Below are 142,403 nucleotides of genomic sequence, written 5' to 3' on the forward strand. Positions count from 1 at the left end.
TGCACTCGCAAAAGGCTCAGACTCGTAAGGGTGGTAGGGAGAGCAGGTATAGACTGGATGTTATCAAAATGGAGGAAAACGTCTTGCTCTGCACTGTAAGATTAGAAGGAGCAACTCTTTGATCAGAACAGAGGTCACCGTCATAAAAGAAAGTGAACAAATAGTCTCAAACAGGCCAGGCTGCCTGTGCCAACAGAACTGGTGTTTTGTAACTACTCCACCTGATTCAGGGCTTGAGAATACAACGCAGAGCGATAAAAGAATACGGTTGCTTTCATCAGCAACAAACTGGACTGGATGGCTCAAAGGACCCTTTCCAAGCCTAACGACTTCAATGGGGGCTTGAAGTAATGTGCAAATGTTGAAGCTCAGAATTAAAATGCAGATTTGCAACACAGTCGAACCGAGCGTCACCGCAACCCCGCTTGGCCCAGGTCGGCTCAGTGGCGGACCGACCCGGCGATGCCATTTCCCAAGCTTACGCTGCGCCAGGAAGGGACAGAGAGGGCAACTCTTTGCTAACAGCTCAAAGGGTAAAAATCCAGTCCTGCAGCCGCCCTTCCTGAATCCAAGCGGGTGAATTTGGTGCATTCGGACAACCTGTTCCTCTGCCAGGCTGCTTGTACAGCCAAAGAAACCTGAGACACGTTTTGCTTAAAGAAGTCAGTCACCTTGGATCAAGCTATGAAGATTAGGCCACTTTTCCAGGCTTAGCCCTTGAAAAAAGTGACATCCTTTTCACACGCACACCATGAATCTCAGGTGGTAGGGCTGAGGTTACCTATATTCACTTACAATTGTTTTCTGCTTGTTGCGATTACAACAAATAACAAATGCTTGATTTGTGCTTGCATCTCAAATCGGTAAAAATCGATGCATTTGCCACAAGAGGACAAAAGGATTATTCCCACTGATCTGCTATTCTCACTGATCTGCCATCCTCACTGATCTGCCATCATCCATCTCGCACCGTTCTGTTTCTGAGATTTTTTTTGTGCAGTCATACCAGGAAGTAGTAGGTAGGTGGCTGGAACGTTCAGTTTATTCCTCCTAGATCACCGAACTGTCACCTACAGAGGTATTTATACACATATTGTTCAGTTTAGACCTCGTACCTGAAGATTAGAGGTTAAGAACTACACTTACAGCCGGATGACCTGGAAATAGTGTTGTAACTTAGCAGTGGTGCTGTTACCACTAATGCAGTCCTATTAAGGACATACAGAGGCATGTGAGAAGAGGTAGGTTTTGGTGGGATGTAAGAACATGGACGATTTGGAGGGAAACTGTGCAGACTTGCACAAAGACTAAGATGAGCCTTAGTTCTTTGAGAATTTTTTTTAAAAGCAATGTTTCATTTCAGAGGTGCTGCAGCCATGTATGGCGCTTTCCAATGTTATCAAACTAAGACAAAAAAGACAACAGTTAAGAGTAAAGCAATCAAGTAAGGGCAAGCTCTCTGCACCTCTTTAAAATGTAAGTGGAATAGACACTATTGGCTTGAGACACCAATTCCAAAGTATCTGTAGTGTACCAGCGCATTTAGAGTCATTACTAATCTTTACAATCATGTGTTCCTGTGGTTAAAAACATTTTCCTTGATGATTTACATCACGTCAAAAGAAAAAAAAAGAAAAAACAAGGGAAAAAAATGGGAAAAAAGGGGAAAAAGGGGAAAAAAGTGAAAAAGGGAGAAAAAAAAGGAAGGGAAAAAAAAAAAGCGCATTCCTTCCATGAGCCTGTGTGGACTGCCTATGTTTAACTGCCACAAGCTTTTTGTTACCACAGGGCCTAACCTGCATCACTGGAGGTGACAGTATTTTTCCAGACAAAAAAACCCAGTTGAGTATAAACGTCCCAAGTACATGTTAGGGATGGAAGTGCGTGGCAGGGGGCCCAAGGGAGGAGGCAGGGTGTAGTGACACAGTGAAGGGATGTAACTTCAGCGTACGGTCCAAGTACGTTCCTCTGGGACGAGAGGAAATGGCCTCAAGGTGTGCCAGGGGAGGTTTAGATTGGATATTAGTAAAAATTTGCTTGTGGAAAGGGTAGTCAAGCACTGGAACAGGCTGCCCAGAGAGGTGGGGGAGTCCCCATCCCTGGAAGTGTTCAAAAAACGGGCAGAGGTGGCACTTGGGGACATGGTTTAGTGGGCATGGGGGTGTTGGGTTGATGGTTGGGCTGACGATCTTAAAGATCCCTTCCAACCTTAATGATTCCTAGTTTTTACTTTCATTAAAAATAACCTGGCCACCAAGCCAGGAAACATGAAATTGCTACTGTACTCTTAACTGGTTTAGTGGTTGACTTGGTAGTGTAGGTTAATGGTTGGACTGGATGATTTTAAAGGTCTTTTCCAACCTAAACGATTCTCTGATTCTATAGCCTCAATGATTCCTAGTTTTATTTCATTAAAACATAATCCAGACACCAAGCCAGGAAACACGAAATTGCTACTCTACCCTTAATTGCTTTAGTGGTGGACTGGGCAGTGTTAGGTTAATGGTTGGACTGGATGATCTTAAAGGTCTTTTCCAACCTAAATGAGTCTCTGATTCTACATGACACGGGCATCTTGCCGTTTCCTACTTTTTCAGCGCTCCTCCGCCGCGCTCCTAGCACAACAGGCCGTGGGAGGCGGCCTTTGAAGGCGCCGTCTGCAGCGCGTCCGCCCCGTGCGAGCATCGCTCCTGCCCTACGCCCGTGGCGGCCTGGCTGCAGGCCCTCAGGCCGCGCTGGCCGCTCCCGAGGCCGCTCCCGGCCGTCGCGCCCGCTCCCGCGCCCGCCTGCAGGCCGGCGCGGCCCGACCCCTCCGGAGCGAGGGGTGCGTGACGCAGGCCCGAGCCTTACCGCTCTCCCGGCATTTAGTCTGACGAAGGAACTCAACGGCAGGCAACAGCCATGCCAGCGGCCCTCCGGCGGCGGCCGCCCCGCCAAGCCACCTTCTCTCTTCGCCGGGGGCGGCGGGGCCTGCCCGGGGGCGGGGCGGGGCGGGGGCGGGCAGGCCAGGCCGCCGCCATCCCCGCTGAGGGCCTGGGGGGGGGGGGGCGCCCCGCCGCCGCGGGGGCGGGCAGAGGAGGGCAGGCCGAGGCCGCAGGGCGCCGCCGCGGCGGCTGATGACGTCGCGGCCACTTCCGGCGCCGGGGCGGTGACCGAGGCACGCGCGGAAAGGGGTCGCCGGCGGGAGGGCGCCGCGAGGCAGCGGGCGCGGGGCGGGGCGGGGCGGGGGGGGGGGGGAGCGCGGGGCCGGGCCGGGCGGCGTGAGGCGGGGCGCGCGCGCGCGCACGCGGGGGGGGGGGGGGGCGGCGGCGGCTCGCGGCGGGGCGCGGGGCGGCGGCGGGAGCGGCGCCCGCCGGTGCTGAAGAAGGCGGCGGCCACAAATATCGCGAGAGGTGGCGCGGCGCCGGCGCTAGAGGTGACCGAGACAGCGGCGGCGGCCCCGGGCGCCTCCTCCTCCTCCTCCTCCTTCCTCCTCCTCGCCGGGCGGATCGGCGGCCATGGAGAAGGCGGCCGGCGCGGCGGCGGCGGCGGCGGCTGAGGGAGGCGGGGACGGCGGCGAGGCCGGCAGCGCCACGGCGGGGCCCGGTCCCCCGGAGGGGCTGAGCGGCGGCGCCGGTGCCTCGCCGCCTGAGTGCCCGCCCGGGGCGGCGGCGGCGCCGCGGGGGCTGGTGCGGGTGTGCGACCTGCTGCTGAAGAAGAAGGCGAAGGCGAAGCGGAGCGGGCGGGCGGGCCGGCCGGCCAGCAGCAGCGAGAGCGGCGGCGGCGGCAGCGAGAGCAGCAACAACGGCAGCGAGGAGGAGGAGGAGGAGGAGGAAGACGACGAGGAAGAGGAAGAAGAGGAGGTCTCCGAGGTACGGCGGGGACGGGCGCTCGCGGGGAGGGGGGAGACGGGTCCCCGGGGTGGGGGGGGGGGGCGGGGGGCGATGGCCGAGGCGCGGGGGCCGCGGCGGCGGGGCCGGCCCCGGGGGTGCCCTCCTGATCCGGTTTCATAATCCCGGCCCGCTCCCGCCCCCCGGGGCCTGCGGCACCGGCAGGAAGGGGGCAGCACCGGGCCGCCTCGTGGCGGGGCGGCCGGGCCTGGCCGGGGGCCGCCGCGCTCCTCCCGCCGCGGGCTACCGGGGGGGGGTCCCGGGGTCGCCCCCGGGGGCCCTGGGCTCGCCGGCGGCCCCAGCCGGTGCCGGCCTCCCCCTCTGCTTTTGGGCATGGGAGGGTTTGCCCGGGCGCTGCTGGAGGGAGAGGCCCAAGGAGCGTTGCAGGTGCCCCTCGGCACCCGGTTTTGGGAAGTCTGCAGGGGCAACCGGAGAGCGCAGCGGTGGGCATGCTGCTCCTGCTGCTCCTGCTGCTGCTGCTCCTGCTGCTGCTCCTGCTGCGCACGGGGTGAGGCTTTGGGGATAGGCCCCGGCGCTGGCTGCGCTGCTCGGAAGGTGTTTGCCGTCCCCGCCATGGGGATGGATCATTTGGAAGGAAAGCAGGCGAACGTGCAGCTCGAGCGAAGGCGGCCCTGCAGCCCTGGGCGTTGCGCGCTCGGCCGCCGCCGCCTCTGAACCCGGCAGCGGCCCGCGTTCCAAGGTAATGCTGAAAGAAGCAGGAGGAAGCGTGACTGTCTTGCTCTCCTCTAACGTTAGGTTTTTCAGGTGCGTATCGCTGGAAAAGGCCGGGCGAGACTGGAAGCTCCTTTCTTATTTGCATATGTAGTCGCACAGAGTCGCCCTGCTGAGCCGTTTTAATTCTGTAACCTCCCAAGCTGAATGTTCACTTCCGCTTTATTTGAATAGCATCTTCAAAAAAGTCCCCTTCAAGTTTCTAAGCTTTTCTTTGAACTGTATTTCGAAGCGGTTCGGCTTTCAAGTGGTGTGTCTGCTTTTGCGTTAGAAATTAAAATGAGCAGGAAGAAAGGGAAGGAAGAGCCTGATACGTTTAAGGAAGGGCTGGGCTGAGATGGTGATAGGTTTTTCCATGGTTAAGAAGCACTCTGCATCTTCTGCAGAAGTTGATACGAGAAGCATTTTATCCAACTTCTGTGAGATAAGTCACACACAATGAGCGCGTCTCAACAAGTAATTGTGCCTGGCATTCCGTTTCTGTAGTGTTCGTTTTGAGGAAAGTGGACGTCGTCGCGGAGGTAGAAGTCTTTGAGGTGTCAGACTTGGGAGGTAGGCAGCCATGGTTACGTGCTGAACTGTGCCATCTAGCAGCCCCACGGATATTGGAAGAATCTCGAGTCTTTTGAACAGGGTTTTGCTGCGGTGGCACGTGGCGAAGGGCTGAAGGCCCTCTGATGACGTAGCAGGTGCGTCGGCTGATGGTTAAGCGTTGAGATGAGTTGCGTGTGATGGCAACCTTCAACAGAATTTGTGTCCAGTGACACTTACTGGCAAATTCAGAGGCGGATTTATTCTGTGGTCCGTAGCCGTTCTTCCAAATAGCTCCTTATATTGATAGCTTTCAGATGGTGTAGCGTGTGGCGTGACGAGAAAGGCAGAGACAGCCGAGGAATGTATGTAGTCTTAGGCGAGGTGAGCCTTTGGTTGCGTGCTGTGCTTTCCACAGCCGTAGGTACCTGCTTAATGTGCTTTGAGACCTGCAGAGAGAGAAAAAAGCAAACGATCGTGAAACTATCATGAGGCAGTGGAAGAATACCTCACTTACTTTTTGATGGAATGACATGTGCTGTAGATACCAATAGCTGGCAAGGCAGTGTTGGCATCTGGAAGCTTCTCTGACGTGTTCATCTTTCTCGTAGCAAGTGAAGGCTTTCCCAAACTGGGTGGTCTGGGATGAAATATTAAGCAGGGGTAAGTAAGTGATAAGTTAATAACACTGAGTTAATTAAGTTAGGATAGCATATGTTTTGTCATGTATTGGCTTCACTTAACAATAATACTTTTTCTTGATCGTTCAGGTTGCTTGCAAAAAACTGTTCTAGTTCAGGATGAGATGATAGAGCTTGTAGACCATGCATGTCTGAAATCACATTTTTTAGGAATGTGAACATGAGGATGGCCTGATTAATGGAGCAGAGGATCTCACTTCAAAGTAGTTCCCAGCAGGTCCTGGGGAGGAAATGTATTTTGAGTGTTCTCAGTGAAAGGGAGTTTCCCTTGTCTGAAAGGAACCTGATGTTTAATTTTGGCTTTTAAAAGCTTTTTTCTTTTTTAAAAAAAAAAAATAATTGTTTCTCCTGTGGGATCTTTATTTGTTTGGGGTTGAATTTTTTTTTGTTTTTAGTTCAGACTCACTCGAGATGTGCATAGCTTGTGTGGCTTTCAGCAGTTGGATTGTGGTCTTCTGACCACTGGCAGTCTGGATGGCACATAAAATGAAAAAACACAAAGAAATCTTAAGTTTATGGTTTTGCTGTAGATGGAAACTGTTGTGGAAACACTGCATCAGATGGTGTTCCCTCCCAGCCATTCCGTTCATTATCTCTGTGAACTTCAGACAGTTTGTCTTGGGCTATTTTTTGTCCTTCCCCTGCTTAATACGTTAAGATTTCTCTAATCTCTGAAGCGAAGTACTTCTAGGTTTGACTACTAATGAGGCAGCTTCTAAAAATCAGGAGTGCGGTAGCAACAAGTCAAAGGAGTTATAGTCGGAAACCTGGCAGATACTAAATGACAAAAACCCCGTGAGTGGAAAGACATTGTTTGGCCAGGTTGTTGCTGAGCTGATGGAATGGAATAAAAAGTTGTAATCAGATGTTTTCATCTCGGTCTGTGTCCGAACTTCGATAGATCTCAGCGTGGAAGCACAGGCACTGGATAGAGCTTTGTGAGAAGTTAAATTGAAATTACATACCAACGACTTAATGACCTCCTATTCCCATGTTCATGGCAACCTCCAAGGTTGCTTTTTGAAATTGCAGCAAATTGCTGCTTGCCCAAAAAAACGAGCTTCTCGTTGGCGTGGTCCGGTATTGTCCCTAAATGGCAAATTGCCTTTTCCCTAACCACCAGTTAAGAAAAAAATGGCAATGCTTTTCAGAAAAGTACACAGGAAGAGGAATCTTAAGGTAAGAGAAAAATGACCGTAAAAGTTACGTGCCGGGGGAGGTCAGCTCGCGTGCTTCCTGGCAGAACTCTGGCCTTAGTTTGTGAACGATCGCGTACAACAAGGAAAATTGTTCGGTTTTCATAGAGGTGGTGTCTTAAGCTGCTTAAGGAGCTGTGTTGTTGTTGAATAGGACTGCAGTGCCACTTCGATCAGGTGATAACTCACGGGGAGCGTGTATCCAGGCAAAAGTTGGGCAGGTGCAGTGATACAAATGGAAAATTTAGTCGGTTGACATGTTAGGTGTCTAAGGGTGAGATGAAGGTGCGTCTCTGTTCTCCACCAGCATTGTGTGAGGAGTCTCACTGCAGAAGAGTATATTCCTGGGCCGTCTTTTCATTGCATCCCTAATGGGAAGCCGCTTTTACTTTCTAGCGGTGCTTTGCACAGTGCGCTCTCCACCTGCCATTTACCGTGGCTTGTTATGGATATCTAAATAGGTGAAACGACGACGAAGAAATCTGCCTGTCAGATTGGTGCCTTAGGTCAAGTCAAAGGTCTGTATCCTGAGCTGCTTAAAAAAATGATTTTCTGGACATGAGTCAAAAAAAAAAAAAAGGGGTGGGGAGAAATGGGGAACGGGATGCGGGTTAGAGGAAAGAAAGCTGGCATATAATGTGAAGCTTGGGAACATCGTTATTGTTTGGGAACGCTATTGTTTGCTCTTGTCTTTGTTTTTGTGAAAACATGGTTAGCAGTTCCTCTGAGCAGGCTCCGATAAACATGAACATGCAGGTTTCTTGGAAGCGTTCTTGTGTGTACTGATTTTGTTCGACATTTGCCTTCAGTAGATAGTGAAATAGTGCAAAAAAGGAGCACGTCCTAGTAGCGAGTTGCTGCTGAAAAATCTGATGTCCAGAGTGCATGAGGGCTTCTCTTCTTAAACAGAGAAAGGTTTAATTGTATCATAAAAACTGTTTACAAGCTTATTTCAAGTCTTTGACCTTACACGATGTTTGCTGCTGGCAGTGAAGTTTATAACTGCTTTTCCTAATATCGTATCCATTTTAAGAGTTTGTAAGTTGAGTTTTCTCTCTGAGCAAAATGTATCATGATGATCGGATGTAGAACAGTCTTGGACTTGTGCGTGTGTATTTCTGTTCTTTCTTTCACTTTTTCTGACTGGTATAGTTTGTTACCGGATTCTCACATGATGTGCGAATTGGCTTTCCTGAACGTAATCCTCACTAATGTTAGCTGTACCCGAAAGCGCTGCCCTACGCAAAGGATGTTTTTTGAGATGCTTTGGCTGTTTCTTAATTGTTCTTGTTTTTACTTGGGCCTCGTACCTGCTGTAAATAAAAGTTAATTTTTGGGTTTTTTTCAGCTGCAATTGAAATAGTAATTGAACTGAACTAGTAAGATGAAGTAAATAAAACAACAAAACACCACCAGTCCTCTAAAACTTTATCATGCAGAAGAAGCTACTCTTAAACTTCTTTAGCTTCGGCTACAAATTGTTAATGTGAGAACTTGGGCTTATTGGTGTGATTTCAAAAGCATCACAGGCACACGGTTGTAATACTTAAATTGTAAAAGGCCTTAACAGCTTAAGTGTTAAAGTAAGCTGTTGATTTGAAACACAGAATTTATATTATAATTTTTTTTTTTTTTTTAAATCCCAACTGTCTTAATTAGAATCCTGGAATAAGGCCTTTGGGTTCTGCAGGGCTGCTGAAGAGCCGGTATGTCTCGCTTGACCGCTGTGCGATACGTTCTCTGCTCTACCATTACTTTCACCTCCTTGCGTCTTCAAGTGCAGGACTGAACATGCACCTAATTGGGCTCTGTCCTTGTTAGCATGTGACATCCTGACGTACGGTTTGGTCTCGTGTTCCGCCGCGTTGTTTGTGCTGTAATTCTTTTCTTGCTGTCTACTTTGGCAGTTTTTTGCCTGCACCGTTTTGTTTCTTCCCTTCAAAAGAAGAAATAATAGTGAAACGCCTTAGGAGAAAAAACCAAACTTGTGTAAGACCTAAGGTGATCTTGGCATTTTCCTCATCAGTATAGTTACTGGTATATTGCTGTTGGTATAGCGATAGTCCCCTTACATCAGTTGAACTGATGTCATGGAAGGAATGGGTGAGCCACAGCGGGGTGCGTGGCAGGCTTTGCCATCTCTAGGAAGAACTTGATACTTCAGAAATGCCAATTCTCACCTGTATGTTACGTACTCCCAACACAAAGACTGCTCTTACAGAAAATATTTTCACTGGGTTGGTGCTGCGGGTGAGATTGTTTTATCTTGCGTGAGGGATTTGGTAAGTGTCATGTAACACAACTGTCAGGAGTTAGCATCCATTAATTGCCTCTGAAGATGAATAGAATTAGAGATTGCGTGCAAGCGTGTAAAGGAGGTTTCTCAAAAATCCCTGAAATAACAGGGCTGGTGGGCTGTTGGCGGGTGAATCCTGCGGCCATGTTTCACAATAGTGAAATCTGCTGTAGCTGACCCCAGGAAGCATTAGCCAAAAATGTTTACTGTCCTTTCCTTAGAATCATAGAATCACAGAATCGTTTAGGTTGGAAAAGCCCTTTAAGATCATCCAGCCCAACCATTAACCTACACTGCCAAGCCCACACTAAACCAGTCAAGGGCGGACCAGACTGAACCATGTCCACAAGTGCCACCTCTGCCCGTTTTTTGAACCCCTCCAGGGATGGGGACTCCCCCACCTCTCTGGGCAGCCTGTTCCAGTGCTTGACCACCCTTTCCGTGAAGAAATTTCTCCTAATTTCCAGCCTAAACCTCCCTCCTTACTGTTCCCTAGACTAGGGTCCAGCAAAATCAGTTTGGAAAAGTGTAATAATGATTTGGCTGGCTTCGCCGTTCCCTGCTAACCACCTTTTGGTCGTTACCGGTGTTGCCCTGTAGATGATGACTAGCATAGGCCCTCTTATCTAAAGGAGTTACATTACTCAAATTTATATGCTAGTTAGGAGACTGAGTGTGCTGTTAACTGGCAGAGTTCGTAAGCAAAGATGAAGTAGTGTCTTGATGTGCGTGGCAAAGATTCTAGGTATGCAGAGCTGATGAATGGTGTCTGGTTAGACCTAGTGCATATTTTTAAAAAAAAAAAAAAAAGTCCTACAGATTTTTTTTTTTGTCTGCTCTACGTAATTGAAGTTATTAGTGAATATTTGGGTTTAAAAAGAAGCCCCCTGCATAAAATGACCGCTGCAGAAGGTGGAGTTGGGTTTTTGTGGCGCCACGTGAATTTGTTTACTTCCTCAGATATTTCTCCAGGAAATGTCCTTATAAACATAACTCATGCGTGCAGGCTGGAGCCAAGCACCCCATATTTTAAGGTAGTAATTTAGTTCTTTAAATAGAATGATATCTCTGGAAGAGATGTAGCTGAGAGAATTTTCTCATCTGTCAACTTTGAAGGGAAATGCTATTATGTATGTTCGGGATTTTTCTCTATCTGTGTTTTAAAAACAAAACTATTTGTGCTTATTTAGGATATAGGTGATTTGGAAACTGGATTTAGGAAATGAAAAATCGATGCTGCAGACCCAAGATAAGTAAGAAGGCTTTGTTTCTGAGGTTAAAGGAACAAGCCCTTTTAACTTTGAGTTAAAAAAAAAAAAATACACAAACTTGATACTAGTTTTCTTAGCCCGTTTGAGGCAGAATCCGTGGCTGCCGTGGTAGATGTTCTGCTTTTTCCTGAAATGATGTTGTGCTTCTGGTTTCTTGACAGTATGGCATTTTAGGGGACCAGGTGGAAATAACATCTTGAAGATGTGCTGTGTCTGTAGAATTTCGGTACCTATGTGGGACTTTTTTGTCATGTCAAATAGCTTTTGATGTTTCGAGAAAGAACGCTAATTGTGTGGGTGGGGAAGGGCTTAATACTAGCAAATGGTTGGATAAGGTCATTTAGCAAACACCTGTACTTAGGGAAAAAAAGTCTTCTTTAACATGTGGTTAGCCTTACCAGTGAATGTAAATATGCTTGGTGTTAGTGTGTGAATTCTGGTGATCTCTGTGCAGTTGTCTTGCAGTGTCAACAGGAATATTTGAAAAAAAATAGACGCTTGACCAAGGAAGGGCAGCGTTTCCTCTCTGTTTTCACTCTAAGCAGTTAGTGCTTTGTGCTAATCGGTACTCAGAGAGGTTATGTCAGTATTTGAGAAGTTTTTCAGCCACGTTTCCCCCCCCCCCCCCCATGCAATCCTAAGCTCCTAACTATCTGAAAAGCTAAAGCCACGTGGAGGTATTACTTAACTGTTGTGTCACCTTATTTTCATATTAGGTAATAGTTGTATACCAGGCTCAAAATGAGCCACGAAACCAAGCATGTCTTTAATATATCTTGGTTTGTGCTTGCAGTATTTTCTTTCAGGCTGAATGTTGTAATTATGATGATTTTGTTTGCGTTACCCAAAGCCGTTTTTGACAAATTCAAATTACGGGTGTTTGATGTGCAGGTGTTTTTCCTCTGCTGTATTTTAGCTGAATCCTTAAGTCTTAGGAGTGGAATGGCATATCCTAGGAAATGAGCTGAAATAAACCTTGATATATTCCTTCCCCCCCACCACCCCTTCGGTCTTTGAGGTGTTAATCATCAAGAATGGGTAACGTGTCCAAATACGCAGCTGTTCAGATGCTGGAAAGAAGTTTGGAGTATTAAGAAGTACGATGAAATGTCGCTCTTTAGAGTATCAGTTTGGGGTTTTGGCCTCCGTGCTCCTCAAGCGCAACGTGAAGCAGTCGGAAAGTTAAGTGTCTGGATTTTATTTTTTTTAGGTTAAAACTAAAGGCATCTCTTGCACAGTAATGTAATAGGACTTCTTTCTACGGCTAAGGAGGCAACCTCGTATTTGAGCTCAGGTTTGTTTCCCCTTGCCCTAATATAAAAGGAATGATTGTTTCTAAACCTGTACATCTGTCCTTCTTTGCAGGAAATGTTTTGTGGATGAGAGCCTCAGCAAAAGGGGCACATCTGAAACCTCTCTCTAGGGCAGGGAGTGATTCGGAGATAAGAGGAGGAAGGTTGTTTTTAGCCTCCCAGTTTTCTTCTCCCGCACAGGAATAGAAGGAAACCCTTCAGGAGAAGCTGGAGGTCCTTAGTACATCTGTGTCTGGCAGGTATCTGGTGACGCACGCGTCGCCCTGTCCCCGAGCTGTACCATTCAAAAACTTCAGGTATTTCTTCCCTTTTGTTCACTCTTGTCCTGAAATGCTTTTTCAGCGGTATTTTCCTTTTTATGCTGTTCTGCAGGTGTGGATTGTTCTCCTCCACAGAATGGTGAACAATGCTTTAATGAAGTTTGAAATTTCAAGGCATGATGTGACTTAGGTTTTTTATTTTTTTCCCCCTGAAGTGCTCAGTGTTGTTCAGCCTCTGTGTCAGCGTGGTGCTAATCCCACTGAAGTTGGGGGAATTGGGCTTGTAGGAAGGTTGCAGTGAGAGCCCTGCTGCCAACAAAAAACAAAAAGGAAAAAAAAGAAAAAAAAAAAAGGCATTTGTTGCTCCTCCCAGCCACTTGGGACATGATCTCGTTGAAAAAACCTCAGCAACAGAAACAGCGTGTTTACAGTTGATCAGTTCCTTGATCCCGTTTGTCAGGCAGTCGCGCAAGAGCTTGTGCTGACACAGCGAAGAGCCGGGAACTCGGGCGGGGAGGAGGGATGAGGGCTGCCCTTTTTGGTGGAACTGTTCATTTAAATGCCTGTCAAAGAAACACTTGCATTGTCTTTGAGGACTCGAATTTTGAAGAATGGTGCAGATCTATGAGGATTTTTGTTTTAAAGGGCAAAATAGTCCTTTTGACGCTTCCTTTGGACCTTCTATTTGAGAGTGACTGGCACAGTCCTGGAAAGATAAATTGCGCAGAATTTCTTTTTTTTTTTTTTTTTTTTGCAGTTTTAAAACTTGAAAGCTTCTTGAGATGAAATCAGCACTGACTCTTTTTTGTCTCTGGTATTGTTACGGTTCTTGAAAGCAGTGTATTAAGGATAGGGAGAAAGAGAGGAACGAAGCGGTGTTTTCCTAAAATGCTGCCGCACTTTTGAGTATCACCATCACCGCTTTTACATCATTTAGTGCAGCGCCGCAAAGGACTCGCTTTGTACACCGACTAGCATAAAATAGTCAGAAAGCACACCTGTGATCAGTGTGGTAATTGTAATACAAATAACCAAGCTAGTCTAAAGAAAAAGAGCACTTTCGACGTAACAGTCTGCTAGATAGATGAACATATGCCTTCTGTCCATCTCAGTCACTAACAGAAGTGAAAGTTGGCATAACAGCATGCTGGTATTTTTGTGAAGCATCAGCTCAATAAAGGATCTCCTCAGTGATAAATATAGTGGCAAACTTTATGTGCTAAACTTCGGAAAAAAAGGCCTTTTCTGAAGCCTGCGTGTGGGGGAAATGTTTATGCGTCTACACAACTTCTGTGTAACGTCGCTCTGAATGTATTTGTGCCTTGGAGTTGAGAAAATGTACTCGTGTCTTTGAGTTGAGGTGGGTTTTTAGAAATATGCTGGTACAGGCACCGAAGCTGGGTTCTGCAGACATATTTAGCATGTGGGATGCCATAATGTGAGGGGTTGATCGAAGAGCCTTCCTCTGCCAGGAAGGGGGAATGTCTTCCTCTGGGCTCGTCCCAGCTGTGCCTTGCCACTGCTTGTGTTTGGCCAGCTATCCCTGTAGCCCGTCACTGGCCTGTGCTCTGTCTGAAGGGTGGTAAGGTGCCTACAAAGGCGAAGGGGAGAGCGCTGCATGCAGGTTTTTGCTTGCTTCTTTTTTGCGCCTGGAACTGAGGTCTCGGGACCTGCCTGGTTCACCGCCGTGGGACCCTGCATACCCTCTTTAGCCAGGCATTGCTGAAAGAGCTCGGCCGAGTGCAGGGTTTGTTATGGAACTGATACAGATGCTAATTCCTCCTGGGCTTTGGAACTCTTGTGTGCTGTTCTGTCCCAGCATCGCTTAGTTATGTCAGCGTGGGACCAAAACCTCGGTTAGGTTGCAAACCTTTTTGCCTTTAACTTAATCAGCGTTATGGGTTTTGAAGAGTGTGAAGTAGTAGCACCTAGTAGTCACGTCCTTGAGTGAATATTAAACTTGAAATAAGGTTAGTAGTAGTACTCTCAATGAATGTTAATTAAAAAAACCCCTATTTTTCCATCTAAAAAAAACCCCACAATGTTTTCAAGAAGGCACATGTCTTTGGTGATGGCTTTCATTGTAATCCAGAGATGGGTATTGCAGAGTATGCAGTCTTTCCAAACCATTGGAGTATTTTTTAATAGAAATAACCTGAGCAATTGATTTTGTAACAAAAGTATGTGTACACAGTCTGGGACATAGTTAAATTTTTTTTGAACTTTTTGTGCACTTCGAATACATTTATTAAATTTTGTCATAGTAAAATAATTCCTTTAGGGTCTGTGTGTGTGAGTTAATTTAAATGCCAGTGGAAGGGGAGAGGTTCTGCTATGGGAGGGGGGTGCACATATGCTGGGTTGAAAGGGGACCTCAGCTGTCCAGGTGGTGAGTTGTCTAGCTATGCTGTTGAAGAGTGCTGAAGATGTTTTGGTTTTGGAGTCCTGAAAGCCTTTAGGGTTAGTCTTGGGCTAAAATCAAGCTCTCAGTGTGAGTGCATCTTGAATCGAGAAGGGCAAAAGTTTGTGAGTTAATTGTTGTATCTTTCTTCTGGTAATCTGAAGTAAACTGAACCTGTGATTTTAGTTCCGAAGACCCAATGAAGAAGAGATGGGGAACAGGAGGTGTTGAACTCCATCATACAAGGAGCGTTCAGCTAGCAGTATTTCCATCTGGCAGCTGGTTCAGCTACACTGATAGTAAGTGCTGTGAGTTCTGCTCTGTGGTCCCCAGTCTGCCTTGACCTTCCAAGTAACTTCAGATGAAACAAGTGAACGATCATGTTAAAAGCATATAGAGAACACAGAAGTCTCTCACTGTTTTTATTCAGTTTATGTATTTTTCCTTCTTCAGCCTTTTCTACCAGCTTGCTCTCTGTTAAATTCTGGGCTTGGTATCGCTGTCAATGAATGGAGTAGATTTTCTAGCCGGTTTAGTCCGTGAACTTGAAGATGCCAGCTAAGTAACTCTGTGTATTGAGAGCTTTGTAAAAGAGAGAAACGTAAAGTACATTGTTATGGGTCCTGCTTTTTTCCATAACAGTTAGGACCGGTCTCAAAATCCGATATTAACCAAGTCCAAATGCATTACAAACAGCCTATCTGAATGCAGAGCTGTTGAAACATCTGGTTGACAGCTGGGGAAAGGGAGACAGGGATGTCCTGATCCAGCAGATCCTGGATTAGAATTTGACACGGAAATACTTTATATCAATGTTCACTTAATTGGATTATTATGCATAGAAGAAAATGATGGACTAGGCCACTTAAAAAGGAGGAGGAGACTTTGTTCTAGAATGTGGCTTTTTCTGGTTGAAGGTTTCCTCGCTCTGTGGGGAATGTATTTGCACTTAAAACTATTCAAGAGCTTCCAGTGGCTTACAGCTGTTACCTGCAAAAAGTGCTTGGATTTAAAACATTAGACAAGTTCTAATGTATATTCATGTCAAGTTAATGATTGAAGAACCGGAAATCGGGAACTAGCATCCTGCATGTTGCATTTGGTCCGTTTTATGTTTACGGAGTCTTGCGTTACTATTTGCTCGTTGTGTTCTGTGAGTGCCTAGCCCAAATTGCCAAAAATACATTGTCTTACAGCAAGTATAAGAGAAAGCATCTATATTTGGGAGCTTGCGTAGCAATATTATCTGGGTGAAAATAAAGAGCGAGTTTTCCTGAAGTAGGCATGTTCTCCTACTTGCGTATCAAGTGGAGAGCAGAGGTAGAGCATAAGTTAAATGAGGGTGGTTTTGACCTTGTACTCAAATTTCCGCCTGCTAATGTGAAGATATCTTGGATTAGTACCTATCTTAGAATTCGAGAGGTGTTAGTATGAGCGGTGTTGGACTGTACATGACTCCTACATGTGAGAAATACCTACCCTGTTTACAGGCCATTCAGATGCTGCTTACATGATGCATAGCTTTCCTGTCACCAGTATTTCGTATGTGGAATGAGAAAGGAATATCTTTTAGTTTGTTTGAAGAAGGATCCTCCCTGTCCCAAATTGTTGTCTCTTCTGAACATGTTCTTGTGTTTAGCCCAAAACCAAATTTCTTAAGTGTGTTGAAAGTTCTTGGACTAAAGGTTTGGAACATAGTATTACCCAGTGAAAACGTGGACTACTTAAAGCGGAGAACTTAAAGGAAGTTCTCTTACAGAAAGCTCCCCTTAGACAAAAATTTGTGCCGCTTCTGATGAAAATCACTTGTAAAATGCTTATGTAATGCTATGTAATTTTGTCTCGCTTTTGCCCTTTTGTGTCAGTGTTGTCTGAATTTGCATAGCAAAATTGTGGGGGCTCCTCTAATAAGAGAGAAAATGCACCGGACAAACGCGAAGGCAGAACCGCAGGAATATATCTTGACGCAGTTGCTTTTTAGTGATATTCTGGTTTAGTTCATCTTCAGGGCGGTGCTATGGATGAGTACAGGTATTTTCTTTCCTCCTTTCTTCCACGCTTGGATTTGCCTTACAGAATTGAAATCCAAAATAATAGGGCTGACGAGAAGGGTTTCTCTCGCTCTGTGCCAGCACGCCGCTTGCTTGCTGCACGGTGAAGCTCTGGTTAGATGGCAGTTTCGCTTGGGCATCCTTGAAGACTTATTTCAGAAATGTTTTTATCTTATGCATCTACCTTCTGTTTTGAGATTGGTGGTGTAAGAATAAGAGGCTGCTAACAGAGTTTAAGACTAACTTATGACTCTGGACTTGAGCGAGTGATCTCACTGTAGGCAGAGCTAGCTTTCGATGTCCCTTGTCTTAGAGTTCCTGGGAAAAGCACTATAAGCTGAATGCTTTTGCTTTGAGCTGGTATGTGAATCCTTGTAGTTTCCTTAGCTTCCTGGCATTATGTTGATAACTCTTTTTCAGTTGTGGAAGCAATTCCTTTTTTTACTGACCCTTGTACGAGCAATCTTCTGAGAAATGGTAATGCAGCATGAACGCTGAAATCCCGCAACTATTACTGGGAGGAGGTAATATCTATTTGGAAAGGGTTCTCTGGATATGGAGTTGCCATCTTCCCTGATCCCGCCAGAGCCTGACAGGTTATGCAAGCTGCCAAGTATACTTCGCTAGCGTAGTGCTTCTCTTAAGGGAGAACAGATCTGAGAAGGGCTGTGCGAAGGGAATCGAGCAGCGTTATTCCATCAGGCAGGTCATAAACATCCGAGCCTGTTGTCAACAGTCAGTCTTTAAACATTTTTAGTTTTAGGCAGTCTTTTAAATTGACATAAAAAGCTCAGGAGGTGTTTATCTTGGCACTTTGAAAGGTAGTTAGGTACAGACACTGGTTTCCTTGGCGCTGTGAAAACCCTAGAATACCGTGTTAAGGCCCTTCAAGCAATAGAATTTCATCCTCTCCAGCTTTAGATGCTTACCAAAATTAATAACATGAAACGAACAGGAAGTACCAAATGTGGCAGAAGGGTCTTGAATACCGTGCTGCTGCCCTAGACCAAGTGTCTAACATGCTGGACAGAAACGGAAGATCTGTCTTGGGGGAAAGCTTAGTTTTTGAGTGGGAAATGACAGTCAAAAACGTTGTTACATAGTTGTTACAGAAGAAAAATAGTGGATTGGTTATGGAAGTTTCCTTGTCGGTGGGAGGTAACGGAGCCGAAACGAGGGTGGTGTGACAGTAAGGACGGGCAGCAAGGATCATCTTGAGTCTGTAAAACTCGGCCAGTGCTCCACTGCAGTTTTTGGCAGAAAAGTCTCAAATGCTCAGAAGGATACCCTGAATTGTAAGGATGAAGGAATAAAAAGAAATTGGAACAAAAGTATGTGTTTAAAAATGGTGGATTTTTTCAGGTTAAAGCCCATCACCCCTGCATACCACCCACCCCTATAATAAAGCTTAAAGGCAGAAAGTAGTTTTCTTTGATCTGAAATTCTCTAAAGCACCTGCCTGAGGGATGCTGGAAATTTAGTCAGGTTGACAACTGCGGAGATGTGATTCCTGTAAGAAGTGAAGAAAAAGAAAGCAATATATTATGTGAAAATAGAAAAAGCAGATGAGGGCCATGACTTCGGGTGGTTCCAGAGGTTTGATTTTTGGACTGACTTGATTTTATGTAATTGCTAACCACTGAGGATCCAGAGTAAGGAGTTTGATGCATCTGTCTGGAGAGAGAAGCTGAAACATTAGGTTTAAAGCTCTTCTTTTGGTATTGACATAGAACTAAGGGACTTTCCAGAATGCACCAAGTGATAACTGATGCTAAGTACTATGAAGCAGAGGTCATGCTTTTGCAGTAAAACAAGATTTTTGTATTTAAAAAAAAAAAAAAAAAACATGAGAAGTAGCAGAGAAGAACATGTTTAGTGTCTTAGTGGCTATCTGAACTAGCTACCGATGTGATGGAGTGATGAAAGGCGTATGCACAGGTGGGGATGTAGTTCCTAATGAAGGCTGATAAATACTGCTGCAGTTTTACAAGGCAGTGAGCTTGTCTGGAGCAGTGTGTACCCTTAGGGGTGTCTGTTTGGGGAAACATTCAGTTCTGACTTAGTTGTAGAGGATTTTGAAAAACTCTATTTGTACTCTTAAGAGCAGATAGGAAGAACTTGGCTCAGCCCAGCAAAACGAACATGAGTAGGAGTATCATCACTCTCTAAAAAAGGAAGAAATAGACCCAACAGAAAGCTGAAAGCTAGTATTAGCGGAAGGAGGAGAAGATGTACATTAGGTGGTAGATAATTGTAGTGTGTCCTTTTGAGTTGTTTGCCCGTTAGTGTGTCTCCCAATTAAGTTAGGTTTCTTAGGTTTTTTTGTTTGTTTTCCATGTGCTATCTTTAAGATAATTTTGGTGACTGCATATTCTTCAATGCAGAATAGCTTCAGTAACTGCATCTGTTTTAGGGGGACACTGGCTTCCTAGATTTTTATGAGGCTGTTGCATTGGAAGTGCTGTTTTGGTGATCCACTTATGCTGCATTTAAGACAGAATAAAGAAAGTCCAGACTCCAAAAAGTCATCCCTTCGCTGTGTGATGACTTGTGAAGACATCTGATTGATTTTTGTTGATCATTCTGTAGGTGATTTCTTGTCTTGGACGTGTTTTTGCTGCCCCCTTAAGCAGTAATAGTGCTCTCCTAGTACCGATGATAAAACTCAGAGCAGAGTCTATGATGGGTTGAGTTCCTAGGTGCTGTACCACCGTATTTGCTGCTTTACTGCTGCTAACTTGGATATTCTTCTCACCCATGTACTCATTCAAACACATGTTTGAAGCAGCCTTTGAAAAAGCTATCTGAATATTACTTGCACATTGAATGTTGCTCTAGCATGTGAACAAGTGCTCATGTATCTTACCTTGTGATGGTTATTTGTTTCGCGTTCGAAGAGGAAACTTGGCCGTTTGAAAGTTTTAATGATGGAATTTTCCCCTTTGTGGATTAATTGAGTTGTCTGGTTTCCTGGGTGTTTCTAATCCGTATGAATGATAGTCTTCTCTTTGCAAGTGCATCCTGTCACATTCAACATGTTCAAATACATTTTGTTTGTGATAGATGCCTCAGTTTTCAAGGTATTTCACGTGACAGTGGTGGGACTTTTGCCTCGTGATGCTCTATGCTTAACGGCAAATGGGAACGTCACAAAACCTTGGCTGGAGACCTACTCTGCTTTTTAGTCTGAACTGTCTCAGGAACTTTTTGCTTCTATCCGAGGTCATCTTGTTCGGACTGTCTAGCTACTGCTGGAAAGAGAAAGACTTGGCAAAGCCATGCTGAAGGGGATAACAGATACTTGGTACTGCATTGAAGGGCTATTTTCAACTTCTTTTTTTTCCCCCCATCTCAAAATTATTTGTGTTTTTAGTAATGAACGCACCTCATGGTTATGCTGAATCAGGTGTTAGCGTTTTCATGGGACATTGTTTGAACAACCCAACCTTGACGCTGAGCGCTGTGACTCTGAAAACACAAAAAAGTGTGGTTATGTGCTTTGGGACGGTTGGTGACCAGTACTGCTTGATCAGCTGTAAGTAGATAACAATGTGCTTTTGTGATATAAGAGTGGGAATTGTCTGATCGATTGTTCAAATGCTTGCATTTCTGGGTGCCAGAATCTGTCTCGGATCAATTGTTAAAATGCTTGTGTTTCAGGGTGATGTAATCCGAGCGATGCCAGTTCAAAATTCGTGGTGGTCTGCGTGATACTGGAAGACAGAACCAAGAATCATCTTAAAAACTGTGCACTGTCTAGCTCTTGAGCATTTATAGCTCCCCTGTGTACTTCATCCTGCAGGAACAACTGTGTTTTATTCTGCCTGTGGTCAAATCATATGCTTTTCACTTAGTTTTAGTTACCAGTGCTGTATGGGGAACACAGCATAGAGTAAAGCAACCTTGGTTTGTGCTCGTCTCTGGCTTTGGCTTTCACAGAACACTATCTCAGGATTCCCTTTGGTCTAACATGCTTCAGCATAGCTTGAAGCAGGGCTTGCTGTTTTTCTTTTTTTCCTTTTTTTTTCCCCCTGTTTTTTAAGCAGTGCCATACTAAGTTTGTCTCCTCAAGATGCGCTTCAAATGTTTAATCTCCCACCTTCTGTGTGGGGAACATGAGGGCTTTTTTGTCTTAGGCTTACAGAACTTAAGGGACCGTAATAAGAAAATATGATGGATGTATGTGACTTGGATGGCTGCTTTGTTGTAAGGTACCGCTTGTTCAGAAGGCAGCTTTTTAGTAGAGGAGAGTACTGACTAGATCGTGCCCTTCAGAGTAATGCAAAATAAAAATAGCAAGCTTTCAAATAGAAGTTGAGATGCTTCAAAAAAGATAAGTTGCTTTTTTCTAAAAACAGCTAGTTGAAATAATACATGGAGCTGGACTTGAAAGCAAGGAAGAAATGGCTTTATGTTCACCTTTGCAAAACTTCAAGATACATTTCCTGTCCTGTGTTTAAAACCCAAAATTGCACAGTGGACATATGCAAGAAATTTATCATGGGCATCTAAATAGGGTTTTTCTGTTTGGTTGGGGTTTTTTTCTGCCTAGATACTTCTTCTTCCTGCAGGAATGGAATGGAAGCCTGCATTCAAGCCTTTATGTTTTACTGAAGATCTCATGGTGGTGTGAAGTAGAGTGTTGGGAACAGGCTTTTTGGAATTTGGTATTCCAGACTATAATTTTTTTTTTGAAGTACTAAGTGAATTTGGCAAAGGAGTGCTGCTTTCTAAGCCTGCACCAGAGCACCGCAGATAAACGTGGGCTGGTAGAGGGGAGGAGGTGAGGGAACGACAGGGGCACGAGGGGGACTGGAGTGTTGGGATTTTGAGTGTGAAAGCGAACAAATGTTGAGTGTGACTTGCTTTCAGTGGGGTATCTAGCTGGTTGGGCCGTTTGCTGCCCTCATTGCTCACGCATAGAACCTGACTCCTTGTGGCGTTTCTGATGGTGTAACACAACTTGAGAAGCTCTGAATCATTCTGCTGGTTATGGTTTTGTAAATTAAGTTGTACGGCTGCAGACAGAACTCTCTTGTCTTCCAAGTGGGATGGGAAATGGTTCAGCTGTTGAGGTGAGCTTGTTTCTACTCCTGAAAATCTTGCACTTGTTTTGTAAATAGATGATGATGCTCTTCAGTTTGCTTTCTGTGGAACAGACGATGTCTTTTGTTCCTGTGTTATGCTGTCTTTCCATTTGAAAAAGTTTTCAATGTTGTCATGCGTAAACTATCTTAATCTCAGCGCCAAGTTGTGCGTCCTATGTGTTGTTTTGTGTGTGTGATATAAGCTATCTGTTAATTCTTTCCGATGCTTGGAAGACTGAATAACTAGTCTTTTGAGACATGAGAGTTAGGTGGGAGGTGGTGGCTGCTTTCCCCCCACCCCCACCCCCTGTGTAGGAATCCTTCAGGTTTGCAGGGATAGCTTTGTACTTGACCTAATATATGTGTATAATTACTAGGTTGCATGTGCGCAGGATGAGTTGCAAGGGGCTGCTAAGGATATTAGAAATGCTGACCTGAAAGCAGTAGTCGAGAGGAACCATGGAATTTTGTCCTGTGATTCTTTGCCCAGACAACAGCTTCCTACAGAAAGTAGGCTGTGCTGTGTAGATATCTGTATGATTCATTTCCCTCAAGGCAGCTAAGACTTCCACGAATCTCCTTGAATATCTAATTTCAGATTGCTGAGCTTTCACTTCCATAGGTACGCATGCCCAATAAAGTTTGATAGGAAGTCAAGAAGGCTTTACCAGAGCTGATCCCGCAGCAAGTACTGTCAAGACAAAGCGGGTTGAAGTCTATGGTAAATGTTGGCTTGTCCTCCGAGTTAGCCTCTTACAAGGATACCTTATCAGGTTTTTGGGTTTTTTTTTTGTATATTGTTTAGAACTTGGGGGAAGAAAACCCCAAACCTGACAAAATATTAGTGGCTGGATTTATCAGTTAACTCTTCCAGTATAGTACCTCTGAAAGGAAGCCTGACCAGCTGAACAGGCAACGTTCAGTATGGTTTTTGATGAATAGCATAAAAATTCTTCTGTGATGTGAATTACGTGGGAAATACTAATTTCAGACAACAGGCTCAAGACAAGTTATATGGTGTGAAAGATGAACAGCCCGTACAGGAGGTGCTCCTTGAATGAATTCTAATAAAACAGTGTAAAATCTGGGGTGTTTTCCTGAAGTGGAAAAACAGTATGGACTGCCTGAGCTGGTGTAGAGGCTGTGTAAAATGAGCAATTTTCTGATAGCTGAGTAGCATGTACTTCCCATTTTTGGGGGTTAAAAACCAGAATTTCTTAGCAAAGAACACAGCTGTGCTTAATATTTGGACTGATCAACTAGAAATTGACTTTGTGATGTTAGTAGTCAGCCTGGTCAGCTGTCTAAAACCAGGGAAGTATATTCTTGCTGTTATGAGTGTTTCTTATAATTCGAGGTTTTTTTTTTTTAAAAAAGAAGATGATGTTGATTAAAAGAAGTGATTACTAGTAGCGTTTCTTCAAGTCAAAATGGGAATTGTAATTCCTTTGGCCATTAGACCCTTTTGTGCTTGGCGAAAATGAGTTCATACGAGAGGAGATTTCTTTGTGGGGTTGACAAGATTTATTATGCTGTATTTTTTGAACTGGAAAATTAAATATTGTGAGAGCTGCAGATATGATTGCTCGATGATTTTGACCTGCTGTGTGCAGAATGGATATCACTGTCACCTGGTGTTTGAAGGCGCGTGTAAAATCGCGTTTTTGTTGGTCCAGGTTATCAGCTGATGTTTTGGGTGAAGCAAAGGCGAAGCGTGGAGATGACGACGGTTCTCAGAACTGCCTGGTGGACACCCTGCTTCACGTGGGCAGTGCGTTTGTTAGCAGAGTCGCAGGCTATTTCTGGAATTCCTGCCACGCTGGGTTGCCCTCGAGCAGCGGAGAAGGAAAGGATGGGGCAGGTTGGAAATGTGGTAGTTGATAGTGCGGCACTTAAGGCAGGTTGGTTGGTTTTAGGAGGTTTTGCTGTAGCGGGAAGCCAGATTATAGCATGGGAAAAAGCGTGGGTCATGCTATAGATTTGCTCAGAGGGTTGGGTGGGTTATTTTTTTACATTTTTGAGGAGTGTGCTTTGGTATCGAGAGTGGTTAGGGTAGGATGGCAAGAAAGAGACTCGAGGAGAGCCACGTGAAGGGGATTTGTGAACTTTCTCTGGTCGGAATGAGTAGGTACCTTGGAGAGGAGGCTGAGGGGAGACCTGATCGCTCCCTACAGCTCCTGGCAGGAGGGGGCAGGGAGGGGGTGTTGGGCTCTTCTCCCACGTAGTTAGCGATAGGACGAGAGGAAATGGGCTCAAGCTGCGCCAGGGGAGGTTTAGGTTGGATATTAGGAAAAATTTCTTCACGGAAAGGGTGGTCAAGCACTGGAACAGGCTGCCCAGAGAGGTGGTGGAGTCCCCATCCCTGGAGGGGTTCAAAAAACGGGTAGATGTGGCACTTGGGGACATGGTTCAGTCTGGTCTGCCCTTGACTGGTTTAGTGTGGGCTTGGCAGTGTAGGTTGATGGTTGGGCCGGATGATCTTGAAGGTGTTTTCCAAGCTAAAGGACCCGACGATCCTGTGGTCCCCCGATGGGGCCGGGCGCTCAGGGCAGCGGGGGGCCGGCGGCAGGCCCGCGTTCCGGCGGCGGGCTGAGCCCCTGCGCCCCATTTTGGGGGCCGGCGGCTGAGGCGGCCCGGGCCTTGGCAGCGCTCGGCAGCTCCCGGGTATGGTTCTGCGGCCGTGCCGGTGTGCCCGGGCACCGCGGCGGGCCGCGCTGGGCCTGTGCTGCCGGCGGCTGCGGGAAGGGGCGGTGAGGCGCGCTGCCAAACGCCGCTGGTTGCGTTACGGTGCCTTGTTTTCCTTTCTATTCCTTTTTTTTCTTTTCTTTTTTGGAGTGCTCAGGTTGCTCTTCAGAGCTGAAGAGCCGGGCGGCGGGGCGGTCCCCGGGGCGGGGCGGTGCTGCCCCGGGGCCGGCGCCCCCCCCCCGCGCTCGGGTGGTAGGCGCCCGCCCTGCGCGGGGTGGAACAGTCCATTTCCTGTTCCCGTGCTGACAGCGGGGGGGGACCGAGCGTGCTGCTGCCGGGCGGCCGGCAGCCCGTCCGTCCGTCCGTCCCGGCGACGGCGGGGGGCGACAGGCAGGGAGGAGGGGGCATGGCCGGGCGGTGAGGCAGGGCGGAGGCCGCCGCGATGGAGGCGTACGTGTTGGAGGACATCCTGGAGGTAGGGGCGGGAGAGGGCCGCAGAACAAAGGGGTGCGCGGGGTCGGCGGGGGGAGGCGGCGGCGGCGGCGGCCGGGCCCCGGGGAAAAGCCCGGCCGCGGGGCTCAGCCTGGGCCGCGGGGCCGGGGCCCGGCCGGGAGCGCTCCCCCCGCCGCAGGGCAGGCCCCGGCCCCGGCCCCGGCCCGGCCGGGAGTCGGTTTCGGAGGCAGCCGCACACGCGGGGCCGCCCCCCGCGCCTCTGGGGCCTGCTCCCGGCGGGCCGCGGGCCTGCTTTGGGGCGGGGGGGATAGGGGAGTGCTGCGGGGGAGAGGCCTCCCGAGTGCTGCCCGACCCCGGAGCCTGTCCCGGAGCCTGTGCCTGCTCGGCGCTGACGCTGCGGTAACATTCCGACAGCTTCAGCCCTTCTGCAGAACCACCGCTTGTCATAACTCTTGGGGTTTTTTTCCCCCTCTGTTGGCCAGTGTTCCTGTTCCTTGCACCGAGTATGTCAGGCGCGTGTGATTTCTCTTGCCGTGTTCCCAGCCTGCTTTTTCTCCGTCTGCGGAAGCAGGGCCGGCATCATGAAACAGATGACACTTTCCCCTTCTTGTGACTTGAAACTTGAAAAAGCTCTTTCAGCCGAACTAAGGGAGGCCTGCCGAGGAATCATAAAGCGAAACTTCTGTTCGTAGTGGCACAGATCTCTATTCCAGATTATATTAGCTGTAATCGTTCAAGGAAGCGTCTTGTCTTTTTTGTTGTTGTTCCTGTGGTTTTTCTGGTTTTGCAAGAAAAAATATTATTTCATTGCCAGATGACTTTTCAAAATATTTGCATGTATTCTCTATTGTAACAAGAAGCTGCTACCTTATTAGCTGCTCTCAAAATTTAAACAAAAGGATGCTTTCGGTGTTACTTGTCCTGTAGGTTTTTTTCCTTAATGGCCACACTTAGGTTGCTCTTTACGTTGCTCTAACGTTTTAAATCAATAGAAATACTTTGTGTTAACTTCCTTGTGAACCTTGGAACTGTTGAACATTATTACATCCAGGATGTTAACACAACTGCTCAGTTTGTGCTTAAGAAACTGGTACAGATGTATGAACGAGACGTTTTTGCCAGTATCTGTGAGGCTGGGTTTCTGTGCTGAGGTACAAAGAGCAAAAGTGAACTGGGCTTTCTGCCATCAGACAAGTATTTCAGTATTTCATTTGTCTTATTGAGTGCTGAAAGCTTCCCCTCCTTTTTATTTTAACTACAATTGTCACAGGCAGCTCCATAGTATGTCAAATTAATAAGATATTTGGTATTTATTAATAGTCTTGCTTGGAAAGGCAGTTAGCAAATTAATTTTGTCAGTATAGCAGTATTTTGGGTTTGTACGTGTGAACTGAACAATTCTATCTTGCTTCTCACGGTAGGATGCGGTGACTTTTCTTTTGATAATTTCATCACACGTCCTCTTTCCTGGTCGTGAGACCAACTCTATCCACGTAAAACATCTTCAAAAATCAAGTATAGCTTGTCTGACTTTAGATGTGTGTAAAATATGACTGAATCAGTTGTCCATGAATCTTTGAAATACCCTGGTAGCAGTGGAGGCTGTTCGTGGTTGCTCAGCGCATCAGCAGAAGCAATGTAATTGTCTTGCGTTCCCAGTACGGGTCCAGAAGTAAATCTTGGTTCCCTCGAAACTTGTTCCTGTTGTAACTTGGAACAGTGCGTTCACGATGTGTGTTTTATTTTCCCATTTTAGGGCTTTTTTTCTCCTGTGGAGCAGTTTCTGATGTTCATTCAAAGACAGCAGCATGAAGATTAAGAGAATTGCTTTTGCTTAGGCAGCAGAATCTGTGTCAGGTCTCTGTTTTACTGGACAGGCTTGGTACTGCTTAGTATTTAGTTAAATTTGGAAGGAACAGTCCTTGCCTCTTCATAAAATCTTCAAGATTTTTTTCACCTCCAAGTTGATTGTAATTTTAAAACGGGGAGAAGCATTTTCTGAAGCATGCTAGTTATGTTGAGTTAGTGTGGAGACCAAGCTTCAAACTGTGTTAGAGGTCTTTACCACAAGAAGCGAGTGGGTGCTTCTGGGGCAAAAATCACTTCTGAGTTAAAAAAGGTAGATAGTAATCAAGTAATTCATAGTTCGCATGTTCCAGCTCGCCCTAGTGTGAAGGCTGCTTCCTTGGGGAGAGGAAGAAACAAGGTGAAGTAAAAGCATAGTCTCTGCTTGTTTCGCTACCAAAGTTGCAGGACTCTGTTACAAATAATTTTTCCTAATACTACTTTCCTGTCCGAGGATAAAAATAAAATAACTCTTCAGCAAGTTCAATGCAACTGCGGATAGAAATGGTCATTAGCCTAGAGGGTTTCATGCGGCGTCCTGGCTGCTGTGCGCCTGCGCCACCTTCAGAGACGGTGTACTTGGTGCAGAACTTGAGGCGGCTTTGCTCCTGTCAGCTGAAGATGAACGTTGCCTTGGTTCTGTTACTCGAATCCGGTATTGAAAGTGCTGCGTGGGAATACAGCTGAACAAAATTGAAGTACCGTGGGGTTAATCTGCAGTTGGCTTGTGCTCATTTGGTTCTTCTGATAGGTGTATCTTGGCCATGCTCCTTGTTGATGTGTGACCTAACTGACAAAAAGGCTTTTTCGTTTTTTTTTTTTTTTTTTTTTTTTGGTTGGTATAACTTTTCAGGTTTTGGGTCGTACGTGCTGGTGAAGGAATGATTATGCTACCGGAGAACTTACTGTGGTATTCAGAGAGAGGCATAAACATGTAATTGTGTTTTTGACGCTTGAGTTAGTCAACAGAACCATTTTCTCGGCTGGGAGAAAAGGAGGTGTGTTTTGTCCTGACAGATGAGGATGTGGTTGGTATTGTTGTGTGCTGAACTCAGACTGACAGCACAGAAAACCACTTAGGAGGCTTATGACAGTGGAGGGGTAAATTTATACTCCCTGTGTTGATTTGAGACTTTGCAAGAGGAGCAACCATGTGTTCTGACCTTCAGGTTTTTTAAAAGCTTGTTTGTGCTTGACTTGAGGGGACTGGAGTATAACGCAAGCCCGCATGCGGCAGTTTACTTGCATCCTTAGTCAGTGCATTTAAACAAAAAAAATCCTTTAAATTTCTAGCTTAAGGTAAATACCTTTCGCCTACCTTGAACTGAAACTGAAAATCATTGTGAACAAACCTTATTGTGATAGTATATCCTGACTGCAGATGTTTTAAAAATTTCGTACGAGAGTCATGGGGATATTTTAATAACCCCAAGACCCTACCTCGGTAGCTTGGTACATAGCTGCCACTGATGTCGGTAAGAGGCGAGGTGATACGAAAGGATCATCTGTTAGACCTTCAGTAGCCCGGTCGAGCCACAGTAAGGACAGCGGAGCGTAGTTTAGATGGTGACCAAATACGTGGAGAGTGCCCTGCTTGAGTTCATGGGGACTTGATGAAATCACAATGGAAGGAAGAGCAAACATAAAATAGAAAACTAATGTCTGTAATGCATGCTCAGAGATCAGGGAGACCTCTGCAATGCAAGTTGGGTTTTTTGTTTTTTGTTTTTTTTTTTTTTTTTTTTAAACAAGCCAAGGCTCCTAATTTTTATAAACCTTGTAGCCTCCTGGCCTGAACATTAAAAACGGGGTTATACTACAGTATTTCTGTTCTGGGCATTAGTAGCTTTCCCAATGTTCCAGCCCTTAAACAGGCTAATCCTTCCCTTGTTTTTTTCCTCATAGTTTCTGTCGGTCATCTTGTCTGTTTTGCTTTCTACCTCTTTGCCCATCTTTTTAAAGAGTTTGCCTGTCTGAAGTCAGCATTGGCTATGGATGTGCTCAAGCATTTCCTAGCGATTTGTTGCAGTTGTTCAGGCATGGTCTGTCAGAGCGACGACTTCGTGTGTTATTTTCAAGTAGGTTGGAGCACTGCTGTAGTATTCCTTCTATTAAGGCATCATTACAAAGTCTGGGTTGCATCTCGTCCCAACCCCAGGTGATAAGTATTGGAAGCTTATGTTGCTGACTGGGGCCAAGGTAGGAGGATTTCTCAGGTTTACTCTTAAGAAATAGTGAGCTAATGTTAACAAGAGGACCCTCACTTAAATGCTGTGAGGTCGTCCCCCGCAGTGATGTTGAAAAGGTTTAGTTGGAGCTGGTGCCAAGGGAGCGAGAACGCAGTATGGAGCGCTGTAAGTACGTCAAGAGCTGGAGTCCTCCTTGCTGCGGCGCTGTGAAGTTGTGCTGTTGTCCGGTAGTCTAAAGTGTAAATGAACTTGTTATCAAGATGCGTGTTCTGATAAGGAGTAGGTGCAACCTTATGTTTTGTTAGTGATTTGCCTCTAGTCAGGGCACTTGTGTCAGCCAATAGCTAGCTGATCATGCCATTTGCCCAAACTTCAAGAAAAGCAGATGGTTTTGGTTGCTGTTTCTGGGTGTGGGACTAAATTGTTCTGAGGTGAACTCATGTTCCAGGACCTCTCTGGGTGAGTGAGAACTGAATGTAGCTCAGCATGCCTTGTCTGAAGTATTGTTCAGGGAGGAAAACTGGCCTGAAGGAAAACAAGCAGGACATGCTAATGGAAGAGGTTAAAATTGATCAGCCACCTTAAATTAACAAGTGGCACTAATACCCCTAGTGATGTGCAGTGAAGATGAGTAGGAAGACCAGGATGGTAGAACTTGTACCATATCCTTGTTTGGCTGCTAGTATCGCATGAGTTTTGGGAAATTTTAGAGGAAAAATCACAGGTTTTGCCTCTCTCTTGAATCAGCTGGAGAAAAGAGGGGCTTTCTGAGCTTACTGGCTGAGACAGGTACGCAGCTTACCCGTCTCCTGTGCAACTATTTATGTAGCGAAAAACTCTTGGTGCTGCCGCCGCCTTCCCCTGGCTCGGTGGATTTGACAGAATGGTGTCAGTCCGACCGAGTAGCAGGGATGGCAGTCGCCTAGGCCCCGCTGGCTTCTGTGTTTGCAGCTTCACGAAGGGGAGTGGAAACTAGAGTGAAGCTGCCTGGCTGGCTCCCAAGGGCTCTTTCTGTGTCGTCGTCTAGTGCTTTCAAACAAAACGTGGGACGGTGATTCCCCTTCCCTTGGAACTGCTCCCCTCCTAATACTGCCTCCTCTGCCCGTTTTTCCTGTGGTGAAGAGACTACAAGCGTGACGGTATAATTGGAAACCGTTCTTGTTATTTATGCTTTATTGCTTGATCTTTTTCAGTAATGGTTTGTTCTTGGTGCAGTAACATGAAAATGCAATTATTGTCTGAGGAAACCCTTAAGGCAGTAAGTAACTTTGTACTTGGGTAGTGGCTGTTTAAAAGGTCAACGTTATTCAGTGGTTGTGTCTGCCAGCGAGTATCTAGCTAATTGGGATAACTTAACCAAGGCCTTGACTAGCAGGTGGGATCAGATGATCTGCAAAGGTCTCTTCTAACCCAGGCTCTTTTGTCTTTTAAGCTGTTTTTCAAATCAGGTAGTTAATCAAAACCAGTAAGACAATCAAGAGAGATGTTTTAGGTGAATTTATTTAGATCATCCCCCCCCCCCCCCCCCCAGTCTTTAAAATTCTGTAGAAATGTGTAAAAAGGTTCTTTTCATAGCTACGGTGCTTGTCCCTTTTTTCCTGCATGTGCATAAAATCTCTTCAGATCTTTGCCTTGCTGGAATTTGCTGGCTGCGTTGACTGATAGGAAGTCACGTGCTCCAAAGCTGTAACCCACACTCAAAACAACCTGTTACACTGCCTCAGTGTCAAAATCGTGCGAGAAGGCGATCTCGATAACCGGTTGGTGTAAATAGTGGTTCTCTGTCACTTGGACCACAGCCTCCCGTGCTGCACAGTTCTTGCACGGCCAATTTTGTTGCGCTTAAGACGGCAGCGTTCCTGCTAGCAGGTGATGGAGTTGAACATCTTAGACGTTGTTTTAGGAAGAAATGTGTTACTCCAGTCTCTCATCGTGGACAAGCAGGTTCTAGTAGGAAAAGGGAATTTGTACTAGCGGTTGTGTCTGTGATCTGAATGTAGCTGAAGGTAGTTTCTGCTCAGGGGAGGGCAGGAGAGGATGCAGCTTGTCCTACTGTGAAGCTGATGCTGGAGCTGTGCTCGTGTAAACACTGAATAAATATGCTAAAATACCTCGGTGGAACACGTGTGGTCAGAAGCTTTGAGGGGAGAGTAGAAATCAAAATTGTGGTAGTGAGTTGAAGGAAATTGGCACATGGGTTTTATATCTAGCATGCCAAGCAAATAGCGAAAAGGAAGGACTCTGCTTAAAATTGCTGTCTTTGCTCTGCCCTTAAACGTTGATTGTTTTTTTTTTTTTTTTAAATAGGACCTCTTTTTGATAAGAGGGGAAAAAAGAGATATATTTGGATTTAGTCAAACACTTGTGCACTGCTTTAGCTACCTTCACAAGTCTGCTCATTTACCATAGGTAAAAACTGTTTGGACCTGTGCAATATGCAAGAGCCTTCAGTTGGGTGTGCCAAATGGAGGGAGGTGGGTGGGAAAGGTAGCTCATTTATTAGGTATGCCTAACAGTAGTTTGTATTGAAGGAAAAATTCGGTGACTATCAAGCTTGTCAGAATTGTAACCAAATGAATTGACATTACTAGAAATAATTCCCTCTGTGCTCGGTTCCCCAGGCAGTAACAATAGGAATTCTTATCTGATACTGAACTCCACTGTCTCCTACTGTAACTTTATCCTCTCGCTTCTCATCGGAAGAGATGATTGGTAAACTAGGCCATACCAGTTCCCTTACTGAAAAAAAGATTTGAACTGTAAATGCCAAAAAAGGAAAGGAAATGTTTCGGTTGGTTCCATTTCACTTTTTTGTTGGGCTCAGTTTTTATGTCTGTAAGCGTGGTGGGTTGTTTTAGGACAGTTGCGTAGCTATTTCTCAATTTAACTTTATAGGACAAGAATAAATACCAATAAACAAAACCGGAATGACTCGAAATAATTTCAAAGATCTTGACCTAAGCAGTCATATCTTCCCAAACTATTTTTGGTTATCGTCATAAGTGTCTCTACATAATACTTTGAATTGGTTATGCTGCATGATGAGAGGTACTGAAGGGCAAGTTCAGCAGGATAATTACATGCAGAGAAGTAGATGTCCTCTAAGGACCTCTAGTTTCTACTTTCCCCTCCCTGATCCTGATGGGTTAAGTTGGATGCAGGCTGCAGAATATCTGGAGGCAGCATGCCGGCAAGTTCTTGATTGCCATCTGCGCAGGACAAAAAAGGGGATTTCTGTAGTTTGCTATGCAATGGAATGGCATGTAGTCTTTGATTAGTTTGGGATGAACCCTTTTCACCGATCTTGACTTAAAGCACTTTCCTTAAGGAGCCATTCTTCAGTCTCCTGGCTCTGCTGCGACGGTGAATTTTAAGCAGCAGCAGCAGCGTGGCTGGTCTCTTTGCGGTTTCCAAGCTTTGGAAGTTAGGGTAGGAGGGAATGGGAGCTAAACCTGTATGTGCTAAACAGAATGGCAATTTTACTTAAACATTGAGGAGGCTGGAAACAAAATGCAAGCATCTGCTATGTCTCTATCTTTTTCATTAGTTGAGAAGTGTTTGAAAAGTCTGTCCTTCTCATAACTATAATTTTCCCCGTATTGTATCGTTTTCTTGTTTCTAATGTGCGTTAGCATCCACATGTCTTGTCTGTTGGTCGCTTAGTGTAACGTGGCTTGACCGGAGGAGCTGCCGCTGGAGTCAAGAAAGATGACTTATGGGACACGCATAAGGTTTCTTCTGGTTTTTTAGTCCCCGCAATAGCGTGTTGCATTAAGCCCATGAAGAGAGGGACGGAGTCGTCTTATACTTGTCCCCTTGTACAGTGGACCGATGCTCTAATCGCTTTGATGACGGGAAGGGAAAGCTGCGACTAAGCTACACATTGCATTGCTGGAAGAAAAAAATTGTTCTAGCATTCCTGCATTTTGTTTTACATCTCTGCACACAAGTTGATACTGTATTGCTGTGAACAAGCCCATGCACACATCAGTGTTTCATTCATGCCAAAGGGAATTCTGAGTTGAACTCCAACAGAATAGCTGTTTGTGTTCATCCTGTCCCTCCTCCACATGTCCTCGTTCCCTTCTGCTGCTTCATCCTTCGCTGCAGAGCACTTGCTTGCTATTGTGAAGAACAGCCGACCAAAACTACTTACAGAAGGGAATGATTTCCTGCCAAATTTGTGTAAGAAAACATGTGGGCAGCTTAAAACTATATGTGTTTCAAAACCAACTGGTGTTATGCAGTTCGGGCCACTTGCTCGCTGTGTTTCATGCTCAGTAGTCACAGTGAATGACAGAATAAATTTGCACGTCCTTTTGGTGGCTGTGGACCTGATGCCTGAAACGGACACGTCAGAGTACGTGCAAGAGTGATCAGAATTGAGCATCTGAGAGGGTTTTTTTAACAGGAACAATGAGGAAGAAATACGTATCTTAGGTGAAACAGAGTGGTAGTGCTGCTGAGCATCGTTTGTTCATTGAGGGCAGTGAGAATACTGTTTACCTAAAACTGTTACCTTTTGAGCTTTGCTTTTTTTTTTTTATTCTTTTTTTTTTCCCCCAAGGCTTTTATTCCCTGGTGTTGTCTTACAAGAGAAAAAGGGTTCTGGAGGGGGAGTATAGGTTATACGCAGTGGGCAAAACAGGCAGACTGGAGTGGGAGGCAAACAGCTTTTCTTTCTTGCTGTGCTGGGAGAGATGGATGTCTGCCATTGACATGTCTTATCCTCTAAAGCAGATCTTCATTTTTCTGAGCGCAAGCAAAGAGACAGTCTGCCGCCATGGAGGGGCCAGACGGGGAGGGGTTGGGAGTGTGTTGTGTGACAGTTTTTCTTATTTTTTCTAGTGCACGGCAAGGTTTCTTCAATCCCGGATGGTTATTTTGGACTCCTTGTTTTGAGTTGTACCCTTCCCAGCAGTGTGGCAGGGAAGGCTGGGAGAGAGCTGGTGGGTGCAGCGGGGTGCATGCCTCGCCTGAGGCTGTGGCGGCCTCTGCCACGCTTCGTGTCCCAACGCTTCGTCAGCCTGCTGTGCTGCTGCCGCAAAATGCAGTTTTGCTGCCCCAGGGTTGGTGTATCATCCTTTAAATGGCAAATTTCAAGTAGGCTGTTGATACTGAAGCTTTATGCTAACTTCCGCATCGGCGTCTACTGAAAAGAGAAAATGGGACGCTTTGGGGGAAACTTAAGCCTTTTACCCTGAGTGTGTTCCACTCAGAAATGTAGATTTTGGTATGCATCTTCGTTATTGTCAAGCGATTTGGTAAAAAGTCTCTGATGGTTCCATACCGTGTTATCAGTGTAACTGCCACAAGCTTCTCTTAGGCCTTTTAACAGCTGATGTAATGGAAGCGTGCAGTTTGTGATCTGTGTTCAGATAAGCCCTGAGCACTTCGAGCAGCATGTTAAAGTAAATAACCGGAGTTCTTACGACACAGTACCACTGGTACAGGTTTGTGAAAAGCATATCTGAAAAAGCCGACTGCTCCTGTAAATTGTCAGTGCATAGAGCCATCTTGTGCCTTTTCTGGACAGCTAGTCTTGCTGTACTGCTTCTGGTACTGCTTCTTGAAGGGAAGTTGGTTTCAGGCAGGACACTATGGAAATACTGCACTTTTGCTATGAATTCTCCAGGAAGCAGTTCATGTAGATGCCTTCTATATATTCTTGATCCTGACCAGAAGAATGAGGAGGGGGGAAGAAAAAAAAAGAATGCTGTGAGTGTCTTTGCTTCTTACTTGATGCTCGTCTGATGTAGTAAAAGGGGTTTTAAAGCTTTGAGATACCGCAGTTGGGTGACCCCCCAGCTGTTCTGGCTGAGGAAAACTGTCCTGGTGGCTTCCAGACACGAGAGGGAGTTCAAGGTGCCACTACAGAAGTAAAATCGGAGTTGTTCGTGTAGCAGGGAAATTGCTTTTCCTTAGCTTTGCTGGTCACCAAAGAGCTTTGGGGTTGGGAATTCTCTTGAGCATCAGGTTTGTGTGCACCCCAGACCCAAATGGAGTGGTAGAGTTTTGAAGTAGCTTGGTGCGATGCGCAGAGCTTTTTCAGTGTCTGTTGGACTCGCAAAGGTTGATCACGCTTTCACGGAACCGTAGCGTTGCGGGTTCCCTTTCCCACGACAAGAATGGGTGGTGTTCATCATCGCTGCAGAGCCGAGGACAGCTGGTCCTGCCGGGTGGGTGGCGGTGGGTGTCTAGAAATGCTGTCAGGAGGGTCATTCCAGGAAAACACAGAGCTATTGCCTTTGAAGGGGTTTTTTGGGGGGAGGGGAGGAGTTTCCTAGAGAGTGGGAGCCGTGGTGTTTGAGTCAATAAAGCAGTGCATTAGGCATCAGGAGATCTGAGGTTTAGTCCTGAGGGTAACAGTAACTTGTTGTGACATAATACAAACAATTTAATCCTTTATTTCTGTTCCCATTATTTCTCTTGTCCTGTGATCTGAACAATCTATATGTCTCAGTATCTGTATGCAGGGATGAAAACATGTGGACAGACATGGATCTCTTGACTTCTCGTACGGTTGAAGCAAAATACTGTTGACTGAGCAGCTTGCCTGCATGTCAGAAGTTTCAGGGAATGGAGGTCTTCCTGTGCGCGTCTGTTGCGGCCAGCGCAACAGAGCCGTCTGTCTTCTGTTTGGAGGCTTTGTGGTGTAAAGGAGCATGTGAGCTGCCCTCCGTTTCGGGGTTGAGGTTGGCTTTAAGATCAGAGTTGGGAAACACAGAGAAATAAGTCATTTGACAACGGTCAGGGGACAGGAGTAAGCTCCTGGTGCGAACTGTAGCTGACTTACCACCGCTGTAGTCACTTGCAGATGCAGGGAGGAAGGAAGCCAAGCTGACGAGGCTAATTGTTGAACGCCGTGCTGACCGAGAAACGCTTTCTGGCAGATGTAGCATAGGAAATCTGAAGCATCTCTTCATGAAGACTGGGAAACTCAGTGGTTTCCCTCTTCTTAACCTTACAAATGGAGCATGCTCTGTCAGTGAAAACTCACCATGTAGCCGTGTTAGTGGAGGCTTTCTTTTGGAAATCCGTTTTGAATGGACGTACAATTCTGGTGTTTCATGTCCTGCGGATTGAAGGATAGGAGGGTGCTGTTGCCTGTGATGGACACGAGTAGCTATAAATGCCTGTTTTTTTGTTTTTTTTTTTCTCTGAATCTGCATAGTTTGTAAGTTCAGCAGCTTCCTTGGCATGGAGTACAGAGAAGCTGCTTTGGGTCATCCGAGGCCTGGCCTCGTTGCAAGAAATAATCGTGTGTGGAAATCTGAGAGAACTGCTCTCGTATGAGCAGGCTTCAACTACGCTGTTAGAAAATATGGGTGAAGGCAAGGCCCCACAGCACTGTTTTTGCACAGAGCTTTATTGCTGCTGGCTTTGTCTGCACAGAAGTTACGATGTTGTGTTTCCATTGTTCAGCTGTGCTGATCTACAGTCCTTAGAATAACAGCTTGTTTCAGCTGGGAAATGGATGGGTGCGCCGTTCTGAACTGAAACTTGAACAAAGTGCGTCGGGCCCGTGAAATGGAAGAGGTGAAAAATATTCCGGAAAAAGCGCTTGTGAGAAGTTGGGCCACTTTAGTTGCGTTAAGCTGCTCTAAACTCCCTTCTCAAAGGATTAGTTAAGGGTCTTGATCTGTTACAACAAAGCCTGCGAGTGACAGAGAAATGGTTGCTTATTGAGCTGTGAAAAGAAAGCTCAAGATAGTTCTCCTTGAAGACTCTGCAGGCAACAAACATGCGGACAAGCCCCCTGAAGTTAACCAGTGACAAATATAATAAATTATCATTGGGATTTCAAGCCTGGCTCTGGTAGAGGTAGCAGAATTGAAACAATGCATTTGTGCTTTTAACAGCTCAGGATTTTTTTTTTTAAGTTTTCACTTTTTCCTTAGGTGTCATTTAAAAGGAGGATGCTTCAAGGTTCTAAATCAGTTGACATGGATCTGTCAGTGTAGCAAGGCGTTTCACCGCGGGCTTGGAAAAGCTTGTCTTGAGAATGCATCCATTAAATCTATCCTTGGAGTATATAGTCAAGGCACAAGGTGAGTCTGGTGGAAAAAGGAACGTGACCAACTGTTAGAGAAGGATTTTCTCTTTCTTGGGAGCTCACCTTCCTTAAACAAGGCTTAAGAGAATAATTAGTCCCTTGAAAGTAGGGCAGTGAGGAATAGGAGGCAACAGTGCACAGCAGGACTGCGTAGCCCTTTTTCAGTAGCGCACGCGTTGGTCAGCGGTGCCAGCGTTACTGCCAGTCGAGGTGCTCTTCAGGTCGATGTCCAAAATCTTTTGTGAAGAGCGGAGCCATGCTTAATGTACTTCCCAAGTTTTACATATTGAGTGTCAAAACTGAAAAGACTTTTGTACAGCTGTGTTCTTCTGTACTCCTCATGTTCTCTGTATTCCTTAGTTATTGCTCCTAGACCCATGGAAGCTGGCAACGTCACAATCAGGGATCAGACTGAGTCTGTGGTGATGCTCCTCGGGATGTGCTTTAAGCGCAAGCTTTGCCAGAGAGGTTTAGAGTCCTTGAGCTGTCCTTCAGCAGGAGGAGAGGTGGCAAAACTATAAATGGCATTTTAGATAGCTCAGAAGGCAAAACTCTCCAATGCCATTTATATAGCTCGGAAGGCTCGTCTTAAAGAGCCCGTGATAGAGTCTGGGTGGAGAATGGGCTAGGTGGTCAGAGGCGGCGTAACCCCTCTAAGCTTTTTACAGCTCTAACGAGTAGGCTCTGGTTTGTGTGGCCCTGTAAGTAACTTGTTAAGAAGCTTAAGTGATGCTTACCTCAGATATTTGAGCGAGAGTCTTAGGGGGCTGCACTTGTTGTTCAAATGTGACATTGGGGCGTTTTGGCGACGAGGGGAGAGGGCGTTCCTGGGAAGCTCAGTTGCATCATCTCTTCTCTTCGTGGTTGTTGGGTGCTCCCTTTATTGGGTCTCTCTGATAGACTTTTATTGTTTGGGAAGACGTGCCAGGTAACTTGCCCAGGGCAGCAGAAACTGCCTGCGTAGGATCAGGCTGTCGGTTTAGTGTCCTTCAATTGTCAGGGTTATTTTCCAGAGAGCGGTTTCCGTTTGGGTTTTGCAACAGTATGGGAACAGCCTTTTGTTAAGGGTGTTACCTGCTTGTGCGTGGCTCTGATGTAGACCACCACCACATCTCAGGGTTGGTGCACAGACAGCAGCACTCTTTGAGTTATTCGTACACTTTCAAAGCTTTGCTTTCTGGGTCAGTTCTTTCCAAGCCCACTCCAGAAGAGATGCCATTTATCAGAAGTTCATGTTCACCTTTTCTGTGGGGCTTGGGAGAGTGAAGGTGCATGCCTGTGTTGAAGTGGTTGGATTGGAAATGTGTCAGCAGTTTTATTGTTGATATAAAAGTATTGTCTGAAGCTGAGCTTTCAGAAGCATGATGGCAGGCAGTTTGCCTAAGTGTTTTGATGATTTTTTTTTTTGTGTGTGTGTGTGATTTTTATATCCTGTTATTCATGTCGGAGACTAAAACTTGTATTCCCCCCCCCCCACACACATATATGTGAAATTGGGGCAGGGAACTTCATAAGATAATGAGTTGAGGTGTTGTTGTTTCTACGTTGGCATGAAATTTTTCTTGCACGAACAGTTGCAGCTGAGTACCAGTTAATGCATAAATTTGCTTAATATGGAAGTATGTCAAGGGTTCGGAATGAAGATTTGGAATGGGAAAAGAATGTTAAACTGAAGGTTGTCTTCCATGTAGTTTCACAACCTTCCTGTAGCTATCGGTTTCAGTCTGCCTGCCTCTCTTTTTATTGTTGTTTGTAATGCTGGGAATACAGGCTATGGAGGAGAGGAGGGAATTTTCGTGTGAATACATCAGCACCTGTCTCGTCATCAGAAACACACTGCAGTAATAATGCAGGTGTCCCTGCAGCAGAAACTCAGTTGGTGCCAGTCAGAAGGACAGTGTTATGCCATTTCAGCAGCACGGACTGTTAGTCTTCTCACTGTTCTCCCTTTCCCCCCTCCCCAGCTTTTTATTATTTTTTTCTTCAGCATCAGCGAGAGAAACGGAGTTTATAGTTGATGGAATAAAATGAAAGAAGATGCTCTTGAGACGTTCCAGCTGCCAGACTTCAGATGTCTGCTGAACAAGGCATTTAGGGTTGGGGAGGGTCATTGCATGTCCGAAAGACAACAGATCTGATTATGTATCCCAGATAACTGGAAGCCATCCTTGCTGTGCAGGGAAGAAATGCTGCTGCAAGACTTGCTGTCTGCAGTGACAGCGCTGCTGTACTAGCTGGGTAGGGCAAGGGAGAATTACACAGCTTGTTCCTGTTTCAAAATAGATTTGAAGAAAAAACACAAAAATGGCAAGGCTGAAATTGAGTAGGCAAAATCATAGTCTGCTTGGTTTGGCTTCGTGTATGCTCTCCCTTAACCAGGAAGCTGATCTTTATCTAAAGAAAATGGTGTCCTCTGTAAATATCTAGTAAACCATCGCTTTCACTTCAGAGCTATGTCACATAAATTAGGTGGTCATGTTGTTCTGTTTTGTCCTCACAAAAATGGCAAGCAATGCCAGAGGCTTGTCTTCAGTGAAGTTTTAAATGGAATTTTTAATGTAATACATTATGAATGCTGTGAAGACCTACATCTTAAAATGGCTTGAAACCTGTGTTAACTAAGTAGTGATTTCACCTGAAAACACGTAGCCTTAGGAGAAGAGGCAGAACTGTGCGCTTTGCCTTAATATTTAGTTTGATAAAGTGAAAATCTATTCCCACTGCTTTATTTCAAGACCTAAGTTGATTGCTGTGTCTTAATGTTTCAGATCAGAGTATTTTTTCCCAGTAAGCTGACTTTCAGCTGAGATGGGTTACTGTATTTTGCAAGTGCAAGAGGTGATACTCTAAGGGCTAAGAGGTAGCAGGGTAAGGGGGAGCAGGCGTGAAGTTCTTGCTTTAGTATGGGACATGTGAGAGGCTGAAAAAATTTCCTACCCTTTCTTACACTGAGCTGACCTGTGACGAAGATAAAGAAAAAATGCAGTGCTTGTGTGTTGTATGGGCATTACGAAGCACTTTTGGAATAACGAGCGTTTTGTCTTTCTAACACTCCAAATGATTTCTTGACTCTTATAATTGAAAGCTGCATATGAAGACTTTGATAGCCCATTAAAGTTAAAAACACGATAGAGTTCTGTATTGTAATTTGCAGAGTTTTTTGGGTTGCCTATTTGTATATTAGGTTTTGGATGCCTATGTCTTGAAAAACTGGTGCTTGAAATACTTGGCCTGGTTAGCCGTGTTCCAAATATATCATCGCTTTGTTTTGATTCACTCTTACCTCACGAATCCCTTGATGCATGTTGAATGTTTAGATACAAGACATAAAAATACGTAGCAGTGTTGTGCAAAGAAAACTTAACTAGTTATTTGTCAGCTGGACTTTGTTTTTGCACTGGGAGTGTTGTTCTATTTCCTCTTGTGTGTTCCAGTTGCAAGGTGGTAGTATAAATATATTGCTGTGTAAAACAGACTTGTAGGGTATATTCATGAAGTGAATGGTGGAAAATATTTTATTTTAAAGAAATGCTCATGAAAGTTGCATGAAGGGTGGGGATACCTTTTTTTTTTTTTTTTTTTGGTGCAGTGTCTTGCAATAACTTAGAACAATTTCACAGTAGTCCCCAAGGCTGTAGGAAGTGATGGGCAGATGCTCAGTGGAGCTGATCAGGAGCTAAAAAATATTTGGGGACAATTTTTCATGCAAGAAGGGGCAGAAGGAAATCCTGACACGGGTCCTGATTGTCTGTGATCTTCAAGAAAAGGTTTGTGCTAGCCTGGTGCCCCTGCCTGCCTCCCCAGTCCTGCACGTTCGGTTTGTGAGGGCGAAGTTCTGTAGGTCCAGCGCCGAAGAATTGAATGTCCCTGGCTTTAAAAACAGTCTGTTGTCTTTGTGAGACGAAGGACCGGGACAGAAATAATGGGCTCCCTGCCATGGGGGTGTGAGAGCTAAAACTGTTGTGGAGCGAGAGCTGAGAGCGTCTCGGGGATGAGTCGCTAGAGCGCAAGGTCGTGTAGCCGCGGGGCAGGCTCCGCTGCTTACGAGGGGTTCCTCGCAGAAATGGGGAGTAGAACTGCTCGCTGTACGACAGTCATTGTAGCTGAGGAGGTGAAGAATCTGAAGCTTCCTTGCTCTTCCAGCTATTAACTTGTCGATGTAGTGGGACTAAGATTTATTAACCGACCTGGCAGTGGTTGTCGTTTCGGTCTGTAGGTGGCTTTGCAATACCTGACGGACTTGAAGATCTGTGTTAAGTTTCATACTGTCTTTAAAAACCTTTTACTGCTCTCCAAAAATTTTGGAGCGGGGAAAAAAATCAACTGCTCCGGTGTTTGCAAATTGGCAGCAAGTCCTTCTGTACCTCAGTAAGAAATAATACAGAAGGACTGCGGTTTAAGGTCTGTCGGAGGGGGTGAAGTTCGCTACATGGCAATAGCTGCTAGCTGTTCCTTGTACGTGAGGTTTTTCGGAATGGCTTTATTCTGCTTCTTGATTCTCGTCAGGTCCATTTGGCACCCTCTCGGTATTAAACACTGAAGGCCAAAGTGTCAAGGTAAAAATATAGCAAATTCTAAAATTGTAGTTGGTGGCAAAAGCCGTGGGAGTCACCTGACAAAAGTTGAGAAAGAAATCTGCTGTTGGCTTGTAAGCCTAGGAAATAGGGGCCAGCCCCAAGAATAAGAAAAAAAAAAACTGCAGAGAAAGTATTTTTTCATGAAAGGTGTTTTTTTGGGCCTTTCGAAATACTTGGCTGGGCTGGTGCGGTTCATCCAAATCAGGTTTCAGATGCTGTTGTTTATGGAGCGTAAAAACACTGAAGCTTAAAAATGTCTCATGCTATTATGCTAATGAGTACGACTTGCTATTTCACAGCCTTCGAGATCTGTTGTTTGCAACCGAACTGCTAGACACTGAAACTGGATTTCACTGTTTACTTGATGCTTTAAGAACTGTTTACTACCTTTTTTCGAGCATATCTTCATAGGAGGCTTCAAGATGAAGAAATATTATATTGTCTGTTTTCTTATTGTGAACAACAGCTAAAACACAGCCAGGAACGTGCCTTGCTTCCAGGGAGATGCTGCTGGATGTCGGGCCGAGGGTGCTCTCTGGGTTTTTAGGAGCAAGTGTTGGGGCTGGGGTAATGACACCGTGTGCCTGAATGTACCGTGCAATTAAGCAGCTGTTTGCCCTCCATCTCTGCACATCGGCTTTCGGATGGCGCACGGTACAGTAATAGGATGTTAATTTTTATAATTTATATGGAATGCAGGGTCTTGAATGTTTAATCCCGTTAATTTCTGACTAAATGCTGGAAAGCATTAGCACATAAATACTGTGTGCGTGCAGGATGGCCTTAAAGAGAAGGACTAGGGCATGGAATCGGCGAAATGTCCTCTTGGGCTCTTGAAATGAGGTAGGGAACCTGAGGTAAGAAGGAGAAAATTACTTTTTACAGCCTTTTCTTAATGCCTCTGGGTTGTCCTTATAGCACAGCTGTGATTGAGGAAAAACTGTAAAACAGTGATAAACAAACGCTAGAGATGCTCTGTAGATTAATGACCAGAGCTATTCATGGCAGCTATGTACTGATTAGATGGATAAATAATGGGCTTTTGTCGTTCTGCTGTAAGGGCTTTAGTAGGTGGTAGATGCTGGAAACTAGCTGTTTTCTGCCATTGTTCATAAATGAAATTTGAAATAGTTGCTTTTATTGTTCTCTGCTATTGATAAAGTTCAGCTAATCATAAAGCTCTCTGGTAATGCTTTGTGGGCGACTATATTGACTTAAAGGGTAAATATTAGCAAGTGTTACATAGGCATGAAAAAGAGGGAGTTCAGGCACTAAACCGAGTGACATTCTAAAGGTAGCAAAGTCACCAGCGTAACAAAAAGGCTTAGCTTTGCTCTTGGGTTCTTTCCTTGCGTGGCATGAAACATGATTAGAACTCAGTCAGGTCGTGCAGTGTCATCAGAGCTGGACTGTGTTGTGGTCAGGTGTGTAGTCCCGTTGTTTATGTTTTAATGTGTATGAAGAGTTTTCGTACTAAATTGCCAATATGTGGCAGGTACTTCTGCTGAGACTAAGATTAGAGCTGCTGTCACTTCAGGCTTGTAATGTTCATTTAGGTACTGTGTACCACTTTTGGTAGGCGAGTGACTCGAGTAGCTTGATACCTTAGTTGATGATGGGGTTCTAGAGGGGTGGTTTGGTGTTGAGTACTGGATTTCTGTCTCATAAGTGCAAAAGATGTAAAGAGACAGTTGTTTGTAGGTGGAATGTATCTTTCCTCCCTCCCTAGGTTGACATAAAATTAGGAAAATGCTAATTTGTGTTTAGCCTTCTAAGTAGTAAAATTGAAATCAATAGGTGACTGACTCCTCTTCAAATCCTTAATGCATGAGGGGTTTTTTTGTGAGGGAAGCTATGGGAGGAAGTTTACTGTTTGGTCTTAGTTCACATCTGTGTGAGACGGTGTGGAGGCATACGTATGGACTTGGAAGACACAGGTACAGGGATACGGGGATGTTTACATCAGTGTGTCCATGGTGGGATCTATGCTGATGGCAGTTTTTTAGGTGTATGGCTTGATGGTGGGAGAGTGGTGAAGTTTGAGTTAGCATCAAGATCTGAATGTCTCTAGTTGATCTAGGATCACACAGTGGCAAGAAGCATGCCAGTTAGAGCAAAGTAACTCAGTTGTGCATTTTTTTCCTTCTCGAAGGTGGCATTTAGTAAACTGTATGTTCAGTACCTGGTATTTGGCTGTCAAAACATAAAATTTCTGCCATCTTCTAGGGCTGTCTTCAGGGTGTATAGATAAGAGTCCTGGTGCATCAGCTTTGTGGTTGATGTGTCTGTACGTGCCCGTACCAGATGGCAAATCAGTACTAAAAATGCAGAGGTACTGTTCTTTATGAAAGAAAAGATAGAGCCCCAGCCGTAGAATAGTTTTTGTAAAAAGTTACTTCTCCTGATTCTGGTCTGGTGAAGAGGAAATCCCTTGATGTGAGGTTCCCTACTTGATGGGGAAAACTATAAGGAGCAAACAGATGACCCCGAGGTTGGAGGAGGAAAGAACAAGTAGGGTTTTAAGTCTGTGCTTCAGAAAACAGAGAAGGCAAAACGTTTAGGTCTGAGTGTGCGCACGCAGTGGCGTGCCTGGTGGGAGCCTGGAGCGTGCACGGGGAAAAGGACAAAAGAGGTCGCTGAGGGAGAGGACGAGCGTGCAGAACCCAATTTGATGTTGTTGCAACGCTTTGCTAAGTAGGGAATAACTTGTCTTTCTAATAAGAGGCAATAAAAGCGCGTAACGTTGAAAATTGAAGTTTAGTATTACAATTCTTGGAAAATTTAGAATTACTTTTTTGCCTAGAAAAACAGGTCTCGGAACATATGCTAAGGTATTTGTAGCATGAAATTTCCTTGAGGTTTGGATGTATATACCTGCTAACACTGCGCTTTTGTAAGCCATTTTTTAATTTTTCTTTGCAGTTGTATTCAGTGCATGGAAACTGTAGGCTGTTCTGTTTGAGAGTAGTCAGAACTTGGTGATTTTGTTCTTGTAGTATCTTTTTGGATTGTAGAAGCATCGAATACACTAGAAGTGATTATGGGCGAAGTCAACTTGGGCAAGTACAGAACAGGAGATTTTTATTGCAGGATGAGAGAGGAGGAGAAACCTTGTAAAAGGCCTTCTGTTGGGCACCATCCAGACAATTGGGTTATGTCAGAGTATTGTTTGATCAGAGAAATGCTGTCTGAGAATGCAGATGAAATATTCTGATATGTAAGGTGGAGCATTTGTGTACTGTTCTACACGTTTTTTTTTTAGTTAAGGGAGATAAAATACCTCTGAAGACCATTAAAGGAAATGTCTGTTTACTTGGCCTGGTAAATGGAAATGCTTTGTCTTTAGTTTGTAGCTTCTGTAGAGAAGGCAGTATTTTCTGAGAAACTGAAATGGAATTTTCACCTCTACCAAAATACAGTTTTATTTACCACTGTTAAGACACTGTGGTGTTTATCACTGTCGCGCCGTATGGTATTCTATGTCACATTGAACCGGCTGAAAAGACAGGCCTGTAGTTCTAATGAAACTCTTAAGCTAAAAGGCAATTCTGAGAATACAGAAGAGTGTAACTGGAGGCTCGATGAAAAGTTCTGCGAGCCGCAGGCTGAAGATGTATCTCTTGTGCCTTAGAATAAGGAGTATCAGCTATATTTAGTCACACAGAGTAGTCTAAATTTTTTATTTAGTAAGTTAATTTCTTGAGATGTTGCTCCGAAATCATTTAAATGACAGCACATAACACAAACGTTTTCAAAACTATTGCAAGAGGAATTTTCTCCTGATACCTTGTGGTTGTCTAGGTGCTGTATTGTTCGTAGGTGGATTGCTTTTCCTCCCTGTTCTCCTTGTGTTATAGTTGGGTTTTTTTAATTATACCACGCTCATATTCTTAGCTGGAAGGCAAATAGGAAGATTTTTCCATTTGAAACTTAGACTGCATAAAAGACTGAATTGGAGGGGAGAGGAAGTTAGTGGGGGAGAGACGTTTTCTTATTTTGCCTTTTTGCTTAGCAAATATTTCATAGTGTTAGGAAGAACCGCAACCAGCTGTTAAATATCTCACTCTGATGAGATTTTTCAGTTAGTCTAAGTAGTAAGGATTTTGCATGAGTTGGCTGAGCCAAGAATCCTCCTGACAGCTCAGTAGTTTGCCTTTGCAGTGGTGGAATCTGTTGCTTGGCTCCTGAACAGCGGAGTAGTTCCTTTCTCTTGCTGCTTGCTGCAGCAGGCTTAATCCTCTGGAAGAAGACGAATGGCAAGTCCTCAGATGAACGAAAAACGGCGTCGTAGGTGCGCGGAGCGGAGCTGGCGGTGGCCAGCGAAGGACCCTGGCGAGGCAGGAGCAAACTGTTCCTTAGGACTGGGGAGGAAACCAGGAGTTGCCTTCACTAGTGTGCCAAGCTGGAAGGCTACAGCCGGCGTGAGCATCGCTTGGAAAAAGTAGTGCTGAGGAGCAACGTGCAATGCTGCAGGACTGTCCTGTTGGCGGCAGTTGTTGACATCGGAGCCGCTTTCATCAGAAGTTGGAAGTCATCCCCTTCAGCTTGCTGTGTTCCCAGGTGTGAAGGAGGGCAAAGAGGCTTCAAAGGAGTGGAAGGAGGCTTCAGGGTTGCCCTTGATGTATTCTCGTGTCTTGCCAACAGCTGTCTGACAGGAGATTTTCTTTCTCAATGGTGGTGTTGAAGTGATAAATCAAAGTCATTTTGACAGTAGTTCTCGACCTATCTTCTTAAACAAACACGCTGTTTGGGTTCGAGCCACGTCGCTAGTCCTGTATCCTGGTAAGTTTTGAGCTGGAGGCAGACTGCAGAAGGAGAAGTTGTTGTGTGAGCTCTTCACTTGTGATAAGAGAATAGATAGGAGGACGGGGGGACACCTTTCAGGAGTCGTGAGATGAGTTGGTCACTCCTCTGGTTTATTTGTCCACTTGGATTCTTAGGCCGTTTATCTGCAGGAATCTGAACTTGTGATGCTCATGAGACTGCTTTTAAACTTTGGAGGCTCGCATGAATCTTAGGAAAAGAAATTAATTATGTTTCTATCTTGATGAACTGTATTCCATGTGGAAATAGATTACTGCTGTACTACAGACAGTAGTTGCTTTTACCCAAAGATGTTTGAAGTTTTTAATTACGTTGCAGGGGTGGCTGGCACATGTGGTTTGGTTGTCTGGCAGACCTGCCATTAGATTGATTTTGATTATGGATTGGGATTGTTTTGTATTTTTTGATTTCTTTGATTTTTGAAGGTGTAGATTTTTGAGGCGGCTGAGCTTCGTAGGGGGGTGTTGAAACTTGGTCTTCATAATCTAATAAATGGTTCGATGGCTAGTTCATCGGCTTAGGGGTGTGTTCGTGGATCTCTTAGAGGAGCGTCTTCTCTAAACGACTTGACCCAGTCCTCCTTTAACAGGCAGTAAAACACAAATGGATACTAGGGGCTTTTCTCTCTAATAAACTCATCTCTTGCGTAATTTATGTGTTTCACAACCAAAACAAATGGAGAGTACAGGAAAGTAGGATTTTTAGAAGAACTTAGACCACTCGGCATCTGTTTTCTGAAAAAGGCAGATATAATGGGTTGCATATTTTGTAGATAATGTTTTAAATAACTGTTCTCTTGAGAAAGATTCTGTGAAACCCTTGTGTGTTGGATTTGGGGCGATTATACCCGGAACATGTTGCTGGTCCTTTATTTATGGGGTTTTTTTAAATGTTGGGTTAGGATACATCAGACTTGAGAGAAGTGAGATAGCTGAGAGGATTTTTCTGCAAATCAGAAGCAAACAGTCAACCCTAAAATAGCGACGACTTGTTAGTTTTTCTGGTTTTGTGTGCTAGTAGAGTTAAATGCCATTTTGAGGGTAGGTTACTTCTTTGAAAGATGTCTGGGTTGCGTGAAATAGGGTCATTGTGTCTCTGTTACACGTACTCATGCTTTGGGGAGGAAAAAAAACCCCAAACCAACAGCTTGCATAGAAACTCATGCCAGCTACTACCTTTAGGCCTTCTGGGGTGATAGCTATTCTTCCACTTTTCCCTCCCTGTGTTAAGTTGGACTTGAAAACTGTAGAGTGCGGTTTAGAGATGTGAAGTCTATCTTAGACTTTTCTACTATACCACTTGGCTTGTAGTCACAGAGCAAATGGATAAGATGATACAGACATTCGTTGTATGCGATTTTGGAAAAATCTCATCGCTTCCACTGATGAAATAAAACCTTTCCGAGTCAACTGAGGATACTTTGGTTAACAAAGTACTGAAAGAAGCAATAGCTTAAGTGATAACTGCAACTCTGGGTTTTTTGTGTTTTAAGTATGTTTTGGTCAGTTATATTGTTCTTAAGCCGTATCTGTTATTTTTCAGGTGGAGTCGTTTATCTTGGATCAGGATGATCTCGAAAACCCTATGTTGGAAACAGCTTCTAAATTGCTTTTGTCAAGTACTGCTGACGGTGCTGACCTGAGAACAGTAGATCCAGAAACCCAGGCAAGATTAGAAGCTTTACTTGAAGCTGCAGGTAAGTATTCGTGTCCCATACAGGTTTAACCCCGAAGCCCTTAGACATGAGTCCATACTGGAACTGCTTGCATAAGTCTAATCCGTATGAGCATGATAACAAATGCAGATTGTAAGGCGGCGTGAACCTGGCAAGGTTGTGCGAGTCATTGAAGAGGCAGAAATTCATTAAAGCGTTCCCAGTTTTGGCAAATCGGAGTTTCATGTGAAGGCCGCGCTTCTAATCACATTCCTCCAATGCTGGATTTCTAAAAGCCTGAGTAAAAATTAACACCTGATCTTGGCTTGCAGCCTTATATCGAAAACAAAATTGCTCAATAAGGCTTTGTTTTGTAACAACTCCTGTATGAGAAGCTTTACTAGTTGCTCATACTAAGTAGTTGTCAGTAGTTGAAAAATAATGCCTTCTGTGGATCGGAGGGTTTCATTCATGCGCATCACATCGGAGTGCAGCTTTTAAATTAGCGTTGTAAACAGTTAATCCCTTCATTTTGGAACCTGTAGTTCATTATGCTTGGAATGTTTCTGCCAACAGATCTCATAGGCTCAATTTCAACTTCTCTGTTTTCTCCTTTTCTGGCATGCGTACCAATTTGTTGTAAATTGGAATGAAAGGAATAGGTAAGCTGTCTACAGCTGATGGTAAAGCATTTGCAGATCCTGAGGTGCTTCGCAGACTGACGTCTTCGGTCAGTTGCGCGTTGGATGAAGCTGCCGCTGCACTTACCCGGATGAGAGCAGAAAGCACAGCGAATGCAGGGCAGACGGACAAGTAAGCTGAATTTTATACTGGATTTTTTCAGTAGTTTGCTACTTTTTAGAAGCAGTTTTTTGTGTTGTGTCGCTTCTGATTACACGATGGTGAAACTCTTGCTCGAGTGGAATTTGGCGCCAAGTTATCACCTGTGATTCTCCTGCTAAATAGTCCTGGACTGTCAGGTCTTGCAGTGGGGAGTGAAGCAATTAATACTGCTTAGAATCCAGAAATCGCACTCCAGGTAATTTCACTTGAGCAACTATAGAAACAAAATTTCTAAGCTCTTAAATAGTACGGGCCTTAGAACTGTACCAAAAAATAGCAAATCCTGAAATGGGTCATTCAGTGATAGCACGAAACTTTGGGACCAAAAAAATGCCCAGTCTGTTGCTTTAGAGAACTTCAGAGTGCCTTTTTAACTGAGGAAGGAGAACAGTCTTGAGGGACTGGAGCCGTCGTGGTGGTCAGCAGCTTTGGCGTGTCGGGTAGGACCCTGGACAGAGCCTGGGCCAGGGGGGTCGCTGCTGTGTGACTGCAATTCCTGGCTTTGTGGTTCTTTTTCTTTCCCTCACGAACACCCCAGTAAGACAGAGAAGGTTCCCTTCTAGGCTGCCATTAAGCTTCAGTGCAACAGAAACAGAGCGTTAGTAAGAACAAGAAGTGCTGCTGCACTAGTTATTTGGAGCAGAATAGAGAAGTATGTCAGACTTGAATTTTTATTCTCACAAAGCAATAACTGTTTTGGAATGAAGGCAGTGTAAGAGAAGACAGAATTGGAGGGATTGAAAATACGCTTCCAGTAGAGCCTTTTTTGACCAAAACAGAATTGGGATGATAGAAGTGAAGAACTCGTGGTGGAGTGACAGGAGAACCACAAGTTTTGTGTTCAAAAACCGGGTAGATGTGGCACTTTGGGACATGGTTCAGTCTGGTCTACCCTTGATTGGCTTAGAGTAGACTTGGTAGTGTAGGTTAATGGTTGGGCTGGATGATCTTAAAGGGCTTTTCCAACCTAAACGATTCTAGGATTCTATGATTCTAAGTACTCTGACTTAGGGCTTACCAAACCAGGAGAATTTTACGCTTCTCCGCTTGGTTGAGTTAGGGCCGCAACTGAAACGTCGGATTGCGTTACGAAATTCAGGGGTTTTTGGCACAGGACAGAGGTGAAGTGATTAATCTTGTTATAGGTGAAGAGTGATGCAGGTGGTTTGTTTCAGTTGAATTAACAGTTACAGTGCTGAACAAAAGTTAAAGTGTTGTTAAGATGGACAGGTGATTTCAGTGTCCTCTGGTCCTGGGGCAAAAGAGAATGTGAATGCAACTCTGAGTAGTGGTTGCTGATTTGGAAAGGAATACTCATGATGTTGTAATTACCATGATTTAATCAGTTCTCCTTTCATTTGAACCTTACTTCAGAAAATGAGTGGGACAAAACCTGTGTTTTCAAACTGGAACTGCAAAGCAGGAAGAGGCTGAGAGCATATACTACGACATAATTAGTAATATAAACCAACAGTGGTGTGTTTGCAGTGCCATATGATTAGCCTTTCAAAAGGGAAAGTTATTACTTATTTCCCAGATTCTTAAATGATTTCCAAAAAAGGTTTTGTACTTCTGTAGGGCATAACATCGTACTGTGTGTATAGTGCTGAGACAATAAATCAGGTCCACGGTCGTGTGTTTCCTTAACATGTTTTCTGCTTCGGTTGTACATAATGCAGAATTTGGTAACCTAAATGGTCATCCTGCTGATGTTTCTCCTGTAAACTTTTGTTAAAAATTAGAAACAGGAGCAGTTGAGTATGCACATTATTCAGTTTTTGGAAGAGTTACGTGGAAAACCTCAAGTGTAATAATGGCACCTCTTTAATTAGCAGTTGGCACTTTGAGATTGTGGTTCCTTTTTTGCTGACTGCATCCTCATGGCATGCTGCATTTTTACTCTGCATGTAGAGCAAGCATTTCAAGCATAGTCCATTTTCACTTTTAAATGCTTTCTATCTTACTAGCCGCAGCTTGGCAGAGGCTTGTTCAGAAGGAGATGTAAATGCTGTGCGGAAGTTGCTAATTGAAGGACGAAGTGTGAACGAGCACACAGAAGAAGGGGAAAGCCTCCTTTGTTTAGCCTGCTCAGCAGGATATTATGAGCTCGCTCAGGTTGGTTTCCTAGCTGTTTTTAGTATGCGGGTATTGTACAAAATTAAAACTAATGTATTCCAGTCTTACGCACCTGGAGCGGGGTGTTAAGGTAGCAAAAATGTCAGTTAACTGGCAAATGAAGACTTACATGCAAACTGAATGTTGCTAATGCATTCTTTGTGGTTATTTCTCTAAGTGTTTCTAACACAGAACTGTGTGGGGGTGAAGGTGGGGCCTTTGTGTAGCGTTTCAACCATCTTGACATGCTGGTTTGTCGCTTGCCAGCGTTGTTGATCACCCTTCTGTTCGCAGGTTCTTCTGGCAATGCATGCTAATGTAGAGGACCGTGGTATTAAAGGAGACATAACACCTTTAATGGCTGCTGCTAATGGCGGACATGTCAAAATTGTCAAGTTGCTGCTAGCTCATGGTGCTGATGTGAATGCACAGTCATCAACAGGTAAATAAGTGTGGTGGAGCCTGTTGCAAACTACTGAAAAGCTAACATTTGCAGTGTGCGGAGAAACTTTGTGTGAAAATTTGGGAAGAATGGCTCTCAGCCAAGCAACGCAGAATGCTTTTTCGTGGTTTTGCTATTGGCTTTTGCATTTTTTTTTAATGAAGCTGGAAAGTACTGGTTACGGACACACAAAGGTGGTTAAAGTCAGTCAGTAACTGAAAGGTGTTTGCGTACGTAGGATTTGTTGTCACACAGTATTTTAAGCACAGTTTCAGAAGTTTCTGTATACATTGAAAATGGTTTGGTGTCAGGTCTAGGAAAGCAAGGGAAGAAAGTAAACATGAGAAGATGGCCCCCTTTTTCTTTGTCTCCTCCTCCGTCTCCCTTTTTCTCCCCCCTCTTTCCAGTGGCAGTTTGGTAGGCATTTGTGTTGAAGTGACCAAACTGGGAAATTTTCTTAGTTTGTGCGGCCTTGAAATGGAGAGGTGGTGTGTAGCCAACAGGCATTGACAAATGGAGTACTGACCTTGAACGATGAAGAAAGTTGGGATACCAGAAGACACTTCCCTCTCCCCTGCCCCCAGTGAAGTAGTTCTGAGTAGTCGTGCTGCTTTGACCTTAACTTTTTTTAAGGTATCTTTCATAAAGGCAGATTCTTTGACTGTTCTGTTCAGATACATGTTTTTGTAGTTTTGCCATGGAGGTTGTTTTCATCTCCTTGCATAGACTGAGAGCATTTTTGAACTAACCCTTCAGAGGCGCTTAGGGCTTGATTTGGAAGCAGCAGTTCATTCTGCTCCTTGTTTTGAGCTTTCATTTTTACCGCATAGTACATCCGTGCTGATTAACAGGAGAAGGGATGGGTTTTCGTGACAGAAGGTGGGATTAGCTGGGATAGAAATGGGAAGAGGAGTGCATCGATACAGTTGCCAGGCACATGGAGATCTTTGGTCTGTCAGCAGTGAGCTACTTTGTGGAGTTACTTGCCTCTTTTCCCCTACCTGCAGTTCTTGGTTTTGTAGCCTGAAAAAACCTGTTTGTAAGGCAACCAGGTAAAAGCGATGAAATGGAGCATAAGTTGAAGTTCCCAGTGTAGAAACGCCATCAAATTCTGTTTTGAAACTCTCTTCTCTTCTGCCTTAGGCAATACAGCCCTTACATATGCCTGTGCTGGAGGCTATGTAGATGTTGTGAAAGTGCTGCTGGAATCGGGCGCTAGCATTGAGGACCATAATGAGAATGGTCACACTCCTCTGATGGAAGCAGGAAGTGCCGGCCATGTGGAAGTGGCCCGAGTGCTGTTAGAAAATGGAGCAGGCATAAATACGCATTCCAACGAATTCAAGGAGAGCGCGCTGACGCTGGCTTGCTACAAAGGTATGGTACCAAATGCCACACTTGTTACAAAGGTGTAACCAGTGTGGACAAGTGTGACAGGTGTGAAAAGTCTTTTCAAAAGTGTATTTATTCAGCCTTGCTGTCCATGACAAAATGAATTTAAAGGCTATGAATAGACACTTTCTGATGCTTTTATCCTGGCTGTGATACCACATCACATGTATGCGCCATATGTAAAACGATGATCAGTGTGCAGAGTGTAAGTATCAAGATGCAAACCTTTTGTCTGAGTCGTTATGCTGCTTTAAAAGATTCTCTACTAAATGAATTAGGAGAAGAGGAAGTAATACTCTTTATCATAGAGTAAGTATAGAAAACTTTCTGTGTTGTAGTTATATTATACAAGATAGCTCGGCTTAGATACAGGAACTACTTAATTCTAAAGGACATAGCACTTGGAAAGCCTGACAATCCAGGACCTTGCCTTTTAAGTGTCAGTGCTTAGGCAACAGGCCTTTCTTGCCTCCCTTAGAGTATTAGGCAGCTATCTTGCATCACCCAAGCAAGGGATGAAGATGTTTAATTAAGAGGCCAAATGTGTTCGCGCAGCTGAGCAGTTGCTGTTACAGTCACTTAGGACATGTTTTATTGAAGCCATTACAGTGGCTCTTGGCATCATAGAGTAATTGATGTCTGTAGCAGAGGTGCTTCTGTGGCACCGCAGTAGAAGATGGTCTCAGTCTTTCATTTATGTTTCTTTTATCTGCCTTGGTAAATTCTTGGTTCTCTGTTGCTGAACACACTTGTAAGCCGTGGTAATTTTCTCTTGTTGTGGCTGTCAGAGCAAAGGCTGTATTTGGAAGAGGGGAGTGGGACCCCAAAACGTTCCCTCCCTGAGAAAATGTGCTTGGGCTCTGAATCCTGAAGTGAGGTTGGAAAGCAGAGATGAAAAATTAAAAGTCTACGCTTAGTCAGTTGTTCACTGTGATATATGGGACAAAAGTGAAGATATTCAGGCTTTTATATTTTTCAGCTTATCCCTATATGGTTCATCTATCTTTCGTGCATTTGTGTGTTGCTCCAGATCTCGCGTTTAGGGCGTAAAAATACACTCCTAATTTTCTCGTGTTGCTTGCTTCCTGTAGTAGAATGACGTGTGATATTTGGGGCCAAGGTGGCGGCTAGCTTCGCCTAAATGAAGGGGGAAGAGTGAAAAGGCGATGTAGCCTCATACTGGGCAGCATCTGTGCTATTCATGGTGTTGCTAGGCGTAGTTGTAGTTTTAAGGTTTAGCCATGGTCATGTTGAGTTACGAAATGGCAATTTTATTTTCCTTTAACTTGGTTTTATATGCTTGCGTATTGGGTAGCGAAGTTGACTGGACTTGGCGCACGTGAAGGACCTGGCGAACTCTTCCTATGAATTAATGGAAAAGCTGATCCGTGCCCTTATCTTGGGAGGATTCCTGTAGGTGGTTGAATTCCTAAGAGTATGGTTGGAAGCATGAAGATCCCTCTGCTTCCTGTGTTTCATGGTCTGAGGGTCAGCATTAGCTCAGGGACCAGTTACAATGCCATATATGAAAACAGTAACCCTAAATCCTTAATGTCAAGCAAGTAGAGGGGAAGCGCTGACCCCCAATGAAAAGACAACATTCTGTAGGTGAAAAACGCAAATATCTTTGCGCAGATAAATCACCCTGGTAAAGCTTCTGGAGCGTGCGCTACTCGGCTCTAATGTCACCTCAAGGAACGCATGTAACGCAGACGTGATTTTAGAAACTAAGTGAATTGGATTGTATTTATACTAACTACGCTGTTCAGCTTCTGCGTGCATTGAATGCGTAGATATGAACATGCCTTTCAAGAGTGTTTCATGGGAATATTTTTATGTTGTAACGCGGCCTTCTATTACCTTCGTTATGTACGTTAGACCCTTTCTATGACTTGTGAAATGCACTTCCTAAAGTAGTTTTTATCTGTTAAATATTTTCTCCATACAGGCCATCTAGAAATGGTGAGATTTCTGCTGGAAGCTGGTGCAGACCAGGAACACAAGACGGATGAAATGCATACTGCTCTCATGGAGGCTTGCATGGTAAGAGATGTGTGGCTTGAGCAGTGAGGCATACGTACTCTCTCTTTGCTTCCTGAAGATGAACAAAGAGATTTCCTTTTGGCACAGAACCTAACTGTGTGATGTTTCGGTTTTGCTGTGTACTTGATGGCCCTTTCGCAGAAGACATCGGGGTGGGGGGAATACCTGGTTGAAAAATAGTACTGCCTAAAAGAGCAAAATTGAACTCATTCCTCTTGTGGCTGACAAAGTAGTTGAACTCTTAGAAGATGTCAGCTAAAACTTGCATCACCTGAGCATTAGCAGGAGAGCTCTATTAACCCATCGTTTGGGTAAGTAGGTTTCTGTACGTCCAGCTGCACGTTGTTTTTTCCTCCCCCTGAAGCAGCAGAAGTCAGCGAGTAACGCTGTGCTTATTGTCCCAAAGCAGCTTTTGTAGGCTCCAGGTCTCCTGCTGTTGTTACATGTCACTTGCTCTTTGCTTTTTGCCCTTCTGCCAATCATGGAGGCCTGGTTTGAAACAGATCTTTTTGTGAGCTCAGTTCAGAGAAATTAATGACTTCAAGAGATAGCCAAAAGTAAGTAATAGTAAGTTATTTGTAGAGAACCTTCTTTTTTTTTTTTTTCCTTTGTGTAATTTTGCAGGCTTCTGGGGGAGCAGCTTTCAGTTTATAGTGGGAAAACCCTTTATACAGGAATCTCCAAATTCAGTCAAGTGGAAGATTCTCAGTGCTTGTTGAGACGCTTTTAACAATTCTAATGTGCTAAACGTAGGCAGTGAGTAGAGTCATAACCTGGCTATTGGAGGCGTTTAACGTACCTACACCATGTTTAAGGAGTTGGTAAGCTAAGTTCTCTTTCAGTGTAGGTGGTTATGTTCAGGTGTGCGTGTGCAGCTTGTTTAAGTATGGTTCCCATAGCCACGTGCTCCTTGAAAACACAGGATCAGAAGCTGTTTGGGAAGCAACTAGGAAATGGAAGGGGAAATTGTCAACTTCTTAACTAATAAGAGCACTTTCATGTTGCTGGTTTGCCCATCTGAGGCAATTGTAGAATGACGGTGAATACATTAGTTTTTTTATAAAATTTACTAAGATTCCGAGAGCAACTCTGATTTTTGGATAGTAGTGTTTTTTTCTGTAGAACACAAATACATGTGAAGCTTTCCCTTGAAAAGGTTATGTATGGGTACGTTTTAATGCTGGGATTGTATAATTGATGCCGGACTTAAGATTGTTCCAGGCTTTTGTGGTGAAGCAAATTTGCTAAATCGATGTCTTTAGTTTTTCTGCCTGAAGTACTGTTAGGCTTGAAACAGCCATGTAAGTCTCATGTATCTGTATCTTCTTGAAAGCACATGTCCTATTTGGAACCTATTTCCTACATATTACCTGAGATAATAGGTCTTTTCCTTGGGAGATTTGTTTTGAATGTGGAGTAAATGTGCCCATTTATTCCCTTTATTTCTCCTCCAGGATTTGTTTAGACTTTGGTACCCCCTCTCAGAGAAGCGAATACTCTGCCATGAGTTTAACAACCCTGTGCCGTACCAAGGGTTGGCAGGGGTAAGCTAGCAGGATGAAAAATCTAGCAGGTGTCAGTTGGTGTTTCTAGAACTGAGAATGTTTTGAAACTTACCCTGCTGGAGAAATGAAAATGAAACAAGGTAGAGCGGAATTAGGCTCCATTTTTAGATGACACCCCCCCAGTATTCTGGGTAACCCTGAATTGCAGTAGGCTGTTGTGCAACGCTTTCCGCAGAGGTTTCCTCTGCTACTCAGGGTGCATAGTTGCAGCATGCTTAGGTTGGCCAGTAGTTTGTTTATGCCTTATGCCAACATATTCCAAATCCTTCATCTGAATATGGAACTTAAACGTAAAACTGAAAACTTGTCTCTTGGGTTTCCTTTTTACCCTCCTCTCTAAATAGATTTCTCATGGGTTGGGTTTTTCATGTCAATTAGCTTTGTGTAATGTCACGTTGTGAAGCTGTGGCCACAGAGGAGTGCCGCAAATCCTTATTTAGTCTTCCCTTCCCTGAAATAACCTTAATGGTTCTAAAATGAGCCAGTTATGTCTATTCGAGGAAGTTAATGGCTTCAGATAGGGGAATCATTAACAGAAACCACTACACTTCTCAAGAAGTCGTTAGAAAGAAAGGCATGTAGATAAACAGGGCTTGAACTATTTGTCTCACTCTGAAATCTTAATAGATTAGCCATATAAATAATCATGGGTGCTGCCCTTCCAGCAAGTTCCCTGGAAGGTGACGATAAAATTATCTTTTTCGATGTTGCAGTAGCCTTGTCATCAGGACGGCTTCTTGACAGATGAGAAGGTTGGAGGGAAAGATGCTATTTCACGGAGCAAGCCTTCTTTGCCTTGCCACCCTCTTCCCCCCGTTTCCCTCTGCCAAAAGACTCGTAAAAATCCATCAGGCTCGCAGAAATGTTGAGACCCATTGGGGTTTTTTTAATAATAGTGAGAGATAGGAAAAAACCCATCTCCCTTAATTCCTCAGGAAGCTGTTCCTAAGTAGGCACTTCCACGCTGCTGCTCAGAATTGACAGGTAGTCAAGAGTCTTAGTACCTTCAGCTCCGCTTGAGAGAGCGAGCAGCTTTCCACAGCGGTACTTAAAAAGGTTGGTCTAAAATAAAGCGGTGCAGGGGCTTCTCATCTCAGCATGTTTTTTTCTGCAGAAACAGTTGTCACTGTTGAGCAGTGGAAGAAAACCACCTTTTCTAGAATAGCATGGAACCGGAATGTATGTTATGGAATTGTTTGTATGTGGCGTAGCACTTACACAAGCCAGTGAGATAGTTTAAACCTTGTCCTACAAGGCTTTCGGGAAGACTTCTGAGCAAGAGGGCTTTTTTATAGACAGCAGTTAACATTGGTTTAATGCAAATGAGTTGTTGGGCAATGTGACTTGCCTTGTGGGAGCAAAAAGCAGGTTTGTCCAGTTTGCGCTTCCTCTTACTGAAGTAACCTCCTCTTCCACAGTCAGGGCTGAGTACTGAGTGCCCACAGTGGCTGGTCTTTGAAATACGCCTGGTGCGCTTGTGCAGGTTGGGCAGGTGACTTTTTGGCATCTAACAGCAGTTATGAGACTTTCTCTAGCTGCTGTAGAAGAGCTAGAAGGTGTAGAACAGCACCACCCCATTGCAAGGTTTGTTAAAGCATGGATAAAATTTCCTTGTGTGGTTGAACACCAGCAGTTGTTCTCAAGGCTGCTTGGCCCATATAAGATGCTTTGAAGCATACCTTCATGCTGCTGTTTGCCATACTTGTTGTGATTCAGGGATGATTAGTGAGCTGCCTTGCCAGAGCCTGATGGTTGAGGCACCGTCTGCATTTCCCTGAGGAAGGATTCTTTATGGAGTCTTGGAGTTTTTCTCTAAAATAGTATTGTCATTTCAGGTAAAAGGTGACTATGTCCTAGTTAATGTCCCAGATATTTTTCTGAGAGGAAATCATGTTTTGCTCCCTGGATATCAGAAGAAGGTATAAAATGCTTAAGAAATTGAAGCGTAAAAATGTTAGACGCAGTTTTCTGTTTTGTCTGGAAAAGAGCTTTTCGGGGATGTGGTTTCTAGCTTGGCGAGGACGGCAGTGGCTGCGGTTTGCTGCCTCCTACTAGTTAATACGAGATCAAGGTGTAGTTACCTTGTTCAAAGACAACCTTGGGATAGCCTGGTGTTCCTGGCAAGGTGCTGTTTTCTCTGTGCAGCCCTCCTGTGTTTTGTGTGTCAGACCTTTCCCCATTACGTTACTCCAAGTTTGAAGGATGGCGATTTCCTCATGGAGAAAACCCGCTTGGAGAGTTTGTGCTGTTGTTGGACCGCAGTGACCAAGCCGGTCTCTGCTTCTGTCTAAACAAAAGCAGACTTGAATGGCAGTTGGGTACGTCACCGTCAGGCCTCCAGTGTAAACACAGAGCTGAAAAGCCACTTCAAATAGTTCCTGAGTTTATGGCGTACTAAAAACATGACGAAGGTCATATGCTCAAATACTTTCTTTGTTTCTAAAGGAAGAAAGCGAACTTAAGAGCTACGTTTCGGTAAAACGAGTTTGACAGCATAATGGTACCGGGAAAATCTTGCCAAGACCCCGCCGAGGGAAGGCTGTAGTTCAGGTGGCTCCCGTGATGAATGAGGAACCCCTGACAAATGGTCTTGTTTTGGCTTTTCTCTTGGACAGAGAAAGTAAGTCCTGACTCTGCTATTAAATTGAGCAGAGAAGTAGTTTTGTGGGAGCCAAGAGGCAAGCAATGTCATCGTGCATGCTTCTTTTTCAGAAAGGAAGCAAAAATGTTCGACTTAAATCCTGTCTCTCTTCCACCTCCTTCCCCAAAAGATAAGAATGTGTAATGTAAATATGCCGAGACGCTAACAGTCTGCATGGACATGAGGATGAACTGTATCCTGATGTGTGTTGGTGTTATAACTAAATCACACTGTTTAACAAAACATGCAACTGCATGTTGAATTTAAAACTAAATTACCTCTCTTCGACGAAGTGGGGAGCATTGGCATTGAATGACTTGTTTGCAATTTAAAGGTTTTGTAGTCTTTAGGAAGAACGTCAAAACCTGTTCTTACATCCAAGAAAACTTTTTTTTTAAACTTCTCTTAATACTCCTTGATTTATTAGGCTGCTTGTGGTGTTAGTAGTCAATTTGTTGGCAGAACGCAAAGAAACACATTTGAGTGGTAACTTATTTCTTAGCATTTGGGTTCCTCAGATAACTCTGCACATACAGTTCTGTGTCTGCAGTCCTTAAGAAAGAGGAGTACTGGGTGTCAGAGGATTCTGATACTGTTCTTGTGGAGGAGGCAAGCTTCTAAACCAGCGTTGCGCTCCCTAACAACTGCTTGGGTTTCAGTTTGGTTTTATTTTTTTCCCCTAGCTGAGCTGATCCCAGACACTTGAATTTGAGTCTGGCATGAAGAAGTCGACCAGCTTGTTACTTAAACCGTTGTCAAGAAAGTTTGTTATGTAGTTCACAATATTTCAGCTTTGAATTGAACATACTCAGTAAAACATGCTTGAAGTTTTTTCAGGTGCCTATTTAATAGTAGATCTTTAGCCTTTATCCAAGTAATTAGGAAAAAATGCTTAGGAAAACTGTCAAGCAAGTTTCATTATATTTTTGAGCCTCTTTACTTGTTGCTTTCTGTGTCTTCTGAGGGAATTTGAGTCAAGGACTACATAAATATCTGGAGAAAAAGAGCAATTTTCCTATTTTGATGGGGTTTTGATTTTTTTTTTTTTTTAATTCCAAGGATGGCCATGTGGAAGTGGCAAGATTACTTCTTGACAGCGGAGCTCAGGTGAACATGCCTGCTGACTCTTTTGAGTCTCCATTGACTTTGGCAGCCTGCGGCGGGCATGTTGAACTGGCAGCTTTGTTAATTGAACGTGGAGCTAACTTGGAAGAGGTAAACGATGAAGGATACACACCGCTAATGGAAGCAGCTAGAGAAGGCCATGAAGAGATGGTGGCACTGTTACTTGGTCAAGGTAACTATTGCGGTGCCTTCTGTGGACAGTAATTCCATAGGCTTCTGTACATGTTGTGGGGGGAGAGCTAAGTTACTGTAATTTTTGTTTCATTCTTCAACTTCTGAACTCCTCTCCCCCCTTTCTTTTTGAGAAGGTGGGGTTGGTCTGTTTGGTTTTTAAGGAAAGTGTCTTTTGCTCTACTCATTTACTTTGTAAATGGTCATTTCGAATTGTTCTTCAGAACAGGTTTGCGTTTTTCGGGCAGACATTGAATAGCGAACGGTTAACACGGGTAACTTGCACTCTGCACAGCGGCCGTGGCCTATCTGGAGATGGCGTTATTGCTTAAAAGCTGTAGAGAAGTGCTTTGAGGTCCTCGGAGGGATTTTCAAAGTAATTAAATAAAGTTGAAACCTTTAGTTTGATACACTATCATTTTAGAAGGAAATTTCTGCATCTCTAGAAATGAGACAGCTGATAACAAGATGCCTTGTGCATCAGGAAATGGCTTTGCTTGCTGATATGGGTTTCAGTTACTAGCATTTTCTTACTTATGTGTGGTTTTGGTGTTGTGTTATGTTTTAAGGAGCAAACATCAATGCTCAAACGGAGGAGACGCAAGAAACCGCATTAACTCTGGCTTGCTGTGGAGGTTTCTTGGAGGTTGCAGATTTTCTTATTAAAGCGGGAGCTGACATAGAACTTGGCTGTTCCACACCTTTGATGGAGGCTGCTCAAGAGGGTCATTTGGAGCTCGTTAAATATTTATTAGCTGCAGGTATGGAGTAATTTTCTTATGGGTCTTGTAGAGACTTAATGTAATTTTAAGAGAAAAATGTCTTTTTCTATATTTATTGCATTTCCATTAGAAGCTTCTTGAAGCTGACTGCCCCTTTTTGTGGAAACTTAAGTAATTTACTAGTTGGACCCTATTTTAGCTTTTGAAGATGAAGTTCATGTAAACTCGCTTGAAACTGAACTTCTAGTTTATGTTTATTTTCCTTTATTCCTGTAGAGTATGATTGAGTTGTCAATTTCATAGATGTCGGATCGGAAGGGGGAAGTTAAACTTGCTATCTGATCTGGTAAAGATTATGAAGAGACTTGCGTATTTTCTGTAATGAACTTGATAAAACTTACATGCTTGTTACTACTGCTCCAGGGGCTAATGTGCATGCAACAACAGCAACAGGTGACACAGCACTGACATATGCCTGTGAAAATGGCCATACTGATGTAGCAGATGTCTTACTTCAGGCAGGCGCTGATCTGGTAAGTCATTAGCTTCTTAAAAAAAATTAATTAGGGAATAAAATTATAAATGTCTGTTTAGTTATTTCGGCCCCATGTTCATTGCCGAAAACTTAATGAGTTTGCTGTTGTATTCAAATTACCTTTCAACCTTTATCTTTTAACTAAGTGAGACTTGGTGATGCTTTTCTAATGGAATTTAGGCTGTTTCATTACCTGAAAGCGCTTAGGTCAGTCAGAGTACTTCGGCGACTGATGTCGAAAGCACTTCCAAGCCATGCGAGGTTGCTTGTACAGAAAAATAGGGGATTTTGTTCTTTTGTCACGTACGGTCCTGAATGGTCTTCGGCTTTGAATTGTTGAGCTGATTATGGGTTAGTACTTGTACCTGCAAATCTGTTCTATTCCTTATGCAGCAGGCAGTTGATAGTTCTGTTCTGATGTGATCTATTTGGTGTCCCGTAATGGAATTAAGATGACAGAGGTAAATTGATTTTTACGTTTCAGTAGGCTTGTACACCAGTATGTTATCAAAAAGTGAAGTTAAACATGACAGAACACGTTTTGTTTAACTAAAATCCCCACCATGTGCTTGAGTGCTTCTTGTCCAGGAGTCTGAGACCTGTACAAAGGTAGGTAGGTAGTTTCTGTCTGCAGGATACACTCAGTTCAAACGTTACATAAAATTTTATGCCTGTAGTTTGTGAAACACTAGAGAGGGATCTTCCATGTCTGGCATCTTTCCATTCAAAAAAAAAAAAAAAAAAACAAAAACCAAAAGGCTGAATTGCATCCTTTCACATGTGCACGTTTTGAACATTAAGCTTTTCTTTATCTGCTCTAGGAGCATGAATCGGAAGGTGGAAGAACTCCTCTCATGAAAGCTGCAAGGGCAGGTCATGTTTGCACTGTTCAGTTCTTGATAAGCAAAGGTAAGAGTGTGACAAGGTTTTGGTTTTCCTGCTGTTAGAAATACTTAAAGTTAACAACATGTCAGTACTAGTGGAACTTTGTTGGATTTGTTTCAAATTACTTCAGCTCAAGTAGGTCATTGATTCTCAAACTAGGCACGTAATGATCATCTCTGGTTTCTGGTGAGATTAGTGGAGACTGCAACGACTTCTAAAAACAGTTATATTCCAGTCTCTAATTCCTGGTAAAAGCAGCAACAGTAGTAGCGGGTACGGAGTGTCTCCGTGTTCCTGGTGCAGCTTTTGAGCGCTGGCTTTTCAGAAGTTGAGCTTCACGTGCCTGTTTGTTTCAGAGTTTTGACTGTAACTTGCTTGATGTTGTCAGAGCTATCGGCTCCAGCCTTACATCACTGTTGAACGCATAGAGCTGATACAGAGCTCGGAATCGCCGTTTTCTCTCGAGCTCATACCGATGGATTTTTCTTGTATCTTCCTTGTATGGAGCAGGACTGGCCTAAAGCTTCCAATGTGATGGAGTTTTCCCTGTGTAGATTGTAGATGAAGGAAGCAGAGCTGCAATTAATCATGTGCTTGCTGGTGCTAAGATGCATGGATCTATGCGCTGCATCTTAGTGTGTGTGTGTTTGGGTTTTTTTTTTTTTGTTAGTTTGTTTGTGGGTGTTTGGTTTGTTTTCGTGGGGTTTTTTGGTGGTTTTGGGTTGTTTTCTTTTGGTTTTTTGGGTTTTTTTGTTTTGTTTTGTTTTTTTTTTGTTTTAAAGAGGCATAGCCCTGGCACAGTTGCTGGCCAATTTAAAAGCAATAGGTTCACCTGCTACATGATGTTCCATACTCAGAATGTAGCCATTTAAACAGTGAGTTTGGAGTGCTAGTCCAGGTAGGGTGGTTTTTCCTTTTGTGACATGTGGCATGTTAAATCGTCTTCTGATGACAGTAATAATTGACTGTTCGATTTAATTTATCAGTTTTAAGACTGCAGCCATAGAGAACTACGTTACTCATATTTAAGAAAAAAGTTAACTCCCTGTCACTTTTGGTAGAGGAGAGCCGCTTGAGTCTTTTAAAATAATCTTTCCCCCTCTGTTTTTGAAGGAGCAAATGTGAATAGGACCACAGCTAACAACGATCACACAGTATTGTCGCTGGCCTGTGCTGGAGGTCATTTGGCAGTTGTGGAGTTACTGCTAGCTCATGGTGCTGATCCTACGCACAGATTGAAGGTTTGTTGCTCAACCACCTTCTTTTCCTTTGAGGTAGTCTTTCAGTAAGCTTAAAACTATCAAAAGCCAAGCGAATTTACTCCTTGTGTATTCTCTGCAACTGAGCCAACATACATATCATGATTTAAATAGAGGTAAGGTGCAAGAGCTGGTATTTCCCCGAGCAGGCATTATGCTCGTGAACGTGTTTATAGAAGTTGCAGTTAGGATGAGTGGAGGTCTATTGGTTATCCTGCATGTAAACATTGCGCTCCAGTTGTACAGTCATAATTGTGGAAGAGGAAGGGAAATTTTAAAAAGTATTAGTTTTTATGGAAATACTCGAGAGTCCTTAAGTTGGGATGTGGACTTCCTGCAGATTGAATGACTATTTATTAAAGCAGTCTTAACAGATACTGTGTCGTGTCTCCCAAAATGCTGCAGTGTTGTCACATTATGATGATGCTGTTTTCTAATACTGTGGTCTTTCTCTCTTTAGGATGGGTCAACTATGTTAATAGAGGCAGCAAAAGGTGGTCATACCAGCGTGGTTTGTTACCTCCTAGATTACCCAAACAACTTGCTTTCTGCTCCGCCACCTGATGCTACTCAGCTGACCCCACCATCCCATGATTTAAATAGGGTAAGATTTAGGGGCTGGTTATCGGCGGATTTGTGGGGCTTTTTTGCATCTCTTCTTGCAGCTCACTCAAGAGTTTAAAGATGAGAGAAGAGTCAGTCATGTCATTTCGTGAACTACTGAACTGTAGGTGAACACACTGAAAATTACTTTGGGCTGTCGTAAAAATGGTGAAGACTCTTTGAGCATCACTGTGTAGTGATTTCATCATTCTTCTTATTGCTCTATAAACATTATTAGGAAAAAGGATGAGGGGGGAAAAAAAAACAGCAAGTGAAAAGGTCTGCTTTAATGAGGCTCTACAGAATTGCATTTGTAGCCCATTGAGATTTGTATTTGCTTTACTGTAGTATAGCACCGTACCATGTTGAGATGAGTATTGTTTGGCAAGTAATTTCTTAGGTTAAAAATGCAAAGTATATAAAAGTCAGATAATCTCAAATTGTTAACTGTTGAACTCGGCACATTGAAACAGTATTAAATGTTATTAGTCACCATTACAGTCTGCTTGTCTAACAGGTTTTGTTTACCTTCTGTTGAATTCTAACTAGATTTAGAGTATGAGAAAAGTAATCTGTTAGTATCCGACATTTTAGGCTCCTCGTGTACCAGTGCAGGCGCTGCCCATGGTCGTCCCACCCCAGGAGCCTGACAAACCCCCTGCTAATGTCGCCACAACCCTTCCCATCAGAAATAAAGGTCAGTCTTAGTTCTGGAGCTTATTTTTCTAAATATCCTTCCTAGGTAGAAGATAGAGGGTTGCACTTCTAGCAGAGTAGTTCCTATGAAGAGCGTTTATGGATTCAGTCAAGGAAACTGCAGTTTTTTGGGGTTTTTTTGGTTGTGGGTTTTTTTTTTTTAAGGATTTGTTTATCGGCCAAATATGAAGTATCAGTCATCTAACCCTGTAATCATAAAGCGTCAAGAAATCTGCCTAAGTAAATATGCTAAAATATACATTAGTCTGACATACTGGACTAATGCAAAATGTCACCCAAAAGCCTATATAAATTTGATAGCGGAAGTTGTAAAAACCATGTTAATCTCTATATTGTAGTTGATTGGATAATTTGTGTTTACGTAGGATACTAGCTTTGGAGTGGGTTTCACTAATTTGATTGAAGGCGGAATTTCTTGTGCTATAAAATATTTAGTCTGATGTGGCTCAGAGGTCCTCCTAGGACTAAATTTTCATCTATTTTGATATCGCCATTTTAACACTTAACACTTTCTGTACTTAAGAATTCTCTTCCAAAATGATTTTTATCGAGGATCAGCAATAGTGCAAATACAGGCGTGCATGTCATAAAATTAATACTGTGTGTACACTTGTATTGTTCTGGAAATACAGCGAGGATGACTGGAAGACACTGGGCACCTCCACTGACTCAGATCCTGAGTTTTGATTTGCCTTTTCGCCCTTCAAAATTAACCGATTGTTCCTTCTCCAACCGGTATGGCAGACCATGTCAGCTGTGTTACTGTGGACTTCTTCATAAAAGATGAATTGGATTAGTCCATCGCTCATTCTTACAGGAAGGCTGAAATATTTGCCTTGCCTGGGCAGAGAGCTGAGTTTTGACACAGGCAAAACCATGTCTGCTATGGATAAAATGTAGTGGCTAAATGTACCCTGTTAGATCACGTTAAATATAAATGACTATCCTGGGTTCTAGCGCTGTTTGTCAACTGAGCAAAGCTGGATACCTGTAGTGAAAGGATTCAGGAGTCCTAGAAAGCGTAGCGCTTCCTAAAACGTACCGAGTTACTCGCAAAACTGGTGGCCTAGAATGAGTCGCCTGTCCCTCGAGATGTTTTTGCATCGCTTTTGCTGTGCTTTCAGGGCTGTAACCGTACGTTTATGACTTAACACGGTACCAGACGCAAAACATCAAGTAAAGAGACAGCATGTCCTTTCTTTTTTGTTTCCATTTATCTTGTAGCACCACTCGGTAACAGCGGCTCTTGAGACAATCGCTTCATTTGGCAAAAGTATAGCAATTGTTGGAGTAAATATGTCAACGTAGCGCAGGGTTATTTGGAATGTATGCGCAGTAATCTGTACTGTTAAATTGCAATCTGACTGCTGTGTTAAAATTGATAGCGAGATACGGTTTTCTTTGAGGGCCTTACAGTACACGCTGACCTTCTGTGGGTGCTGTGTCTTGGTGCATAACTGGCCATTTAGCATCCCAACAGTAGCTCTATAATGAGGATGCCATTCATATGCACTTCCATTGGTTCTGAGGGGGTTTCTTTTTCACACAGCTGCTTCTAAACAAAAGTCCAGCAGTCATTTGCCAGCAAACAACCAGGATGTACAGGGTTACATCACCAATCAGTCTCCAGAGAGCATTGTAGAAGAGGCTCAGGGCAAGTTGACAGAGCTGGAGCAGAGGATAAAAGAAGCCATAGAGAAGAACGCTCAGCTGCAGTCCCTGGAATTGGCACATGCTGACCAGCTCACCAAAGAGAAGATTGAGGAGCTGAACAAAACGAGAGAGGAACAAATTCAGAAGAAACAAAAGATTTTGGAGGAACTGCAGAAAGTGGAGCGAGAGTTACAGCTGAAAACTCAGCAGCAGCTAAAAAAGCAATATCTAGAGGTAAAAGCGCAAAGAATTCAGCTCCAGCAGCAGCAACAGCAGCAGTCTTGCCAGCACCTGGGACTACTGACTCCTGTTGGGGTAGGAGAACAACTCTCAGAGGGAGACTATGCACGATTACAGCAAGTGGACCCCATCTTGCTTAAAGATGATCCTCAGCAAGCTGCTGCGCAGACGGGTTTTGCACCAATTCAGCCTCTGGCGATGCCACAAGCTTTGCCTCTGGCAGCAGGTTCCTTACCTCCAGGGTCCATCGCAAATCTTACAGAACTGCAAGGTGTTATAGTTGGACAGCCAGTATTGGGCCAAGCACAACTAGCAGGGCTGGGGCAAGGAATACTGACAGAAACACAGCAAGGGTTAATGGTAGCCAGCCCTGCTCAGACGCTCAATGACACGCTGGATGACATCATGGCAGGTGGGTTTATATTGTTACGAGCAGGTATAATATTTGCTTGACCAGTTGAGGGTATGTCCACCTCTGTATGTATGTGTGTGTGTGTGTTTGTGTATTCCCGCTAGCTCTACAGCAAGTACCGCTAGCCTACCGATCCCTGTCTTGAGGAGTTCCGAAAACTAGTTTTAACTTTTCAATTTGCAGGGTTGCCTTTCCTTTTGTTGAGCTAACTGGTGCCTGTTTGTCAGGTTGGTATGTCGGAAGTGGCATTTTTAACTCTTCGTAGTTTGGGGGGGGATGTGCTAGGGTCTGACAGTCCTATTTTGGCCTCTTTGTAGCTCAGGAACAACATCTTGACGGTACTGGTTAGTACCTAGGACTAGCTAACAGAGAACTGACTTGGAGCACTCGGAGTAGGCTTCGAGCAGCTGTAGCACCACATCAAGCCTATAATGTGTAAGGAACCTGTAGGCTTGTCTCTTGAATGAGAGCTGCTCTAGACAGCCTTGAGTAGTCTACCTATTGGAAGCTTTTGCTTCTGTTTGGGGAACAAGAGATGATAATCCTATGACTTAGAGAAATGTCTGCTAATAAAAATGGCCGCTTTGCCAGCGGAAAACAAATTCAGCCCTACCAAATTTTTCTTAATCGCTTCGGAAAATTCTTTACCCAGTGACATCGGTGCTTTAAGGCCTTAAGTAGTAAAATAAAAGAATGAAACGGGTTTTAAATACCGTAGGAAATGCGAGTTGCTAGTGTTGCTTTTGGTTACACCCGCTTCAGTTGCAATTAATCTCCTTTCCATGTTAAAATAGTCGCCAAAATACTAATTTTGACTATTTAGCTGAATACAGATTAGCTGTTAGGACATAGTATTAAAAAAGTGATGTCATGTGATGCAAAATTGCTGGGATGCTCTCGGTTAAGCTGATGAACTTTGATTTTTTTTAAAAGTGCTGTCTATTTTGACAAGTGTGTGTCTATTTTGACAAAGCATGTTAGGATGAGGGGCGTGTGCCGGAGGAAAGGCACGTCTCCAAGAACATTTTAGCCCAGAGGTGTGGAGCTGCTCCCGAGTCCACAGCAAGAGTTATTGGGGTACGATAGTGGTGCAGAGTGAATAGAAGATAGGGTAATGGTTAAAAATACCAGGAGGTGATTATTTCACATACTTGGAACAGCAGTTTTCGAGTTAGGCACTACTGAGTCACCTGATGTTCGCCTCATGAAAGTTCACTGAAACTTGCAGGAGCTACAGAGATTCTTCTCTGAAAATCTGGTGTTAGAATTGAAGCCTAGACATACAGATTGGAACCTGCCAGTGGATAATAAACAAACGGGATGCATGAAGAAGTACATAAAACTACGCCCATCGTGCATTGATAGTAAAAACTTCTCTCATGTGGAGCTGCTGGGATACGTAACAATACCAGCTGCTCGATTCAAGAGATGGGATAATTACAGTTCTTGGTTACTCGTGAAGAATCTGTGCAGCACAGTGCCATTGTGTTTAAATATAACTTAAGCTTTGAGTTAGCACATTTGTTATGTGTTTAACTGCATATAACATCTTGAGAATCTACGATTTTAGGTCATCTGGGACGTGCCCAAGTTCTCGTGCATGCCTTTTTCGAAAGGTCAGGTATTTTCAATGTGCATTTGACTGAATGTATTCGTACTACTTAGTCCCAGTTCTTAGTATGTGCACGCACACGTGCAATTGGGAGCGAGGTCTAAAATCATAGAATCACAGAATGGCTTGGGTTGGAAGGGACCTTTAAAGGTCATCCAGTCCAAACCCCCTGCAGTGAGCGGGGCATCTTCCACTAGGTCAGGTTGCTGGGAGCCCCGTCCGACCTGACCTTGAACGTTTCCAGGGATGGGCATTTACCACCTCCCTGGGCGACCAGTGTTTCACCCACCCTCATTGTAAAGTATTCCTTCCTTATATCTAGTCTAAATCTCCCCTTTTTTTAGTTTAAAACCACTACCCTTTGGCCTATCGCAACAGGCCCTGCTAAAAAGTTTGTTCCCATGTTTTAGAGGCCCTCTTTAAGCACTGAAAGGCTGCAATAAGCTTCCCCGCAGCCTTCTCCGCTCCAGACTGAACAACCCCAACTCTCTGAGCCTTTCCTCACGGGAGAGGCGTTGAATCCCCGGGATCATTTTTGTGGCCTCCTCTGGACCTGCTCCAACAGGTTTGGGTCTTTCCTGCTCTGAGGACCCCAGAGCTGGGCGCAGGGCTGCAGGTGAGGTCCCACCAGGGCGGAGCAGAGGGGCAGAACCCCCTCCCTTGCCCCGCTGCCCACGCTGCTGGGGTTGCAGCCCAGGATACGGTCGGCTTTCTGGGCTGCAAGCGCACATTGCTGGCTCACGTCTAGCTTTTCATCCCCCAGCACCCCCAAGTCCTTCTCCGCAGGGCTGCTCTCCATCCCTTCATCCCCCAGCATATTGTGCTCTGGAGGGCATGCGTTGCAGGTCTGTTAAAAGCTGTGCAGATGCAATTCCATCGTTGCTTTTCTGTAAAGTGGCTAATTTTAGGGTTTATACAATGTAAGTGCCAGCTTGAATGCACACATCAGAAGTTAGTGTGGAGGTGAAATGGGCTCAATGGAACACAAAACATTTAAGCAGCAGTTAAATATTTTATCAGTGGCTTTGTGTATTATGTTAATAGGAACCCTCTAGAGTATTCCCATGGATTTTTAGATCTCTGTTCCTGAGATGACTCAAGTTTAGTTCCGTCACAGAGCTGTGGCTTGCAGCACCGGTTACAGAAACAAAGCTTCACCTTGACCGTGCAAATTTTACCTAATGTTCATCTCGTGTCTAATTCGTTGCAAACAGTGAGTTTAATTTTCCCATTTTAAGTGCTTGTTGAAAACAAGGCCAGGTGTGCAAATGCTGGTATTTGTCAGCGGCGAGTATACGGCATGGGTAGCGCTGTAGAGGTCAAGTGTTGTTGCTACATCAATTCTGGCACTTCAAAGCAGGATTCCCTGCTGTTAGAGAAGCGAAATTGGTGTTCCTAGAGCTCTACGCAATTTGCCTGGAAACACAGGGAGAGAACATAGCAAGTTAAGAGGTTTGGGGTTTTTTTTTTCTTTTTTGAAGAAAGAAATAGGGTAAGTTGAAATATTAGTAAATAAACTTTCAGTTTCAACTTCTGGCTCCTTTCTGATTCTGCTGGAGTTGATGACGAGCAAAAGGTTCGCTCCTCAGCTTCAGATGTTGGACAGGTTCTTTGCTTGCCCTGAGGGTAGTGAATAGAAGTATTTTTTTAGGGTTAGTTATGTAACTCTTGAATTAAAACATTACATATGTTAAGTGGTGTGTTAAGGATATAAAGGAAAAAAACCCATATCCCTGTTTTTAATAGCAAACTGTCTTTAAAGTAGTAACTACTCAAAGGATTATGTCCAGTAGCAGAGCCTCACAAAGAACCTCGGGAATCTTGAAGCACTTGATAAGATTAATTCCTGGAAGCTACCTTGTGGGATGGGTCAGTTTTAACTGTAACTGTTTAAATTAATACGTGAGAAAGAGTTTGTCTTGACTGTAAGTTCTTCACAGAAACTCAATACTAAAAAAATAACTGTAGAGCACCAGCATCACAGAATAATCGGGAGGTTCTGTCGCACGTGAGACCCACACAGGAGCTGCAGAAACTGAGGATGCAAGCTTTCACGCGCTGGCGTAACTACAATTGGTTGCTGGCAATGGTTACGCTGTTCTTGCAAATGGATGGTAAATGCGTTCAGACCTTTGTCCTTGGAATATTAAAGAGACCTCCATATATTGCTAGGCAGCTGGTTTTGTGTGGGACTGAGCCTGTGCTACTCCCCCTTGCAGACTATAACTAACAATCATCAAGACTACAGGTGTGCTCTGGGTTTTGGGCTTCATCCACGGAGCTCTTAGTGCATAGAAGCAACGCGTGTGTGTTTGGTTTTGAATTCAGAACATAACGTTGACTCTTGTAATTCAAGGCATGTTATGCATCTGAAGTGTTCTGTACTGATTTTAAGCATGTGTGCCAGGAACATAGCTTTTAATTACTTAAGATACTACAGAGAAATTGAGGGCAGAGGAGAAGAAACTGATGTGAAACAAGCCTGTTGAGTTGGCTTGAAACAAGTGGGAAGAAGCTGAGATACCTCATATTTCTTGTAACATACTTTTTTTCAGTCCCTCATCTCGGCTTATTGCAATGTCATACGGAACAGTTCTTTTATACATCTGCTGTTGACATTACAGGAGATAAGGAATAAATGCGTAGGAACAATGCTGTGCCCGCAGTCCGACGACACTAGTAAGAAACTAAGTGGTCGACATAAAGATGAAATGGGATTATCAAGGTGCTTGGTTTCTGTAACACCTTGTGCTTAGTGAAAACATGAAGTATTCAAGGAAGCAGCAAACTTGAATAGCGTGAATGACCCCATGTTCCTTTTCAAAATGCCAGGCTTTTTCCAGACACACCTTTTGATTTGGGACATGCAGATCAGCGAGGAAAAAATCCTGTTGGCTCCAATGTTAAGTATTTTATGATCATTTTCAGGCTTTTTAATTTCTCAGTCCCTGATTCTGGGGCTGCATTTGTAAGCCAAATGCTTCTCTGGATGGCGAGGCTGTTGGGCATGGGGGAGAAGGTAGCAGCTGTGAGGATAGTTAATTTAAGCTAAGAGAAAGTTGAGATGTCCAGAAAGAAACCAATATGAAGAGCAGCTATGCTCTTAAGATCAGTAAGCACAAAACCGGTTGTCTAATACCCAAACAAACATAAAAGACTTTGACTAGAGTAGTCAAATGGTGCTTGGAGCGATGTATTGTGAGAAAGCAGCTCGACCTTGTTCCGTAACATTGATTGACTGGTAGCTAGTCCTGTACCAAGGCACGTCTATACTCAAATATTCTAATAGTGAACTAGCTTTGAAGACTTCATTATCCCAGGCATGAAGTAATGATGTTTTAATGTTGAAGTACGTACAGACTACTATTTAAATTTTGCCACCGGTCCATGAGAGTAGATGGAGGGGCAGAGGGGAAAGACAAACCTTTGGCTGTCAGTGCATTTAGATTTGATGACCATGCTAGTTGTTTACTCTGCTCAAGACTGTTGTGAAAACCTTTTGGCTTAATGGAAACTCAACATTTTTGTTTGGGCACAGTAAAGATTCTGTTCATTGCCCTTGGCATGTTCATTACAAATTTGAACTCTGCACAGGTGATGTTGAAATAAATATAATCCAAGTTGTTACCCATAAAAATTAATATCTTGTCTCAGTGAAATGTGCTGTAGAGATGTGAACTATATTTGTTCGTGAAATATTGCTGAAGCACACTTGAAATATATTTGAAAACTGTAAGTCAATATGCATCTTCTCCTCCACTAGCGTGCATAAAAAAAATTACTTCTGGGTTGTACAATAAAGGTTTCCTTCCTTCTGGAAAGAGGGGTGTTGGCTTTTAAACATGTCTCTCTCGTTTAGGGTTTTTTTTGTTTGTTTTGGGGTTTTTTGTCCCCCTCACTGCAACACCATTGGTATAAAAAAGAGACTTTACCTGAATTGAGACCTTCCTAACTACCTGAATATATTCTCTCTCTCTCTCTCAACTTTAATAGTGCCTCCTGTAATACCGTAAATGCTCCCCAGCCCCCATACTGGGACTACAGCAGTAATTCATAGCAACTGTTTAAAGTACAGGCGCTATTGTAGCAGGGTTAATTTTGCACGGGATTATTTGACGATCATGCTTTTGTATCATCCGAGTTAAGCCTTTTTGGTTAGTTTCCAGTCCGTGTTACCGTCTTTATTGGGTTCTTTTGGACTAGGTATGAGAGTCAAGAATCGTGATCCTTTATAACTCCATTTCTGTTTTATGCTGCTTTAATTTCCTCCTTGAGCTTACAGAAAGAAGGTAAATATGCTAGTTTTTCAAAATTACTGTATATGTCAAGAGGGGAGCAGGAATTGAAATGGACAACTTCTTAGCCTTCTATACGAAATCAATTTGAAGTTGTGTTTTTAGGTTGTACCTCTAATTTGCAGTCAGAATAAGGAATGAGATGAGTTTAAATTAGATGCTCCGCTGAATGATCTCTGGTTAGTTCTGCTCTGTACAGGACTCCCTTAGGCCATAGTTTTTGACATTATGTCAGAATATTTTGGCTTAGCTTCTGTATGTTTCTTCTAATCTATACCTAGTGTGATTTGTCTTGTAAGATGAGAAAAGTTTTCAAAGGGCACTCTAATATAAACATCAAGGGAGTTTGAATCTTGATTTACTCTGAAATACAAGGTTAATCGTACTTTTTAAGTTGGGGGTTCTTTGTTTCTTTCGGTGACATTTATAAGCTGCGTTTCTGGGATATGGTATAGGAAGTCCAGAAATGAAATTAGTAATGGATGTAGCTGCTTTGCAGAGGAGGGAGTACACAAATTGGCACGTTAGGATACAATTTTTGTGGCATCTGTTGAGAAACTTAGAACTTTAAATTAAATATAGGAGCTAACGATCAATGGCTGGCAGTTAGGGACATGGCTGATTATTAAACCCATTTGAAAAATGAACAGGAATTGAAAAGTTGGGGATGAAGGGGTGTATTTTGATGTTCCATAAGGGTACTTGGTGGTGTGTACTAGATGAAGAGTGACAATATACAGAAACTGCATTTCTTTCATTTTGCAGTTAAAGCTGCTTTTGTCAACTTGACAGGAGAATTGTGCAGTACTTGACTTTTTCCTTTGCTGATCACACCTGATAAAGACCTGTAGAAATACTGGAGAAAGGTCAGGGAGAAAAACATTGAGTTCTTTGAAGGAAAAAAACCCAAAAAGTAAGAGAATAGGAATTTTTCCCCAAAGGCTGTTTTAGACGCAAGCTTACTCTGTACTTTTAAACATTGTATGTATGAAATGAATTTCAGGCAAGTGTGGCAGTCGGTGCTATCTTGTGTCATGTCGATACACTGTCGTCAACTGTAAAATGGTATTATCTCTTGCTTATCCTAACAACCTTGACCAAAGTTTCTGCAAAATGGCTGTTAAGAAGCTTCCACTTCTCTGGTTTCAACAAATTCTGCCATGTGAGCATACTGACACTAGCACTGTTGCTTTTTTGTTACGTTTATGGGGGCTGGGGTGGTGGGGGTTGAAAGTTGGACGGACTTTTTTTTTGAGAATCTTTAAACTGTTTTAAGAAAAATTGCATAGATTACCCATTGATTGGACTTGTTCTGCAGTCCTGCTTCTAAAGGTATGGAGCTCCTGGTCCAAATAATGGCTGACTTGTAGGAAAGATCTGTGGTTTTAAAAAAATACAATTATTTTTTTTTTTTTGTGTGTGTGGTGGGCTTCTAGAAAACCTGCCAATCTGATACTTAACCTATTTCTTTGGTCTAATACAGTTAACCTTTTTCATAGTTGTTAAATTCTAAGACTTAAAGGTTCAAAGATTGGGTTAAATATGTAGAAAATACATACTGGTGGAAAATAAGGTTTTTGGGGAGTTCTTGTCTGTCGGTGGGAGCTCTGTCCCGCTGTCCATTTATTGTCACGTTAAACTTTAGAAGCAAAGTGGTTTGCTCTTACTAAGTGTAATTATTCTGTTCAACAGCAGTGAGCGGAAGAGCATCTGCAATGTCAAACACTCCTACCCACAGCATTGCAACTTCTGTCTCCCAACCTCAGACGCCAACTCCGAGTCCTATCATTTCTCCTTCAGCCATGCTGCCAATCTACCCTGCTATAGATATCGATGCCCAGGTAAGCCTGCAGTGGTCACCGCGGCACAGATGCGTCAAGCTATTTTGCTTCTGCATCCTGAATAATTCAGTGATACTAAACAGCTCTGTTGTATAATAAATTGGGTTCTAGAGACTTGATTTACTGCTTTTAGAAAGCCTGTGCAACTCCCTGGAGAGTCGCAACCCACTTTCCTCTGCGCTCTCGCTGAACAAGAGAGAATGTCTTCAAATGACTAAACACTTGTATTGCTTATTTACTTGTTGTCGGAGCGATTACAAGACACAGCGAAGTTGTCTTCTGACAGGAACTACATATTTTTCTGGCCTGGTATCCAAAGACAAAAATGAGCCTTAAAATGTTGCACAGTGTTTTTCTGGTTGTGTTTGGTTGGCCTCAGTGATCGCCCAGCTTGACAGAAGTATGGAAGTATTGAAACTAGTAATTTCTGTATAGTTTTCAACAAAAGGAAATATTTCAAGCTCTGATTTCCACTAAAGAAAAGGCATTTCCGTGTTGAAAGTCATATTAGAAAGGGCTGTTTTATGTTGACTTGCAGCTAGATGGCCATCAAAAAAAAATTGCGTGCGTATACTAGCTAGCGTATGTGTATGCATAGTTCTAGAGTATACGTAACGTGGCTAAGATGTGGGCAGTGCGGAGAAGAGGAAAGACATGAGATTTTTGTAGAGGAAGGGAGAGAAACCTCTGGAAAACCAGTCTTGGCTACTTGAGCTGCTCGTGGCACTTGGCTTGGTGTCTGCTGTGACCGTGTCCGGGAGCTCTTGCCATAACTTGACGGTCCTCGTTGCTAGCTGGTAGACAGCAGTGCAGATCAACAGATAAGTTGCTGCCTGCGCTGGGTCATAGTAGAGTAAAACTCACTTCTCACAGTAGCTAAGAAACGTTTCTGGGTTTTGGGTGGTTTTGTTGTTTTGGTGTTAGTTGTTTGAGAGAGATGTTGTTTTAGTCAGTCCCTGTGCTGTAACTAACAGTGCCAATAATCCTCTGAGTGTCTCAGCTGCTCTCTCAAATAGGGTGGTGGTCATTTATGTGGGCCCTGGCAACACTGAGGAATTAAATGCATGTTGTTTCATTGCAGGTGTTTAATAGGCAGAGTCAAGGTTGGTGAGGGCTCTGTGCTGTTACTGAGAGCTATCTACCACTAGAAATGCTCACTTGGAGACAGTGTATGAGTGCTCTAAAGGGAAAAAACTTCAAAGCAGAGCGTAAGCTTAAGGACTTCTCTATGTATTCTGTTGTGTTCTTTTCGATGACTGTAATTTGTGGACTCGCTGTAGCTGATTTCTGCTGTTCAGAGGCTTCGGCGACAGCAGCGATGAGATTGGGAACTGTTTCCCCTTTGCTCGGTTAAGAATTAAAGAGAGAATTCTTAGCTTCCTTACACCATCTAAAGGTCACAGTCAAGCACTGGTAAAGAAGTCGATGTAGTTAGCAAAGCACAGATGAAATTTCGGTTCTTGAAGAATCTCAGTTCTTGTCAGGAGTTGTTCTCAAATCTCTCAGCAGAGCTGACTTGAGAAGTGGAATCCTCTTAGGAAGTTGAAAACAAAAGGTAACTGAGGTAATGGGTAGGCATGTCTTAAGCTGCAGAAGCTTTCAATTTTGTCACAGATGTAGTTGTACTTGGCTGTAATGTGCAACATAACAGGGGTTGTACTTGAGAAAGGAAATATCTTATATATTATGTCTGTTTCTTTTAGACTGAGAGTAATCATGACACAGCATTGACACTTGCTTGTGCTGGTGGCCACGAAGAACTAGTACAAACGCTGCTGGAGAGAGGAGCTAATATTGAACACAGGGACAAGAAAGGTAGGTATCTCACTGCGGCAGTGCAGGCCCTCTCCGATTTTTCCAGTGTATCGCACTAAATAATACACAGCAAGCATAGTCTTTATGCGAAGCTTTTAGGCTTGCTTTTCTGGTGGTTTACCTTAGGTCACTTAAGCTGTGAATGTGGACTCTTCAAACATCCTTTTTCATTTCAGGGTTTACTCCGCTTATTTTGGCTGCTACAGCCGGCCACGTGGGTGTTGTTGAAATCTTACTGGATAATGGAGCTGATATCGAAGCCCAGTCTGAGAGAACCAAGGACACTCCCTTGTCTTTGGCTTGTTCAGGAGGGAGACAAGAGGTGAAGTAGAACTTAAGTCTTCAAAAGCAGTGCGTAGATTACGTGTTGTGTCAGTATACTAAAGCAATCTTCCAGATAAGTTACAGTAACTTAATTCACCGTTCTGTTTCAGGATGGTGTTTTTTAAAAAGGATCCAGATAGCTTCACATTTTCCAAGTTGTATATTGCAGCACATCTGATATAAATTGCTTTTTCTGTTTTTATAAGCTGGACCAGTGCTGTGCAGACAGCCTCATGACTGTAATCACTAGTGGCTCATTATGGGGCTTTTACCAGCATAATTAGATGTACATATGAGAGTGGATGCGATGAGTGTTCTTGTCGAGAAGCTGGAATTAGCTCCCTGTATGAGCAAAGAGGGTTTTCTGATGGAATCTGTATAGGCTGTGGGATTCTGGAGTACTGTGGATGACTCCAGTGTGTCTGACTAAAAACACAAAAAACATTTTTCAAATAATTGATCAAAAGCAAATGGAGGGGAAGGGTATTTTTGAATCTTATGTAAAATAATGTATTCTGTGATATAATTATGAAATCAGCATTTTGATTTTTATTTTCTAACAGTGGTTACAAATCTTAAGTGTATAATTCTGCTAACGCTTCTGCTATTTGGATTGCAAAAGCCACAGTGGAAGCTATGTGTTCTGGTGCAGGATCACCTTCCTCTGTCTGTGGCCGTCTGGAAATTAATGAGGTTGGAGACACCTCTCCCACTTCCCCAGGTCGTCTTCACAGTGATACCGTGGCATTTAAAAGGCAATTACTTCCCTAGACAAAATCTTACTGAAAACTTGTAGCTGTTCTGGCCTGTTTTTAATGCCATCTGGAAGATTTCAGCCATGGGGTGACAATCCCATGCTCTCTGGTGAAGGGAAAGGTCTGCTTTGTAGTAAGTCTTTCATAGCAGCCCTTGTGGCCAGCAGCCTCGCACAGCAAAGGTGAATTTATGTTTACCTTTTTAGAGACCTGCTTGATCTGTGTTTCGCAAACAGTCTTTCTTGGAGGAATGTGTCCTGTTTTCTTTCCAGTTTTTTGGGAAAGAAGATGGGAAAACACTGGGCTTGGGGCACTAGAGATGATGTCAGGATGCCTTCCCGCCCCAATTTTTGTATTTGGCAGTACGTTTGTCCTGTGATTTCAAGGGAAGATACTCTGTTTGAGAAGCCCTCGGCTTCAGTTGTGCGGGTCTAATCTAAAGATGTTTTAAGCTTAAAAGCTGAAAGTGGAGCGCATTAAACATTGTACTGGAGACGACACAGTGGGGTTTCACCTCAGTGTTCATTTTGATTGCTAGACAGCTTAGTTTCTCGTCAAGTCTTCTGCAGAAACTTCATTACAGAATGTAAGCTTCATGTAGAATGTGGGAAGCTGTGAATTGTTCGGGTTGTAAATGAATCTGCAAGGAAGGAATAATGTAAGAAGTTATTTGTGTTGTTTTTGTTAATGTACAGAGAAAACCAAGGGATGCAAACGTTAATTTCTCTAATGGCTCTTGCATGAGGTTTGTGTGTACAATCCACAGAGTGTTGGATGGAGCGGTGTAAATAGAGAACATCAGATAAAAGCGTGCAACTGCTTTTTTGTTTGCTCTGCAGCTTCGGTTTGAGGATGAGTTTTTAACTTGATAGTGAACTGAGCATTAAAGTGGGAGAACCGAGCATTAAAACGGGAGAGGACAAAAAGCAACAGTACTACGTATACCGTATTCAAACTGAATCTCTGGTTTTGGCAGTCTTTTAAAGATGGCTGAAATAATCATAAGAAGATCTCCATTTTTTCTCGCTTTGTTATACAATTTGGTATGAATGGTTTAAGCGTGCTAATGAGCAATGATGATTAATTTTTTTTTTTAAAGGAAGTTTCACAGTGGCTTTGGGAACATAGTTGGAGCCTCATCTATTCATGGAGGCAAGGAGTATAGGGAAGCAACTGAATAAAATCTCTTTCTTACTGTTGGAAGATGTCAACGGTATATTTAGGCTTCAAAAACATTTGCCCTGGATAGGTTTGCAAGTTCGGGAGAAAACCAGATGTTATTTCTTAAAACACTGCAGGTGGTGGAGTTGCTGCTAGCTCGAGGGGCAAATAAAGAGCACAGGAATGTTTCTGATTACACACCTTTAAGCCTCGCCGCTTCTGGTGGCTACGTGAACATTATCAAGATACTGCTAAATGCTGGGGCAGAAATAAATTCCAGGCAAGTTCCCTTTTCACCCATTCTCTCATGGCTTTCGTAGTGTTCTGAGTTTTTTAGCCTTTCCAGAAGGATTTCTTGATAACTATGTGGAGCAAAACCTTACTGTTCTTACATGATCACAACCAATGTATTGTTTAATTTGTAGTAGGCTTCTTTCATCTTAAGTTAGAAATGAAAGGTTTTGACTGTGCTTTTTTAATGCTCTTTTAACTTCCATCTTCCTCAATGTATTTTGTGCACTTCTGTATCGTACGATCAGTTGTCTTTGTCAAAGATAGAAATCTTTCTTTTTGCTCTGGTTGGCCTGCTGGATTGACATTAGTTCTGGGTTGCGTGAAGAAAGAGTGTGTGCGTTTGTTATCCCTTTGTTTTCCCCGTGTAGTTTAATGAAAGCTTTTTCTGTGTGTGTATGCATGTATGTAATGCTTTTGCATCCATTGGGAGGTAGAAAAGAGCCCAGCCGTGCACGGCACAAGTCAAATGAAAGGTCCAAACCAAAGTTATGTTCCTGATGAGAGATGACTTTAAATTTACAGCAGTTAAAAGGTAACACGCGTAGTATCTCTAAGTAGAACTATTTGTCGTAAGCAATGCTACTGTGGAGAACCTCTTGTAGATTTAGTAACTGTGTAGCTGATTTTTGGGTCTTGGATAAGTACTCAGCCTTGACTAGTCTTGTTAAAGTCATTTCAGAAATGCGATTATGATTTAAAGAGTGTTTTGGTTTTTCTTTTTTCTCTTTCAGAACTGGTAGCAAATTGGGCATTTCTCCCTTAATGTTGGCAGCCATGAATGGGCACACTGCTGCTGTCAAGCTATTACTGGACATGGGCTCGGATATAAATGCCCAGATAGAGACCAACAGGAATACAGCACTGACTCTGGCTTGTTTCCAAGGGAGAACTGAAGTGGTTAGCCTGCTGCTTGATAGAAAAGCTAATGTGGAACATAGAGCTAAGGTAAGGAGCGACTAGCTGAATAAGCCTCCAAAAAGGGATGCTTGTAAGTCATCATTTCTCTGTGGTCATCTTGCCTTTTGTGCAAGTTAGCTTCTCTAGGCCAGTTAGCTCGCTTCTCTAGGCCAGTTAGCTTCACTGAACCATGTATTGTAAAGAAAAATAATGGCTGCACTTAAGGATGGTTACACAGTTTACCAAAAATAAGTGTTTCTTCTGAAGCGTTAATTCATCTTCAGGTGCTTGCAAGCATAACAATAGCAATCCATTAACTTGATAAAAATAGATGGTTTTAATGTATTGAAAAGTAGCTAGACTCTTGGCCTGGGTATGCTCATGGTCTAATCTCTTCTGTCTGGCCAGCTGCTTATATCGGCGGTGGCGATGCACAACTGAAAGGGGATGTGTGTGCTTGGGAGTCTGTCAGTTGACCCCAACTCCTTAAATGGGAGGAAAGGCTGTTCACTAGAAAGCAGGTAGAATATTGAGGGGCAGTTAAAAAAGAGACCTCCTGCAAATGTGGCGTTCTGTTCTCCTTTTCCGCTGTACTTAACGGTTGCCACAGAGGAGTCGGAAAGGACCTGCAGGGTACTGGTTGCTGCTAGGCATTCTTCTTGCTAAAGTTACGTGTCCCCTTGACCTAGCCAGGTGCTTTCTGGATATTGCTATGTAGGATGTCCTAATGAAGGTAGGAACTGTGATTTGCGTCATCTGTATATTACCGTGGGCACTTTATGGGACTTAATGCTGGTGATCCTCATTGGGCTAGTTTGAGAAACTGAGAGCAGCGGGCTTTGCATCCCTCCCAGCGCTGCGCAGCACGGAGGGCCGCGGTGCGCTGCGCTGCGCTGCTCGGTGAAAGCTCTTCTCGAGCCAGCTGAAGATGAGCTCACCTTCAGAATGCTGCTAAGCTGTTATAAAATTGGCCAGGTATTGATGGGAATCCGTACACCAGAACTAGAAATATGTTACTGGAAGTTGAGAGCCAGGATTTCTTACAAGTAAAACACCCCCCTCAACTCCCCCCAGCTCATTGCGCCTTTTTCCTGCTTGCTTGTCTTAGACCGGTCTCACACCGTTAATGGAAGCAGCTTCTGGTGGATATGCTGAAGTGGGCAGAGTTCTGCTGGACAAAGGTGCAGATGTAAATGCTCCTCCAGTTCCTTCCTCAAGAGATACAGCTTTAACCATTGCAGCAGACAAAGGGCACTACAAATTCTGTGAGCTTCTCATTAGCAGGTACTGTATTTGCAAATACGCTGCTTGAAGAAAAACACGTTGAATATGGCCTGACTTAGACCAATTTTTCCCAACATAAAATAATATTTCCCAATATAGACTGCAGGGTAGGAAATGGGAAAGGTTCTGTGTTTGTTGACCTTTACTGTGTATTTTTATGTATCAAAAGTGATCAAACAAAGTTCTCTTTGCTGTTAGAGTGCTTTTGCCCAAATGGACTAATTCAGTTTTTCCTGTCTCACTGAATCATGAGTGTTAGGAATAAACAATTTATTTTGAAGTTTACGTATGTGGTACTCACAATCATGACACACAGCCATTTTAGATGGTACTGTTAAATCCTTAAACAACAGAAGAGGCACATAAAACATATGTCTTAATGATTTTATTTTTTTTAGATTGATCACGATGCACGTTCAGTGTAATTATGTTTCCTGATTAGATTCTGGGTATGTCGTTTTCCAAGTAGTCGCACTGGTTGTTGGCTTGCACTTGAAATGTCGTAAGTCGTTCTGAGTAAGGTGATGAAGCATACAGTGTACTGATGGATGGGAGTTAATGAAGCAATTAGAGAACCTTCAGAGGCAGCTGACAAACAGCATGATTTAGAGTATTAAAAATGTTTTTGGACTGAGTTGAGGCTCTTGACAGCATCAGAAGAAACTAAAATATAATTTTGGAAGCTGAAGCACTCTGTGAATGCATATGTTTGATGTAAAAATGAGTATTGCATTTTACCCTATTGTTCTTGTGTTGCATGTCCAGTTTGCCAGTCCGGCTGATACATGAAATGAAAATCTGGTCCAGAGTTTTGATCGAACGTGTTTGTTTTTGTAGAGGAGCTCACATTGATGTGCGTAACAAGAAGGGGAATACTCCGCTGTGGCTGGCGGCAAACGGAGGGCATCTAGATGTTGTCCAACTGCTAGTTCAAGCTGGAGCTGATGTGGATGCTGCTGATAACAGGAAAATAACTCCTCTTATGGCAGCCTTTCGAAAGGTAGAAGATGAAGTTTGGCTTTGGTCTTAGCTAGTATTGTCTCGATCATCCCTACGCAGTTGTTACAAATAGAACGTAGCTGACAGAAACTACATATTTAAAAATATGTCAGCTAATTTTAATACTTGGCCTTGAATCTTCAGAAATAGCTATGTGTGTCACCTGTATAATGTGTGTTAAATTCTAGTAGAAATTTGCTTTATAGGCGCTTTACTGGGGCTGGTTCTCGTGGGTCTGTTGAGAGGTGAAAATCGCAGTGTATTTGTGCAGAGAGAGTATGTGATAGAACCGGGGGGAAGTTGGATTGGTTTCTTATGCGAGAGAGGATGAGCACTTTTGCCCAAAAAAAAAAAAAAAAAAAAAAAAGGTGCAGTTTAGCCCAATCTGACTCTAGAGATAATAGTTTTTAGCAAGGGAGTGTAGTTTGAGTGCTGCAGTACTTGAAAAACTGCAGGTTTTTGTAGGAGCCTGCAACTGTTAAGTTGCCAGAGCTGGGCGTTTGAAAACTACCGAAATAAAAGGCAGAAGTACATGAAATTATGGCTGGAGTAAGGGCAACCTGACAGCAGGTATTGTAATTGCTTGCCTTGTCTTCCATCAAAAATGTGAGGAAATGTGCCTCACTAGTTTAGCAGCTGACAAAGATTGTTCTTAAAAAAAAAAAAAAGTAACTGAGAACATCATTTGAAGGACTTGAGAATAAATATTTTGCCATGAGTGCTTGGACTAAGTGTTTCTCAGCAAACCAGAAGCAGCTGGCCTGATACAAAGTGTCGTCCTTGAAATATCTTTTTCAGGGTCATGTGAAAGTGGTGCGCTACCTAGTGAAAGAAGTAAACCAGTTTCCATCAGACTCGGAATGCATGAGATACATAGCAACAATTACTGATAAGGTAAGATTGTAAGAAAGAAAATATTTGAGAAGGAATAGTGCTGTGACTCAGCTTTGGAGTCGATGTTATGAATGGTCTTCAGCTTCCTGGCACACCAGATTTCAGCCAAATGATGAGCCCCCCTGGAATTCTTCAGAAAAATAATTGCAAAAAACGGGAGCACATGGCCACGGTAACTTTGTGTGCCTTAGTCTTGTCAGAATAGTAGTAAAAGGTGCTGTTAGTTATTATCCGTGCTTATTTTCAAGAGCTCTCCCAATCATTACCTCACTCTGCATTCCTCCCTGTTGAGCAAGTTTGTACTGAATTTATGATGGCTTTTGCACTGGAGGTAACAGAATGAACTTCTGCTAAGAGCGTCTGTGAGCTTAAGTACAAAGATACGTCATCTTGTAAAAAAAGTTTGTACTAGAAAGAAGATAGAAAACAGAATGGACAGTAAAGTGGTTTCTTATAGCATGTTACGTGGACTGCTGCTCTTCCCTGTGGAGGTTCAGTTTTATCGGGTTTATCTTCAGTCCAGATGAACAGGGCAAAAACTGTTTTGTAGTGAGAGAGACGAGAATAGCAACCGGTGCAGAAATATGGTCATAACGCTGCTATCTCTTCACCGATCCACTGCTCTGCAATTGAGTTGTCTTCTTTCTGTGCGTCAAGTTGCGACGAGCATGTTGAGGCTGAAGAGGTGCTAATGTTTAAATGGGTATGTGTGTTATTGCCAGTGGCTGTGACCACTGTCTGCTTCCATGATGCTATGCATTTAAACATTTTCACTCTTACGAAGCCAATATAGGTTTGTGTAGTAGTGTAATACTATGGTAGTCACATGTTTCCCAAGTATATTAAAAAAAAAAAAAAAAGCCTTGCTTTATGATATATTTTTATATCTGCAGTTGCTTCACCTTTCAGACTGTTTGCCTTTTATTTCATAAAATTTTTTGGTGTTGATATTTGGCATAGGCTGTGAACTGTCTTTGTACTGTTGATAGCACGCTGAGACATAGGTTACTGATCGCACGTCACACCTGTGACTGGAATATGAGTTTGCAAGGTTGGGCATGAAGAGGAACTTACTGGAGGGAATTTAAAGTTCTCCTTTGAAAAACACCTGTGCAAGTAATGCAGCAGTTATTAAATTACACGTGGAAGCTTGAGACGATACATTCAAACAGGTGGAGTGTTACTTTTTCAAACAGAGGGTTGATGTACTTTATGATTTTTAGGAGATGCTGAAGAAGTGCCACCTGTGTATGGAATCAATTGTTCAAGCCAAAGATAGACAGGCTGCTGAAGCCAACAAAAATGCAAGCATTCTTTTAGAGGAACTGGACTTGGAGAAGGCAAGTTGAAAGAGTTTGGAGCTGTTAATATTTATTTGATAAAATTGCAATTCCATGTTCCTTCAAGATTATAAGATAGTTGACAGTATGTATTAAAGTATAGGAGTGTGTGTAATTACCGTAATCGGAGTGTCTAGAGCTGAGCACTTTGTTGTTCAGATTAACTGTGAACTTTACTTTGACTGTTTTTCAGAAAAATTGTATCAAAAAATCTCTGATATAACTATTTCTTCTGGAAAAATACTGTACTAAAAGAAGTATTTCTGAGTATAATTTCTTGTCAATGGCATAATAGATGGCCATTTTCTAGTCACATTGGTATGGATTTTAGGTCTAAACCCTGTTCTGTGTCTTTAAAAGTTTTTTTTTAAAAAAATACTAACAATGTTACTAGAACCCATAGTACTGCAGCGGAAATCTAATGGGAACGTCGAAGTACAAGTATAGTGTCAAAAGAGCGCACGCTTTATACTCAAGCTAGGTGAAACCATTTAATGTTCTAATCTTTGAAAGGGTGGACTGTACTGCTGAGAGACACAAGGTTACACAAAGAATCCCCAAAATGCGTCTTGGAAAACTGATTTAAGTTTGTACGGTGTCTGTCCTCTTGTTTCTGCGCTAACCTTCTGTTAACACGAGTGAACAATCTGTTTGGAAGAAGTAGATAGGTAAAAATATGGATCATAGAGAATTTAGCTTCTGTTTTGTAAATATGTTAGTCTTAAGTGCAAGTTCAGCTTCCTAGGAAATGGAAAGCGTTTGTGTTTCTTGAAATGCGTGGGACATTTTGTAATACTGTTCCATGTGCTTGACTTGTAGCTAAGGGAAGAAAGCAGGAGACTGGCCTTGGCTGCCAAAAGAGAGAAAAGAAAGGAGAAAAGAAGGAAGAAAAAAGAAGAACAAAGACGAAAGCTAGAAGAAATAGAAGCAAAAAATAAGGAGAATTTTGAACTTCAAGCTGCTCAGGAGAAAGAGAAGCTAAAAGCTGAAGGTGATTTAAAATATTTGCCCTACTTTTGAAACATGGCCTTGAGTTTATTTCCAGTATTAAAAATTGCTTTTCTTGTCAAAACTTGAATACAAGCTTCCTTATGACTTGCTGAGTTTTCCTTTGGTTTACCTTTTCTGTTAAGCCTGTAGATGAGTGTGATGGCTTCAGTGAGACTTATGGGTTAACTTTACCGTGGGGATGATGTTGGCTTGTTCTTTTTCCTTTTTTTTTTTCTCCCCCCCACCCCCTCCAGGTCCCAATACTTAAAACCAGGTCAATCTTTTTTTTTTTAAGCTTACAAGCACAATGATAATAATGATTAGCAGGAAAAAAATGGCAATATGGAGATTCCAGATATGTGTCATTCTCTCCTTATCCATCAAAACCCGGCTCTTCTGTAACTTGTGACAATGAGTTTCATGTGGTGTACTGAGAAATGGTTTTCACCGATTGTTCCCTGACTCTCATATGCTGAAAGAAAGGGAATATGTGTGACAGGGTTTTTTTTTTTCTGTTGTTTCATAAGCTTATTTATGTCCCCTAACTGCTTGCGTCTGTCCTTCCATGCCTGAATTCTATTTCACGTTTGTTAAATTGCTGCTGCGCTTGTTCCAAGAAAAGAGTGCAGTTCTAGATAAGTTACCGTAAACAAGGGGAGAGGCTCCACGGTATGACATATATGATAGTTTTACGCATGTCTGTGTAGTTCATGGTTCTGCATGTTTCTTGGAGTCTTGCGAAGTTACTCGAGTCACGTGATGAGACGGGTGTGATCAGGAAAACAAAACCACACAAGCTTCCTCAAGCCAGCTAAATTTGAACTGTTTTTATTTTTACTTTTCCATCAGATGATCCCGAGGTCCCAATGGAGCCTCCTAGTGCTACCACTACAACCACCATAGGTATATCTGCAACTTGGACAACATTAGCAGGTTCCCATGGGAAGAGGAATAATACCATCACCACAACAAGCTCCAAAAGGAAAAACAGGAAAAACAAAGTAACCCCTGATAATGTTCAGATCATATTTGATGATCAACTCCCAATTTCCTATAGCCAACCAGAAAAAGTGAATGGTGAATCTAAGAGCAGCAGTACTAGTGAAAGTGGTGATAGCGACAATATGAGGATTTCCAGCTGTAGCGATGAAAGCAGCAATAGCAACAGCAGCCACAAAAGTGACAATCATTCTTCCACAGCCGTTACTAACACGCAGAGCAACAAAAAGCAACCGTCGGTTCTTGTCACTTGTCCAAAGGATGAGAGGAAGGCAGTTACTGGCAAATCATCCATCAAGTAAGTTGCTGTGACCGTACATGCCATTTTAAGGTGGTTGTTGCCCTACATTTGAACGTTGCGCTTTTGTCTTTGTGGACTTGCATTCTTAAATCAGATGTTAGGAAGTGGCTGAGGCCAAAACCAGGACATGGGGTTTTGCTCTAAAACCACCATAGACGGGTAGATGTGGCACCTGGGGACACGGTTTAGTCTACTCTACCCTTGATTGGTTTAGTGTGGACTTGGTAGTGTAGGTTAATGGTTGGACTGGATGATCTTAAAGGGCTTTTCCAACCTAAACGATTCGATGATTCTATGATTGTAGTGTCTGTAAGGGGGTATAAACATTATTACGGTATGAACTTGAGCGTAGTAGGTTCTGAAGCAAGAAACATCATTGTGGATCTGGAATAGGGGAATTGCTGGGGTATTTTGAGATGTAAGCATCTCAATTCAAGCAACTTCTTAACCTAGTGCTTTTGTGCTAAAAGAGAAAAAGGGGTTGGGGGGCTGGAGAATAGGCAAAATGCAAATAATCCCTTTTTTTTTTTCTTTTTTGATGGCATAATGACAGCATTTAATTTCTTTTAAAGGTTGTCTGAAGTTATTAGTGAAGTGACGAGTAATTCCTTGTCTACTTGCACGAAATCTGGGCCTTCTCCCCTTTCTTCTCCAAATGGAAAGCTAACCATTGCTAGTCCTAAACGTGGTCAGAAGAGGGAAGAAGGATGGAAGGAAGTTGTGAGAAGGTAAGAAAAACATTCCCCTAACTGCCCCTTGTTCGTGTCCTTTTTCGGAATGTTTTATCTAGTCTAGCCCTCTCTGGGGTTACTGAATGGCCACTTTCTTAGCGGGCCACATAGATTTCACAAAATTACTGCTACGCAGGTTGAATCCTGAATTATAACATTGTTTTGACCAGCCTGCCCGCTGCTTCACGCCATGGAAGCGGTTCCCATTTAATATTGTTTCTTTTTTGTGTAGATCCAAGAAGGTTTCTGTTCCATCGACTGTCATTTCCAGAGTCATTGGCAGAGGAGGATGTAACATCAATGCGATACGTGAGTGCACGGGAGCACACATAGACATTGACAAACAGAAGGACAAAACTGGAGATAGAATAATAACGATAAGGTAAGCGGGTGCTTGATTTGCTCGTTCCTCTGGGGATTTTTTCATTGTAGAACACCTGTATAGAAAAATGAAAAGGCTTGACCTCATGGTCCCTTGAAAGACCGCTTTGAGGCAGGGGAGATGAATGGGGTGGGGAAGGCTAGACCAACGACCCGCTGGTACCTTCGCGTTGGTACGAAAGAAGACTTGTGAGATAAGGTGGAGCATAAACGTTAGGGTTCTGTGTGTAGACTTGTGTAGACGTGGCTAAATATGTGGGCGTATTTAGGGAAGTAAATGTTTTAACCGTTTCAGTTTTTTGGGGGTTACTTTTCAATGTGAGCTTCTTGAATAATTATCAGTAGCGAGAACGTGCCGAGCTCTGTCTTCAGATAGAGAGTTATTTTTCTGTCTGTGTTGGCATGACGGAAGACAGGCTGGATCACATGTTGGAGGTACCTCACTACAATGTACATAAATGCTTTAGATGCGCTTTTCCTTTTCCCTTCCTTCCTTATTGTAGGGGTGGCACAGAATCGACAAGACAGGCCACGCAGTTGATCAATGCTCTGATTAAGGATCCAGATAAGGAAATCGATGAACTTATTCCAAAGAACCGTTTGAAAAGCTCGGCTGCAAACTCCAAAATAGGGTCGTCGACACCTGCCACCACTACAGCTGCTAACAGTTCTCTCGTGGGCATCAAAGTGACCACCGTAGCTGCTTCGTCAACATCTCAGACTGCCTCCGCGCTCACCGTGCCTGCAATTTCTTCAGCATCCGCTCACAAAACCATTAAGAACCCAGTGAATAACGTGCGGCCTGGTTTCCAAGTTTCTCTTCCATTAGCATATCCTCCTCCGCAGTTTGCACACGCTTTACTCGCTGCTCAGACTTTCCAGCAAATCCGTCCGCCTCGGTTGCCCATGACACACTTCGGAGGTACTTTCCCACCAGCTCAGTCTACGTGGGGTCCATTTCCCGTTAGGCCGCTGAGCCCTGCAAGAGCTACCAACTCACCGAAACCTCACATGGTGCCTCGCCATAACAGTCAGAACAGCAGCGGTTCTCAGGTGAATTCAGCAAGTTCTTTGACAACTAGTCCAACAGCTACAACAAGTTCGGTGGCTTCTACTGTGCCTGGTTCTTCTGCAAATGGCAGTCCAAGTTCACCTTCAGTCAGAAGACAGCTTTTCGTCACGGTCGTGAAGACATCCAATGCCACGACGACCACAGTGACGACCACGGCGAGTAACACGAGCACAGCGCCTACGAATGCCACGTATCCAGTTCCTACTGCCAAAGAACACTACCCTGCATCTTCCCCCTCATCTCCTTCTCCTCCTGCGCAGCCAGCGGGTGTTTCCAGAAGCAGTCCTGCCGACTGCGCAGCAACCTCTCCGAATAAAGGTGCACCTTCATCTGATCTGGAAGTGGGTAGTCCGCCAGCAGTGGAAACGAGCAGCTCGACCAGCAGTAGGCAGCCCAGTTCTGGTACCGGCAGCTCATCTGTGCACCCTGCTCATCAGCAGCCTCCGGGAGCTCCTCTGCAGGAGGCAAGACCCCCTCTCCAGCAGCCTCAGGTTCCTGCACCAGATCCTCGAATGGTTGTGCCTCCAAATTTAGCAGCGACAAGCTCATCTGCTCCTGTGGCAGGTCCAACAAATGCCCCGATGACCTATCCCGTGTCTCAGACGTCAATGGGGTCTTCTCAGCCTGCAGCTAAGATGGAAACCCCGGCCATCAGACCGCCTGTCCATGGAACTGGTAGTGTCCATAAGAATCCAGCTCCCGTGCAAAACTCTTCTGTCGCAGTCCTCAACGTTAATCACGTCAAAAGGCCCCACAGTGTTCCTTCTTCAGTGCAGCTTCCTTCTACCTTAAGTACACAAAGTGCTTCTCAGAATTCAGCCCATCCAGCAAACAAGTCCATGGGTAACAATTTCAGTGCTACTTTACCCTTTGGGCCCTTTAGTACGTTGTTTGAAAACAGTCCTACGTCTGCTCATGCCTTCTGGGGTGGTTCCGTCGTTTCATCTCAGACAACGCCAGAATCTATGCTGTCAGGAAAGTCTTCATTTTTGCCAAATTCAGATCCTTTACATCAGTCTGATACTTCCAAAGCCCCAGGTTTTAGGCCACCGTTACAGAGGCCAGCTCCAAGTCCCTCAGGTGAGTCTGTGTTTTGTGTCTAGAATAAGTATATAATAATAGACCTAAATAATAACTGTTGCATGTTTTTATTTTGAGCACATAATACTTTGCCTCAGCTTTTGTGGTCATTTGTAGTAAATCACTGTCTGCCCTGCAACAGAAGGGCGCTGTAATACAGTTTATTGTTGTTTCTGTAAGCAAAGTTGAGTTCTTCACCCTTTCAAGTGCCACCTGTCAAATCTAGTAACTGTTTTGCAGCTGATGAGCTTGATAAAAGTCAAGTTGAGGCGTTCTTTTTGCCATTCCAGTCTACTCCTCTGCAAAAGCTGAGATAATAAAACGCCTGACTGTTGTTTCCACCTCCCTTCCCTGCTTCCAGCTAATAACTATTCCAGTTTGTGATAACTTGCTTCTTGTCCTGAGGCTGCAGAAAAATATGCAGCATCTTCAAAGTGTTAGGATGATAAAAGAAACAGTGTTTTGATGTGAACTCGTTATATGAGGTGTGTTGTCTTAACTACTAAATTCGATCAAAAAAACTTAATTTCACTGACTTCCTGAATTTTGTAGCAAGATGTTGAGCCTTCTGCACACACAGAGGCCCGGGGGTTGTCACAGAACTTGTTCTGGAGCTTCCAGAAGGCACACGCACAGCTTGTACCATCTGTGCCTGTTGTTTTAGTAGGACCTGTGAGTTGGTTATGTAGCTTTGTTCGTGAATCGAGAGATGTAACAGCTACTTTTCACATATTTTGTGAATAACGTGGGGCTGGGTAGCTTTTGAGGCACGCTCTGAATTTTGTCAGTATACTTCTTAGCTTTTTGACTTTGGCAGACTTGTACGCTGTGTATCACTTGAGTATGCCTGTCAGTTCCTGAGTAAAAGCAGTGCTCTAACCGCAGTCCTACTGTTATCTCAGCAATTTCTCTTTGGGAAGGCTGCAGGCACAGTAGATTAAGTTGGAGGTGTCTGCAGAGCCAGGGAGCGTTACGTTAGTTGGTAGGAAGGTAGCCCCCGAGAGCCTGAAGAATTTGACAAAAACTAGAGGTTGGATCTTGATTACGGATGATGCAGAGGAGGTCGCAGGTGCTGTGCTGCTTTATTCTTCTGCCTGTTGCTGGTGAAGGGATTTTTTTTTTTTTTTTCCTAACTAAAACTACAAATTGAAATGTTTTGTCACGTGCTTCATGAATAGTAGGAGAAAGATGCAAGTGCCACAGCAGTTGGGTGGTAACAAGCTTCCTTAATAGTTTTTGAAACATAGAATCCTAAGATTTTATTTTTCCCTTTCTTCACTGAGGAGACTCTTAAGGGGGTAGTAATTCTTCTATTTTTAATACCTTGGCTAATTGGTGCCATTTGGTCTTAATAAAACATTTTCCTAAGTGAGTGGAAATGTATCCCTGGGTTGTAAAAAAATCTCTTTAGTGTTGATCACGGTGTATATAGACATCATTCTGTAGAATAAAAAATGAATGGAAAAAGTCTTCAAATATTTAGTAATATTTCCACTGTTCTGGGTACAAAACCATACTTTCTAAACCTACAAAATTTAAGTAACAGGTTAATAAAATGCTCAGTTACTTTTCCAATGTCCAGTTATATCAGAACATGTATTACATTCCCTTAATTTATTTGCATTCAGGGCGTGTGCATGATAACGTAAGAGTCATTCTTGGTTTATATATACAGCACAACTACTATTGTTGCCACATACTGTCAAGACTTGCAGAGTATGAAGCTTAAGACTGCCAGTTCTCTGTGGAAAATAGTAACACACACACACACCCCCCAACCAGTAATTGATTGGATAAAGGTTTTCCTTCTTTCTTTATTATTTCCATGATATGGGTGACCTGCTCACAGAGGTCTTGGAGAACTGGGTGTCATTTGTTCCAATTTCTCTCCTAGGTATTGTCAGTATGGATTCACCTTATGCTTCTGTAACACCTTCTTCTACGCACCTGGGTAATTTTGCCTCAAACCTTTCGGGAGGTCAGATATACGCGCCTGGGACACCTCTTGGCGGAGCACCTGCAGCTGCTAATTTTAACAGACAGCATTTTTCCCCACTTAGTTTATTGCCTCCATGTTCATCAGCATCAAATGGTGAGTTCTGGTCGGCGGGAAACTAGTTCAGAAGCTATTGTACAAATAACGCGGCCTCACGCACTGGCTATTTTAGGTAGGCTTTTCTAGTTTTGTTCCTTTTGAACTTCAGGTTTCTAGATATGTTTTAAACCTTAAAGCAATCGCAGATTTTGAGATAAAACTTTCTTGTGCAAGTTCTGATCTCTGGTGTGGTTTTTTGAACAGCTAAGGTCACGCTGTTGCGGAGGTCCTTACTCTTGATGCAATTAACTTCGGCCTGTTAATACATATGACGTTCTTTTAGTCATGTTGCAAAGAAAAGGTTGGGTTTTTGGTTTGTGAAGGTAATATTCCAAGTGTGAGTTGGGTAAACCATGCGATGATGTTTTACTAAAACTAGCTCAATGGTGGTGACTGCTGAGTTTGTCTGATGTTGTTAAAACAGAACTGTGTAATGAATTCCAGGAGAAAACACTTAGGGCAAGTTCTGGTACCTTTCTTCACGTTTGGCCCCTGCAGTTTTGGCTATGTAATGGAGTTTTTTGGGCAGAAAACATTAACTGTTGAGTGCTGGCTTGCTCAGGGACAAGTTAGACTGTTTAACTGGCAAAAATAACAACAAACAAAACCCACAAAAAACCCCACAGAGAACAAATCAGGATTTAAAAAAACCCAAGAAACAACAAACCCAACCCAGCAACAACATGGGATGATTTCAGCTGTACTTTTGGGTATAATCCTCAAATCCTCTATTGCTGATACGCAGTAATGCTTCGTTAAGGTTTTGAACGGTCTGTTGTGATCGGTTGCGGTGTATGCCCAGTAGCTGAGCTGACAATGCTGATAAGCATTTCATTTAAGAGACTGAGTTGACGATGAATGCCTCCTCAATCTGAAAGCAAAACTGTTAAAATTATCCTGAAGTGTTTGCTGTAGGAGTCTGGCGTTATCAAACTACCCATTTTCACTTGTTTTTGATGCATGGCTTGACAGTAGAGGGTAGGTTTGTGGTAACTTGAGAGGATCTGGCTGCCATTACTAAGTGCTCTCGTTGATTTTGTTGCAGAATCTCCCGCTCAGTCGGTGTCTTCTGGAGTAAGAGCACCATCTCCCACCCCTTCAGCAGTGTCCTTGGGATCAGAAAAACCCAGTAACGTTTCTCAGGACAGAAAAGTTCCTGTTCCGATTGGGACTGAACGGTCTGCACGTATCAGACAAACTGGAACTTCCACTCCATCTGTTATCGGGAGCAACTTAGCTGCTCCGGTGGGACATAGTGGGATCTGGTCCTTCGAAGGTATAGGTGGCAGTCAAGGTACGTAGCATTAACAGACGTCCCGGGCTTGCAGTTGACCGCACTATCATGTTTTCCTAACTTGCCTTCGGAGCTGAAGGACGATGCAGAAGCGAGTGCCTCAAAGTGTAGGAGTGCTCTTTCCGAGGGAGTTGGAGCAGGGACTTCTCTTTGCCCTCCTGTCCACTTAATCGTGTTTTAACAAGGTCTCGGAAAACCTCGGGGGTTCTGAGGCACCCTGACTGTGAAGGTTTGTTGCTCAAAGCAAGAAATAACAGGGGAAAATAAAACCACAGGCTTTACCGGGATGAACTGAGTGAGGATCATTTGGTTTGGGAAGAGGGGAAACAAAGATGCCTCAGGATAACTATTTTCTTTTGGTTGATAAACAGATGATTTTGTACGACAGGAGTTAATACTTTAATTCATAGCCAAGACGGAGCTTTTTGTGCTGAGGATTGTGCAGTTCATGTTTTTATGAGTTTGAGTTTTCTTTGTTCTTTCCAGTCAGGCCACTTGCATTTTACTGACACGAGGCTCTTGGCTCTCCTATAGTCACATAGAATTCAGTATTTCAGAATTCATTAAAAACTGAAGTTACTGATGAGACAGCTTTTCTCAGCAAACACTTCAAGAGTCTTTGATGCAATTTACAGGACACTGCTGAATTTTTGGGGGGTGGATTTCTTTTGTGTGTATTGGGTTTTTGGTTTGGGGTTTTTTTTTGGGATTTGGGGTTTTTTTGCTTGGGATGAGGAGGAGGGAAGCATGAGGTGAGTTGGATGGCACCCCTGGAGGTCGTCTCAACCTCCTGCACGAAATGGGATTTGCTGTGAGGTCGAATCGGGTTGCTCAGAGCTTTATCCAATCTGATCTTGAAAACATCGAAGGGTGGAAACTGCTCAACCTCTCTGAACGACCTGTTCCACTGCTTGACTGAGGAGTCCGAACAGCTTAAGCTTTTAACAGACTGACTGTGCACACGCTTTGCGTGCGATGAGTGTGCTGGCCTGGCTTTTTTCCCCCAAATACCAGATAGATAGGATGTTTCCAAACCTTTTTTTACTTCTCTAATAGTCTTTTCCCCATCTGTGTAGTGAGAGGCTGTTCATCATGAAGGCTTTAGAAATTGAAGATTCTGATTTGCGTTGTCTAGGTGTAAAAGTTGCCCTTCATGTCTGTCTGTGCTTCGGGAATGCTGCTTTCTGTCTGCTTCGTTCAATTACTTCAACATTTTGATTTTCAGTTCAGAATGGGATTGGCTCTTCTCTTGTTGAGTATTAGGATGGCCTCAGAAATGTTTCTGTGTTCCCTCTCCACCCCTTCAAATATAATTTCCTTATGTTTTACTTTGAAAAATTGGCTTTCTGGATGTCTGAGGTTTGAACTGTAGTAGCCATACCAAGCTGTCTCTAATGAATTCATGTAATGAGAACGTGAGCACATGTCTCCAGCTGGTCATTTTCTGGTTTTGCTTTTCAAAAGTACTTCTCTGTCTCTGAGTTGATTAAATAATTCTTGAAAGAATGGTAATGAAGTGGAGCAAATGGCCTTCACAGCACCAAATGCACAAGGAATTTAGGTTTTTGGAGGAGGAAGAGTTAGCGCAAATGCCAGCTTTCCCTTTCAAGTGAAGGAAAATTGAAGAGGTGATGCTTGGCTTGCATATAACTGTTCAAGGCTCCTTGCATTGGCTCAGGGTTCCTGCCGCGGAGTAACTCTACGTGCAGGTGCCCTTTCTGATGCTCACCATTTTACGTGCACCTCAGTTTTAAGGCAGGTGGATGCACAGGAGCTGCAAGCTGAGCAAATGGCCACTTTTGGAAACGTTACAGTGTACAAACCTTTAGGGTGCAGAATGGGTGATTAGCAGGCATCGGGTCTAACGCCGTTGCTGTGTCTTCTGTGTGCTTAGATAAAGTGGACTGGTGTCACAGCGGAATGGGGAGCCACATGATCCACAGGCCCATGTCTGATCCAGGGGTGTTCTCGCACCAAGCCATGGAGAGAGACAGCACGGGAATTGTAACGCCTTCCGGTACATTCCACCAGCCCGTTCCTGCAGGATACATGGACTTCCCAAAAGTCGGGGTAATGACCTTCTTGGACTTGATACGCGCGGTACCGCTCGATTTCCGTGTCGGCGCGTGAGGCAGATGAGCAACACGGAGGTATTGTTCACTGTGCAGTTGAGCATGCGTAAGCTAAAACGCTAACTAGTCCTCACGGTATTGCAGAATCCTAGATCTAATAAAAAATAACTTGTCCGTGATGTAATAAATAAATGCACAGAAAGGTTTTCCTTAAATCCAGGCGTTTGATTACTGCTTTAAGACGGAGAATTTCTTTCACGTGAATCCCCTTTTGTCCTTCTGTATGTGCAATAGTAGCAGAGCTAATGAATACGTACTGATTCTTGCTTTTTTCTCCCCCTAAGGGTATGCCTTTTTCTGTGTATGGGAATGCAATGATTCCTCCTGTAGCCCCCATCACAGATGGTACTGGAGGCCCTATATTTAATGGGCCTCATGCTGCTGACCCATCTTGGAACTCGCTGATAAAGATGGTTTCAAATTCCACAGAAAATAACGGGCCTCAGACGGTAATTATTTTAATTTGTATACTCGCAATTTTGTTTTAACTTAAGAAACAGTGTGGTGCAGATAAGACCCTAGCTGTTAGAAAGCAGGAAAATACAGCGTAGCGTTTCTTCTTTTTGCTCGTGTCGCTAAGGAGCTGATACAGCCCCCCTACTCACTGCAGCACTGAGTGTTGTACGTGCTTACTGATGACTTAGAAACATTGCTCCTCTCTCCAGAAATAAGTGTAAGTGGTCCCGAGAAAAACTCAGCATCACTAAGTTAATGCTGTTCAAAGGAGTGTGCTGTAGTTGACTTCTGTGAAGGTATTTGTGCTTGAGAATTGGGAAGCTTGCTTCCAGCTGAGCTCAGAGAAGCTGCCTATTTAATCAAAGTAGACACCTGGTTAATTACTGCAGATCAGCTTTTCTGACGATGTGTTGTAGGCAAGTCTGGACAGAAAAGATAGTTTTACACTGTATGTTTTACTCAGAATTATAATGATTTCTGTCTGTGCAGTTCCACATTTGGGAAAACACAATCAATTTGCTTTTGTGAGAAAAGCCGTGTATTTGCTGTTATGTAAGCTTTCCCTTCCCAAAAAGGGAAAACGGCATCAGCTCTAAAGGATGGTTGCTAGGCAGTGAAAGGTATGATGTCTTTACTGTGTTAGGAGCTCACATAGGAAGGGAGTAAGTAGCTCTTCTGTCCGCTGCTCTGATCTTGCCTGGCTTACAGACTAGTCCACTAAATAGAATTTAGGTGCAGGGATTTATGCTCCCCTAAACCTCTTCCTCGTAGTCAGCCAGCAACAGATACTATAATGGCTCATCAGTAGCTCTTGTTATATTGTATCCTGTGTTTATTTCTGATTACACAGCGAGCTCTGTTACACTGGTATTAAATAAAGGTATTTCTGGACTTAATTTGCTTGGGAATCATGCAAGCTGCAAACAGCAGCTCCCGGCTCTGGCAGAGGGTAGGTGTGCAGGAGAGGAGGCGGGCGGTCGTTTGGCCACAGCTCATGTGTTGTTCTGAAGTGGGTCGAGACCATTGTGAGGCGACCTCCGGTTTAGTGAGAAAACTCTGTCCCCCAGAGAAGGCTTTACTTTGTTACACTTGGGCTCCCCCAGAGCTGAGGGCGTTGCTATGCCTTGGGGGAAAACGAGTCGAGGTGCCAGCAACCAGGTTCTGGTTTGTCTGATCTTCCGAGGGTAAAGAGGAAAGATAGTCTCTTGCTCTGAAAGCTGGCGGTCTCCAGGCGCTGTCCTTGCAAATCATTTTGCACGTGTACAGAGAGAGTCCTGTTAATTCTCCTTGACAGCGGACCTGGCACGTTTAGAGGGAGTACTTATTTCCCTGCGTCTGAAGGGATACACTTTTCCCATAGAACAGGAAAATACATATTTCATCAGTGTTGCTATGATGGAGGAACCTAGCAGGCAGGAATAGCGTTGATTCTCTCTTCGATTTTGCTATGAAGGAAAGCAGTCAGGCTGGGCGAAAGGGTTTTTCGGGGTTGGTTTTTTTTTTTTTTTTTTTTTTTTGTACTAAGTACAAAGGAAGAGGAAGACGGACCCTTGGCCAAGGTGAAAAAATACAGGCAGAAAGATTAAAACCTCATTTCCCTCTCTTCTCCCCTGAATTACAGCAGGGTAAAATAAGTGCCGAAGGGAACTGGGTGTAGTTTGACGATCGATTGCCGTGTTGGCTGATGTTGGGCTTCACTTGCGTGCGGTGGAAACCATAAGCACTGCAGCGCAGTTGTGATTTGTGAACTGTTTTGAGCAGCCCCCAAGCCTGGTGTTAAATGGAGCTTTCTCTTTCAGGTGTGGACTGGAACTTGGACACCTCACATGAACAGTGTGCATATGAACCAGCTTGGCTGAGTGGGATCAACTTGCTAGCCTTGAGATTCCTTTTTTGCAGAGGAAAACACAAATGGCAGAACAGTTTATGTGCTCCCAGATCATTCTACTGATGTGCTTGACTGAAGTGTGTAGGCTTTTTGCAGAAGAACTTACTAACTGACCTTTTTCTGTGAACATTGTGACCGCCCATTCCCCACCATCATACGTTTCAACTTAGTTAGCCTTTATTCTTTCCTTTCCTTTTTTGTTTTGTTTTTTTTTTTTTTTCTTTTTTTTGACATAACTTTCTGTTGAAGCTGTTCTTTGGCTGGTTGGTTTTAGTACTGTAAACTGCTTCTGAGCAAACACAGAAAATTAGCAAAATTATGTAAACTTGATCCTGAAGTTTTAGAATGGCAAATAAATGTACAATTGTTTACATAACAAATGGCTAAGCAGAAAGTAAATTTCAATATGTCAGTATAGAGGCTCTACTTTATGTAGACTTAAATTAATGTGAGATATGTACCTTCATATTCAGAAATCTGGATGTTTCCTTCATACATTAAACTATTAATAAGCATAACTTTTCTACTTGTGTAATTTAAGTACATTATAAAAAAAAGGGGGGGGGGGCATTATCAGAGGGCTTTTTCCCAATGTGTGTTGGATTTTTTTGAGAAGGCATACATCACTTGTAACCTGATCTTAAGATTTTTTCCGCTTTCCTTCCGTGAAAGGCTTTTCAGCAAAAAGCGCCTGAGAGAGAGCGCCTTTTGGCTCAGAGTCATCTCCACGCTGAAGTCCCCTACTTGCCCAGTAAATGGGGTAAACGTGTCATGCTGCAGCACCTATTAAAAATTAATCTTGCAGTTGGGTCTGTTGCGTTCCACGAGCGCTGCCAGCGCTTCTGTTCCTCTCGTGCCTTCCTTCGCCTGCAGAAGTCATTTCAGAACCTGCCTCCTTGGAGTGTGTTAGCTCAAGAGTGAGGCTCTTGCAGTTGTAGCAGAGCTTCACTGATGAAAACCGTCTCCAAAGGCAGGCTTATTTCAGAGTAAGTGTCTTTGTTCTGCTAGTCCATGTCTTGCTCCGAACGAGGTCGCTGCCCCGTGAAGGTTTATTTGGAAAAGTCCAAGTGAGAATTTCCTTACAGTCACCGCCGGGAGCTGTCACCTTCTTCGCTTGCAGCTGCTTGGAGTGAAGAGCAGTACCGGAGGCAAGGCGCAGGCAGCAGCGACACAGGGCTCCGGCCAGGATCCCCGTACAGTTTGTGTACGTATGGTTTAAAGTAGGTGTAAGAGTCGAACGTATTTTTGTGCAGGGCAAGCGAGGGCCAGCATCATGTGTTGCTGGTTATTCTGCATGGAGGAAGGCTGAAGGAAATTTTTGTTTTGTTTTTTTTTTTTCCCTTGCCGTGTGACTTGGAGTCAACCCTTTTGTTTTAAGTTACTACCCTGAGAGATGCAGTCTTGGGAAGGAGTATCCCCGATGAGTTCAACAGGCTGCTGTTAAGGCTGGAATTTATGAAGTGCTATTTTGTATTTATTATGGTACTCGTTTTGAAAGGCAGAAGGAAAAAAACACTTGCCCAAAGAAAAACCCACTGCCTTTTAAACATTGTGATGTTTCTTGAGGTGTCCCGAAGGTTTATGCATACCGATGTCCATATACACGCCCTTAGGTGATGCTCTAATTAGGAAATGAGCTCCTGGTTCCAGCTGTCTGATCACCTGAAATACACTGTGTAAAGGACCGGTTGTAGCAAAAGGGATCCCAAACTGCAGGACTGCTCAGAAAAATGATTGAGACTCCATTTCAGCACCTTGCTGGGAGTGGGGGATAGGGCCCTTGAGTCGCCTGCGTGACCTTCAGCTCTCCACTAGAATTTTTTGCTTAATGCCTCAGCGCTATTTAGGATGATTTGCATTCTTACTGTGGAACAATCCTGCTGGGAGCTGGTGCTTGCTGTTTATTACAAGCATGCATTCTGCGTGGCGGAAGAACGGAGTTTTTCACCTGTATTTCGCCGATTTGAAAAACAAAAACCGCGCTGCGGTCAGGGGAGGGTGGGCTGGCGGCTGCTGTGGCGGCAGCGAGCTTGTGAGGCTTGAGCAGGCGAGGGCGTGCGGAACTCTGTAGAAGGAATATTTTATTTTTCTTTTTCTCAGAGAATTTTTTTTTATTATTATTATTATTTCACATGTAATGCTTTCTCTTTGACCAATAAAGAAAGGAAAGTAGCCTGCAGCGAGCAGGCCTGTCGCCCTCCCTGAGGAAGGAACGCCGGCCCGGCGCTGGCGCTGCCTGCCCTGAGGCGCGGTGAAGATGGCGGCAGCCGCAGGTGCGGCCCCGGCCGTGTCCCTGCCGCTGGGTGCCGGGGCAGAGGTAAGCGGACACCCGGGGGGGGCCCCGGCTCCCGCCTGAGGCGGAGCCCGGCTGCCCCTGCGCCATCGCCCGCCGCCGCTCCGGCCCCGCGCGGGCCCTTGCCCTTCCTCTCGCCCTCACTCGCCATGGCGGCCGCGGCGGCGGGGGCGCGCGGGCAAATGCGCATGCGCGGCGGGGCGGGGCGAGCGCTGCCTCCCCCCGCGCCGCAGGGCCGGGGCGCGCGCCGCAGCCGTTGGCCATGTGGCGGCTGGCGCGCGGCGGGCCGTTAACGGTCGCGGCGGCGGCGGTGGCGGCGGCGGGCGGCGGCCCCGGAGGCTGGTACGAGCGGCTGGCGCGGTCGGTGCCCGTGCACTGGGCCGAGGAGGGGCTGGCGTCGCTGCAGGCGGCCGCCGGGCTGCCGTGGTGGGCCGCCATCGTCTGCGGCGCCGGCCTGCTCCGCACCGCCGTCACCTTGCCGCTCGCCGTGCACCAGAGCCGCCTCCTGGCCAAGGTGGGTGCCCGGCCGCCGGCACTGCCTCCTGAGGGCGGGCTGCCGTGGCCGCGCTGGCCCTCGGCGCCCTGGCCGGGGGGAGGGAGGGGCGGGCGCGGCCGGTGCTCCGGGCCGGCCTGGCGGCGGACGGGCCGCTGCTTGCCGCTGCAGCACAGGCGGGGGCAGCGGGCTTCGCGCCGCGCTGGTGCCGCTCCTCACGGGCGCCGTCATGGCCGCGGTTTCCCCGGCAGCTGGCGGGAGGCTTCTCCCTGGTGGTAAACCCGCCTTGCCCTTCTTTGGCACGTAAAGTCCAAATAAAACTGAGAAGTGGGAGTGTGCTTCCTCGTAACTGCGTGGAAGTCGGGTTGTGTTAGCGTGAGAGCCCGGCCGCGCCTGTAAGGTGCTGTCTTGTGATTTACTGTGATAACTTAAAGCTTCTGCTAAAGCTCCTCCGGTCAAAACTTGAAGTAAACTAGCCTGCAGCAGTTTCAAAATACCCGTTGTCCTGGTTTCGGCTGGGATAGAGTTAATTTTCTTCCCAGTAGCGGGCACAGCGCTGTGTTTTGGATTTAGTAGGAGAAGAATGCTGATAACACGCTGATGGTTTAGTTGTTGCTCAGCACTGCTGATGCCAGTCAAGGACTTTTCAGCTTCCCCTGCTCTGCCAGGGGCACAAGAAGCTGGGAGGGGGCACAGCCAGGAGAGTTGATCCCAACTGCCCCAAGGGCCATTCCATACCATACGGCGTCATGGGCAGTATGGAAACTGGGGGGGTTGGCCGGGGAGCAGCGATCGCTGCTGGGAACTGGCTGGGCATCGGTCGGCGGGTGGTGAGCAACTGCATTGGGCATCGCTTGCTTTGGATATTATTATTATACTGTTATTATTATTATTACTATTTTACTTTATTTCAATGATTAAACTGTTCTTATCTCAGCCCAGGAGTGTTTCTCACTCTCACTCCTCCGATTCTCTCCCCCATTGCACCGGGGCAGGGGCAGTGAGCGAGCGGCTGCGTGGTGCTGAGCTGCTGCCTGGGGCTAAACCATGACACCTGTTTTTGCACAAAAATGAGGAAAAGGGTTGAAGTTATTAAAGACATTATATTTTGGGGCTACAGGGGTGAAGTAGCCTTTGCAGTGCTGTCATATGGAAGGTGTTTCTCCTTTTCTGTGCTGTTTCTGTATCAAATAATGAGGGCTGTCAGGTGGTGCTTCACAGCTGCCACAGCTCAGGTCTGATGTGGAATCAATTGGCTCTTTGTTCTTCACTTGTGTGAAGGTCAGAGGGCTAAGTCCAGCTGTGTTTCTCGGGCGGGGTTCTTCATTGACCGTCCTTCAAAAGAGTGTTATTGCAGAAGCAGCATAATTTAATTCTTTTATTGCCCCGTGTTTGGGGTGCAGGTTTTTTTTTTATTTGTTTGGTTTTGTTTTTTTATAGTAATGATTGTTCCTTTTCCTTTTGATGGCAAAAGTGAATGTCGTATTGTACTGTTGCATAATTGGGTCTCTTCTTATTCCTTAGGATAGCGACTTCGGTGAATTGCAAAGTTGTGTGTCCTGCTGGGCTTTAAATCTTTTTGAAGTGTTTTGTAAAGTAGAGTTGCTGGTCATGATTCCTGAATGAAGACAAAAAGATGCTTATTAACAACAAAATATAAAATCTAATCATGTATTTATTTCACTTAGTAGTAAGGCAGTAGTTGATTGTTACTGTAAATGCTTCTTACTAGTATTTTCACGTGTTCATTTTGTTTAAAGATAAAAGGCATTCACGGATGGGTGCCTTGTCCTTGGGATTCATTTTTAATGTCTGTGCAGTATCAGGTGGGGAGGGAGAGCGGTTGTTACAGGTAACTGTGCATAAACATTTTTCCTTTTCTTTAGCTAGTTAGAAAATTTGCAGCCTGAGATCAAAAAACTAGCTGAGCGTCTTCGCTATGAAGTTTCTGTTCGTGGAAAGCAACTGGGTTGGTCTGAAAAGGTGGCCAGGTAAGATGGCGATTGTATATACCTTATAAATGCGTTCCAGACCGCGGGGTGGCAGGAGGGAAAGTCCTATAAGCAACAGGATTACAGAAAGATTCTGCCATTGCCCAAAGCTTAGATTTTCTTACTGCTTCTACGAATTTTTTGTGTTTGTTATATTGCCCTTCAGAGTATATCCATTTTAAAGCTCTGAACTTGTGATAGGCTTATGATTATAAGGCCAAATCCAGGAGTGTTTTTGTTCTCTTCACTTGTGGCTAAAGTTTCCTTAGCTGTTACAGTATTGAAATATTGCTGGACCTTGAGGCTTGAAAGGTTGTGGTCCGGCTCACTTGTTAGCGCAGCACCGCGCCCCGTGGAGTAGCGGTGTATCTAAGCTGGGATACTGAGGGTCGCATAACTGGCTGAGTGCCTCTGTAGGGAGAAGGTTATACCCTAGTTCACACAAAAAGCACCATGAAATAAAATATCAGATGAGTTACTGGCAGCTGCCGGTGACAACAAGACATTCTGTTGTGAAAAGCTGCTTATAGCAACAGGGCTAAAGGTTGTGAGGGAAGGGGGTTGGCAAAGGAGAGAGGCATGTTGGAAGAGGAAAGAGAGGTTTTCCAGAGCTGCACCTAAAAAAGCCAATTTCACGTGCCGAGCCTGTAGAAATGTTATTTCAGAATCTAACAAGTTACTCTGTGACAGGTATTGGGAGAGGACTCTCTTATTTTATTTTTTCCTTCCTTCCTAAAAGGTTCCACTTTAATAAAAACCTGCGGAGGATTATTGCGGAACTGTACATTCGAGACAACTGCCATCCCTTCAAAGCCACTTTACTGGTGTGGGTGCAGATTCCAATGTGGGTTTGCGTGTCCCTCGCTTTGCGCAACTGCAGCGTTGGTGCCACGGACTCGGAAGGTGATTGATCTGAACAGACGCACTCTTAACAGTCATTTTTTTGCTCAGTTACTGTTTTTCTAGATGTTTCACAGTCTCCCGAGCTTGACATATAAGCTGGTATAAAAACTACTCCACTACTAAGTTTTTTAACCTAATAATTGAGTTTAAGCATAGATAAATATCTGATTACAAAAAAAAAGAATTTCAAAGACTTTGATTAGGTACGTTGTACATTTTGTACTGGATTAAACTGCACTTGGTATAACCAAAGAGCTCACGTCTGGACCACACCTATACTTTTCTTTGGTTTGAACTCTTCTAGCAGGTATTTGCAGCATGCAGAGCATCCGTGATCTCTGCTTATACGCTCTGGTTATTTGTAATAGTGTTGCGAGCTTTGCGGGATGCCTCTTGAAAAGCGCTATCAGGGTCTGAGCTCTAGGAACAATGTGAGGCATTTTGTTAGGCCGTGCGAGCGTTTAATTATTTTGTGGTCTTCTGAAGACAGGATTACTAGAAAAAAAAAAATAAAAAGAAGTCTTGGGATTTTTCTGGTTCACAAGATAAGCATATTTAGCAAGTCGTGTTACCCATGCCACAGCACATTTAATCTGTATTTTTTTTACCTTCCACGTGAAGTTTCATGTGGAGGGCTACAGACAAGGTGAATGTGTGGGGGTCTTTCAAATAAAAATAATGCTGTTTTGATTTTTGCAGGAAAGAGTTTATAGTTTGTTCTTCTAAACAAAAATGTAACAAGTTATATAGTTATTACAAACAATAGAATTATTTCGAAGACACAAAACACGCTGTCACTATAGGTTACTGCATTGCGTCTTTTCCTCATTGGCTTGTAAAACAGCGGCTGAGATCGAGCTAGTTTTTATCGCAGGTTTACCTGAATCAGTGGCTGTCAGGAGCTAAGCTGGATCTCAGCTTGTCTCTCCCACCGTTTTTTACTTGTATCAGTAGCAGACTGCCTTGACATGTGATCTGTGAAACCAAAGATTTCTGCTTTAATAGTATTTATTGTGTAGATAGAAACTTGAATGATTTGATGGTAATACATGGTACAGTTCTGACTAACTTGAGGTAGCAAATCATACTTAACTCTGTATTTTCTTTAAGCTATTCGTGTAGTTCAAGAGCAGTTTTCATCAGGCGGAGCACTGTGGTTCACAGACCTCACGGCACCAGATTCTACGTGGATTTTGCCAGTTGCGCTCGGGCTCGTGAATCTGCTGATAGTGGAGGTACGTCAGAGGAATAAATAGGATGACTGCAAAAGGATAAGTCTTTTTATAGAATTGTAAGACAATATTACCTGGTTAAAAACCATGGTAACATAAGGATAGTTTCAGACTATCGCTACTTTAAATGCATTGGGCAGAAATGAAAAATAACTTAATTGTTCTGTGCATTTGAATGTCTGGGTGTCTTGTTTAGAGATGACAAATTCTGATGTCTCCTGTCTCGGATACTTGATTGGCTTTACTTGAGCCTCAGTAAAATTTAGTCTTGACTCTGAAATTTCTCTTCGAGTGGTTGTCTAATGAGCTTCCTGGCTGTTAAGCATCCAGAAGCACATGTGGGGTTTTTTGTTTGCTCTACTTCTTCCCCGCCACACTCACCCCGAAATTATTTGTACTGCCCTGCGGTCAAAACCAACAATACTACATGTTCTTCTGAATAAATTGAAAAAATCCACAACTTAAAGATTGTTGGGGCGATTAATTGACAGAAAAAAGGAAAGAAAAGTCTTCATTTCCTGTTTTGGGAGATAATTTAATGGAAGTACTTTTCTTCTTGATTTTTCTGTTAGGTGTTCTCATCAAACTCTAACCATTTGGATTTCATTCTTAACCCGTTTTCTTCTATGTCATGTGGACTGAGACTGTCTTAGAGAAAAGAAGTCAGTAGGTGACTGTAGACCTGATTGTGCTTTTGTTCAGTTGCCTGTCAACTGGTTTGGGTCTGCTTCCTGTTGGCAGCCTTTTCTCAGAGGGCTGTGCTTCAGCTTGAGGCGTTAGAACTTTTAGGTGTGCAAAAGTGACTACGTCAAGTTATGTTACCTTGAAATGATTGTTAGGTACTCTGCTAGGCTGGTACAGTATTTTCTACAAAGGGCTGAACATGTAAAACATCAAGCAAGTTAAATGAAAGATTGTAGCTGTATGTTAATTGAAATGGAGGATGCAGAATGAAAGTCATAGGTGAAGAAGAGTGCTGGGTTACAGGAAACCCCACCGTTGCCTTTTTTCTCATTTTAGTTGATTAAAAAGGAACTTGTTTATAACTGGATTTCTTCCCTTTCAGATCTTTGCTTCACAAAAAATGGAAGTTTCCAGGTTCCAGAAGCTTGCCACGAATTTCTTTCGAGTGGTGTCAGTAGTAATGATCCCTGTTGCTGCGACAGTCCCCTCCGTAAGTACGGAGTCTCAGTGGTGCGGTCATTAACCTGTGACTCTGGTGCGTTCCTAGTGCTTAAAGAGCAGCCCAAATGCCCGGTGCCTTTAATAGACCGTACTCTCTATTACAGTGTGCCCTAAAACAAATAAGATATTTTGTCTTTGTATACTTTTAAATTCTTAACACGTTTGGAACACTTTTTCCCCAGACAGAAGAGTCTGCAGCTTATTGTTTCGAAACATCGTTTATGCAAACTAGGGCTTGGAAGGGCATTCAGAGCGGGTTAGCATCCTTTTCGTGATCTCAGGAATGAGAGGAAAACTTTATATAAGGACAAATAGGCAAAGGTTTGCTAAGTGTTTGCTTACTCTAAGAGGAAAATGGCGTAGTTCTTAGATTAGGAAATTTCCCACAGCCTTCTTAAAACACTTCTCGTTTTTACCAGGTGTTCTGGTTCTCAATATTTTCGCAGCGGCTAGCAAAAACAAAGTATCTAGTTGTTTGGCTCATCAACTTATAGTCTGAAATATAGATGTTTAAGCAAATTTCATATGAATTAATTTATGAACTGTTGCCAAACTTCAGTGTAGAGGACTTTTTCCAGAAGAGTTGAGAAAGAGTGAAAAACACGTTTGAAATGGAAGCAGTTGTTATTATTGAGAGGAGTGGTTTTAGGTGAGTTATTTTTCTCAGTAACTGGGAGTAACCAGTGGTTGTGGTTCGGGAAGAGCTGCCCTCGACTGTAGCGTTCTCACTGCGTCTAGGGAGGCTGAACTCGGTGTCTGTCTCGTTGCAGTCCATGGCGTTGTACTGGCTGTCCTCGAGCTTCATGGGACTCTCGCACAACCTGTTGCTGCGTTCTCCGACCTTTCGTCGACTGTGTTGCGTACCAAGGACCAAGTCTGACTCGGATACTCCTTACCGGGATATTGTGTCTGCCTTGACTACCAAATACGGTTTTAAGAAATGATGTCGTTTGAAGTGTTGGAAGAGCTGTCCCACAAATTTTGCATGGGTAATTGAGTAGTGCTGTTTTATTGAGACGTACTACTGTACTGTAAAATGTTGCAGCTGGAATTATATTTATTTTCCAAATAAAGCATTGACTCTCTGGCCATAAAGAATGGTTGTTCGGCACAACTGTATGTTTATTGGGAAGTTTTGTTTCAGGGGTGGTTGTTTCACAATTAGAATAGTCCAGTAGTACAGGTCTGTCTCCTGAATTATTGTAAGGAATTGAGCAGATGAATATTAAATAAAACTGTGACTCATCTAGGCTGCTTTCTTGTAGCGAAGCTGATCTGACCTATGGGCTAGCAAACAACAAGTTTCAGGGTGAGGGAGAAGGCTAGATGGACTGATGCTGTCGTTACTGGTTTGTTTAATTAAGACACTGGTGCAGATTGATCGGTGATGAGGTATAGTGGTCCAATATCCCGGTGGTTCACGTGACAGTCTTTGTAACAGTTCTGATAGCTGACTTGCTGTAACTGCAAAGTGAACTAGGCTGTTGTCAGTCTCTTGTGCATTAGTGTTTGGAGTTAGGAGGATGAGTTTCTTTTATCATTTCTGGTGATCAGCTGTTGAGTGATGGCATTCTGTCTGTATACACTAAAATGAGGCAAGTAGCACCTTGAAAAAGAACCAATGATGATAAGCAAATAATTCAACTGTATACAAATCTCTTTTTTAATGTAAGTCTTTAAGGTCAAGTGCAAATTTTTTATGCCTTAAAGGACCTGTGTTGGATTTTTTTTTTTTTATGTAAACATCCGTGTCCTTACATGTAGGCACTTCCTGTAAGGGTATTTGGATTCACATCTCGTCTTGCTCTGCATCCATCTTAAGTCAGCAGACACCCATTATTGTGAAACTGGTGCACGCGAATGTCCCTTTGCACAGAAGCCTGTGCAAGTCTGGTCTCGTAAAAGGTCGTCTTTTTTTTTCTTAGCAAAGCAGAAATCAGGATAGAGGGCAAAGCATTGCTCGAATTCTTTGCTCTTAGATGGTTGTCATAGTACAGAGTCAGGATGATTCATGTTTTAACTGTTGAAGTTAGTTCTCATTAATCTTTGGTAACAGGAAGTGATTTTTAAAATAACTGGGGGTGTTTTGTCATTAGAGAAAACTGTTTAGCCCTGGGAAGAGAGAAACAGGTGGAATACCGGGCAGATGTAGACAACAGTAGCAAGCGAACAGTCAGGTGCCTTGGATGTGGTGGAAAGAATCTGTAGTAGTTCACTTCTTTCTTTTGCTGGTTTGTTTTCTGTCACCTTGACCCCTGAGCAAAAGATGGGGTTGAAGGAGTTTATCAAGGCTTGCTTTGTAGATAGGGCAGCGATGTTTTTTGAAACAAAATGTTCGTAGTTTTCGCTCCTGATACCACACTTGAGACTGTCTTTTAGTGGATGTATTTTTGCTAGGGGAATAAATGATATATCCTCTCACACTTGCTTCAGAAGCTTAAAAAAATTCATATAAATTCTATTTTCTTACTGCATTATATTTGAAATTAGTATTGCCATATGGTTTTTCAGACTGCAGTCTACCTGTTAGATAGGATTGCATGACAGCAGTAGTAGTTGGGCTTGGGTTCTTGCTGGAGAATTGCATACTCCACTGGTGGCAGGTAAAAGCAGGTCAGTGTCCTGACCTGGGCAGCGTTTCTTTGAAGAGTCGGGTCCTGGCACTGGCCTGGAAAGGTGATGAGATGAAAGAGAAATCCTGTGCTTTCCTGAGGTGCCTGGTCATGGGAGCAACTGCCTACTGGGCTGTGTTAGCGAGAGCGCAGCCGGCATGCGAAGGGAAGTTGTTATTCCCTGGCGGCTCTTGAGGCCGCGGCTGGATGCAAAGAAGATGGAGCCCAACTCGTCTCGGAAGTGCATAGAAGAAGGATAAGAGGCAATGGGGACAAGCTGGAAGACAGAACATCTCAGAATTGATAGAAAAACATGGCTTTTACCTTGAGGATGGTCCAACATCTGGTTTTCTGGAGGAATTGTGGTATCTGCGTCATTGGAGGCACTTGAAATGCCAACTGGATGAGGCCCTGAGGAACCTGCTTTAATGGGTCCTGTACTGAGCAGAGGGTTGGACTAGAGACCTCCAGAATTCCCTTTCCAGCTGCATGGCTCTGTGATTATATTAGTGTCGTATCTGGAGAAAAATCACAAATTCTGTAAAAAAAACATTGCTCAAGCATGAGCTCAAGCATCATGTGCTCAAGCATACGACTGGGAGCATATTCAGTGTTGTGGATGGTGTATAGCCAGTCGCTGTGTAGGTCAAGACGAGAATGCAGTTTGCTCTTCCTGTGCAGGAAATGCTGAATTTCTAGCAGCATCCCATCCTAAGAAGCAACAGACTGGTCGTAGCCTCATGTCGTATCAGGGGCTCAGTGATCTCCCTGTTTCTTCTTACAAATCACTGACTTGCACATTTTCCTCCACTTGCATGTACAGTTTGTTTAATAATGTACTGCATTAATGTCTATATTCTTTACAGAGGAGCAGCAATTGAAATTTTAAGTTGCGCCGTTCTAAAATACACAGTTGCGAAGTCTAACTGTTGCTCAGTATTGATTACTGTTTCCCTAAAACTAATGGCAAGCTTGCTACTCTGTAATAAGGTTTCTCTCCCCAAAAGACATTTCCTTCCGAGATTTCAGTTCGAGGTTGTAGGCTCATTTGCAAACATGTATACAGCCCTTTAAATATAGGAAAAAAGGTTGGTTGTTGTAGTAAGGAGGTGCATATGCAAGATTTTGAATGTTGGTATTTGAACTTGTGTTTCGTCTTTAGTGTTGTAGAATGACTTGCTTTGCAATGTTGATAGCGGGGCGGGCTGCATGCACAAACAAGGCAGCAAAGCTCAGTGAGATACAGTGCTCTTGATGTTGCTCATGGAATTATAGAAAGAGTGGCTTTCTCTTCTTGGTCATCTCAAATAGCATAGCAGGAATTAGTGAGGTAGGTGGTGGGGTTTTTTTGCCGGAGTGTTCAGCTGCTAAGTTTAGCAGTTCATAAATACACCACAAAAATAGTCAAAGTTAATAAAAACTCAAAAGCGTATAGAGAAGGACTGTAAGGTGTTAGACAGATTTAATGGGAACTGGCCACAGATAAATGTATTTAGAGTTAATGTAAGGATAAGAAAGGTCTGGAATGTTTTCAAATCTAGCCAAAATCTGCTAAACTAAACCCAAAATCCAAGTATTAGGACTTACAGGAAAGGGCTCAGGAGGCGAGTTACTCCGCACTTGCGTTTTACTTGTTTCCTGCACTTCCCTCTGAAGTACCTGTTTCTGGGTGCTGCTGGAGGCACTGGGGAGGGTAACGGGACACAATTTGGGTAGAGCTGGAGCCGTTTGTGACAATTTTGGCATGGAAACCTGGTAACTCGTGCCACGCTTGTGGCTTGGCAAGTTGGAATTCTGCGTGCTGATTGTGACGGGTCCCGGTGCTCTCTGTGACAGGTTAATCGCTTTTGCCTCATTTACTCCATCAGTGAAATTGCCAAGAACACTTAACCACATTTAGAAAATATTTGCATTTGTTGGGCTGAACTTCTGAGTTTGGAAAATATTAATGGACTGTTTTTTGTCCTCGCTCCCTTACTTTGATGAGCAGCCAGAGTCTGAGATACGAGGCTAGCATGGAAATTTCATTTGTCTCACTTGTGCATCCTTGATCCTCCATCTATGTGGTTGAAGTCCAGGAAGACTGAACCTGTTTTATGGTGGTGACGTTATTATTCTTACTCTCTGGAAAGGAGTTCAAACGTTGCTCTGGTGTTTACTGTTGTTTTTTTGTTGGAAAAGAAATATGTGTTAGTGTAAAGGATATGAGGTCAACAAAATCCAGACTGATCAGACTAAAGCTGAAAAGAAAAAAACCCAACTCATTAGTTTGCATACTGTTCTTAAAAAAAGTAGATAGGAGGGGAAACGATTTAACCATTCACCAGTTGGCTTCTAGAAAAGATGCCATTCTGGAGTTCTCTGGCCAAGGAGTTTCAAATTGGCCAACATCTGGTAAAATATGTATAAGGTGTGTAACAGTTGGTTATGTTTTTCATGGGATAGATGCTACCACAAATGAAACTGCTATCCTTCAGAAACACAGAACATCACGGAGGAACTGTGATACGGCACTGCGGAGAGCATAGCGCAGCTCCTGTTTCATACAACTGACTTAACACAGGGAAGTTTACGGAGTATTATGTTCCTTTGAAATGTCAGGTAGGCATGCTTAGTTTTACCATACCTGTTGCAAAAATAGGAGTTGGGATTTTGTATTGTGCCGATGGCAGACGTGTCTTAACCTTTCCGTTTATCGCTGAAGTAGGCAGTGACGTGGATCTCAAAAATTTCTACCTGTGAATAAATTAACGGTATCTGTCAAAATAGTCCCTAACAATAAGTTTGCTGTAGAATAAAAACAAGCCTCCAATTAACGTATAGTTTCTGAACTTCAGTCAGTAAGATCCTGCTCCACAAATTCTTTAAATATTTTCACACTGGAATATCTAAACTGTTTTTCCTAGCATTGCTGAAAAAAACATCCAAAAAGGAGAAATAAGTACCGTAAGCCCCAAGAATTTCTTGAGAACGTTAAGCTGACCTTTAAACAGTAGCAGAAATAAGTAAAATTCAGTAACTGTTTCTACTCTACCGTACCGGATTAAAAATCTGGAAAAATGGTTTGTTACATAACGTCCTAGGCACGAAAGAAGATTCGTGGATTTCAGCCACAAAACTGTCTGAAAGCTGTTGAAGCAAAAAGACGGGACAAATTGTAAAATAAACTATAAGACAGGAATTAAGTGTTCCACCCAGCGCTGAAGAAATGCACATGCTTCAGCCATGCTCCAGTCCTGTCTGCGAGCTGATAGCACAAGCCCTTTCTAAGCAAGGGACAGCAAGGCTGGAAAGGGGCAAAATATTTTTTTTTTGTTGTTGTTGAGAGACAGCATATGTACCTTCACACACACATGTATATACACACCCCCCCTCTCCTGTCTGTCTTTTAGCCTTTCTCCACAGTTCTGTGATTTTATGAAAACAGTTTTATGTTTGCTGATAATTGTCTGGTAAAATGCAGCGGCAGTTCAGCAACTTGAACGCAAGTAAGAAAGTACTGCTGCTGTCAGTGCGCTATTTCCAGATTCTTTTGATTTGAGTTAAAAGTAACACACGTACTGAGTGCTGAATAATCGTGCTTAGGTCCCTAAAGAAAGCCATAATTTGTGTTTCAACATCACAAGGCAAAGGAAATAGCATTGTTCCATGTAGTTTGTTTCTAGTTCTGTATTAATTGTTACCTCGACGCTCCTCTGTAGCCGTAAGGGCTACACGCTGACAGACCTAAGCCAAGACCTGAGCTTCCCGGGTAGATTAGTAAGTCACAAGTAGGCAGCCTTGCTTTGCAGGCACCGGTTCTTTAAATGAGTAACGGGCTAAGAGCAGAAGTGAGCTCATAGCACTTAGCGCTTAATTAATATCAAGACATGACACGTTCAGCATGAGGAATAGCTGTGTGGCACTGCAAGACTGAACGTGTCGTTTTATTCTGTAGCTTGCTTGCTTGTTCCGTAATTTTTGTCCCTTTCTCCTAGAAGCCTATTAACTGTGCTTCCTGAAAGCGTCCTCAAGCATATCTGCAAACCGTGGTAAGCTGTGCTTGGATACCTGTCGGGATATTATCCTTTACCTCGTAAGAGAAATGAAATCCAAAACTGGTAACCATGTTTTACGTAAACTCCCTAGGCTTCATCTCTGTTTAGGGAGAAGCAACAGCGGACTGCTCCATTTTATAGGACATTTTCTCCTAGCCTTTTTTGCTAGACCTTTAAATTAGCATTAGTTACTTGTACGTTATCCATATGTCTTTGAATCCTCCTTTTCCCCCTTTAATTTATAAGTGCCTGTTTTTCTCTGTTTTTTTTTCTTGAATAGAAGCGCTTTAAAAATTGTGTGGATTAATATGGAGATGCCTATGTGGATTGTTTAAGTTTTGTTATATGTTCTCCTTACCCTGAAAACCACAACGTTACTGAATTTAAAGCACTATGGTTTTAAAATTGTTGCAGACTTCTGTGCTTTGTGTAAATACTGGGTTTGACTTAGAGTTTTTTCTTTGTTAAAATGAAGGGTAAGGAATTATTTATTTTATTTAAAAGATTCCAAGTTACTACTTTGATATAACTTTCATGTAACAAAAAAGTGGGAGCAAAATTTTCAACACTGAATTGAAGCATTTGTTTGAATTGTGGGGATAGCTTAGCGAGACTCAAGGAGGACTCATTGCACCATATGCTTACCCATTTTGTTATTTGTATGTGTTAGTCTTGCCGCTGTTTTCCTGGCGCAGCTGCTTGGCTGTTTGTTGCGTGATGGAATTGTAGAATCCTGCTTCTCCTACAGCTGCTTTTTGGCACCTTGGCAAACATGTTTAGGTTTTGGAAAGGGTATCGAAAGTCAGCTTTCCATACGAGGATGTTAACGGATACCACTGACGATACATTGCCGGCCGTATAGATCTACGCTCATGCGACTGTAACGTTACAGAAAGGGATGAGGTACGGTTTCTGACTGAGAACAGCAGTTCTGGAGAAAAAATGCAGATGTCATCGTACTAGCAAAGCTGTGCTTGTACAGATTGGGCTGGTTTACCTGTGGAGATGTTTTCACTGGTTATGAATCTCAGAACATCAACGATATAGCTACACCTGTATGCTGCCAGGATATTCTTAAGCCAAAAAACCCTCTGTGTGTGAAACCGCAAGTTAAACGAGGCAGTAAAAAGCATCGCATCTAACGATATCTAATAACTCAAAACCCACAGGTAAGGAGGTCCTGGCATGGGGTCAGAATTGACATGATAAAGCCCTTTTCCAGGGTTGCATCAGATGTAGGAAATTGTTGCTAGATTTTTAGAGCGTGTTACAGATCTTTCCGAATGTCATATTGCCATTTTCTCTCAGCTGAAGGAATTGGAAAGGTGGAGTAAATTTTTGGCTGGTAAACTGGCAGTAGGGGGAGCTGGTACTCCGTGCGGCTCAAGAAGAAAAGCCTCTTCACCTTCCTTAGCACGGATAATCTGAAAGGGGTTCACGTTCATCTGGCTTTAAACCAGGTACATCTGTTTTGTAATAAAAAAAATAACCAGGAATTTCTTGGGAAGCATAAAGAGGGCCTTGAAACTGATCGCTGAAAAATCCCTCAGACAGGTTAACAACTCTGTCAGGATGCCAAATGTCGAGCACATGAAATGGGCCTTGCTGGATTTGCCGTTCTTCTCGGTCTATTTGAGACTCTGCTGCTCTCCAAGATTTGAGTCACCCTAGTGTTCGGAGGAAGAAGCATCTTTGTTTTCTTTGGTATGATGTCTCTGCTGGAGCAAGCGTATATATGCCATATATGCGGCGTATACATGTCAAGAGAAACAGCGTATTTAGTGGAGTTACGTACAGATACATAGATACGTGTACACCATATGTTTGTATAAATATATATCCCTATATGCAGATAATAGCGCGTATGCTGAAGAGCTAGCAGATCGTTGTCATGGGAAGGGCACGCATAATGGCTGCCCCAGCAAACGTTTCTCAGGCACCAATTTAAATGTGGGGCTCCATTGTCAGCTGTGGTAAGCATTTATATTAAATGCTTTGGAACAATTAATTTGATGTGTCGGGTACCATTTGGCTGTTTCTTGTTGATCGCTGAAATCCCCATGAATCGGTTAGCGGCAGAAAGATTGCCCTGCTGAACTCACGCGGCTGATGGCTAGCCTTTGTCGGTGACCTTTGTGAACTATTTTCTCTATCGCAAATAGTCCATTTCAGGTCTGAGCAAATGGTGCACCGTACGTAAACGTGGGAAGTTGTATACAGATGGAAGTTTTCACTTGGATAGAACTTTAGTATGTCTTTTCCATGCTGTTTTAGCAATATGTGGGTGCAGCAGTCTGTTAATCTAAATGCTCAGTTCTCCATTTACTCATGTTTGGTTTAAACCCTTTTAATTCTGCTTACCTCATAAAATCGCACCCAGGGTCTGCCAGTGCAAGTTAAAAGAGAATAAGGTTCCTCGGATGAATATATTTGGAGGTGCAAAGCCATTGTGAGGTATTCGTTAATACTAACCCAACACAGGAGATAATTCTGCAAATGCAAGTTGAGAGGACATGGGGTGAACATGAGAGAGAGGTAATAGAATAGAAAAATATTGGTTTGTTGGTAATATTTTCAATGTACAATGCAAGAAAAAAAAAGGGGGGGGGGGCCCACTATAAATGCACTTTGACTTGCCCCTGCCTAGCCAGTGCAGGTAGGCTTTTCTTTATATGCATGTAGCTGGGAGAGCCTACTCGTGCACACACTGCATACTCACTTTCTTAGTTTAGGATTAATGATATTTAAAAGCATACGTTTTTACAGGTCATATATGTTTCGTTCTCTGTCTTGAAAATACAGCCTAAACTTTGAAGATAGGGCTGCGAAGCTTGTTAGCTTTAATAGTTTTGACCTGGAAAAAAAGGCTGTGTGCCCAAAAGCTTACCTCCTTTCTCAGCCATGGTAATTCCTCTGTTAAAATAGATTGCCTGGACTGAAATCCTTGTCTTGATGTTTGATGCTGTTTCTAGTGCAGAGGATCGGAGGCTTTGCTGTTTCCCTTCTTATGATGTATGCCTATGGTAACGTAATGCTTTTATTTTCAGTCCATGGTGAGGAGACAGGGATGGAGCAAAGAAAGATAGAGCGATCTGTCTCAGGCCAAATGAGCTTGTCTGCAGAAAGGAAGCAGTCCCAGTAAGACATCAGCTCTATCCTTTGTGCTAACCTTACGAGTGAGCGACCTTGGAGGCTGTTCTGTCATGTTAGAGGGCGTGCTTTCTGCGAATGAGCAAGCGGAGGGGGATTTCTGGGGGAGAAATCGGAAAAACTGTTGCTGTCTTTTCTGAGAAACAAAACTGAAGTGTCTTGAAAAAGTCTGTATAGTATTCTTTCTGAATGATACCATATTATTTAAGTGATGTGATATATAGCTCTGTTGGACTAAACAGTTTCTTCACCTGCATGCTTCCCCTTCTGGCTTTACTAAAAACAAAGAAATTTTAAGTAAATTATCAAAACCCGCTAGTAATAAGCAACTTGAGATTTTAGAAAGGAGGAGAGTTTCCTTCTTAACTTCCCTCTGCTTATTAGCTTGAAATACTGTAAGAAAGACGAGTTGGTCAGTGTCACATTCGAGACGCACATGTCGGTATAATCTAACACCATTTACAGGGTGCTAGAGGGGAGTGCTCTTGTCTGCCTGAGACTTTGAAGCTTTGCCAGTCCACCTGGTTGTTCTTTGTGGTTGTTTTAGTGGGGAATCCAAATTCTTAATTCAAAGCTGAGTTACTAGGGTGGATTCCTTGAAGTGCAAGAATTTTTTCAAGGGCAAAGTGTCATTTTTGGCAGTTGAGTTCCATGCTTTCTGGAAAGAGAAAAATAGTGCTTAAGTTTGTTTTTTTTTTTTTAATATGCTGCTGTACACATGGGGGTGCTCAAGGTATCGTTCATGGTGTTAGCTGTTGGGCTGTCAGGGTTCTAAAATCTAGGGCAAGCAGGCAGGCCTCGGATCAAATGCTTTTCTTCTTCTGTCTTTCATCTTGATGCTGTTTCGGAACTTAATCAGCCCATCCCTCGCTTTTCCACCTCGTTGCCGTGTCCCTTTGAAGTAACCCAGCGTTTAGCACTGCTGATATTTAAAATAATGACAAGAACTTGCTAGCTGCTCCCTCTGTGGGCTGAGGATGCCAAATGGAAATTGGCAGGTGTCGGGACAATCCCTCTGACGGCCTGGTTGTCTTCGCAAAGCCATCCATTTATGCAGCCGTGTGGCCAGCTGGCAGGAGAACTCTTTCTTTCTTCACTTGTTATTACTGGACTACCTGTATTTAATTGATTGGACTTATTTCTAACGGTAAATAAAATACTCCTTGTTCCTTTGAAGCTCAGCATAGCGCTAAGAGTAACAGCAGCTGCTGTTCTCAGAAGGGAGGGTTGTTGCTCTATTTTTAAAGTTTGAGGGATCGCAAGTTAGTATTATCTTAAAAGAGAGGGAAACAGGCCAATGGGGAATTTGCACCGCATAAAAACTGGCAGAGAGAATGTCCCTAATCCCTTTTTTCATTCTTTCACACCCCCCGCCCCCTACTTTGTTGATTTAGGACTAGTTTAGGCCAGGATTTCATACTATTAGAACTAGATATTGCTGGACCTCTCGGCAGTACAAGCGTGGTCTAGATCTAGCTGGACTATGCAGTTGCATTTGTGTCAAATTAGAGGATGCAAATACGCAAATTACGCTGATGGCAGGGCTTTTTCTTGCCAGGGTCATACCAGCTGTGGGAGGCTAGATGATACGAGATCTAGCGAAAAGTTAGTCACAGAAAGACACTACGTGCTGCAAGCGTGAAGCTACGAAGTTAGCCTGCCAGAAACTTTTGAACATGTGTAAATTGGCAATGTGTAAATTAGGAACTCACTTGTTCGTAATAAGAGATCGGTGCTTTTCATCAATGTCGCCATGATGTTTTTGATCAAATTTTGGTGCACGCAATTATCCTTTGGTGCTATGGGCTTTTGGTTGGGTAAGGATTTTTCAAGAAGCCTGCGTAAGTTAGGTGCCTGACTTGAGTGCAGATTGAGGTCAGCACACGCCTCCATATCTTCCTTTATTTAAAAAGTTGAGCTTCCTAGACTCATTTGTCTAACTGCCAGTTCATAATTTGAATGCCTTAATTAACTTTGCAGTTGAAGTAATAGTAAATAACATTTTTTAACCTGCTTGGATATAATCCCCTAGTTTTGTTTCAAAGCAAAAAGGTAAGAGTCCTTCAGGAGAGACTGCTGCTGCTTTATTTATAGGGACTGGGCTTCTGGGTGAGGCTAATAGCTAGCCAGAGAGCCCAGATGGCTCTTTTTTGCCCACTGCTTCCCTTGTTTGGGGAAATGAGGATCCCCTCTGGCAGTGGGGAGGATGCCTCTCTGGGTCTCCTTGCAAGGTGACCGGAAAGAATTTGCTGTCATGCATAGGGTCAGATACTTAAACTTGGTAAGTATGCTCTCCCTGACCGGCCCTCCCAACTACAGTTACTTTGCCAAATTCTTCATTGACCGAATTATTCAGTGTTCTGTGGTTTTGACCAGGGGTAGATAAAATGATAATGAAAATTATGTCTCTGCTTTTACTTAGTTCCATGGTAAAAAATAGGAAAGAAATCTGCAGTATTATTTGCTGCAGTGAATGAGAACTGGAATTTAAGCCTATGATTTTCATCTAATTTCATACTTAGACTGGTGAATTAAGACCATCATCATCTCTTTGAAGTAGTTAAAGTCTGTTCCTCATAGTACTGATAGGGGGAGGCTAAGGACCATGTAGACCGGTGTAAATCTAAAGAAACTAGTAGAACTCACCAAACCTTTTCTTCTGAATTCTGAGCATTGTGGTTTGAGACATTTTGTTCATGTTTTTTTTCCTTCTAACTAATCCCCGATCCTTGTTTTCTGATTATCATTTTTTTCCTGCGTAGCATGATAAAATAGACTAAAGTAGATTATAGTGTTATTTGTTTATTATACATTTTAGCTTGTTTGCAGGGTATGTGACGAATCACTTGGACAAAAAGTAGTTTGTCCTGGATCAATTAAATGAATGTGATTAGAAGCCCCTGGAAGGTGGGCGACAAATAATATTCATTTCCAAGTTTGCAGATGGACAATTAATGTTGTTACAAAAAGCTAACGTGCTTCTGGGGATTGGCAAACGGTTTCACAAAAACAAGTAACAAATGTAATTCTATACGCCTGGAGCAAACAGATATGCAAGTGGTGGAATATTAAAAATTGTGGAGCTAGTTTCAGTTAAACGGCTTACTCGGAAGTTATCCAGATTGTTTGTGCTGGAGATGATTCAGCAAGGTCCCTCTGCTGTTAAATATATGTCACATATTTACAGAATGATGGAGGCTTTTTTTCTTAGGGATCACAATTCTCCCTAAGTGCCACATAATCTTTGCATGTCTGAAAACTGTCCTGTCATTACAGTCCTCAGATGTGATAATGATTGGAGTGTAAAGACAGACTAGCGAAGCTAGCAACGAGGAATTCTCTCAGTTCTTGCAGATTCCAGGCGGAAAACCTAACGTGTAACAGGTCCTGACTGGGCCTGGAAAGGAACCAGCCGTTGTCGACATTCCTAAAAGCTACGGATGGAGGCAAGTGAGGATGACAGTCCTTGTGCCATCCTTCAGGATGGAAGAATTTCCGTGGGAACTGTGGTGCTTCGTTTCGCCTGGAAGCCTGTCCCCTCGGTTCACCCACTCACACCCTTCCGCCTCTCACACTGGGATGCCGCGGCAGTCAGCTGTTTCCAGTTTAGCATTCCGCAGGTGAAGCCTAGAAGGCATTTAAATTCTGGAATCTCGTGTTCTGACTTCATGGAACAAGTATGGTGCGGGCGAGTGTCTCAGTTATTTGTTTAGATCCCCAAGGTCTTGGAGTGTTCCTCAAGCTCTGAGCGTTCGTCTCCTCCCAACAGCAGATGTTTGAACACAGGCGTGTCCCTGCAGATAACAATCTTCACCATGGCAAGCAGAAAAGCAACGTAATCTTCCTGGCTCCCAGAACCCGTGGTAGTCAAAGCCCTCATGAAAAAATGGGGTATCGTATCGTATGCTCTGGAGCTTAATAATACCAGGCCTTTTTAGGCCTGGAGAGAGGTAGGGAAGGAAAACCCATTTCCCTGTGCCAAGTACCCTGCCTGGGCACCCTTCTTCTGTTGACAGCTGGCTTAGTCTCAGCGAGTAGAAAGTGCTTTTCCAGGTAGGTGTGTCACAGGACACCAAGAGCTCTATGCGATGTCTTAACTTGACCTAGGAACTGACTAGCAACCAACACAGAGCCTGACACAGAGGTTGGGGCTTGCTTTTTCATACTGCTTTGCAGGTACCACCACCATATGTTACTGGGGCAGTGCAGCCTGAACTGCACGAGATGATCGTACGGCTGCCATCAACCACAGCTGGATCTCTGGAACACGCAAAGCAGCGTGTAAAGAAGGGTCCATCAGGCAAATCTGTTCTGACAGCATTAAGTATAGCTCTTGAGATTGTCACTAAATATTTTCCATTGCCTCTTTCTTGTTCTGAAACAAAACCAGAAACATCAGCTTCTCCTTGGAAGGTGGAACTGCTGAAAAGAGCTCTACTGATAGCAGAAAGGAACCTCTGATACTGATGGTTTTTCCATACACGGTACTTGCAGTCCAACTTGGGATAAGACGCTGCATAGGTATTGCTTAGACTAAACGCCCTGTCCTTCTGTAATCTGAATTCAGTATAAACATTTGCTTCATTTAGGCTTCATCCTAGATTTAGCCTGCCTGAGGAAAAGTATGTATATCTAGCAAACCTGTTGGCAGGCGAGCACTTAAAGGTCTGTTAGTAAGAGTTTGCTATGTGCTTGAAGTGAAGGGAAACTGCCGTTTTCCTGTTTGACTGGATCCACGTGGAGCATTTGTATTAGTATAAGTATTGCTGATAAGCAGCTAACTAATTTTTTCTCAGTGATATAACTGTATTTTTACAGCTGCGCACTTGGATTCAGTTATCGGTGTTTAAATGCATACACACTTAGAGAGATAACTGGGGAGGGTCTGAGCGCTCTGGTTTGGTTTAACTGTATCCACATAAAAAGATAGTGAAAGTGGGCATGCACCATTTTTCTTCCACCAAGATCGTGTAATCGATATTTTTGTGAAAAGCATTTGAACACTGTCCTGGTTTCGTCTGGGATAGAGTTAATTTTCTTCCCAGTAGCAGGCACAGTGCTGTGTTTTGGATTTAGTAGGAGAAGAATGCTGATAACACGCTGATGGTTTAGTTGTTGCTCAGCACTGCTTATGCCAGGCAAGGACTTTTCAGCTTCCCCTGCTCTGCCAGGGGCACAAGAAGCTGGGAGGGGGCACAGCCAGGAGAGTTGATCCCAACTGCCCCAAGGGCCATTCCATCCCATACGGCGTCATGGGCAGTATGGAAACTGGGGGGGTTGGCCGGGGAGCAGCGATCGCTGCTCGGGAACTGGCTGGGCATCGGTCGGCGGGTGGGGAGCAATTGCATTGGGCATCACTTGCTTTGTGTGTTGTTGTTATTATTATTTTATTGTTACTATTATGATTACTATTTTACTTTATTTAAATTCTTAAACTGTTCTTATCTCAGCCCAGGAGTGTTTCTCACTCTCACTCCTCCGATTCTCTCCCCCATGCCACCGGGGCAGGGGCAGGGAGCGATGGCCGCGTGGTGCTGAGCTGCTGCCTGGGGCTAAACCACGACAAACACAATGCAGTTGTGTTTTCCAAAGAGGAGAGTAGAATCCACTGGTAGACCAGTGGTACCGCTCATCCTGGATGTCAGGGTGTAGTTCTCGCTGACATCTGTCCTGTGCTGCAGCCTGTATCTCTGCTGCTTCGATCTTCTCTATCCATAAGGTACCGTGTGGAATAGCACGTTCCTGTGGCAGCATTTCTGGAAATGCGTGACTTGTGAAATGTTTTTCATCCGAACTCCCAGGACAAACACGAAGAGAATGTCCTGTCTTGGATGGCACCGTATTTCAGCTGGAATGAGAGAAAAGCAACCCCTGCCATGCTCTGCTCAGAAAATAAGGATCCCAAGCTAGAATGTACATCACCTTACTTGGGTATTGCCTAGGATTTTTGAAGTCAAGGAATGCCGTTGTCTTGATAAACAGTATGGAAAACTGGATTGTTACTCAACTACCACCGTTCAGCTCCTACATCTTCTCACCTTTCCTCACTGTGTGTCTCGCCAAGCCTATTGCAGCTGCTTCCTCAGGGTCTGGTGAGCTCCACCCAGAGACTCAGCAGAGAAGGAGAATTTCTGCAGCCCAGTAATTGATCTTTCAGAGGAAGAGCCATTACTGTTGCTGGTTTGTATCGGGCCTTCTGTTAGTAGGTGGAAGGCAGGTGTAGGAAAAATGAATTTCCCCACCAGAGACTGCACCATCTCACCTCACTGGTGAACGAATGCAACTGATTTCAAGGAAACCACACTTTTGTATCTGCACTTGAACAGCAAAAAGATGGTTTTGGTACTTGTTACTGGAGTACAACTGAGAACTTGCGATACTCTCACAAGCTTGATTTTGGCTTTATGAGTCAGAGGCTCAAATGTGTTAAATGGAGGGGCCAGAAACGTTAAAAAAAAAAACATTTGGAATGTTGATGAGTACCACACACGTTGTAACGGGAAGAATGTTGTTAATTAGAAACAAATGCCAGCCTTCAGCATCAGCCAGTTGTAAGGAAAAGGGCCTGTCAATTCCAGGAGTTTGGGCCTTACTGTGTTTGTTTTGAATTTGCCTGGGGACTGTTTCTCAGGGCTGATCAAAAGTGGTGTGCAGTTGTTCCAGAGTGGACAGAATGCAAAACCGTGGTAAATGATTGATCCTTGGAAGTGCAAGGGGGTGAAAAGAGATCTTCGGATCGTCGATAAAATGTACTCGTGCAGCCAGGTTAGAGCAAGCCAAGAAGCTGCTTTTCCACTCTAATCTTTTCAGATGATCAGATGACCTGTTTTACTTTGCACTGAGATGGGCTAGGAATCTTCAGGCAGAGAGGTGGTAACTTCTGAAGTACTTGAACTTGAGTAGAGGAGAACATCTGACTGGCTTTAGTGTTCCCTCCTATTTGAGGGCTGTGATGGATGACGGTTTGTCATTGTGTGTGTTTTTCACTTTGGGAACGTGTTTTAGAAAATGGTGGATCGTGAAGTTTTTCTGACAAGGTAACATTTTAAATACGGATTTTGCTTGAAGTTTTGGAAAGCCTGAATTGGATTTGAGAGGTCTAATTGAGGTACCAGAGCACTTAAGTCCAGTGATTTTTTTTTTTTATTTTTTTTTTTTTTTTCCCAGCACCTGAGTTTGAACAGACAACCCACCTCTATACTGATGGGTGTAGCTGATAGAGGTTTTTCAAACCTTTAAGAGTCTGAAACATTATTGTTCAAAACGGTGATTGCAGGATAGGTTGGTGGAAGCAGACTGTTAGAAAGATTCAGAGATGGTTTTCTCTTTGTGCAAATTCCTTGCACGATTTTAGTTTCATCACTGTTGATGAAAAGCGTTGCCATGAGGAGGGGCTTTCCTAACATTCTTGGTTAATGTAGCTGCCAGAGTCAAAAATAGCCATAAAGGTGGGGTTTGAGCTCAAGGTGGTGAATTAGTAAGTTAGTTATTGTTTGCCAGTTAATTCCTAGTGTGCATTGTTAATGACAGGAAAAGGAGTTTGTCTGTGAAGCCTCTTAGAGAGGATCCCCACCTTTTGGACACATTTCATGTCACTGGCAGGCATGATGAAGATAGGAAATGTCGGCTAGAACTTGCCGAGACAAATGAGTCGGGAGCACAGGGCGGATAAGCGTGGATCAGGATGCTCAAGCCAGTTTCCTTTCCCTGAAGGTGAGTGGAGTTAGAAGGGGGATCCCAAGGCAGTTGGAAGACATTTCTTTCTGGTGCAGCGTTCAGTTGAAGTTTACTTTCTTTGCTATTGCTGAGTGAAAAATCTGATAGCGTTCCTTTTCTCCTTGACGCCGGTTCAACTTTCCCTGAAAGGTAACTTTTTGACCACCTCCGTGCAGCGTTATCTCCGTCAGCGATGAGGCAAATGGGGATTAAGAAACAGTTTCCACCGGTGCAGTGTCACCATACATGGTCAATATCCTTTTCAGTACTTGAACCTTAGGGCTTCATACTGTGCTGTGTAACCTGGAAGCTGCCAGAAGTCAAGTCAACCACTGCAACAGGTAGTGACAGCCTAATTTTTTCCACGTTTAGCTATTTTTATGTTTGTTGTCTCTACACTAAAAGATGTTCCTTAAATTTGGGCAATGGAGCTTAAAGTACTCGGAGGACAGCAATGAAGAAACATGGAGAAGGGATGAGCACTCAGCTCCTAAAGGGTCATAGGCCGGACGTCAAAAAGGGGAATATGCACACTGACTCTAACTGCGCAAAGGAAGTCTGTGGCAGAACTGTGAGTGGAAATTCTCTCTTCCACACCCGGATTGTAACAAAATCCAAATAACGCTTTGTATGTGATGCGCATCCATGTCTTTTGTACCGCCTTGTATTTCCCTTTTTCTTTAAGAAATAGCCAGGTGTTCAAGTGATACCCTAGGAAGTACAAATCCCACTTGAATGCTGCCCAAACTGAGTAAAGAAGTTTTTCAAACAGAATTAAGATTTGCAGAAATGCAGACCTAGTTTTCAATAGTTTTCAAGTAGCTGAGCCCTTTTTCTGTACTCAGTACTGTATCGCATGATGCTTTTGGACTTTGTGAGGCAAAAGATCAGTCTCCGTGGTTTGATCCTCCAGGGTCTCTTTACTGTCATTAGTCCCTATATCAAATAATGTCTTACATCTTGCAGGTGATTATCTGATTTGTACTTTGATAAACCTGGATAAAGTTGAAATATCGGTATGCAAGGTAATTATTTCCAAGACTCTCTGCGAAGACAGCCAGCTGCATCACAAATACACTGCTGAATTGGGGTGTGTGAGGGAGAGGGGGAGCGGAAGGAAAAACGCTGCTATAGTTGCATGTGCAGTTTGGAAAATTTTCCAAACTTGACTCTGTAGTGGCTTTCATGACACACTGCGTATTGGTAAATACACAGGTCAGTATGGCATAAAATATTGTTCCTTAAGGAAGTGAGAGGGCCCCTCCAAACCCTTGTGGAATTACAGCCTAGCACGTGGCTGTAGCCTGGCTTTTTTCCACCTTGGTCTACAGTTAGTTCCTCAAGCCACGTGCACTTATTTGCCCTCGATCACTTATCCGCAGAAGCTGTGAGCCGTTTGAGTAGTATAGCAGGGTAAAGGAGCTGCCACGGCTGTGGCACGAGAATCTAGTTTGCATGACTAGATAGAATCATAGAATCATAGAATAGAATCATTTAGGTTGGAAAAGACCTTTAAGATCATCCAGCCCAACCATTAACCTACACTACCAAGTCTACTCTAAGCCAGTCAAGGGTAGACCAGACTGAACCATGTCCCCAAGTGCCACCTCTGCCCGTTTTTTGAACCCCTCCAGGGATGGGGACTCCCCCACCTCTCTGGGCAGCCTGTTCCAATTCTTGACCACCCTTTCCGTGAAGAAATTTTTCCTAATTTCCAACCTAAACCTCCCACGTTGGAATGAAGGAGAGCACGAGTGGGTTGTGAATGCGTCTGTATGCTGTACGCGTTACGGGCCTTGGGGAAGGCAGAAAGGGCAGAAAGGCAGTATCATGGTATGTTACAGAAAAGTGTACTGTTCATTTTAAGCCTGAAGTAGCTTGAATTGAGCAAATGTGGCAGGAGTGGAGCGAATGATCTGAGGTGCTAGATGCTGTTTATGTGCTTGAATCGCCGTGGATAGGACAATCCCGTGTTCTGTAATATTTCCAGCAGCAATGTTCATGGCAGCTTGGAGTCGACTGTGATAGCAGGATTGCTTTGTAGGTACTTGACAGAACATCTCACTGTACGCTAAGCGTATGTGTTATGTTACAAGGAGCAATTGTTTATCCGAGTCTTGTGTTTTGAGGCTCTTTGTATTTAGAATGGATTCTGTGTCTATAGGGTGGGACTGACTAGCTTCAAAAACTGTTTGACATTTCTGTGCTTGCCCCAGGAAGAGATGCTAAGGTATGACTTCCAGCCTGCTGTTAAGAAGAAAGTAGAAGACCGCTTGCCAGCTCATGGGTCCTCTCGTACGCAACACCTGTGGAAAATGCAAGTGGCCAAAAAACAACAGCTGTATTCCAATGTGACCCTGGCTGGAAGCAAGTTGACATGCAGGAATTCAGTTTTGAATAATAGACACAATTGCCCTTAAGGGCTGCAATTAAAACTGAGGCCCTTTTTGTTTTACATGCTTGACATAAGCAGATGGAAATAATATTGAGCATAACTACAGATTTATGTAAGTCAGGAAACATACTTTCTTAAGGAAGTGAGAGTCAGAGGGACCGCACTGTAAAAATGCAATGCGGTCTAACCTTGGGCAGCTAATAGCGTACTTTAATGGGAGCTGCTGCAGGCAGATAAAATTCTCTTCTATATGACTTTCTGAACTGTTAGGCTAGGAAGGAAAAAAGAAACGTGGAACTCGAACTCTCTTTATGGCCAGGAACTTGAGTCCTTTTTGTCTATAAAACAGTTAAATAATAAAATCTTCTAATAGGGAAAGCCAGTTGCTTAGAAATGCATCTAATAGAATACGAGTAGTGGCAGTACTCTCTAAGCACATTGTTTCTGCTTTGAGGAAGAATTTGAAATTGAAAGTTGGCAAAGAAGAACTTTTGAGGTTTTGTATCGATGTAGTCTAAACCTCGTCTTTTATCTTGTGGGTACAACTAAGGGGATTTGCCTTTTTGAGCACTCACGTTCTTTGTGTGTTTTTTGTGTCTAGCTGGCTAGTCTATGTAATGAAACAAGATTTTTTTTTTTTTTTTTGAGGTTCTGTATAGCAGAGAGAGGAACTTAAGACAGTTTCTGAAAATGTTTTCCTTTATGCCTAAACAGGACACTATTATTCAACCTTAAGATTCATTCTCGGGTCAAATTCCAGAGAAATTTGCCTACAACACCATCCTTCCCACAACTTCCACATCATACAGTTGTGTTGGGTTGTTTTTGCAGAAAGTCAGCCTTTTTTAAACAATTTTTTTTAAAATCTGTCTCTCTTGCTATTCAGTGTTCAAGCCAGGAGTTGGGCTTTTTACCTTTTCTGTAGATGTCCGTGTGGTTCATGTTATTTGCCAACTAAAATACTATATGCTTTTGACACTCAGCTGCTTGAAAATATTTCTGTTCGTTATTTCTAGGAGTTTCTTTAATACATTGCCAGAATTACAGTTGAGTCACTAGGTCCTTATCAGCTTTTGTAAATGGAGAAGACCCAGCTTTGTCAGAAGGAAAATAGTGAGGGAGTGGAACCAGGTCCGTTGATTCCAAAGTGGAGCCATTTGCAAAGCAGCACTGATTTGTCATCTGTAATCGCTGTGCAGTTCATGGTTTTTAATTCAGTTACTGCCTAAGTGCTTGCTCCAGAGACCGCAACTAATAATTCTCTTTTCCTTTACAAAGTAAAGCACCTCAGATTAATTGGATAATAAAAGCTTTGCTATGCTTGCGTTTTTCCACTTTATACGCTATTACCGGAAGGCTGAGAGATAAGCTTTGTTTGGAGATATTTAGAATAATGGTTTCAGCAATAAGTCCCCAGAGATTGACGATACACATGACTGCAATTTTTTAAAAATACGTGGTGACCTTTTCCCCTTCAGACGCAGTTTATCTAGAATCAACTAATTGTAGAAATGAGGAGAAAACAGGAGCAGCGATGCTTTAAAATGCTTTAATGCAGCATACCTGCTTATTAATAGCTAGTCCTGCAGGTACTTCCGTTTCTCTTTGCTACAGCATGGCGATGTTGACACGAACATGTCAAAAAGGAACAGAATGTAGCTGACAGACTGCGAGAGCTTGGAGCTTTGGCATGTTTACTTTTCGAATGCAGCCAACCCCCCTAAGGAATGGAACTGAAATAAGAACAGTCTGGCTCGGGAGTAAGTATATATCATGTTATTTGCTGTCACAAGCTATTTGCTCTTGTGACAATTCGAAGTTTAGATTTAAAATCTCTGTGGAAAATCAGGCTTAAGTCTGGGAGGTGTTGAAATGCAAAAGTGAGGACTTGACCACGATAGCCTTAAAAATCCTAAAGAAAGGGAAATCTAATTCTGATATTTTGGCCAAATGAAATTTGTTTGGTCCTTTGGGCTTCTACAATATGTCTCCTCCAATTTCTATGGGGCACGATGATGTTCTTACGGTGTTAAATAATGCAAAACACAGATTTGTGGTGCAGGCCTGAGCAAAGGAGCTGTTGTGTTACCGTACAGGCATTATAATGGCTGTCAGCACCCCTGGGTTTGTCGTGGTTTCTGAATTTCCTTGTTGCTATATGGATGAGCATCACTGACCCGTTACGGGCCTGCAGTCAAACAGCATTTCTAGTCCTTGTTGTGAAAGCTTTGTGGTCCCCTCTCAAAAAATGACTCACATTTGGTTCCCCGCCCACCCCCCCTTACTATTCACTCATTTTCTGGCCTGAAAAATGAAGGTAGATGGCCCAAATGAGCATGCAGCCTCACGATCAGCTACTGCATGCCCTTTGATACGGAACTCTTAGGCTGCAGAAGAGAAGATGCAATATGATCTAACTCAGTTTCATTTGCAGCGAAGGAAGACAGTGAAGTGAAGGTGCATTAATTTTAACTTTCCCCCGCCCCGTACGAATTCAGACCTTTGCCTTAGCCAAACTGGTGCATGGTAATCGAGCCCAGAGCCAGTTCCAAAGTTTTTCCAAACGCATCTTGGCCAAGTCTGTTGATTTGTATGCTTTGCTTGATGACATTCATCTTTCCAGAGACTCTGTGAAATCTTGAATCTGCTGATGCCAGCAGGAATTTTGTGACTGATTTCAGTGGGGTAAGGATTTCATTCTCTTTTTTTCCTTTTTCTCCTTCTTTCTAATAAGACAGGTTGAAGCCAGATGAGTTGCCGCTCCCTTGAGTGGTAGTCCTGTGTGGAATGTGCTGGTCTTCTAAGCTGCAACCCTGGGGTGCTGAACTGGGCGCTGAGTGATGAGGACGCGTCTCCAGACCGTGATAGTGGTGATGTGCTGAGAATGGCCTGTGAGTTATGAAGCTTTCCGTCAACTGCACAGTACCATACGTGGTAACTCGCCTAGAACATTGGCTTTAAGTTCTGCCAGCTTAGTGTATATAACTATATATTATGTTACTATTGAGTATTTTTGAACAGATTAGGATGTTAATTTTGTATTATTTTTAAAGCCATTTGAGACAGAAGAAGCGGAGACAAAATCATTGGAGAGTAATATGTGAATTTTCAGAAGAGAGGGTTTTACAAGTTAGTAAGTGATTGAGGGTCTGTTCCCTGCGAGTTATATTTTCCGGTGCAAATTGAGTATGTTCAAACAGTCTGAAAACACTGGGAAAAGAGGATTCTGCCAAAAAAGTAAGCAGAGCCAGGAGCAAGCTATAATACAGGGACCTAGCTACGGATTTAGCTTTCTAATTTAAAAATTCAATTTCAGGCAGAAGTTACTCTTTCCACACAGTGAACAGAGAATATGTCAGTTATGAATACCTAAAAAAAAAGGATTTTTCTCAATCTAAAGCTCAGTAATTTCCCTGGGCAGCCCGCTTACTTCTATTTTGAAAATGATTGGCTGTCCTTCTGATGATGTCAAGTAATGCAAGTAGGACCTGCTATGAGTGGTTGAGTTTCTGTATTGATACTTATTATTTCATATACCCATTTCTTTTTTTCCCCAGGCATGATCTCTCAAGTCCTGTCAGTGACTGTGGGTGCTTACCCAAGAGAAGGTATGCCGGCACTCCCTCAGGGCCAGTGTCCTGTGCAAGAAACTAACAAAGCCAGTTCAGATTTTCAGTCATTTGAAAATTGATCCTTTGTGACGCTGAATGATTTTGACTTGCGTAATCTATATGGGGGTTGAAGATGCGTGCATGGTGTGAAGTGCAGAGATGCAAAGGGTGAAAGCCCAAGTGCGTGACTAAATGAACTCGGTCTTCCCCAGCGTAGAGCAACGTATTTCTTTCTCAGAGGCTCCTGCGTATCTTCAACAATTAGCTTGAGGTAGCTATGTGCACCCCTACTGAAGTGTAATGCTGCCTTAGGCCTCGGCAGGCTTCTGTCCTGATAGGATCAGCACTAGCGAAAGAAGTTGTCAAGGAGCGTAGTTGTGTTCCACCAGCTCTACGGCTTGCTGGCCGTCATAATGCAGAGTGAGTTCAGAGCACTCAGGGTAGGTTCTGGACCACTTGTTATTGCTAGCTCAGCATGTAACTACTGTTTAATATGGGTCAGAGTAATTGTAAAATTTTATCGTTCATGTTAATTGCAACTATTGTGCTATTGGGGGTATTTAGGATTACTTATGTGGTATTTTTCAGAGCAGGGTCTCTGAGGCACTTTAAAGCGCTCTTCATTCTGTGACCTTGTACTGTATTTTTGTTCACAAGCTGGTCAAAAGAAGTAAGTGTTGGTACGGTAAGACAAACTTTTAGATTATTGACAAACATGATAAAATGAAATTATCGTTTTCTTACAACACAGATTAGTAATTCGGTCAGGTAAAAAAAGCAAAATGTGTTGATGCTTACTCCAAGCCTTACACTCCCTGACAGTCTAGGTAATATTTTGCCCTCTGTTTTCTCCTTCTCACCGTTTGCCTGATAATTTTTTAAGTGGCTGAGATGCAGATAGCAAAAACAAAAACAACAACAAACCCAACCAAAAAAGTTCTTGTGCTTTTATCACTACTAGATTTCGCTTGCAAAGTGAAACTGCAGCCTAGTGTACGGTTTGTTTTCTTCTGTTTCCTGAAAACAGACACATATGGGGTAGTGATGTGGTTCTTAACAGAAGTGTCTGTGATAGTCTGTGCATCGCTGAAGTGCCACTTTTCAATGGTTAGCTAAAGAGAAGATGCAGCTTACCCTAAGACAGCACAAAGCACCGTAAGAATGTTGGAAACCGGAAAGATATGCCAAAGCCTTCTATGAACTCATATTTTGTGTGGTCAGTTAGAGATTTTAACTGTGAGTTTGTGTGCCTTGTAACTCATCTCCCTCTATGTCCTTCAAAAAACCAGGCCTCTCTGAACTTTACCAAGTGAAGGTCCAGAATGACTCGCTTAGCAAAGACTTGGCCAGGTGAGCGAGGCTGAGCGAACAAAGCGGCGTTCTCTCGTAACAACAGCTGCGGAACAGACCCAGGCCCAGGCAGTTGATGCAGTTGTGAACTTGGAGAACCTGCCAGGTAGCCCTTCCCTTACATAAAAATCCTGCAAACGAAAGTGGTTTGAGGTGTGAAACCTTTGACGGATAATCAGTAATTGTGGAATCCATATTTTGCAATGCTCTCTCCTATGAGTAGACCCATTGTATTTAATAGGACTATTAAGCAGATATGCCAGCGTAACAGGTGTTAGGCTAACGTCTGTTGGGTTGTGGTTGTCCAATGTATACTAAGCTTGTAATTGGCTCACTTTATGAAAGAAACTTATAAGAAATTAAGCCTTTCTTTCTTCTTGTCATTTTTTAAGCTTCAGATGTCTACAGGTGATGATAGTAACACAAATACAAGTAATATGATCTCTCAAGGTCCCTTCCAACCCAAAGCATTCTATGATTCTATGAATATCCCAACCACTGGTCAGTATAACACGGCTCAATGTGAGGGGACGGGAGGATTATCTGGAGAGCAGTGTCTAGGGCAGAAGACTGATATTTGAAATGCGAATAGTTGCTAGGAGCCAGCATACTGCTAACAGTCAACTGTTTTCTTTGGAGATGAGTACTGCCCTTACTAATACATCTTTGGTTTTTAATACTTATTGGTGCTATAAAGCCCTCCATGCAGAAAGTGAACTAATATTGGGCTAGCAGGGTGAGTACAGCGTCTGAAACTCTTGAATGATGCAAAGATTGTTTCTTTTTTAATGCTTTTGATTATGCTATGATTTGGAGCAGTATACGGAAAAGAAACATATCTCATGTTTTATCTGTATAACAGCTGCCAAAAACATTGAAATGATTTAGCAACAAACACTTATTTTTCTCCATAATGTAAGGTTTATGGCTAAGCATTCCAGCATTCTTGGTAGAATGCTTTCTTACTGTGTCTGTCTAAATAGTTCTGTTTTATGGAAGGAAGTTGAGCAAATAAACTGCTCGTCATCCTAGCAGTCTCTCAAAGTTTAGAATATCCTTCAAGTTGCAAAAGAAATGCTTTGAGAGGTCAACTATATTAGCTTTGTCTGAAGTTTACCACAGATTAAGCCCCCGTAGCTTATTTTAGGAAGGCTTTTTACTTTGGTTTGGGAACCTCTATTCTTCAGATGCTCTCTATAGAAATTTGGATTGCAGGGAGTGCTCGTGTCAGGGTCAAATGGCCATTCTATTCTTACGTCTGTCCCAAACCTATCTGGAGATCCTGTGGTGCTGGGTGCAGACGTTGCCGATCTGCAACAGTTTTTCTGGTTAAGCTTAGTTGGTATTCCAAGCTTGCAGTCTGTGTTATCTTTTATTGCTGAAATCTGATACTGAGATGCTGAATATCTTTGTAAAACCTGGGATAAGCCAACCTATAAACAGTAGAAGCAGGAAAATATACTGCTTTCACAGAAGTAAGACTGTTTCCTAGTGTAAAATTGCATATATGTTAGTATTTCTGCCTGCATAAACATGTCTGTGTCCATACACATGGAAGCACCTTTTATTTATTCAGTCTTAACAGGAGAGACTCTGCCAGAGTCAAAGGCAAATATCAAAAGTTATTCCTGAATGCGATAACACACCTTGAATAATGAAAACATATAATTTTTTTTTTTTTTTTACATGTGATGGGAAATAATGGTATTTTTGGGGTTTTTTTTTTTTTTTCTTTGTATAGTTATCCCAGGGCTCTTTTCTAGTATGCTGGTATTTGCACAGCCCCTGAAGGCTGACCATGACTCAGTGCAGCAGATGACTTGCAGAAGAGATGGGCTTTTGACTTGAACACTGGATGGCAGTAATATGGTATTATTAGTAGTAACCACCAGCCAGACACTGCATTGCTGCCTCCAGCCATTTGTAAATAGCTGTCCCGTTTGTTGGGGGGTGTGTGTGTGGGGTGTTCCTTTTTTCAAGGTGCTGTGAAATCAGATGTATTTTGGGTTAGTTCAAAGCCATAAGAAATACTGTTAATCAACAGATTTTAATTAAAGAAACCCAGCTGTAAGTAAAGAGACCTCTTTTACCACAGTAGGCAGGTAGCTGCTATGAGGCTCCAAGTACTGGCTCCCACTTGGACATCCATGTCCTGTGTTCCAGGGCCGTCATTCGGGAGGGTCTTGGCAGGAGACAGACCTCTGCCAGCAGTCTGGGGTCCCCATCTCCGAATGCTACAGAAGAGCTCTGGGAGGGAATATCTGCATCCGCGGTACCTTTTCTGCCTGCTCACCACCATGCCCAGTGTTAACAATCCCCCTCCATACAGGTAAGAATGCTGTTTTTCTATGCATCTCCTTTGGGTGAGGGATGTATCTATGCATGAGGCTTCTGGTGAAACTAGGGCATTGGTCTTGCCCGGGCAGAGAAGCAGTGAATAATTGCTAATCTGCCTAAAAAAGCTGTACGCCTTTAAAAGCAATTCCCTGGGATAGTGAGAGAAATCTTCGACATGCTAACTACTCACACCAAACACCGTCTGCCCAGTGGCCGTGCGGTTGCAGTGCTAGCTGTCTCCCTGTGACAAGGAAGCTGAGCGCGCGATACGCTTTGTTAATCCAGGGTTCTGTGACTTCCGTACAAGAATGATGCTCTGCGGCTCTTTCCCTTGGCAAAAGCAGCAGGTAGGGCATATGAGACTTCAGCAGCACCAGGCACAGTAACTCTTGAAACCCTGCCCCAGAGGTAAAGTCCTCATGTAAAACTTGGGGTGGTTTCCAATATTTGGAGTGTGAGGCAGCGGCGAACATAGCAGTCGAGGTAACATGCTTCCCCTGCCCCCTCGAAGTTGGGGTGAGCATTGAGAACAGGGCCACTGCGGGTGAAAGTCAGTGGACTTGAAGCTGAGAAAGCAAAGGTTACCCTTGTACCTTTTCCCCATTTCTTATTGATCATTTTAATTCTCAGGTTTTATATCAAATGGTAAGGTTTGCGTAGCGGACATCATCTTGTAGTGTGTGTACATGCTACGCCTACTGCAAAATACCTCTGACCAGCGCTAGCGTTCCAAGGCAGATGCTGTAATACAAGTTATAATTCACACGGTCCTTCTATGCTGAGATAAAATTTGAAATTGATTCTAGGTGATGGCATGCATGCAAGCTATTGTATATCGCATTTCGATTCAGATATTGAAATTATTTTGGAACCGAGTCACATAAAATCAAATAAGCTTACATTATCGCTGGGAAAAAGAAAGCCCTCTAGCAACAATTATGTGTACATTTCTGAATAATGTTTTCCAAATGTGGTGGCTATGCTTCGTGGACCGTATATGTACTTCATTTGCATGAGGGTGATTGCAGATCTTAGAATTTATAGATTGATGTAAAACGAGAGGTGCACAGATATTGCTAGACTTCTGCAGCTTGGCGCTCGTTGGGCTTGGAGAAGAATCTAGGTAATTAGAGCCTAGTAATACTTTCATGTGCTCAAGAGAAAAAAATAACCACTTCAGAATAAAGTTTTCCACTGACCCTGTTTACGTTAAACAAGACAGAATTATGCAACATCTTCGTCAAGTCTTTGGCTACAAAGACTATCTTGTAATAAAACATTGTGCCTCTTTGAGAGGACTGGAATCCTTAGAAGTGTTTTGGTTTAGAAGAACAGGGAAAAGTGTTTGGAATTAAAGCAGAGAACAACTTGATCATTTCATGTGGAAAGATGGAGAGTGCAGGCTAATAGTTCTGGAAAACCATAGTAAAAGGGGTGATGTGACATTGCTGCTAACGCTTTGGCATGGGTGAAGGGCAACGGAGCTGGGGCAGGGTCTGGAGCACAGGGCTGGTGGGGAGCGGCTGAGGGAGCTGGGGGTGTTCAGCCTGGAGAAGAGGAGGCTGAGGGGAGACCTCATCGCTCTGCAGCTCCTGACAGGAGGGGGCAGGGAGGGGGTGTTGGGCTCTTCTCCCACGTAGTTAGCGATAGGACAAGAGGAAATGGGCTCAAGCTGCGCCAGGGGAAGTTTAGGTTGGATATTAGGAAAAATTTCTTCACGGAAAGGGTGGTCAAGCATTGGAACAGGCTGCCCAGAGAGGTGGTGGAGTCCCCATCCCTGGAAGTGTTCAAAAAACGGGCAGAGGTGGCACTTGGGGACATGGTCTACCCTTGATTGGCTTAGTGTGGGCTTGGCAGTGTAGGTTAATGGTTGGGCTGGATGATCTTAAAGGTCTTTTCCAACCTAAATGAGTCTATGATTCTATGAAAGGTATTAACGTGTACCGAAGAGTGTAATTTCTCGCTGTATAATTGCTCTCTAGGCCTCTCTGTGCTAGAGATTAAATGGAAAAAACCCCACCAAATACTACATTCAAACAAGATCGTGCTGTATACCCATATAACAATCTTCTTGAGATACATATACGTGAAAACAAAGCTGTGTTGTTTCCCAGGTAGACTTTGTTAGGATCGTTTTCTGATTTTTTTTTTTTAAAAGAAGTCTGCTTACAGCAGACACAGGACAAAAAAAGAAAAATCCTGGCTTCCAAAATACAAGTGAAGGGTGATGTGGCTGTGACTGGCATTTACCTTTGTTTCAGAATCTGGAAATATTACACAGGTGACTGTGACATGAGACATGCCCTTATATTATTTGGAAAGAGAAGTATTAGATTTCACTGACTCTGAAACACTTTTTGGTGCTTTTTTTTTACACACACACACACCCCCCCCCTTGGGGCCTAAACCAGCATTTCATATTGGGTGTAGGGATCTCTTTGCCAGCACGTCCCACATCAGCAAAAAATTTCAGCAGCATCATTGTGTAGACTGTATGTTAGCTTTTTGTGGATTTCATGTCTGGGCAAACTGTAGCTTTGTTAGAATTAAATGTGTGGCTGAAAGATAGCAAAATATCATATTAATATCTGTGTGTGGTATTTTTAAACAGAAGTTTCAAGCAAGGATCTGTAGTAGTCCCTCCAGCGATAGGAAAGTGGGAAATTTTTTATGTGGGAGATTGAGTTAATAATGTGTGCATTAAATAGGAATTTAGGCACATGCTGTTGCGCCTGTATCGAACAAGACGGGGAGGTAGGAAAAATGTTGCTGTGTAGACTGAAGAGTTGGGAGACCTTCACTGTGTTTCTGGTCTGCTGCTGTGTGACCTTCAGCGATCGCTTCCCTCAGCTCAACAGTCACTGAGTTTTTGGGTTTCTGCTTGCTTTCTTGTCCTTCCTCTGGCCTACTTGGGTTGTAAAGTTTCCTAACTAGCGTCTGTCTCTGCCTACACTTTACTTTCACCAGCTAATCCATGTTACAATTACAATTTATTTGTTGATGGTGGGGTTTTAATACAGCTTGATTAATAGCTGAAAATACTCTATTGTCCAGGTGTGAATATTTCTAGAGTGTAACCCTAATGCAGCTTTATACAAGCAGTAAATAAAACTGTGTTTGCTTGCTATAAGCTAGCAAATCGGGAGTTGTGCTTTCTTCCTATGCCGCTTTGCTCTACTCCTTGATAAAGTTCTAAGAAATAAAGACAGTTGGAGATTCCTAACTTCCGAGTCACAGCATGATACGATACATGTTGTGTTGGGAAGAAACATACGTGCCGTGCCACAGTAGTTGCGTGTGTACAGCCAGCATGTCCTCGGGGATATTTCTGGGTAATATTTGACATGCGGTTCATGTTGCTGCACCAGACAGAGTAAATATGCTAATGACTTCCAAGCGGGAACTGCATGCTCGGGAGCCGCGTGTGTCATGTATCCCTGTTATTGTTTTGTAATACAAGTCTTCAAATTGGCCACCCACATTCAGTCATTTCAACCTTCCAGTTATTAGAGTGTGCGTGGCATAGCCGCTTAACCCTTTCTCGCACCATTCTGATACATTACTCGCACTGTTAAGGTCACTGTCCAAATGAATGAAAACAAAACAGCAGTAAATTAGCCTTTGCTTTTATTATTAAAAAGCCTGCGTCAAAGGCCTGATACTGATGCCGTAAAAGCTTTGTGTAGGGGGAGTGTAAACAAAACTAGGGAGTTCTGAAATGCAAGTTTCACTTACGGTTTTTGTGCTCTTCACACTCTGAGGACAGCCATAAAGCAAGTTTTTCTGTTGCGTGTCGTAGGAGTCCACTGAACCCTGGAAACAGAATCTGACTCCAAAGAGCTGTTTTCTTAAGTACAGAAGGCAGTTTTGCTCTAAAGAATTGAGTCAGGGAACTTCAATAATGTTATATGTGACATGTATTCTCCTGCTGAGGCGTGCAACTATCACCCTGGATGGGTGCATCTGGATGATTGTAAAATGATTTTATAACATATTAATGTACGTAGCTTAATCTTGCCACAAGAGGTAACATAAGTGACAAGAACTGGATTTATTGCTGGTGAGACTTGTTCACCGGACCGAAGCAAACGTTTGAACTTGCATCATTCAAATCACTGTTGACATGGTGCTTCCCTTCTCTGTCGCTGTCTCACCCCAGGTTTAATCCAGGTTATGGTACTTTGTGTATCAAAAACGTGTATGTTTGGACTGAAGCAAAGTATGCATGGTAATCGGGTAGCGTTTACAATTAATTCTAGGGCTATGCCCATCCATACTTGGGTGGTGTACTTTTGTGGAAACGCTCGAGATCCAAACAGCAAGGTGGCTCTTTTTCATGACTGAATGTTAAGGTTCTTCCATAAATTGCAATGAAAAAGTGATTTATACCAAACTAGGAGATCTCGCAATAGAAATGGAAGAATACTGCTGCAATAATTTCAATTTAACCTGTCTTAGTAAGAAAATGTGGGCACAAATGAGACTTAAAGCAATTCTACATAAACTACTTAAGCCAGAAGTAAAGCACCCATAAATTATGTCCCTGGCATACAAAGTTGTCTTATATAGAAAGTATCAAGTGAAGTGTCAGTGAGACCACATGTGCCTGCAAACATGCTGTGCCTATATTTCATTATTTTTGAATTGTGGTGTCAATAGAACAGTGAGTTCATGAATACTGGCCTGGAGTGGCAGGTAGCAGAACGTGCAGTCCCTTACTCGTCACATATTTAGTTCATACGCCTCTTCCTCCAGATAAAACATGAACGTCTAGATCTAAATACGACCTGGCTTGTATGCCGTTCTGTTCCTCGGTCAAACGAAGATGTTGGAAGAAACACCTAGGGGTTTGTGGCTTATGTTTGTTTTAAAGGCAGTGTTCCCTCGGAGCAGAGGCGTGAAGAAGTGTCTTACCAAAACTCATCTTAAAACTTCCTTAGGCCCTCAAGACAATGCCTCTGACTACAGTGTCCCCCATCAGAAATGGGCCAGAGACAGCAAGCAACACTGAAGACTGTGGTTGTTACCAAGCTCTTTTCTGGTCAGAGAAGCGTCCGTGAGCAGGCTTGCGCGTTTGTTAGCGAGAAGGGTAGCCTGGCTCATTTAAGCATTTTAGTCCATGGACAAATTTATACTTTTACACAGCTGCTATTGCTTGTTGGAGTCGCTTTCTGCCTTGCTAAACCAGAGAACACCGCTGTTGCTCTCTCTCTGATGGGACACCCTCCAACAGTTCTTTAAATCAAATGTGTTTTGATACAGTTGTTCACAAAAAAAAGCAAACAAGGAGGAGCTGCTAATAAAAATAAAAGATTTGGCAATTACTTTTTTGCTGTAGTGCTTAGAAGCTGTTCCTGTCTTGAAAATCCATGTGGACTTTAATGTGAGGCGTGGCCATCGTTCAGTTTACGTATGTTTATGGCAGATCCAGGTACAGGTTGTTTTGGTGGTGCTTGGGGTTTTTTTTTAAACAAAAGTATAGTATCCACTGGAGACATTAAAATTTGCATAAAACTTCCTTAGATTCATATAGCTTTTTGCTGTTCCCAGACTTGCTCAAGATATTTTGGCAAAAGGTCAGTATGATATCATTTCCACTCTGTCTCCATTCTGGCTGACTGCAGGTTTGCTGATAAAATTGTAGCGTGGAGGTTAAATGGTGAAACTTCTGTGTCTGAGGCTGTCACGCTGGCACGCCATAAAAGAAACCTAGACGATCCTGTTCACATCAAAATCACCTTCTCGGCATAACCTGTGCTTGTTTTGCTACCGCTGTACTGTTTAAAGGAAGGGAAGAGGTGATCTTCAAATCACAATATATGTAATACCTACAAATGTTTTGATTTTTTTTCTTTAACTTATTATTTAACAGACTGTATGTTGACATGTATCTTACTCGAGACCTGAAGAGGAAATGTGACCTAAGGATATGCATGTATTTGCCAAAAACTGTTAAAAGCTCCTTGGTTTGCAGAGCTGAGTATTTAAATCACAGAACTGAAGTTGTCTGTGCATTTTTCTTCATGCCGGTGTATAGCTATGTGACGCTGCAGTGCGAGATGAGCACAGACTACTTTTGAAGGGAACCTGGTGAGGAGGTCAGGACGTTACAGAGCAGAAAGGGCGGGTTTGTGCTGAAGGTGCCTGAATGCTCCCTGGCTTTGGCATTTTTTCTGTGGGCAGTTCAGAAGACAGTGAGTACAGGAATTTCTAGGAAGAATGAGCATATCTGTGCAGCATACTGATAACACGTTGTAGGACTTGGTGCAAAGAGGTGTGGCATATCCTTATGTTCAAAAGGATATCTAAAATGCATATAAGGAACTCTGTTATGCTGATGGGTATGGTGATTGTTCTCTTTTCTATCCCTGAGCTGTTTGTGTATCTGTCTATGTTGCTTTATTATATAATATTATTGCTTTGTATGACCAGAAGAACACTAATAGCAGGCAAGCCTTAGAAACATGGAACATAGCAGCAGCATCCACACGTGCTGATATGCAGGCTGGGGTTGTAGGATGGCCTTTCTAATGCTCTCTGACTCGCTTGAGGAGCGATGGCTTGTTTGGCAGGAATCTGGACTGCATTCCTTGCTTGTCTTAAACTGCTCCCCCAGATACCGTCAGCTTTAGCTACATCTTACATAGGACTTGTCCTTGAAATTTGGACTCACACTTGAGGAGTTCATAGCGTTTACGAGTGTGTTTGGGGTCCTAAAGGTGATAAATGAATTCGTCGTATTTGGCCAAATGTAATGCTTCCTTTTCTCACGCGTGTCTGTCGTCCGTGGTACCTGTTGTTGATGCTCCTGTTGCATGGGTGAGGCCTGGCTGGAGACAGCGCAGCCTGCTCTTGTTTTGGCCAAAGTTTTAGAGCTGCTTTTTCTTGCCTTTTCAAACTCTGTTCAGAATCCATTAGGCTACAATGTGTGGTGAGATCTTTGTCAAGAGGAAGAAGGACCTATGGAACCTTATTGCTAGGCGAAGTAGCAGAACATTTTGTTGGGCAGCTGTGGAAGAAGTCAGGAGCAGTCGGTATGGTATGTTCCAGTTCTGCTATCGAGACACTGGCAACTGCTCACCACAAGTTTATTGCACTCATTTAGACCCAAACAGGAAATGCTAACTTGCCATTTTTGGGCTTGGAGTTTTCTTTGTGCTGCGGAGAGAAAAATCTGATGCACTCGGCTAAATGTTGTATTTGCTGTGGGAATTTGCTTTGGCTAATGCAGTTTTTAAGACCTGTTGGTTCATTCAGAGGTCAAGGAACATTTATATAAGAGAGTCTTCAGTAACATTCCTTTGCCTTGGCAAGTTGAAAAAGCACAGCATCAATTTTTCTCCTCTTTTGAGTATTAAATTTTTGCATGGATCCTTTTGACTTGCAACCAAACAGTGAAATTGCTTTTAAAATCTGAAGACAGCATCATGTAAAGGCAAAGAGACATGCACTATGAATTAGTTTCCATTGATTCCCCCCCCCCCCCACCTCCCTACTAATGAGGGTTACCCCAAACCCCAGCACGCTATCTAAGAATTTTCAGCTGAAATGGTATACAAGGGTAAGATGTGTCTAAGCTTGCTTGAGTCCCCCTATCTGCTGTTATGTTTTTCACACATCCAAACTTTCTGGAGATACCAGATGCGAGGCAAGGCCCCGTATTCTAGTGTCTAGCTACTTCTCTTCACCGAAGAATCTGTACTATTTGGAGTTTTCTCTATTTCTCTCACAGTTGCCATCAGTACCAGTGTTCAAAGCATTTTCCTTCTCTTAAGTCCATTAAAAAAAAAAAAAAAACAACCCACTCTTTGGTAAATTCCAGATGAAAAGTATCAGGTTAGGAAATATTTGAACTGATTTCTTTCCTTAGAGAGACAGACAGACTCTTCTGTCACACGCAGTGAAGTGGCTTGAAGGGCGATTTACCTGAGCTGCCTCATGTGACTGCAAGCGATAGAAAAAGCAAATGTCTCTGCATGGAGTTTTCTTATACATTAAATGCTCTTCCTCCCGCTTCCATAGGCAGTTATTTCATATTGTGTGCACGGAATCTATATTTTGTTTATGTAAAGCTGCCGGAGGAGGAAAACTGGGGACATGTGGCTGAGAAGCAGGGTGAGATCCTCAGCCTCCTGATGAGCTGCTTGTTACCAGGAGGATTTCAGATTTTGTAGAAGCGCTTGAAGGAAAACTACTCTTAATTTTCTTTCCCTCCTTTTTGCCATTTCCCTTGGGATAGCATCGTATTGGTTGTTTTATTATCCCATTGTCTTGACGGATCCTGTGCTCTGTGAATGTGAACCATGGTTTTAAAAAAAAACCATGATGATGCTATTGGCCACCATGATGTGTGTTTCATTATAGAATGCTATGTTTAATGTATGTTCGCTTTTTTTTTTTTTTGACCCTGGGACTTAAACAATAGTAACCCAGCCCCTGTATGCAAATGCATACTTACAACATCTAGCTTGTGTTGCAAATATCGCCGGAAAACTTACCAGCTTATCTTACTGCCAGAATTACCCTGTGTTACCTGGACTGAAACTCGGAAAACGAGCCTTGCCCTGAAGTGTGCTTTCAGGTGGGAAGGTAACACCCTTGGTCTGAGTCTGTGCAGTTAAATAAAGTGAGCCAGACAGTGCGCTTTGGCTGGGGGTCATCCATGCACTTTGTACCTAAACTCTTCTTCCCCAGAAGAGAATGGTTGTGTCCAAACTGCCTCGTTAGGAGAGGTTTCCTGAATTGTGCTGGGACGTTATACCATAGAGCGATGGCTGACAGGGGCACAAATTGTGCTGGGGAGTGAGAAAGGAC

At 43.5% G+C, this 142,403-nt stretch overlaps 2 protein-coding genes across 5 annotated transcripts; both read left to right on the plus strand.

Moving 5' to 3' along the window:
- Window positions 1-3,497: 3,497 nt before the first annotated feature.
- Window positions 3,498-98,791, plus strand: ANKRD17 (ankyrin repeat domain 17). Of its 4 annotated transcripts, none has more exons than XM_075709729.1 (34): window positions 3,498-3,851; window positions 47,880-48,033; window positions 48,648-48,804; window positions 50,802-50,949; window positions 51,244-51,391; window positions 52,535-52,768; window positions 54,732-54,826; window positions 60,092-60,329; window positions 60,898-61,089; window positions 61,474-61,583; window positions 62,407-62,494; window positions 63,584-63,711; window positions 64,190-64,333; window positions 64,927-65,029; window positions 66,599-67,354; window positions 74,954-75,102; window positions 76,806-76,917; window positions 77,094-77,239; window positions 79,295-79,437; window positions 80,183-80,396; window positions 81,457-81,632; window positions 82,470-82,632; window positions 83,430-83,525; window positions 84,749-84,865; window positions 85,685-85,856; window positions 86,705-87,152; window positions 87,728-87,883; window positions 88,119-88,268; window positions 88,771-90,419; window positions 92,314-92,511; window positions 93,560-93,808; window positions 95,703-95,878; window positions 96,225-96,389; window positions 98,196-98,791. In XM_075709729.1, the coding sequence occupies exons 1-34, from the start codon at window positions 3,498-3,500 to the stop codon at window positions 98,253-98,255; spliced, it is 7,788 nt and encodes a 2,595-aa protein (XP_075565844.1). In that variant the 3' UTR covers window positions 98,256-98,791. The 4 variants fall into 4 exon arrangements, with proteins under 4 accessions (XP_075565844.1, XP_075565846.1, XP_075565845.1 ...); XM_075709731.1 differs by lacking the exon at window positions 3,498-3,851 and adding an exon at window positions 7,529-7,547; XM_075709730.1 differs by lacking the exon at window positions 3,498-3,851 and adding an exon at window positions 30,671-30,749.
- A 2,048-nt stretch (window positions 98,792-100,839) lies between these two features.
- Window positions 100,840-107,424, plus strand: COX18 (cytochrome c oxidase assembly factor COX18). Its single transcript, XM_075709530.1, has 6 exons — window positions 100,840-101,091; window positions 102,961-103,061; window positions 103,801-103,964; window positions 105,087-105,199; window positions 106,263-106,370; window positions 107,152-107,424. The coding sequence occupies exons 1-6, from the start codon at window positions 100,840-100,842 to the stop codon at window positions 107,323-107,325; spliced, it is 912 nt and encodes a 303-aa protein (XP_075565645.1). The 3' UTR covers window positions 107,326-107,424.
- Window positions 107,425-142,403: the final 34,979 nt, after the last annotated feature.

Source organism: Pelecanus crispus, chromosome 4, assembly GCF_030463565.1.
Source record: "Pelecanus crispus isolate bPelCri1 chromosome 4, bPelCri1.pri, whole genome shotgun sequence".
NCBI lineage: Eukaryota > Metazoa > Chordata > Aves > Pelecaniformes > Pelecanidae > Pelecanus > Pelecanus crispus.

Coding starts and splice junctions, on each gene's coding strand:
- ANKRD17 (XM_075709729.1), top strand. CDS start 3,498: ATGGAGAAGGCGGCCGGCGCGGCGGCGGCGGCGGCGGCTGAGGGAGGC. Junction 61,584..62,406: donor TTCAGGCAGGCGCTGATCTG/GTAAGTCATTAG, acceptor TATCTGCTCTAG/GAGCATGAATCGGAAGGTGG. Junction 93,809..95,702: donor AGGTATAGGTGGCAGTCAAG/GTACGTAGCATT, acceptor CTGTGTGCTTAG/ATAAAGTGGACTGGTGTCAC.
- COX18 (XM_075709530.1), top strand. CDS start 100,840: ATGTGGCGGCTGGCGCGCGGCGGGCCGTTAACGGTCGCGGCGGCGGCG. Junction 103,062..103,800: donor TGGTCTGAAAAGGTGGCCAG/GTAAGATGGCGA, acceptor CCTTCCTAAAAG/GTTCCACTTTAATAAAAACC. Junction 105,200..106,262: donor TGAATCTGCTGATAGTGGAG/GTACGTCAGAGG, acceptor CTTCCCTTTCAG/ATCTTTGCTTCACAAAAAAT.